The sequence below is a fragment of the Argentina anserina genome, chromosome 2, assembly GCF_933775445.1.
Source record: "Argentina anserina chromosome 2, drPotAnse1.1, whole genome shotgun sequence".
Classification (NCBI taxonomy): domain Eukaryota; kingdom Viridiplantae; phylum Streptophyta; class Magnoliopsida; order Rosales; family Rosaceae; genus Argentina; species Argentina anserina.
Genome location: NC_065873.1, coordinates 6,274,254 through 6,418,432, shown reverse-complemented (window position 1 = coordinate 6,418,432; position 144,179 = coordinate 6,274,254). Strand labels below are relative to the sequence as shown.

At 37.9% G+C, this 144,179-nt stretch overlaps 3 protein-coding genes, 1 long non-coding RNA gene and 2 pseudogenes across 7 annotated transcripts; 2 read left to right on the top strand and 4 right to left on the bottom strand.

Moving 5' to 3' along the window:
- The first annotated feature begins 34,888 nt into the window (after positions 1–34,888).
- LOC126782826 (protein RADIALIS-like 3) lies at positions 34,889–35,463 on the top strand (annotated as a pseudogene).
- A 21,253-nt stretch (positions 35,464–56,716) lies between these two features.
- LOC126782809 (uncharacterized ATP-dependent helicase C29A10.10c-like) lies at positions 56,717–129,444 on the bottom strand. Of its 2 annotated transcripts, none has more exons than XM_050508133.1 (11): positions 129,302–129,444; positions 125,355–125,921; positions 124,782–125,186; positions 123,831–124,562; positions 123,400–123,724; positions 123,023–123,287; positions 122,641–122,857; positions 122,106–122,461; positions 121,799–121,990; positions 121,506–121,576; positions 56,717–56,854 (listed from the first exon to the last, which is right to left on the bottom strand). In XM_050508133.1, the coding sequence occupies exons 1-10, from the start codon at positions 129,413–129,415 to the stop codon at positions 121,558–121,560; spliced, it is 3,192 nt and encodes a 1,063-aa protein (XP_050364090.1). In that variant the 5' UTR covers positions 129,416–129,444; the 3' UTR covers positions 56,717–56,854; positions 121,506–121,557. The 2 variants fall into 2 exon arrangements, with proteins under 2 accessions (XP_050364090.1, XP_050364091.1); XM_050508134.1 differs by lacking the exon at positions 56,717–56,854 and adding an exon at positions 121,291–121,404.
- LOC126782808 (uncharacterized) lies at positions 56,731–62,033 on the bottom strand. Of its 2 annotated transcripts, XM_050508132.1 has the most exons (12): positions 61,830–62,033; positions 60,798–61,364; positions 59,849–60,644; positions 59,289–59,809; positions 58,861–59,182; positions 58,486–58,750; positions 58,091–58,307; positions 57,561–57,916; positions 57,393–57,444; positions 57,253–57,344; positions 56,956–57,023; positions 56,731–56,854 (listed from the first exon to the last, which is right to left on the bottom strand). In XM_050508132.1, the coding sequence occupies exons 1-11, from the start codon at positions 61,941–61,943 to the stop codon at positions 57,005–57,007; spliced, it is 3,321 nt and encodes a 1,106-aa protein (XP_050364089.1). In that variant the 5' UTR covers positions 61,944–62,033; the 3' UTR covers positions 56,731–56,854; positions 56,956–57,004. The 2 variants fall into 2 exon arrangements, with proteins under 2 accessions (XP_050364089.1, XP_050364088.1); XM_050508131.1 differs by having other exon boundaries at positions 57,253–57,444.
- On the bottom strand, positions 91,323–119,036 carry LOC126783856 (uncharacterized; annotated as a pseudogene).
- LOC126782827 (uncharacterized) lies at positions 111,291–112,659 on the top strand. Of its 2 annotated transcripts, none has more exons than XR_007670813.1 (4): positions 111,291–111,697; positions 111,927–112,015; positions 112,114–112,165; positions 112,271–112,659. It is a non-coding gene; the product is annotated as an uncharacterized LOC126782827 (long non-coding RNA). The 2 variants fall into 2 exon arrangements; XR_007670812.1 differs by having other exon boundaries at positions 111,291–111,804.
- On the bottom strand, positions 115,902–117,919 carry LOC126782821 (uncharacterized). The gene is made up of 3 exons (XM_050508150.1): positions 117,498–117,919; positions 116,808–116,958; positions 115,902–116,500 (listed from the first exon to the last, which is right to left on the bottom strand). The coding sequence occupies exons 1-3, from the start codon at positions 117,738–117,740 to the stop codon at positions 116,151–116,153; spliced, it is 744 nt and encodes a 247-aa protein (XP_050364107.1). The 5' UTR covers positions 117,741–117,919; the 3' UTR covers positions 115,902–116,150.
- Positions 129,445–144,179: the final 14,735 nt, after the last annotated feature.

Sequence of the window (144,179 nt, the reverse complement as noted above, 5' to 3'; positions counted from 1 at the left end):
TCGCTTATGGTGAAAACATTTGACCGAAAAGTGTGTCAAAATTGGAACTTTACTATGAAAATTCGGAGTGAAGCTTCACTCTGGATAGAGACTGTATATATATATATATATATATATATATATATCGCCCGCGCACACACATATATATCTATATTTTTCAAGCATACTTTATATATATCGTATTTTTTAATTACATTTGAAAGCATTTTGAAAAAATAAATGATATAAAAAAAGAACTAAAATTTTTTTATAATAATTTAGAGCCGTTGTATTAACAAGGATATGATTGTATTTTAATTTAAAAGTGACATTTTGTGATTATTGTAATTGCTGATATGACAAAAAAAACGTGGCATGCCACATAAAATTGCGGCGCCGGATCTGGCATCATATTATGACGCTAAAACATTTTCCTATAATCAATTAAGATAGTAAATAGCTCTCAACAAATTAGGATTTGGCTCGTCTTCAGTTTGTTTTTCGCTAGCTCTGCTTTTCTTCTCAAGAAAAAGAAGCCGGACATAAATCTTAGTCAGTTTCTTTACCATAACTGATTGAAAAATGAGGATTTTTTTACCAAGCGCCTATTAATTAAGGGGGAGAGACGGCTTGTTGAAGAGAAAAGCAACCTCAAAATTAATTAACAGCCTATAGCTCTATATGTATCATACATCATTCAATTAATTAAAAATCAAACTTTGACTGCATGAAAATTTCTGTTTCTTTCAGACACTAAAATATTTAGCACTTTTATTGATTCTCTTTGAGCGGATCGGAGCTATATATGTTTCAAGCGAAAGGGACGCTCTGATCGTGATCGATTCCCTACAATTAGCTTAAGTATTAACTTAAGGGCTTAAGTTGATATATATATATATATATATATATATATATGTATATGATTTTTCTCGGTTAAGGATGTCCGCACCAATGGTTTTGGTGCAGATTTCCAGTTTTTCACCACTTTTCAATTGAATTTCTTCATGTACACCGTCTAGTATCTAGATAATATTGTGTAGATCATCTCTGCAAAATTTTAACCAATTTGGTAATCGTTAAGACTTTCAAAATCAAAAAACAAATGTACCGACTGAATTCTGTCAAACACAAACCGTTCGTATTTTTAACAGAAAAACGCAATTTGGAGGACCTTATCAATTATCAAATTGGCTGAAATTTTGCATAGATGATCTACACAATATTATCTAGGTACTAAATAGTGGAGATGAGAAAATGTAATCGACAAGCGGTGAACAAATGAAAATCCGCACTAAAATATTGGTGCAGACCTCTACAGCCAAGAATGGTTATATATATATATTCGGTGTCCAAGCATGTCGCAACTTAGGTTGGCATGACTTGACATCTTTCTCTACTCAAGTTTGATAGCTATAAAATTACAAGTATCCAAATGCTTAATTAAATTTTGCAAATACATTTACATTGGTGGCGACTGGCTAGTATGGATTCGTCGGATTAAAAAAAAAACATATCTAAGTCCCACCATCATGATCAATTCACGTATAAAGAATTAATTCACCAATGACCAACTCTTGGATGACATCTAAAGAGAACAAGATATTGAAACATCATAAGCTGCAGCTAAATTGGGGTCTCTATGAGAATAGGAATAAGATGGCCAAGATGGGTGTCAAAAACTCAAAATATATAACCCCTAGTATAATAGCAGATCAGATCAACTTTTTTTTTTTCAAGAATACGTTCATGACATCAACTAGCTAGTAAAAGATTCTATCTAGAGTGACATCGAAAAGATTTGTTGCTGTCTGTCAGATCTACTCGCTAGCTGAAAGAAAAGGCATTCATAGACAAACATATCCAGTTATACCTACTAGCTTAATCTCTATGCAGAACGTACCACTTATAAGAATCGAGAAATCAAGGTTCTAGACAGGTTGAATAAATGCTAGAATTCCATACCTACTTATTTGGTGCTTTGTTCTCTACAGATCAAGGGAAAATAGACCAGAAAGGAAAACCATTTGTTGGAATTAGCTAAGGTCAGGTGACATATGCATATCAATTTAGTGAAACAATGTCGAGAAGCTAGACATTACCACATGAGTGGTGTTGGGTAGGGATTGAGAAGACGGACATGAAGGCCTAAATGGCTAAATGATATAATTTCGATCGGTTGAATGCAATATTTTTCGTATTGGATATAAACCATCAATTTCAATATATAATAGGAGCAAGGAGGTTAGGTGATAGGGGAAGGGAGACTAGCTTAGTGTATGCATCAAATTTCCTATGGCTATAAAACTACTCTAACTTGTGGATTACTCTATAATTAATACATGTGTATAATTATATACATGCACATGCAAGATTATATACCTTTGCTTTTGTCTCCCCCTCGCTGCTCCTTATATGTGACGGTGTGACATATCTGTACGTACCATATATATATCTCTGCAAAATTAATTATACCAAATTAAAAATAACATCATTAACATATGTTTGTTTAACATATGTTTGTTTAACATATGTATGTTGTTACTTCTTCTAATTATTTAATGTGCATTCCTTTGGGAGGAACGTACTGTTGATGCACAGTGTTGCTATATGCAATTCAACTGTTCGATTTCCCAAAAGGATTGGGAGATCCGAATCCTTCGACCAAGATTGCCAAAGCAAGCCGAGAAAATGAAACCTTAGCAGAGTTCTCCTCTACAACGTTTTTTAGGTTTAGATCGTTGGAAACCTTTAAATTAATGTGTTCATCAAATATGAAATGGATAGGAGAGTGAAATTGGTTTGTCCCAATGGCAAACGGGTACTAGTAATCATGCATTAGAGGTTATGTGGTTATTTTCCCTAATGTCATTAGGGGTTATGTATCTCCGCGGTTAATCATATGCTTCTTCTTGGAGTCACCATGCATGTTTTGTTGTAACATATAATTGAACTAGGGCAACCATAGACGAAGTAGGTTGATCAATACACGCGGTTCAGTACGTGAATATATACTTTCAGCCAGTTTTATAGGGCACCCTACCCAACCCTACCCCATGGTACTGAGATATTGGTGGGGAGCATTGGTCCTATGAGATTATGATGGTGCCTGGTTGGGTGAATGTAAAGTCAATTTGATTTTGAGAGAACCAGCTGTACGTACTGTTCAGCCAGTTTTATAATATGATAAATTGTGGGAACAAAGTATCCTCTGAGCCGTGCAAGTCTAAATTCCACTCCATGGAAAATCTTACCACTTACCACAATCACAGTGATTCAAACGACGACAACAAAGAAAAAGGATTAAAAGGAAGCAAGTACCTAATAGGCTTAGTGTTCTAACTTTTCAGAGAGACTATTGAGAAAATTCTGATTGACGGATATGATTGAGCTTGGACTTTATTATAAAGACTCCTTGTTTTTTTAGGGTGCGGTTTCAATTTGCGAAAGAAATTCAAGGTTATCGTGCAAGAGCTTTGAGAAAGAATGGACTTGTGCTTGAATTTCTCATACTTGTGTCCCAACAATGCATAATGCGTTTCTAATCGTGCAATAATAGCACGAAAAAGGCTAGGATCTTATTTTTCACATGCATGTGTTGCGTTCGCTAACGGGCAATGCATTACCGCTAGAGGTATTGAACGGATGAGCTTGCACGCAAACTTGTTTTACTTTTTATGTCATCTAATTTTGAAGGCAGTATCTTGTTCAAATAGTAATTAGATAGTATGCCGTAGCGCTTCATATTCTATCTAATTCTTCATTCATGACAATCTCTCATGGGTATTGAACTATTGATACATTGTTTATAATAGTGTCACAAACACAATTGGGCTAGGGTGTTCTCATGGGTATTGAACTATTGATTGTTTATAATGTCACACACACAATTGGGCTAGGGTGTTGATTCCCTCAGCCCACTCATTAATTATGGAGATCTAGCTACTGGCTAAGTAGGACTGTAGAAGCTGCAGAAATTATATTTTTAATTCATTATTTACAATTTTCTCAATTGAGTTAATTTACTAAATTATTGTTTTGTGATTTCAACCCGACTTGATAAACAACTCAAACCACGAAGTCAATGACTAGCTAAGTCCATACATAGGCACTTTGTTTTCCTTTCTTTCTTGGTGCTAGAATTGAGAAAATTTTGTTATGCGCGTCACTATCACAAAAAGTAATTTAGGCGACAGTTGCGAAAAATTTTCGTCATGTAATAAAATGTAAGATGACGAAATTGGTTACGCCACCTAAGTAAAATGAATCGTCACCTTAGTGGAATTTAGACGACGAAAAGTGGTATTGTCATTAGGTGGGTGCACTAAGACGATGCAATTGGTTTTTGTCGTATAAGATGGTTACTAAGCCGACAAATTATTTTTTTGGTCATCTAAACTCTAGTACTTAGATGACAAACTTATTTCAACAAAGTTATAAATTTAGAAGGTTCACTATAATTCTGTTACATTTCATTAAGGTGTTGAAAGAAAAACACCATTAGTGTGCATTCGTTAAAGCAAATAAAGGAATAAGTTAATGACGTTTATGGTCAACGGATGTAACGGATCAATCACCATTATGTAGCCTTAATTTTCATTGTAATTACCATTTATTTCTATTATAATCTTGACCCGTATATAAAGGGGATTATCAATGAGATGAGTAGATTCATTCCATTTTCCCCACAACACGTTATCAGCACGTTTGCTTTAGATTTGAGTTTTTAGCCTAAAGAAAAAAAACACAGAAAACCCTAGTTTCTGAAATTTTCCCAATGTTATGAAAAATCCAATAGCAGAAGACAGAGGAAAAATTCTGCTGGAAAGAAAATCTCCAAGAATCGTTTTTTGTTTTCTCAGTGGACACCCATACAATCTCTTTGGACACTCCTATCTTCTTCTCTGGCAACCTTGCAGACCCATGCCGGCGGTACCACTAGAGATCAGACCGATCTGGTCTAACTCGCCGCCAAGGCCTTTGAGCCATTGACGACGCCTTCATGGACTCGACGGCGGTTGGATATGAACCTTGTCGTTGCCGACCTAGACCCGGCTGCATATCGACGATCTGACACCTCACGACAACCCTAAGGCCGCCCCAAAGTCGGGACTCCACCTTGGACGCCGTCACCTCTGCACCTCTTCCTAGCCACCGCCGACGTCGCCTCCTCCTCATCGCCGACCTTTGGCGACGCCGCCACAAGCTCTAAAGCCTTGATGACGCCTGCTCGTAGACGTACCTATCACAACTCTACCACTGCAGATTTTGACCCGGCCACCCACAAACCGGATCTCCTGGACCCGAATAACGTTTCTTACTCTGGTAACTGGTAAAGAGAGGGGCACATATGGTAATTTTGCCTCCAGGTTAAAAGTTGTTTAACCCACAGATATTTATTTCCAGTAACCTAATTTTACTTTCACTCATTTTATATTTGATTAACGTAATTAATCATACGTTTTTTCATTTTGATGACATTTAATTACACGATGAATATGATCGAATGAGGAGGGTTACTTCACGATGTTGATTCGTGGAAAGAAAAGACTTTACCTTTGGTGATTCAAATTTTACCTCTAACGGTAAAAAGTCAAAGGTAATTATTTTATTACTTTACCGATCAGTGAATCATATTTACTATTCACTGTTACCGATCTCAATTTAACAACTATTAAGTAAATGGTAAATGTGCCATCCACTTTACCTTATATATATATATATATATATATATATTAAATATTACCTTTATTGAATACGGTAAATTAAATGAGATTAAATCACATATATATGATTAAAGTGACTAATCATGTAAATATTGTTGTTTTTGCATGTGATTTATTCATAACCATGTGACGAGCAACATGGAATTATGAGAACGAGACTCATTTGATATGCAGTTTATTTGGCAAACTTACAAGTAAGATCTAAATTAGTGTTGCCACTTTTATTAAATTTCACATATATAAATGAAATTATATATGTTACGTGAGTAAAGTAGTCTGTGAATATCGTGACATGTTATATGCTATGCAGATTTAAATTTATTTTTGATTACTTAGCATGTAATTACATCGTAATGTTATGATTTACGTTTTACGCATTATATTTATACATGGTCTTTGGCACGAGTGTAAAAATTGCCTTAGCCTTGTATATTATGTAACCATGTTACATGCTATGCTTATTATTAAAATTTAATTACTTAGAATGTCATTCAATCATGATGCTATGATTTAAATTTTTAAGCATTATATATTTATACATGGTCATTGGCATGTATCATGAATACGATAATTGCCTAAGTTTTGTAAATTCCTTAACAATGTTAAATGATATGCTCTATTTGTTGCATATGCTATGTTTATATAATTTTTATAATTATGTTATTTAGCATATTATATGAGCATTGCCATGATAACGAAATTTCATGAGAATTTTATAATTCAAAAATAAAGAGAGGACAAACATATTCTTGTGATAAAGTATTTTCATGAAGTATCGAAAAATACGACCATTTCAATTCTTGGTCTTGCAATCCGATTTGTATTTCTTGGAAATTAATTATATTGTATATCTTTACTGTGATAAAACATCTTCATAAAGCTAAGTGACCATAATGTATTTTGGTATGTTTAATTTTCGTGTAAGTCTATTTAGACTTTTCGACTACGAAACTTATAAGTCTCATACTCTATTTATGTAACGACCCCAAAATTTCGAGCATAAAAACTCAAAATTCTAAAGTCGTTAAACACAAATAATCTCAAATAAATCGAAATCATTAAAGTGTAACAGCGGATCAATTCTGAGTTCTCAATACAACTCAGACAACCAATTATTACAACCCAAATGATAATCCATACACAAAATGGAAATGTATTAATCCTCACAAATCACTCACAAATCTCACAAATAAAAATACACAAATCCTCACACACGAATCCATGCTAAAATCTCACCACAAGTAGGATCCGAACGACTTCGATCCTCTGTAGTCGTCACTCAACCTCCACTAATCAGCACCTACGGAATTATCCCCTACACCATCGAATTGGTGCACCGGGATTGTAAACACAAACCCGGTAAGCTTATAGCTCGTATAAGTAAAATCAAAAATATAATTCGCATATCAAAATATACGAAAGATCACAAAACAACAAATATAAATGCCCTCATGAGTCAATGGTCAGCCCATCTGGTTGACCCAAAGAAATGTGAAACAAAACGCTCATGAGGAAATTAAGTAACCCTTCTGGTTACCCAATGCATTTATAATACGGGTAGCAAGAACGCTGGTACACATCCGTTACCCCTCTCGTAATACACCGTTGATATTGGATAGCCACCCGCTACCCAACATCCAAAATAACTGAGTACCCATGAGCAGATAACCACCCGTTACCTCACATGCAGTACTAAGGCAGACAGACTAGAGCTCTAACTGTATCGTAACTTTCGCCCGGCCAAAGGCTAGGTTCCGACTTGCCAAACACGTACAATAATCTCACATCATATTGTACCAATCACGTCCGAAGACAAATCAACATTTTAACAATCTCAATGTTAAAAATCACGTACAATAATCACACCTCATATTGTACAAAAAATCACATCACATGCTCAACATTTAATTCTCGTCATTCGAAATGACCAATTCCAATGAATTCATAACAGTATATAATATAGCAAACTATATATATATATGTACTTATTACCATTTATACGATATATACGTAATCCACTATATTGTATACGTGTCGTAATTCAATATTAAAAACTTTTGCAAAAATCATGGAATCACCGCAAGGGTAGATTCGTAAATAAGTGAGATTTTACTCACCTTAACGACTCGAGCGTAATTCCACAATTCCCGATGATAATTCCTTTCCTCGATTTAACGATCACCTTGAAAAGATAAGAAAAGAATTTAGAATCGTTTCGTAAACCTTTAAATGCCGAAAAGTAATAATCGATTACTGTTCAGCAATTTTCGGTTTTACGAAGTTACTGTTCACTATTCACGGTTACTGTACAATACTCAATTAATACGTATTTATGTACGTATAAATACTATATACGTATTTCTGTACGTATAAGTACTATATACGTATTTCTGTACGTATAAGTACTATATACGTATTTCTGTACGTATAATTATTATATATGTATTTCTGTACGTATAAATATTAAATACGTATTTATGTACGTATAAATAATAATACGTATTTCTGTACGTATAAATATTAATACGTATTTCTGTACGTATAAATATTAATACGTATTTATGTACGTATACGTACGATTTAAATGTAAATACAATCTCAGTAAATAAAATTTACTATTACCTTTTACAAATTACTTTTTACATTTACTGAAAGTAATTTATATTTACATTTACCGAAGGTAAAATTTAATTACATTTACCGTAGTAAATAAAAATTACATTTACATTTACCGTACACAGTAAATTACCAAAATACCCTTCTGTCGAAATTGCTCACACCGCCTCACACGGCGGCGCGTGTGGCACACGCGCCACCTCCGGCCGGCCGCGCGTGGGGCCCACGCGCCGAGCCCAAAACCGGCGCGTGTGATGTCACCACCACTCCAAAACCCTCCTCCTTTCTCCCCTCTTCCTCTCTCCGGTCCTAGGCCGCCTCCTACTCCTCCCACGCTCCTCCACGCGCCGCCTCTAGGCGGCGGTAACCCTCCTTCCACCTCTCCCTCCGATCTCCACCAACAACCTCCCATTTCATCAAAAAAACATCACACAACATCACAACCATGAATTAAAAGCCTCCTTACCTAGATCGGAGTCCAAAACCGTCGGGAACGCTTGAAAGGAGCTTCCTCTTCGTTGTGGCTCCTTGGCGGCAGGAGGAGGCTCGGCGTGCTCGAGGTGGTGGTAGGGGTCTCGCGATTCCCAGGGACGGTGGTGAGGTGCAGCTGCTCGGTGAGGAGAGGGAGAGGGAGAGGGAGAAAGCCGAGAGAGGGAGAGGGAGAAAGAGAGAACCGAGAGTGTGAAGAGAGAATGAGAGAAAAGAGAGAGAAAAGAGAGAAAAGAGAGAAAAGAGAGAGAAAAGAGAGAAAAGAGAGAAAAGAAAGAGAAAAGAAAGAGAAAAGAGAGAAAAGAAAGAGAAAAGAAAGAGAAAAGAAAGAGAGGGGCGGCGGAAGAGAGAGGGGAGAGAGAAGAGGGTTTCTGAAAATAGAAACCCTACTTCACAAAATGTCCTTTATACCCCCCCTTAAAATCGGAAACTATCTTCCGTCAATAATAACTTTTACACACAACGTCCGATTCGAACGCGTAACATATCCACGAACTCGTATCGACGAGCTCTACAACTTTCGTGAAGAAAGTTTTCGCAACCGAGCGACGGAATAAAAGTCGATAATTTCGTTCGGAAACGTAACGTTTTTCTTAATAAACGTTCCGAAAACGTTTCCGTTTTTTTTTTGTTTCAAAACATCGCAAACAATCACATTCGGTTTAAATCAAACTTCACGACTTAATAGAATTTTAAATTATACCAAATATTGTTTTGGAATTTAGGGTTATTACAATCTACCCCCCTTAAATGAATTTCGTCCCGAAATTCAAGCTCACTCAACAAACAATTGTGGATATCTGGTCATCATGTCTGACTCTAGCTCCCAAGATGCATCACCCTCGTCATGGTGACTCCACAATACCTTGACTAGCTCCACGTCTTTCCTCCGAAGCCTCTTTGTGGACCTATCCAAAATACGAACCGGCTCGACAACAAATGTAGCATTATCCTTCACCTCAATGGTGCTATGATCAATCACATGTGACTCGTCTGGTACATACTTCCTCAACATGGAAATGTGGAAGACGTTGTGAACCCCCGACATGCTAGTAGGCAAGGCTAGTCGATAAGCTAGTTCGCCCACCTTCTCAAATATCTCAAAAGGTCCAACGTACCTCGGAGCCAACTTTCCCTTCTTGCCAAATCTCACTACACCCCTCATAGGTGAAACTTTCAAGAACACATGATCACCGATCTCAAATTCCACATGTCTTCTCTTCAAGTCCGCATAGCTCTTCTGTCTACTCTGAGCGGTCCGGATTCTATCCCGAATGATTGAGATCTTCTCCGTGGTTTCCTGAACTACCTCTGGGCCCATCAGTGCCTCATCACCAACTTCGGCCCAACAGATCGGTGAACGACATGGTCTACCATAAAGTGCCTCATAAGGTGCCATGCTGATGCTAGAATGGTAGCTGTTGTTGTAGGCAAACTCAATCAATCTCAAATGGTCTTCCCAGCTACCCTTGAAATCCAACACACATGCTCTCAACATGTCTTCCATCACCTGATTCACCCTCTCCGTCTGTCCATCCGTCTGAGGGTGAAAAGCTGTACTCATATCCAAGGTAGTGCCCATCGCCTTCTGCAAACCACCCCAGAACTTCGAAGTGAAACGTGCATCTCTATCGGAAACAATAGAAACTGGAGCACCATGAAGTCTCACTACCTCATCCACATATAGTTTCCCAAGCACCTCCACTGAGTACTTCATCGACACTGGGAGAAAATGAGCCGACTTCGTCAACCGATCGACAATCACCCAAATGGCATCGTGACCCTTCTTCGATCTAGGCAATCCGGTCACAAAATCCATAGATATCTGCTCCCACTTCCAAAGAGGAATAGTCAGTGGTTTCAACATGCCAGCTGGTCGTTGATGTTCTGCTTTCACTTGCTGACATGTAAGGCACTTTGATACGAACTCTGCTACATCTTTCTTCATACCGTTCCACCAGAATTGTCTGCATAGGTCCTTGTACATCTTGGTGTTCCCTGGATGGACGGTATAGCGTGAACGATGTGCCGTACGAAGAACCTCCTCCCGAAGATTATCACAATCTGGGACACACAATCTTGCCCCGAACCTCAACCCTCCATCGGGTCCAACTCTCCACTCAGAGGGACACTCATCAAGCGTATCAACTACAAGATCCGCCAACTTAGCTCGTGAGTGTCTATCCTGCGCCTGACCCTGTATGATCCTCGTGATCAATGTGGGTTGCACTGTGACACTACCAAGAAAGACCCTTGGTTCTCCTCCCGATGGTACCAAATCGAACTCTGATGCAGCTTCTAGCATGAACCATTCCTGGACCATAAGTGAAGCTACCACGCCTCTCGGTTTTCTGCTCAAGGCATCAGCCACTACATTTGCCTTCCCCGGGTGGTACTCTAATGTGAAATCATAGTCCTTGAGGAGTTCCATCCATCTCCTCTGCCTCATATTCAGCTCCTTCTGTGAATACAAGTACTTCAAACTCTTATGATCTGAAAAGAGTTGAAATTTCTCACCATACAAGTAATGTCTCCAAATCTTCAGGGCAAATACAACTGCCGCAAGCTCTAGGTCGTGTGTCGGATAATTCTTCTCATGAATCTTCAACTGTCTCGAGCCATAAGCAACAACTCCTCCATGCTGCATCAACACACAATCCAAACCTTGGAGCGAAGCATCACTATAAATGACATAACCACCACCACTAGAAGGAATCGTCAACACTGGAGCTGTGGTCAGTCTAGTCTTTAATTTGCTGAATGCTTCCTCACATGCATCCGTCCACACGAACGGAGTATCCTTCTTGGTCAACTTGGTCAATGAAGATGCAATACTAGAAAACCCCTCGATAAACCTCCTGTAGTATCCTGCCAAACCGAGGAAACTACGTATCTCTGTAGGGTTCTTCGGACGACTCCAATTCTTTACTGCCTCCACCTTGGACGGGTCCACTAGCACTCCATCTTTCGAGACAACATGACCAAGGAATTTGACCTCTTCTTTCCAGAACTCACACTTCTCTAGCTTGGCATACAGTCTCGCCTCCTTCAAGGTCTGCAACACTGTCCTCAGATGCACCACATGTTCTTCTTGTGTCTTGGAGTATATCAGAATGTCATCCACAAACACCACCACAAACTCATCCAAGTACGGACTAAATACTCGGTTCATCAAACTCATGAAGACAGCTGGTGCATTCGTTAGACCAAATGGCATGACAACAAACTCATAATGTCCATACCGGGTCCTGAAGGCTGTCTTCGATATATCTTCTTCCTTCACTCTGAGTTGATGATAACCGGATCTCAAATCAATCTTAGAGAACACTGTAGCACCTTTGAGCTGATCGAACAAGTCATCAATCCTAGGTAAGGGATACCTATTCTTGATGGTCACCTTGTTCAGTTCTCTGTAGTCCACACATAACCGCAGAGAACCATCTTTCTTCTTCACGAACAAAACAGGTGCTCCCCAAGGTGAAACGCTAGGTCTAATGAACCCTTGGTCTAATAACTCATCGATCTGCACCTTCAGCTCCTTAAGTTCATTCTGCCCCATTCTATATCGCGCCTTTGACACAGGTGCTGTACCGGGTACTATATCAATGCAGAAATCTACCACTCTTCGAGGAGGTAGCCCCGGTATCTCTTGGAACACTTCACCAAACTCAGATACTACCACAATGTCTGCGATAGATACTTTCTGATCCACTGACTCCACGTGTGCCAAAACTCCTGATCTCATGGCGTTATCCGACTTGAGACAACGATAACGAAACACTGGTTCTCCAGGTCTATGAAAGGACACTACCATGTCAAAACAATCAATCACAGCATGCTGTGGTCTCAACCAATCAATTCCCAAGATCACATCATAAGTGTGGTCCGGAATCACAATCAACGAAGCAGAGAACTCTCTACTTCCAATCAAAATAGGACAAGCTTTGCAGATTGTCTCTAACTCAAGTGACACTCCAAGGGGTGAAGTGACACATAAGGCGTCCCCAAGAGGTGTAGGAATCAATCCTAGCATCTCCACCACTGAACTAGCAATGAAAGAATGCGATGCTCCCGTATCAAACAATACTCTAGCAAGGTAGTCAAACAATGATAATGTACCTTCCACTCCTGTGTCTCGCTGGCCCACTGCGAACACTCTAGCTTGGCCCGCTGGTAGCTGTCTCTGCGGCCATTCCTGCCTACCCTGAAGTGGTCGGGTACAATCTCGAGCTATGTGTCCCACTTGCCCGCACCGGTGGCAGCCTGCTCTCTTCGGTTTCGGACATGCTGAGGCGTAATGTCCCATCTCATTGCAGCTATAACACCTCACTGCTGCCAATGGTCTGACTGGTGCTGCTCTGATAGCTAGGGGTGGCGCCCTTGTCGGGGCCTGATAGTGGGGTCTTGGCCTCTTCCATGACCTATCCTTCGGCCCTGAGTGCTCGCTGCCTGTATAGACTGCCTTGCCTTTCCCCTTTGCATCTCTGTTCCCCACATCACCTGCTTGAGTCTTCTCTGCTTGCTCCAAACTCATAGCACTCTCAAATATCTGCTCCCGTGAAGTCAGGCAAAGGACTGATATCATGGTCTTGTACTCTTGTTTCAGCCCACGTAGATACTTCTGAGCTAAAGCAATCGTACCCATAGGCCTGACATACCGATACAGTTGCGAGAATCGAGCATCATACTCTCTAATGGTCATGTCTCCCTGTACCAATGCCAGAAACTCCAACTCTAAGTCCTCCTGTACTGAGGCTGGAAAATACTTCTCTCGGAATATGGTGGTGAAACCTCCCCATGTGAATGTAGACACATCCACAGTCTGTCTCATGCTCTTCCACCAATCTAGAGCATCACCCTTGAGAAAGAATGTAGCTATCTTTCTCTTCTCAATCTCTGTGCACTCTATCATCTCAAAATAAGTCTCCATACCCTCGATCCAATGGTCAGCTACCATATGATCTAGTCCCCCATGAAAGGTAGGGGCTGACAGTGCACTAATATCCTTGATCAGCTTCAACACTCGACCGTCATCTCTAACCGCAGGAGCTGGCTCATTCTGCTCCTCCTGCGGAGCAGCTTCCTCATAGAGGTTCTCCACGTTGCGGACTCGACCTGTGGCCCTACCTCGACCTCGGCCTACCTGCTCTACCTGTGGAGCAGCCTCATCATAAAGGTTCTCCACGTTGCGGACTCGGCCTGTGGTCCTACCTCGACCTCGGCCTCTCGCCCGTCCTCGGCCCTTATCAGCGTTCATCACCTTCAAACAACGAAACACTTAGTCAATAGTTGTGAAATCTCGAATTCAACTAAAACAGATTTAATAGGTATTAACATGAAATTTCAGGATAAGATGAATCATCGAAGTATCATCACAATACTTCTCGGAGGACCAAACCATTAGGTATGGCTCCTAAAACACTCTCGCGTACCCGACGACATATCTATACCGAGGAGCATGTGATGGGAGCCCGCCTGCAGTCGGATCATCGCTCCCGGATGGTATTGATAATCGCCAAATACGCACTTAGGCTCTGATACCAACTGTAACGACCCCAAAATTTCGAGCATAAAAGCTCAAAATTCTAAAGTCGTTAAACACAAATAATCTCAAATAAATCGAAATCATTAAAGTGTAACAGCGGATCAATTCTGAGTTCTCAATACAACTCAGACAACCAATTATTACAACCCAAATGATAATCCATACACAAAATGGAAATGTATTAATCCTCACAAATCACTCACAAATCTCACAAATGAAAATACACAAATCCTCACACACGAATCCATGCTAAAATCTCACCACAAGTAGGATCCGAACGACTTCGATCCTCTGTAGTCGTCACTCAACCTCCACTAATCAGCACCTACGGAATTATCCCCTACACCATCGAATTGGTGCACCGGGATTGTAAACACAAACCCGGTAAGCTTATAGCTCGTATAAGTAAAATCAAAAATATAATTCGCATATCAAAATATACGAAAGATCACAAAACAACAAATATAAATGCCCTCATGAGTCAATGGTCAGCCCATCTGGTTGACCCAAAGAAATGTGAAACAAAACGCTCATGAGGAAATTAAGTAACCCTTCTGGTTACCCAATGCATTTATAATACGGGTAGCAAGAACGCTGGTACACATCCGTTACCCCTCTCGTAATACACCGTTGATATTGGATAGCCACCCGCTACCCAACATCCAAAATAACTGAGTACCCATGAGCAGATAACCACCCGTTACCTCACATGCAGTACTAAGGCAGACAGACTAGAGCTCTAACTGTATCGTAACTTTCGCCCGGCCAAAGGCTAGGTTCCGACTTGCCAAACACGTACAATAATCTCACATCATATTGTACCAATCACGTCCGAAGACAAATCAACATTTTAACAATCTCAATGTTAAAAATCACGTACAATAATCACACCTCATATTGTACAAAAAATCACATCACATGCTCAACATTTAATTCTCGTCATTCGAAATGACCAATTCCAATGAATTCATAACAGTATATAATATAGCAAACTATATATATATATGTACTTATTACCATTTATACGATATATACGTAATCCACTATATTGTATACGTGTCGTAATTCAATATTAAAAACTCTTGCAAAAATCTTGGAATCACCGCAAGGGTAGATTCGTAAATAAGTGAGATTTTACTCACCTTAACGACTCGAGCGTAATTCCACAATTCCCGATGATAATTCCTTTCCTCGATTTAACGATCACCTTGAAAAGATAAGCAAAGAATTTAGAATCGTTTCGTAAACCTTTAAATGCCGAAAAGTAATAATCGATTACTGTTCAGCAATTTTCGGTTTTACGAAGTTACTATTCACTGTACACTATTCACGGTTACTGTACAATACTCAATTAATACGTATTTATGTACGTATAAATACTATATACGTATAAGTAATATATACGTATTTCTGTACGTATAAATAATATATACGTATTTCTGTACGTATAATTATTATATACGTATTTCTGTACGTATAAATATTAAATACGTATTTATGTACGTATAAATAATAATACGTATTTCTGTACGTATAAATATTAATACGTATTTCTGTACGTATAAATATTAATACGTATTTATGTACGTATACGTACGATTTAAATGTAAATACAATCTCAGTAAATAAAATTTACTATTACCTTTTACAAATTACTTTTTACATTTACTGAAAGTAATTTATATTTACATTTACCGAAGGTAAAATTTAATTACATTTACCGTAGTAAATAAAAATTACATTTACATTTACCGTACACAGTAAATTACCAAAATACCCTTCTGTCGAAATTGCTCACACCGCCTCACACGGCGGCGCGTGTGGCACACGCGCCACCTCCGGCCGGCCGCGCGTGGGGCCCACGCGCCGAGCCCAAAACCGGCGCGTGTGATGTCACCACCACTCCAAAACCCTCCTCCTTTCTCCCCTCTTCCTCTCTCCGGTCCTAGGCCGCCTCCTACTCCTCCCACGCTCCTCCACGCGCCGCCTCTAGGCGGCGGTAACCCTCCTTCCACCTCTCCCTCCGATCTCCACCAACAACCTCCCATTTCATCAAAAAAACATCACACAACATCACAACCATGAATTAAAAGCCTCCTTACCTAGATCGGAGTCCAAAACCGTCGGGAACGCTTGAAAGGAGCTTCCTCTTCGTTGTGGCTCCTTGGCGGCAGGAGGAGGCTCGGCGTGCTCGAGGTGGTGGTAGGGGTCTCGCGATTCCCAGGGACGGTGGTGAGGTGCAGCTGCTCGGTGAGGAGAGGGAGAGGGAGAGGGAGAAAGCCGAGAGAGGGAGAGGGAGAAAGAGAGAACCGAGAGAGTGAAGAGAGAATGAGAGAAAAGAGAGAGAAAAGAGAGAAAAGAGAGAAAAGAGAGAGAAAAGAGAGAAAAGAGAGAAAAGAAAGAGAAAAGAAAGAGAAAAGAGAGAAAAGAAAGAGAAAAGAAAGAGAAAAGAGAGAAAAGAAAGAGAAAAGAAAGAGAAAAGAGAGAAAAGAAAGAGAAAAGAAAGAGAGGGGCGGCGGAAGAGAGAGGGGAGAGAGAAGAGGGTTTCTGAAAATAGAAACCCTACTTCACAAAATGTCCTTTATACCCCCCCTTAAAATCGGAAACTATCTTCCGTCAATAATAACTTTTACACACAACGTCCGATTCGAACGCGTCACATATCCACGAACTCGTATCGACGAGCTCTACAACTTTCGTGAAGAAAGTTTTCGCAACCGAGCGACGGAATAAAAGTCGATAATTTCGTTCGGAAACGTAACGTTTTTCTTAATAAACGTTCCGAAAACGTTTCCGTTTTTTTTTTTCGTTTCAAAACATCGCAAACAATCACATTCGGTTTAAATCAAACTTCACGACTTAATAGAATTTTAAATTATACCAAATATTGTTTTGGAATTTAGGGTTATTACAATTTACAGTTGGTTAAACCAACACAATATATATTGGACTCTAAAGAATTTGAGTACCGACCTTCCCTACAAGCCAACCAAGGCTCAACCATGATAGAATTATGCAAACATGTTTCCCTGCACGTAACTTGGAAGCATATTTAAAATCTTGAATGACAAAGAAATGTCTATCACGACAACGAAATGTATTTTAGAAAGAAAAAAAAGAGAACAATTCTCAAAACGAACTATGGATAATAATGAAGAAATAACCCTAAAACAAATGACAAATATTATGAACATGTAGATTCATACAAACCGATCCATGGCAATTATAACAATGTACCGTTTGAAAAATAAATAGGGGATATGATATGAGCAATGGAATGCCCTCTTACAAAAAGAGTATAGAATAATGAGAGTACGACAATTTGAAAAAAAAAATATTCAATATCAAACTACGAGGAGAAAGCTCTTCAATTTAAGAGCGACACAAATCTATGTCAATTCAAAATGTTTCAGACTTTGATTATAGTCTGTCATTAATTTTCCAAGATATAATTGTAATTGCTATTATATATACCTAAAATTTCGGTATTGAAGTACCTTTGGATTTGACAAAACCTTGATGCAATCGTTGACATACAACCAAGGTTATGAATTTTTTTCAATGAATTGAGAATATTCGAATATTAATCGAAATATACGCAATTCGATTTTATTGTTCGATTTTTTTATATTTGACTTTGCGAAGTACCGCATAAAGTAAATCACCTTCACAAAATATTAGTATGAAATGAATAACTGAATGCAAAGAAATGCATCATGCGATCACCATAATAGTAGTACTGAAGAATAATCGTACTATATCCGTGGATATAAATAATAATATTAATAATGATCGCTAAATATATAATTATTTGGAATTCAAAATGTATATGCATTATGAGATGAATATATCGTTTTACGATTCTATCTAATTACTCTAAAGAAACTGGGTTTATATTCCATTTTCATGTCATACATATATACTTCATTGGCACTTTATGTAACAAGGGTCAACAAGAGACAATCGAACCCTCATACGTTTTAAATGTTTTTATATCAACGACTTTTTCATGTGAAATGAATAAGTGATATTATAGTTTACTTCCTTTGCACTATCTTTAATGAATGCGAATGTAACCGAGTATTAGAGAAGTTCTAAGTCCATTTATCAAATATATAGGAAATTACTTATCCAACAACGTCAAAAGAAATTGACCTTCGGGATTTTAACATATTTGGGCTTTGACACGATTTACTGGGATACCCAGGTCGTGCTATATGTGTCTGTATATGAAAGGAGTTACACCAGGACACTCATATTTTTTGGATAAAATAGAAGTAAGAACTAAGGAAACAAAGTACTATCAAAATCCTTAAATTTATTTTTATGGAGGAATTGAAGATGTAATTTCATCCCCAGATTTCGTCGTTCCCCTAAGACGGAACACTGATATTTTTGATGCATAAGTATATGCACTAACACCATATTATGCTTCTTATATCCATTGTGATTAGGTATGTAAAGCTAATCATTCAAAACTTATCAAGCTCTTAAAGAAATTTGGATTGAGATCATCTTATGCAAAGGACGTGTATTGTCACTATGTTCAAGGATTGAATCAAAAAAAAAATTATGTGGATTAATTCAACCAACTTGCGGACACTTCAAATAATTTATGGTGTTGGTTGATGTGTCGACACGCCGGTCAAGTTTCATCACACCATTCACTACTAAAACTAATGCTACTTATGCTAGTTACAAACCCACTTGGTCTCACGGAAAATGACTAAAGTACTAGTCTTGATATTGGTAAATGGTTATACGCACCAATCTTTCCGTTTAGGGTAATGTAATTTTTTCATAAACAAACTTACTACTCACTAGTTTTTGGCTATCACCTTAATCATTGTAAAAGGAATTACAATCGATAACATCGAAGGATCGAAATACTTGAGCTCGCTAGGATTGACACGGATCTAGAATCCTTGAGCTCAACTAGATTAACCTACGTGCCAAATTGCGACGCCACATCGCATAATGGTGAAACCAACTAATGTGAATAAATATTCTCACTGGAGACGAGCATCCAAATAGTCCGCTATATTACAACTTTGACAAGCGATCTCTTTTTCCGCTAGATATGTGGAATATCACTTTGATGAGACAGTCTTCCCGTCGTTAGGGGGAGATAAGAACAAAGAATGTTCAAGAGAAACGTCATGAATTATCGTGGTTTGTCCCCACTGTGTCTTATCTTGATCCCCACTATTGCACAAAGTGATGAGATCATAGATATTAGCTGCAATTAGGTTTCAAGGTTCAATGTCCTAAGAAGAGGACATGTCGCCACCCAAAAGGAATTGGGCATTGCGTTGCCACCATAGATGGTGGCATGCTGACACCATGAAGTGGCATAAATGGTGTCATAGGCCGTGGCTCTCCAAGGAAGAGGGGGAGACCACCTAAAGTTCACTAATAAAGGGATATGTATTTGGGTAGGTGAAGCCGATACCGCAAGTGTAAACCCTATCATATATCTTTGTTAGGATGCGTATGAGAATTAAGAGTATAGACTCACCTTATGGCGCAAGGTCTCTCACAAACGCACTGGAATCGACTACGAGGAAATATTCTTTTGTAATGGACCATAAAGAGATATTCTCGTAATGGAAGTCATTGCACTCCACTACCTTATCAGTTTGGTAGTTTCTGAAAAACTGACAAATGCAGCTTATGAATGGTGAAATAAGGTATCTCTATGGGGATCAAAATTAATAGATATACATGAAAGTCATAGAACAGACTTTATCCACCTAAGAAATGGTTCTAGATCACGTAGCGTTACAAAAGGAATTGAAACGTTCACGAAGTAAAATACTTGATTATGAATAGGGATAAGATGTGTTATGTCATTGCGTATTCAATATGAATTTGCAGAGTCTTTTGATGAACTAAAAAGATGTCGCCATTACAAATCCTAAGTCGAGAATGAAAAAGATCATTGGGAAGACACAGTCTTAAAATGGATCTTGAGGACTGTAATATTGATGATTAACCATCAATCGGCTTTTAAGCACTCTAAAGGTTAAAAGTGAGGCTTCCATAGCTCCCATGATCAGTCGAAGTCTTGAAAGATATATCCGTTTTCGTCTAATTGAAAGATGACGAAAAAGTGTTGGGAAATGAGATTCCCTATACAAGTGCAAAGACACATTATTGCACTTCACACAATATACTTGACTCGACCTCTCATTCGTTGTATAGATTAGCGCTCACGCAACAACAATACCTAAAGGTTTAGGTTTATAGTCTCTATAAAGAAAAGAGAAAACGACATGATAAGAATGAATACTATTCACGTCGTTGCATTTTTGGCGTAAAGAAATACGTACCAAATAAAACACATAATTAAATATGCAAAAGTTATCAAAACTCTCATGATTAATGTAAAGATCAGGGGGAGGTGCAGACATCAAGGGGAGTCTAGCACATATATGTTAATCTTAAAAAGTAATAGGTGCGTTGTGCTCTTTTCTCCTTCGACCAAGGTTTTATTTTCTCCCATTGGGTTTTGTTACTTGGCAAGGTTTTTAATGAGGCAACATCTCATGCACCATTATATCTTTAAACTCGGCACATGGGGGAGTGTTGAAGGAAAAACACTATTAGTGTGCCTTCGTTAAAGCAAATAAAGGAATAAGTTAATGACGTTTATGGTCAACGAATGTAACGGATCAATCACCATTATGTAGCCTTAATTGTCATTGTAATTACCATTTATTTCTATTGTAATCTTGACTCCTATATAAAGGGGATTATCAATGAGATGAGTAGATTCATTCCATGTTCAATATTGTAGCATATTAACAAATAATCTTAAACATGCACATAGTGACCGACATTGATCAATATGCACGGTAAGGAACTATGACAAAATAATAATAATAATAAATACTATTTTTAACTTTGAAGGCTATGAGTTATTATGATTGATACTGGTGAATTTTAATTCATTTCTTCATTTGAATGTTTATGAAAAATTATAATTTTCAGATCCTTGCCAATTAATAGTATGTATGAGAATTATTTCATTTATCAAGAAGATGCCCTATAGTAATTAATATAAATTAAGAAGTTTAATTTTATTTCAATCCAGTAAGAAGGTTCATAGATTAATAGATTAATAAAGACTTGTTTAGAAACAAATTAGATGTTACTTTGATTTAGCATGTGTTAACAAAAAAATTTAAATACGTATGGATCAAATATATAAGGAAAATCTGATTACAATGTTGCCATGTCAATTACCCATCAATTAATACTCTTAGCATATGATAGACCTAGTACTCCTTGCCATATTAGTGATCCGCATGGCCCCTATTAAATGTATTTCCATCATTGATTACACAACCAACTACCATTCATGTCCATCCGATTCTCCAAAGCGGTACCTCTTCCTTTTCTTTCACCAAGATCGTCTAGAAAACCCACCTCTTAATTCTTTCCATTCTCACTTCTTTCTTTCCATCAGATCTGTTCTTTCCTTCACATCTGTCTCCAGATCTACTCCCATGTTTTCATATATATTTTTAAAACCAAGCCAAATCCTTCTTCTTCGATGGATTGGCTTTCAAAGACAGCTTGGTGGAGAAGACGCTCATCAATGTGGATATGATTCTTGTCGGGGCTGTTGAGATCTCCTGGAAATCAAGACCAGCAACTGTAGTGTCATCTTCTCTGGGTTATGGACGGACATGTTGAGATTGAGGTCTTGACGGGGGTAGTAGAGGTGGCATGGTTGGAGGAGTGGGATCGGTGAGGAAAGGGCCGGCGGAGACTTCGAGGACGACGGTGGTGAAGGACCGGAAGGGAGGAGACTCGGGAAAGGTGGAGGCGAGGGTGTAATGGTGGTTTCAGCGTCATCGACTTTAACGTGGTATGCTGCAACATCGTAGGTGGTTGTGGTTGTATTTGAATTTCGAAGAAAAGAGACGATGACATGGTGGTGGTGATTTCAACAGTGTTGAAGCGTGCGTATGTGGTGGTGGTGATTCCTTAGACTAATAAACTTAATTGATGTACTAAAAAATCTAATTACCCATCATATTAAAATTTAATAAATATTAATACAAAATAAAATCTTTCCTTAATAAATTTTAGAAAAATATATAATTAGCTGATAAAAAGTTATATATTAATGAGGTTTGTGACGAATATAATTCCTCGTTTAAGTATTTACATTTGTCACTTTATTTAGGGAGCTTCTATTCATACCTCCTAAAATAGCACTTGGACCTCCATTTTTTTTAGATAGTTTTGACTTAGTCAATACATATGAAATTAGCAAAAAAACATATAATAATAAAAATACAAGAAGGGAAATAATTCATTACTTGACTATTATAAAATATAAATGTAGATAATTATCCTTTATATTTATTGCTAGACAATCCAAAATAGGATATCAAATTGCATTAAATGATTTAATTGATTACCTTTTTTTTATAAACATTATTAGTCAAAAATTTAATATAGTTGATAAATATTAAATTGAATGTGGACGATTTAATGTGAGCCAAAAAAATAAAACTCGTTCATTAGAGGTTAAAATATTTCATATACGTTGATGAACAAAACTCGTTAATTAGAGGTTAAAATATTTCATATACGTTGATGTTACTATCAATGAATTAAAAATATAGTTTACCAATTTATTATGAATTTAGAAAACGAGTGGAAGAGTGATTGAATTAATTCGAGAAAATAATTTGTGTGATTATTATGTATTTTTCGAGTTGTATATAATAAATGAATTTGAAATAGAGTAGGAAATAAATTAATAGATAGTAGTATGATTTGATATATCAAATTAGATAAGGGGCATTTTAGAAAAACTTTGGAGGTCTAAATAGTATTTTAGGTATCTATAAAAGTAAAAATGGAGGTCTACTGAGTAAGGAGGTCTAAATACCGTTTTTGGAGGTATGAATAGAAGCTCCCCTTTATTTATTAGGTGACAAGAGTCATTAGGTGATGAAACACTAAATTTTGTCGTCTACGTACTTGGGTGACAACAGTTAGTTGACGGAACGTAAATGACGAAAATTTCGTCGCCTAATGACTTTAGACGATAAAAATAGGATCTGAGGTGACGAATTGTCGTTGTCATCTAAATAATTAATTCTAGTGCGGCTGCGTGCATACAACAAATCCCTGCAAAACCTCACACACCACCCCATAGTGCATCTCATGATACGCCTCGAATCTTTTACCCTTATGATTTTACTAAGTGTCGGGACCCTAAATATTGACTTTTCGATTCGTAAGTTTTTCGGGAAAATATCTTTCACGAAAGTGGGTAGGCCTCGTAGATACGAATTTGTGGACACGCGGAACGCCAGAACAATTCTGGGGTACTTTTGGAAAATAGTATAAAATAGGGGTGAAAAATCAGAAAAAGGGAGAGAAAATTCTGAAAAATCTCGGGTATGGTATTGTTCACCCGAGAAACCCAGAACAATTCTGATAGGCCAATCTCCGCCGTCGAGCCACCGATCGGCGCGCCACCAGTCTTGTTCGCTTCGTCTCGTTGTTCTCCTTTGATCTACACCGACATTGCACCACGTCAGCCGTCACAGCAAAGGCAGCAAGTTTCAGCAGAAATTGGTGGCGTCGTACCAGCCTTTTCCGGTGACTCCACAGCACAGGGCTGCCTCCAATCGGTAATCCTCCTCCCTCTGTGAGTATTTTGATAGGTTTTGGGTTGAGTTTCGAGTGATGGCACGATTTTGACGGGTACTGTTTCGACTTAGAGTAATGTTTTCTGACCCCTTTCCAGCCGATTTGGAGTTCGCCCCCGTTATGAAAAATGTTGTTTGTCGTGTGATCTATAACTTTCATGTTGGAGTCGAGGAATTGTAGAGAGGTTGTGGAGTGGTGGCGCGTGGGGCCCACGCACAACTGTGGCGGTGTGTGCGGTGGCGCGTGCGGTGGCGCGTGCGGAGGTTTTTGGGGCATTGAGTTGCTCAATCGAATGGTATTCGTTGATATGAATCCACCGACATATTATTTGTAGAATTTGGTTTGAGTATGAGCGTGTGGGGAGTTTTCGAAGTTATAATTCACGAATTTGTGAATGTTTATGAATGTATGCATGTGGCTTTATTTTGCGGAATCGTTGATTGATAGTTATGTGTTAAGAGTGTGATTGTCTTGATTAATCATGGATTTGGTATTGTGTGTCAGATGGATGAATGTTATGACATTGGTTATGTGTGATGGTTGTGATGATGGCTTTGGGATATAAATACCGGGATGACTATGAGGTTTGTGTTATTAAGATGGGTGTTGTAGGTTTATTGTAAATGTGAGGGTTTGTGTTTTTGGCTTGTTGGAAAGTTGAACTATGAATGACTTGATCCCTGGAAAATAGTACGTAGGCAGACCAACTAAGGTTTAGGTGCATCCACAATTATTTTAGATTAGATGTTGTTTTACTTGTTATAATTGGTTTTTAACGCGTAAATATGTTAGTTTTGAGTCGGGTCGTTTCATCTCATGTGCTTCCTTTTTTTTACCTAAACTCTGTTGTATGTCATACAACTATGTACATCAAGATGAACCCCTAGAATTGCAGTATAATTATCCATGCATGTCCAACTTGCAGAATCATAGTCATGAAGCCAGGGCTAGCTAGCACATTGATTCCAAATTGCTTACTACCAAAGACATATGCACTATCTATCTACTTATCCACGTTCAAGAACAATTCTGATGGCTTTGCATAAGTTTCTTCAATTATATATAATTGAATATTGGTCATAATGGTTATACATATTCCAAACGATCGATCATAATGGGAACCTTTGAAAACATGGTAGAAACATTTTGGTAGTAAAAACTATAATCGAATATTGGTCTTTCTGAAATCCCTTCATTATCATATCCTTAATGGTTACCGGACCACTCCACTTCCATCTTTCTTTTCTAATAATTGGTCATTTGGGTCGTCGGATCGGAAGCTGACCCAAAAGTTGTAAGGCCAGTAAATGTCTATATTAGGGTTTGTGATATGTATATCTCAGACCAAAGCGTATTCGTAATGGCTATATGTATTGAATACTTTTTTTTATACATATACTGAATACTTTTATTTTAGGGTTTACGACTTGTGTCCATTTATAGAGGCACTATAATTATGCTCAATTAGTTTCCTGCAACAATGAAGAAACAAGTAAGAACTTGAATATAACGTAGTAACGTACCAATATATGATTCACTGTGCTTAATTAGGCTATCTTCCAAATTAGCGGAATGCGAAATCCATATCGATCCCCAAAATCGTACGAATCCAAATGAACATGCAACGTACATGCACATGTTGACTCGAGTAGTCATACACATACATGCTGAAGCAAACAGTTTATTCCGTAATTTTAAAACAGGGTACGGGTTCAGTTCAGGTGGCCAGCTACCGAGGTTCTTCAGTCCACCCTATGAACCTTCACCATCATGTCTAATAAAGTGGCGCACGCTCTATTACTCTATCTCTAAAGTCCAAACAATGACTGTCAAAACCCGATCAACCACTAACATCACCATGGTCTTTCTCTCTTTCCTATTGGTCCCTCTGATTCCTTTTCTTCCATGGTGACATTGCGCGAAGTTCGCCTGTCGGTTACCATCACCGTGAAATTTTAGCTATCTCGAAATCATTCAGAAGCTCTCCAGGTTCTCACAAAATCAAAGATGCACCCAGGCCGACTGAGCAGTCACCACTCATTCCCGACATCTTCCTCTTCAAAAACCAACCTTTATAAGTTTATGTTGAACATATGATAGTCTAAAAGCCGTCGGTGATTACAAATTGATGCAGGAAACACAAAATAATTTGCAGCAAAGAGAACAAGATGAAAGCCTAGTAAATTAGGATATCAATTCGGGGATTGTTCTTGAGTCTTGACAACTATTATGGTCTAATTGCCAGTAGAGTTCCAATTGAACTGAAAAGGATAGGTATGTGATAACTGAATAGTTGTGTTGTGCTACTGTGATAAGATCTGCAATCAAGAATTTGATTGATGTTACCAATAAAATGAGGTTAAGGTGGCCGAAGCTTCATTTTCAAGTCGGGTTCGATCAAATTTCAAGGTTGCAGCAGTGTCTCGTGGATATTCTGATTTAGGCTGCATGCCTTGGTTTCTGATATGGTTGTGATGAAGAGAAAATGTGAAAGATGATAGTGTGGTCGTGTGGGTGATGACTGCTGAGCCTCACCGATGGTGGCCTAAGATGATGGCAGAGGTGGTATCGGTGTTGAAATGAAGAGACCGAAGAGGAGAAGACAGATCACCTGCGAGCATAAAGGAAGAGAGAGAATGAGGTGGAAGTTGGGCTCGGTGGGTTATAACGAAAGACAATGGGCGGCCCATAGTTGCAAATGGTGGCTTTAAATTACTCTATTGATGGGTATGGTTTTGGCCGAACTGCATTACCTAATATTTAGTTCATTTCAAAAAAAAAAAAGTTGTGACATTACACACCTTAGTGGATAATTTGGTGATCAACAAGCTAGATTCGTGATATTATCAATCGAACCGTTAGATGTGATTAATATATATTTTTATGCACCTTGTAAAAATTTAGTCAAAGTTGTACCCTTTTTGACCATCCGATCTTCTAGTCAACCTAAATAAATGTGTTTATCTATTTATAAACCGCATTAATCGGGTACCTCCTAATTGGGGCTCCGGGTCCGACCACGCAAGGTAATTCTCGATAATTACGTGGTTCGGGAAATGTAAAGAAGATTCGGCATTCGCGTCCCCGGAATGAGTCCACCCATAGGGCGTATTAGTATTATATTTGGTTCTTATAATGTTTAGACCACCAAACGAGGTCTAAATTGAATAAAAAGTTTACATGATGTCTAAATATATGTACTAAACACATCCTACGGTTCAATTGATGTTCAGAAGTTGTCTCCATAGAGTTGGTTCATAATGTGACACCTTTATATATAACCTAAAATAAATGTTATAACACATTAGTGGACAATTCGGTGATCAACAAGCTAAGTTTGTGGTATTATCAATCAAACTGTTAGATGTTATTAATACATATTTTTATATATCTTGTAAAATTTTGGTCAAATTTGGACCTTTTTTGACAATCTGATCTTCTACTAAACCTAAATAAATGTGTTTATCTATTAGAAAATCGCAATGACCGGGTTCCTCCTAATTGGGGCTCTGGGGTCTGACCGCACAAGGTAATTCTCAATAATTACGTGGCTCAAGAGATGTAAAGGAGATTTGGCTTTCGCGTCCCCGAAATGGATCCACCCATAGAGCGTATTAGTGGTATACTTGGTTCTTACAATGTTTAGATGACCAAATGAGGTCCAAACTAAACAAATTTTTTACAGGTTTTCTAAATATGACATGACCCGCCCCAAAATATACTCTAATATTGAGGCAGATTGTGCGGGGACCACTGTCAATGAAGATATACCGAAAATTTCGGCATAGTCTTTCCTGAAAGTAGCCAACCCAACCTGCACAAAAGACACTCCCTATAGCGCAAATTCAACCTCAACACATGGAGCCACCATGCTCTCCAAACTTTCAATTCCACAATCAAAATTTAAAAATATAATTCAAAAAGTATGACAGAGTATGCCATGTTTGTTACCTAATCTCGTTGGACCCCGAAAGCTGGTAGCTCGTTTTATACCGCAAGCGCCCAACCCACTAAGACGACGGGGTTACAACAATCATACAACATTCTATAAACACTCAACTGTGTAAATTTACACTTATAACGACGTTCACTCGGGAAGTAAACACGAGACCATACGACACTCGGCGAGTCACTAGTCCTCTCCTTTCTAAGATCTATCGGAATTTTGCTAGTACATCCCCTCTCTTCTAGCGACTCGGTAATATCAATATCGCTTCCGGTTCATCCTCACTCTTCCGGTTCTACAGGTTCATCCCATCTCTTCCGGTTTTCCCAGTTCATCCCCTCTCTTTCGGTACCCCCGGTTCATCACCTCTCTTCCGGTTCTCCCGGTTCATCCCCTATCTTCCGGTTTCTCCGGTTCATCCCTCTCTTCCGGTACACTCGGTTCATCCCCTCTCTTCCGGTACCCCCGATTGATCATCTCTTTCCCGGTACCCTCGGTTCATGCCCTCTCTTCTGGTACCCTCGGTTCATCCTCTCTATCCGGTACTCTCGGTTCATCCCCTCTCTTTCGGTACCCTCGGTTCATCCCTTCTCTTCCGGTACTCCCGGAGTTTCACTCACGCACGTATAACGATACCGTCGTACCTTGAGTCTCACTCATAAATGCCAAAGCTAATTAATCTGACTAGTTGAGATAACCGAAACCATAACTCGAACGCATACTTAACACTCGGTGTTTATCCGCATACCTTTACCTGACAATAAATCCCACGATTCTAACACTAATTCCGATGGAAGTAATTAACGTCATACAATCATCTAACAATATGATCATATAAAAACCATACAATAACCACAATTCTTAAAGCATCAACACATCTAATAATGAGAATCTAACATAGAATATTTGTGGCTGCACCCAAACCATGTTCGGCTGCCTATGTACCCTTTATAAGGGATTAAGTCACTTGCAGTTCAACCATCCACCAAGCCAAAAACACAAACGCCTCATCACAACCAACACACATAATCAATAACATAATATTCATCCATCTAACCATGAATTTCCTATATCGAGAGGTTTATTTTGAACCTTAAAACTCGGCCGGATTCCGGCACCACGCGCCACTATTCCAGAGAGCTCCGATCGTCACCAAATTTTGTCAACACAATCTACTCGACATTTCTAACAACTTTCTAGTTCACCACAAAGTCCAAATCCAAGCCTAAACAGTCCGATTAATGAAGAACATAAAATCAGCCATATTCACAAACCCTAGAATTAGAAATTCTTGATTCGAGTACTTACACTTCGATTTGGCTCAATTCCTTTGGAGAGATTGTCGACGATGTTGAGACAAGCAAAACCCCTCAAGAAATTCAAGCAATGGCCGACGAAGGAGGGTGTTCTGACGAAAAAGAGGTTCGGCGGTGGCAGAACTTTCGGGCGGCACCGCTCCTTCACAACGCCAAGACAAGTGCTGCCTTCAACCCAGAAATGTAGGGCATTGAGTCACCTTTCTTTTGAGACCAGTGCGGTACCCTAACTTAGCCGGACGACGGCATAATTGACTGAGGAAGGCGACGGGGTCGGGGAGCTCGGGATGAACAATACCCGCCTGATTTCAAATTTTCCAACTTGTTTCTCATTTTCTTCAATAAAACCCCATATTTATACTAAATTCCAAAAATGCCCAAATGCTTTTATGATTCATAACTTTTCCATACGAACTTCGATTTAGGCGTGCCACGTATCCACAAATTCGTATCGATGATCTCTACATCTTTCGTGAACGAAGTTTTCCCGAAAATATTACGCATCAAAAAGTCAACTTTTAAAGTCGTCACACTTAGTACGACTCTCGTTTCGAGAAAAAGATAAAAATAAAATCGCGACGAAGTATAAAAGATTCGGGTCGTATCAAAATATATGTACTGAATACATCCTACGGTTTGATCAATGTTCAGAAGTTTTCTCCATATAGTCGGTTTATAATGTGACACCTTGTATATATAACGTAATATAAATGTTATGACACATTAGTGAACATTCTAGTGATTAACAACCTAAGTTCATGGTATTACCAATCCAACCATTAGATGTGATTAGTCATATTTTTCAGCTCCCTGTAAATATAGTCAAATTTGGACCATTTTTAACCATCTGATCTTCTTGTCAACCTAAATAAATGTGTTATTTATTAGAAAACCGCATTGATTGGGGGCCCTCCTAAATAGGGTTCTGGGATCCTACCGCATAAGGTATTTTTTAATAATTACGTGGTTTCAAAGATGTAAAGGAGTTTCACCATTTGCATCTCGGAGATTAGTTCACTCATAGGGCATATTAGTGGTGTTTTCGTCCACTTAGGATATGATCAACATGGAAATGAGTGTTTATCCATCACAAAATTGCATCGATCGGGCTCGCATAAATATTACTCCGAGTTCCAACCGTACAAGTTAGCACCCTTCAATTTATTTAATTCTTTAATTTTTTGTTAAGTTGTGTCATTGACATTAACTTAATATAAACCAAAGGAAAAAGTACTTCACTGAAAACATATTGCCATTAAATTTGTTATTTAAGATTATACGAACACAAAAAATATGTGTTACATTTGTCATCTGATCTATAATCATATGAGTCATATCAATCTGTTGTCTAAATTACAACTGTATAATTATCTTAATTAAGGCGAGAGCATTCCCGCTCACTAAGGCGAAAGCTTTTCTAACAAATCACGCACCGGCGATGCCTCGCCTTTGAAAACATTGGAGAATATTACCTTTTGTTTGTGATTCCCAATCTACAGCGAAATTAATGGATTTTGTTATTTGCAGATAGGATCATAGGACCCTTTGCCTCTCGCTGTTAGATCGAAGTCGTCCCTAAACTCCAATTTTGGAACCATGGCGTCAAATCGCCTGTTGGAAACAACAACAATTCCACCAAAAGCGCGTGGTGTTCACTTAGGCTTGACAACACACTCCGTTAGTCAATAAAAGAATTAACCCAATTTTGTGGCTGTTGTGCTGCCACGTTAGTGAGATTTGCTGGATGTGAATCTTCACCCAGTAAAGGGAAGAATTTTTGGGCCAGCTATGGATTATTTGGATTCTTATTCAGAAGAATAAAAAGATCCCAAAACACATGCATTTTCGAAGATTGAACTCAATTACCCAAGTACAATGATCTCCTTGGTAGGGGTGGCACTTTTGAACCGAAAAACCGAAAAACCGAAAAAACCGAAATGAAGCTGAAAAAAATGAACTGAGCACAAACCGAAATTTAGAAAACTGAACCGAACCGAATCAATTGGTTTGGTTTCCGGTTTAGGCACATAAGAAACCGAACCGAACCGAAAAACCAAACTATTCATAAAACAATGTCATTTTACGTTTATCTTACCACATATTTGATTTGATTAATGTGATTTTAGGTTTTATATCATATATAATTATATGTTTCTCTTTTGTAGTGTAATATATGTATATATAATCATCTATGTATATATATGTAGGCCCATATATGTATGTTTCAAATAAGTTTGCTAAAACAAACACACAAACACACACACACACACACACACACATATATAAGCAGATGTGTAATTACTAAATTCGTCTCAATATAATATAAGGATAAATATTTTTAAATATATATATATACATATGTGTATATATATACACATAAATATATTGATATACATAGTTATATACATATATGCGTCTATAAAATTTGAAGATGTGTAAATAAAGGATTGAAAGTGGTATGCTGCCTACAATATTAAATTTAAGCACTTATTTTTTCGGTTGTATTATAGTTATATATATTCATATTTATAATTTTTTCAAATAAGTAAAAAAAAGGAGGGAAAACCCCAAAACATTCAATATGTCAATTTTAATTGAATTCAGTTTTTTTTTTTCAGAAATAAAAAAAAACCGAAAAAACCGAACCGAATCGATTGGTTCAGTTTTCAGTTTTACATGTTTAAAAACCATGAACCGAATCGAATCGAATCAAACCAAAATTCAATTCAATTTTCGGTTCATGTCCAAAACACACTTTACAGTACTTTCCAGGTCATGTATGAACCCCATAACTCGATCATCGCCTTCTCAGACTTGTGTAGCAGTAGTACAGCCCTCCACTGACCATACACTCAAAGCTTTAATGGGTTTGATGAACTGATCGATCACGTCAATTAACTCAATTTTCTGATGATGAGCTATTCATTAAGGAATTATTGGTGTTTCCTTTTTTGTTATCCTCGATCATGCAGATCGATCATGATCCTTACTTTGTAACATAATATCACAAACACATTGGTATCAGATTGATAAGTATTAATTAATATATTTTGATAAAACTCGATATACATTTCAAGGAAAAAATTGGAATACAAATGGTGGGAAGCTATTCGATATGATGTGTATTGACAAGTTTTAGTCTGATAAATGCAGAAAGTCGAAAAATATTAAAGTACTCTCTCATCATTAGTTTCATTTTCCTTTCTTTGAATCTATTTGATTCTTCATTTGTGGTTTCCAGGGCCGGCCCTGAGATTTCCGGGGCTCCAAGCGACGAGAAAAATTGAGACCCCTTGTCAAAAAAATAATTTTGAAACAATAAATTTTTTGAAACAATAAAATATAGCAATAAAACTTTCAATAATAATAAAATACTATAACTTGCTTCGACATTCTCATTCTCATCTGTAGAAGCTTGTGCTTGTTCCTTAATTGACTGAAAAAATTACTTATAGGTCGAATAGTTCTTGCTTGAACCTTCTTTAGCGCCTCCCTCATCTGAATCTCTTTTTTTTTTTTTAGCCCCAGAAGGATACTTCCTGATTAGAGCCATATAGCACCCTGCAAAATATAACAAAATTGTTATTATAATGTAATAAAATTATAGAAAACAGATAATAATGTTCAATTTGTATCATGAGCATTAACTTGGACATACACAAACACTATAAGCGTCAATAATGCAGCTTACTGAACTACAATATTGGATCTAAAACTACCCGAAGTTATGATGTTTTCAAAGTAGAAATTGTAGGCGTCGATTGAATTATTCTATCATAGCCAACTCATGAGTGCTACAATGCTCTATTTGTTGTTACATGTACTGATCTACCTAGAAACTTCAGCTGATTCAGTACTCTTACACATAAGATAGCTAGTTGGTTAAGTATTCATAAAGTATAAATACAATCATATTCAAAAGACTCAAAACGTTCACTGCCTCCTACTTCAACTTCAGTAGCTTGTACTGTACTTTTCAACTTTTTTATCTTCAGAAATCAATTCAGTTCTAATTGATGTCTAACTCCGACTACTGTATTGTTATATATAATCAGTTCTCTAATAGTAGAACTAAAGCAATTCATATGTACCTCTGGTTTATCATGGTTAACATGTTCCAAAATAAAGAATACAACCACACACTCCACTTTAATACATCTTTGCATTTCTAATTAAAATATATTAAGACAAATATAATAGATATTTTCACACTATCAAACAATATAAGAGATCCAAAATTGTTTACCAACTTAATTAACTCATCATCTTCTATGCATTTATCAGAAAAACAGATAGGGGTACTGAAAACAATACCTAATACATTCACCACTCATCCGAAAAACTTCCAAAAACTGGTGTATCTTCAGTTGGTACTGCTTGAGGAATATAGCTGAACTAAATCCTTTTAAAAGAAATTTTTCTTGACGACGCACATATCTAAAACACATATAACAAACACACTCATTAAAATATAAGCAATATCAATTGGACATGTGATCTGAAAGAAGTAACTACCTTTACAGAGTACTCCTCTGAACAACATTGACTGCTCTTCAAATTAGCAAAGCTTAGAACTGTTACAAAATGCAATAGTTCACCCTGCAAGAAAAATAAAAAAAATAAAAACAACATTAATAAAATCAATTGATTATTATCAAATGTTCATATAATGAACTGATTTAAACAATAAACATGTATGAAAGGAGAACATAAATGCCGAAATGAAGAACAACAAAAATTTCATGGAAAACATTTCAGCAAAAATATCATAAGTTATGATTTGCATCATCCTTTCATATCCTAATCAGAATACGAAAAAAGCCAAACCCATAATCAAACAACTCAGGCTGATCAGCCGCCAAGTCATCAAGGCTAATCTCTGGGAAGCTGGAGCCTCTAACTGTGTTCACAAACTTCCTCCAGGGAGTCGGATTGATTCCAAACCACTTCTTAACCGGTGGCTCTCGATGGGCGTCAGCTTGGTTGTTGATTTGAAAGCCGAGGTCACCATTTGAAGTTGAAACGAACAAATCAAATCTAACAGATATAAAATAATCAGAGAAATGAAAAGTAAGTATGAGACGGAAGGTGAAAGCTAGGGTTTGAGTGGCCAGAGATTAGAGGAATCTAATTGGCTGAACTGCTGGAGGAATCTGTGTAGAAACATTTCTATAAAAACCGAGAACGCTAGAAGTTTCAGGATGACCATTGAGGTTTATGCAAAGGCAAATGGCAATTTGGGGCCCTTAAAATTAGGGGCCAAAAGCTGGTGCTTGAATGGTTTTAGCCCAATACCGGCCCTGGTGGTTTCTCCTACAAAAGAAGACAACGACTAGTTTGCCTCACTCCTCCTTTTCATAGATTCGCCAACTGGCTCTAGCTAGCTAGCTCACCAGGTTCTCTGTCCTCGTCCCTATTTATAGCTCATATACATCATTCCTACTCATTTCTTTCGTCACAAACAAAACACCCCTTGTACGCATACTCTCTCGTAATCTAACAACCCACTCCTTTCTCTTCTATTCGATATCTCATAGCTAGCTACTTGAAAGCTCGTCAGTGTATTAGTATTCAGAATTTGATCGATCATTTCATGGCTTCAAGTTCTATCAAAAAACATAATTCAAACAGCTGCTGGACACCAAAGCAGAACAAGTTGTTTAAGAGGGCTCTAGCTATCAACGACAAGGATACGCCGGACCGGTGGCAGAATGTGGCCAAGGCTGTTGGCGGGAATAAAACAGCGGAGGAAGTGAAGATACACTATCATTCTACTTGAGGATCTCCGGCAGATTGAGTCCGGCCAGTTTCCTATTCCTAACTACAAGTCTCTCGGAACCACCACCAAAAATGTTGATGAGGAAGAACGGTAACTTTTACGACTCTTATTATGATCGAGTCATCATTATTATTATGCATGCATGGATTTATTACGTCTTCTCTATACGATATTTAGGGAACTGATCCTAATCCTCGTACTAGCCCCTTACGTCTCCTGTATCAAAGTTGTTAATTGCTACTCTATATATGCAGCAAGGGTTTAATTTAAAACCGTCAGTTGCTATATATCGTTTTGGTGCATTGCATTTTAGTACAATTTTTCCTTAATGGCAACGAGCTTACAAGTAATTACATTGCAGGCTATTGAAGTATCTTAAGCTACAGTAGTAAACTTCAAGTCATTGCAACTTATTCTGATGGAAAATTCGGTGGATTATCACATATCGATCAGCAGAGAAAACAAGATGTGCTATATATGTGCGTCTTCCTAGCAGAAAAGAGAAGAAAACTGCTACGTTATTTTACCTATAGACTGTAATAGTTTTTTTTTTGCACGAACCACTATTTTTTTAATATTTATTTAATAAAGTACAAAGTAAAGGGGGTAAGACTAAAACTTTGCCGAGAAAACCCAAAGGAAAAAGAAAAAGAAAGTAGAATCCTATTACGAAAACCGATAATTTGGAAATCCCAAGTAATCAGCTTGTAAGAACTTAACGAGCATACTAGGGAGCTATCATACCAAGCAAAAGAGTCATTGGTGAGGCATTAATTGGCCATTCTGTCATATATGACTGCATCGAAAAGACATATGGCGGATTTTAGATAGACAGTTGTGCCAACAGACTCTTAAGTTCCACGGGGAGAGAAAGATTTGAAAGAAAAACATGCCACCACACTTACAGAGTCACTTTTCAACCATAAATAGAACTAACCTCTAGCAATAACAATTTCAATTGCCAAAATCACAGCATAAAGCTCATAATAAAAAGAAGAATTCCAACCAAGCGATTGACAAAAACCCCTTAAAAAACCACCTGAAGAATCCCGAAAAACACCCAGAGAGGCCAATAAACAGGCATCAAGAACATCTTTATTGTGACCAGGAGCAAAATGGCTAATTTGATGAATCCAAGCCAAAATTGAGCAACACAACTTAGAGAAAAAAGGGGGATGATTGTCAAACTTTAGCCTATTCCGAACCTTCCATAAAGCCATAAAGTAAACATGCCTGCTGCAAGCCACAGATTATAAAGTTGAGAGGAGAAAGGTTTTCGACAATAGCTTACCCAAAAATCTATCAAAGAGGCAGAAGTAGAAAAAGAAGTGCCAAACTGAACTGCCAGCCACCTCTAGACACGTTAAGAAAAATGGCAATGTAAAAATAAGTGCAAAGAAGTCTCAACAGAGTAATAACAAAGCTGATAGATGAACACCACTGTAGACACATGAAATTTAATGAAGTAAATCATCTTCATTTAATGATTAAATCAACCAAGAACCCGACAAAATTACACACGTGGCCTAAAAGTCAACAAAGTTAATAAAACTCGCGTCAGCACATAAACAGATGATCGTAATCGAAGCTACGTAATTGCGGCTTAAATCAGAAATTAAATGTCATTGACGATTCGAAATGGTAATCAGACATTTGATTAAATTAATAAATTTCTTAACAGTTGTAGTTAAATCAATTATTTTCTGCTTAATTTAGTAATGAAAATAACTAATTTTAAATTAATTAGAAAGTACATAATGTTTTAATTATACAATAAAAAAATTTATTATTTTAGTGTCATTAAAATATTCTACAAAATAGAAGCTTTGACACTATAAATACACCCTTTAACATGAAGAGAAGGGGACTTGAAAAGAAGAAAGAAAATTATTTAAGCAAAATCACTCTCGAGAAATCCCGAAGAATCATCAAGCTACCAAATCGCTCATTCTTCATCAAATTCAAATCCAAACTAAAGTCAACAAAGAATCATCAAGCTACCAAATCGCTCGTTCTTCATTAAGTCCAAATCTAAACTCAAATTCTCAAGATCAAGTGCATGTCACCCATCAGGCAAGTTACATACGGATATAGAATCAGAGGAGTTCACAAAGATTGTAACCCCGCGCTTGATTATCAATAAATCACATTTTATTTGTACACGTGTCTGCATTCTCAATTGTTTTCAGATTCTCGTTCAAAAAATTGGCACGCCCAGTGGGACATTTTTGGCCTCTCATCTCCTTCTCCGAAGAAATCTTCAAATTCGTTTGTGCGATGTATCTAAGAACAACCAAGCCATTCCATCGACGAAATCCAAGTCCACAACCGCAAGGTTAAGCGGAGAGGCCGAGCCGGTCAAGAAATCCAAACAAACATTCTCCAAATCAAAGAGTGAACGGATTGCCCTTGTCACCCGGAGCGTGGCTAGAGCTCAACCCACAACATTTATGGTACTTGCTAGTAAGCCTCGTCAACCAGTCATTACCTTGGAGAGCTTGGGAGAAATAGAACATGCCTCTCAAAGTGGGAAGAAGCAAGTGTCAAAAGAGAAGGACCCAAATGGGCAATCTCCTCTATCCGTTCATGGTGATGGCCCTATCTTGGAAGACGTTTTCTCTGATGACGAATTAAGCACAACATCATACCATGGAAGTCCCAAAGAAGATGGTGATAACTTGCATTCTATGGCGCATGAATCCTCTTTGACAATGCGCAGGTCTTGGTGACAGGGGCATCTAAAATCGAAGAGCAACTCTCCAATCTGTTGGAGAAGGTTGAAAACCTCACCCGAACGGTTGAAGAAAAGAACGTGCAAATCGCTGAACTTTATAGCAAGTTGGAAGATCACGATGATGAGAACTCCACCAAAAGGTCGCCTGGCAGGTGCAAAGTAAATGAAAAGAGAGAAACGTCCAAGAACGATGGCGACTCGCTTGGTTCCTTATCACTCCAGGAATTACAGGACATGACACGACCCACCCAAAATATTAACCTAATACCCAGGATAAGTCATGCGGGGACTACTGACAAAGGGGTCTATCCAGAAAAATTTCGACATAGCCTCCCTTGAAAGTAGCCAACCCAACCTGCAAGAAAACTGTACTTCTACCAATAACCAACCATGTTCAACTTCCACAACAAATAATTCAACTTAGTTATTTAACTTAAATCCAACCTCTTAAACATCAGAAAATCATCCAAATAAATTCAGAGTATCAGAGCAACTAAACGGCATAAAAGAAAATCAGATGACTTGTAGGCTAAACAGGTAACCTACAGTCTGGCATTCGGCGGAAAGGAACGCTGCCTCACGGTAGCTATAGAACGTCTCTAAGCCTGCGAACTGGGCATTTAAAATGAAGGGCCCAGGGGAAAGCATTTAAAATGTTAGAGTGAGTGGACAAAATGAAATATCAATAAATAAAGACGATATATATATATATATATATATATATATACTTCCCCATTTTTCTTTTTATAACCCGAACTCGATGCATGCACGTTATTTTAAAAGGCTTTCATAAATAAAAGTATAATTATTCTCATAAAATCGGACTAGACCCCGCTAGTTAATTATTCTCCTTGAGAATACTGCTAGAAAACCGACTAGTCCCGCTAGTCAAATAATATCAGTGAGAATTAAATCGGAAAAATGGACTAGCCCCGCTAGTCAAACAAGATCATAAATACCAAACAAATGGACTAGCCTCGCTAGTCAGAAAAACCATAAATATCAATAAAGGGATAGACTAGCCCCGCTAGTCAATAGGAAATCAGGAATGCCATACCATATGCCCCTCATGCCAGAATATATACATATGTATCAAATCTCAAATGCTCAATCTCGTCACGTCACGTTCACGGAGAGGGTATTGAGTTGTCATGTCAGTGCCGGCTAAATAACCTCGCCTCCTCGGGCGGTATCGCCTCTTAGGCGGAATAGTCAACTCGTATGCTAGCATAATCATCTCAAGGTATGGCCTCAGAAAAATAAATAAGTGCACTAGCCCCGCTAGTCACAAGATAATAAATGAGTGAAATCATCGAAAATGGACAACATTCTTATCCGTTGATCATACCTCATTTATAATCCTAAAGGAAAGGATACCGGAAAGAATGGATACGATTCCGTTGATCGTGCCCCCTTTATATAATTAAAGGAGAGGATACCAGAATAAAATAGAAAATCATTCTTATCCGTTGATCGTGCCCCCTGTAAATAATTAAAGGAGAGGATACCAGATTAAGAATAGATAGAACGAGTACGGTTCCCCACTAACAAATTCTCTTTCTCCAACTTCATTCCAACATAAAGGCATGCGACACTGTCTCCCATATAAGGCTTCATAAGGGGCCATGCCAATACTCGAATGATAACTATTGTTATAAGTAAATTCCATCAATGATAGCTTCTCATCCCAACTCCCCCTGAATTGCATTGCACAAGATCTCATCTCAACATATCTTCTAGGGTCTGAATGGTCCTTTCAGACTGTCCATGAGTTTGAGGATGAAAAGCTGTGCTGAATTTCAGTTGAGTTCCCAATGCTGTTTGTAATTCCCTCCAAAATCTGGATACAAAACGTGGGTCTCAATCAGACACAATGGATTCAGGCACACCATGGAGCCTTACAATCTCACCCACATATAACTCCGCCAATTTCTCTAAGTTGCACTTTTTATTAACTGGCAAAAAGTGTGCGGACTTAGTGAGCCTATCAACAATCACCCAAATGCCATCATTTCCACTTCGCGTATGGGGTAGTCCAAAGACAAAGTCCATGGTGATGTGATCCCACTTCCACACCGGAATTTCCAAAGGCTGCAGCAACCCTACTGGTTTCTGTGTCTCAGCCTTCACTTGTTGACAAATCAGGCACCTACTCACATAAGCTGCGATCTCTCTCTTCATATTAGGTCACCAGTAATGCTCCTTAAGGGTTCGGTACATCTTCGTATTTCCTGGATGCATAGCATAAGCAGAACTGTGACCTTCCTCTAAAATCTCCTGCTTAAGTCCTTCATTTCTTTTAGGTACACACAACCTATTTTGAAACATTAATGTCCCACCCTTCCCACCGAGAAATTTCCTTGCAAACCACCCAAAACTCGCTCTCTGAACCGGCAAATAGAGGGATCCTGGAGTTGTGCTTGCCGTACCTTGTCAATCAACACTGACCTTACGTGGAAATTGGCTATCAAAGCTCCTACGTCGTCGAAAGACAAATCAACACTAGTCGCCCGTAACTCAAAGAGAAGAGGAACCCAAACCATCCTCAAATGTGACAAGTTAGCTGATGGCTTGCGGCTAAGAGCATCCGCCACAACATTAGCCTTCCCTGAATGGTACTCAATAGTACAATCATAATCTTTAATCAGCTCCATCCACCTCCTTTGCCTCAAATTTAATTCTTTTTGAGTGAAGACATACCGGAGACTCTTGTGATCAGTGAATATTTGACACTCTGCCCCATAAAGATAGTGTTTCCACAACTTGAGTGATAACACCACTGCAGCAAGTGCCAAATCATGAGTGGGATAATTCAATTCATGTGGTTTCAACTGTCTGGAAGCGTAAGCAATTACGTTACCATGTTGCATCAGCACACATCCCAATCCTTGTCTAGAAGCATCACTGAAGATCACATACTTGCCACTATCATCAGGTAATGCTAAGGCAGGAGCACAAGTTAAACGATTTTTCAGTTCCTGGAAACTTTGCTCACATTCGTCAGACCAAACAAACTTCACCCCTTTTAGGGTTAATTTGGTGAGAGGAGCTGCTATCTTGGAAAAATCTTGAACAAAACGCCGATAATAGCCTGCTAAACCCAAGAAACTCCGGATCTCAGTCACACTAGTAGGTCTTTCCCAATTGGAAACTGCTTCCACCTTTTGGGGGTCCACACTAATCACGCTAGCTGACACAATATGACTGAAAAACCCCACACTCTCAAGCCAAAATCACACTTACTGAATTTGGCATAGAGTTGCGCCTCCCGCAAGGTTTGAAGGACTTGCCTTAAGTGTTTGGCATGCAATTTTAAGCTCTTCGAATAGACCAAAATATCATCGATGAACACGATCACAAAACGGTCAAGATAGGACCGAAACACCCGATTCATAAGGTCCATAAAAGCAGCAGGTGCATTGGTCAAACCAAGCAGCATCACGACAAACTCATAATGTCCGTAACGGGACCGAAAAGCAGTTTTGGCTATGTCTAGATCCCTAATGCGCAACTGATGGTACCCCGACCTCAAGTCAATCTTAGAGAAAACTGTAGCTCCCCTCAACTGTTTAAACAAATCATCAATACGTGGCAAAGGATACCTATTTTTCACCGTCACCTGATTCAACTTCCGATAATCAATACATAGTCTCAAGGTGCCATCCTTCTTCTTAACAAACAACACCGGGGCACCCCATGGCGACGAACTAGGTTGGATGAATCCCTAATCTACTAATCCTGTAGTTGAGTCTTTAACTCCCTTAATTCTGCAGGAGCCATCCTGTAAGGTGCTTGGGAAATAGGAGCCGTTCCTGGAAGTAGCTCAATTGTGAAGTCTATATCTCTTACAGGAGGCAAACTAAGTAACTCATCGGGGAAAATATCAACAAATTCGTTCACTACGGGAATATCCCCTATCCCCAGGGTTTGTACCTCAGTATTCACAACATCTGCTAAAACTGCCTGACATCCCTTGTCCAATAGTTTTCTGGCAGCAACCGCCGAGATTATACAATGTGGCATAGCACTCATTTCCCCATGAAAAGAGATTTCAGACAATCTAGGGCTATTGAACACCACCAACTTACGAAAGCAATATACCACCGCTCTATGGGCTTCCAAGAAATCCATCATCAAAGATTACATCAAACTCCACAATTTCTAATGGAATAAGGTCCGCTAGTAAACACTGTTCACTTATGCACACCCCACAACCCGTAAACACCCACTGAATCTTCATCATCTCGCCAGAGTTTAAAGCCACATACCACTCACCAAGAAGTGGTGAGGACGACACATTAGCGTGGAATGCAAATCTACTAGACATAAATGAATGTGTAGCACCAGGATCAATTAAAGCAAAAGCAGGCTGACCAAAAATAAATAACGTACCAAGGATGACATCTGGTGAAGTGTGACCGTCACGCCGAGTCATAGCGTGCAGTCTAGCATGAGTCATAGAGCGCCCTCTCTGGCCCCGACCCTGCTGTACACCACCTCTGGTAGCGGAATTGGCTCGAGCACCACTGCTAGATACACCACCTGACATCTGACCAGAAGACTGTTGGGAAGGAGGTGCCATCCCTCGAGCCAATTGCGGGAAATCCCTTTTGAAATGGTCATGCTGCCCACACTGATAGCAACCTGTGGAATGAAACTGTCCTGACTGGAAGGATTGACTCCCACTATTACCAACAAAACCTCCCCTACTAGTCTGAGAGTGGCTGAAAGATCGCCTGGCTGACAGTCCACTATTCCCACCATATCCTCCCGCACTGTTCCGGAATGACTGAAAGAACGTCTACTCGATAGCCCAGTAACCAACCTCCTCTGACCTCTTCCCCGGGGACGGGCTGTGGAACCAGAACTACCACCACTCCCCGCTGAGGACCCTGAACCTGATGAGGATGTAGCCCTCTTAGAAGGACCCTGGCTAGGACCGCTGTACTCACGAGGTCTACCACCTGAAGCCAACCTAGTCTCAATATTCATAGCTGCAGTCACAGCCTGAAGAAAAGTAGGATACACATTACCGGTCATCCTATCAGCATAAACTTCCCCCAGTCCCTCAATGAACATCGCAATCTTGCTTGCCTCGTCTTGAAACAGGTGGGGAAGATGATACGCCATAGTAGTAAACCTCAGTTCAAACTCTATCACACTCTCTCTGTCACCCTTACTCAAGCTCAGAAATTCTTGTTGCAACCGATGACGATGTGCCTGGCCAAAGAACCGAGCAAAGAAATAGGTCTTAAACTGCTCCCAGGCCATTACACCATCATTCCCGTGCTCAACCCTAACACCACTCCACCAATGGTAGGCAGTACTGTCCAGAAAAGTCACTGCCATGCTCACCCTTTGGTTCTCAAGAACCCCGGCATCAACAAATGCCCTCTCCATGCAAGATATCCACTCATGAGTGTCCATAGCACCCTGAGCTCCCTGAAAGTCATAAGCTCCTGCTTCCACAACATCTTTCCTTCTAACCCCCATGCGGTGGCCAGACATCCGGTCCGAGACTCGCCTAAGAAGGCGCTCAAAAGTGCCAAGCAATCTGCCTACATTACTGCCTTCCCCCTCCTAGGGACGGTTCATAGGTCGCCTACGCGGAGGCATACTAGTACCTGTGGATCAAACAAGAGTTAGTAAATACTAAAAATGACGGATCGCCACACGGTCATCCATGTGGGTCCCTAAGTTTCACTAACAAAAGAGTAACACAACGGAAACGTAAGAAGGAACCCTAAGCTCTGATACCAACTGACACGACCCACCCCAAATATTAACCTAATACCCAGGATAAGTCGTGCGGGGACTACTGACAAAGGGGTCTATCCAGAAAAATTTCGGCATGGCCTCCCTTGAAAGTAGCCATCCCAACTTGCAAGAAAACTGTACTTCTAACAATAACCAACCATGTTCAACTTCCACAACAAATAATTCAACTTAGTTATACAACTTAAATCCAACCTCTTAGACATCAGAAAATCATCCAAATAAATTCAAAGTATCAGAGCAACTAAACGGCATAAAAGAAAATCAGATGACTTGTAGGCTAAACAGGTAACCTACAGTCTGGAAGTCGGCGGAAGGAAACGCTGCCTCACGGTAGCTATAGAACGACTGTAAGCCTGCGAACTGGGCATTTAAAACGAAGGGCCCAGGGGAAAGAATTTAAACTGTTAGAGTGAGTGGACAGAATCAACTATCAATAAATAAAGACGCTATATATATATATATATATACTTGCCCAATTTTCTTTTTATAACCCAAACTCGATGCATGCACGTTATTTTAAAAGGCTTTCATAAATAAAAGTATAATTATTCTCATAAAATCGGACTAGACCCCGCTAGTCAACTATTCTTCTTGAGAATACTGTTAGAAAACCGACTAGTTCCGCTAGTCAAATAATATCAGTGAGAATTAAATCGGAAAAATAGACTAGCCCCGCTAGTCAAACAGGATCAAAAATACCAAACAAATGGACTAGCCTCGCTAGTCAGAAAAACCATAAATATCAATAAAGGGATAGACTAGCCCCGCTAGTCGATAGGAAATCAGGAATGCCATACCATATGCTCCTTGGGCCAGAATATATACATATGTATCAAATCTCAAATGCTCAATCTCGTCACGTCACGTTCACGGAGAGGGTATTGAGTTGTCATGTCAGTGCCGGCTAAATAACCTCGCCTCCCCGGGCGGCATCGCCTCTTAGGCGGAATATTCAACTCGTATGCTAGCATAATCATCTCAAGGTATGGCCTCAGAAAAATAAATAAGTTCACTAGCCCCGCTAGTCACAAGATAATAAATGAGTGAAATCACCGAAAATGGACAACATTCTTATCCGTTGATCATACCTCCTTTATAAGCCTAAAGGAGAGGATACTGGAAAGAATGGATACGATTCCGTTGATCGTGCCCCCTTTATATAATTAAAGGAGAGGATACCGGAATAAAATAGAAAATCATTCTTATCCGTTGATCGAGCCCCATATAAATAATTAAAGGAGAGGATACCGGATTAAGAATAGATAGAACGAGTACGGTTCCCCACCGTACGTACAAATCTCAAATTATAAACAACAATTTCCGAGAATCCTGTTCCCGGATAAAAATCTACAATTTCTGATTTTATCAAATAAGGCGTTATAAATATATATAACTCATATATATTTCCAAGACAAATAAATGGAAATATCATTTCAAATAATCCAAGAAAGCAATTAAATTCATATAACGCCAAAATCTCTTAAATAAATATTCATGCATGCATTTAATTCAAAATAAAAGTCCACTCACAGTAACCGAGCTACGCCGAGGGTCGGTCTGAAGTTTCCTTAACTCGAGTCTCTCTACCTCCTATGGTGGTCAGACGTGCGAGTTCCGGCGAAAGAGAAAAAAAGGCAGCCGTATCTTCTCAGCGTCGTACCTCCCGAACGTCGGAGCTAGGGGCTGTGCTACCCACCCAGATCGATTGGCGACCCTCCAAGCTTCAAGATGAGACCCGTGCGGCGGCCTGGAGTAGTCGGACGGCGAAGAACCGTCGCTGCTACAGTGACGAGGTCGGGGGGTCGGCTCGGGGAAAAATTGCTGCACTCCCCCTTTTTTTTTCTCCTTGCAAAAATGGAAACTTATCCTACCCTATATACAAAAACTCCACCGTGAATAGTAAATTTCTAAAAGGGGCGTTTCTCCGACGAAACACTTTTATGAGGATATCCGAACTCCAAAATATTAAAATCGGATTTCGGTTCCGAACGTGTCAAAAATCAGGACGATAATACTATTTTACGAAACTAAAAGATTGCGGTCGTAACAGGACATCATCACCAACACAATTCGTGCTCAATATGGGGGTCCTTCTTGTGACTCCCTCACTTACTTCAAACCTTACACTAAGAGGATTGGCATCTTAAGGCCGGGACAGAAGGCGATCACCCAACTTGACAAGTAACGCCGGGACAGAAGGCGATCACCTTATCAAGCAGTTTGTTCGCTCGTTGAAGGAAAATGCCATTGAGTTGCAACGAGCTTGCAAGTAATTACAGTGAGAAGCAATTTACCGAAAACCTGGCCAAATTGACAATTTACGATAACCCAGCTTGCAATTAGACATAATAGGATACCTTACGCGCACATAAACACCCCATTGAGAATGAGAATAAGAAGAATCCCATGCAAATTTAAGAACAACAGCTGAATTCAGAGATGATAAATTACGGATACCAAGTCCCCCTTCTTGCTGCGATACACACACCTGAGTCCAAGGAACAGTGATGATCTTCCGGGTCTCAATGTTACCAGACCAAATAAAATTATGAGCCCTTAATGCTAATTTCTTGACAAGATATACCGGCCATTGATACACAGTAAAACTATGAAGCAACATACTTTGAAGAACTGATTGCACCAGTTGAGTCCGACCAGCCATAGAGAGAAGACGCCCTTGCCAGCCCATAAGTCTCGATTTTGCTTTATCAACAATAACTTGAAGATGACATTTCTCAGGCTTGCCACAAAAGATTGGAACTCCCAAATAAGTAAAAGGTAGCCGACCTTCACGAAAACCGAATATACGCTGAATTGACCCTTGTCGATACTGATACTTGGCCCCAAGGTAAAAAGTATTTTTCTCGGCATTTATATATTGACCAGAAGCACAACTGTAATGATCAAAGAAATTTTGTAACTGGGTAAGAGAATGTTTGTCCCCACAGCAGAAAACAACAAGATCATCAGCATATAAAACATGTGAAAAGGTGCGCAATTCCAAGGAAAAGATATTGGCTTTAATTGACCAATTTGGAGCAACAAAGATAGACCACAGCTGAGAGCTTCTTCGGCATGAAAAAATAACAATGGAGAAAGAGGGTCCCCTTGTCTCACACCACGAGAGCAAAAGAAAAAGTCTTGTGGAGAACCATTAATTAAAATTGATAACCTTGCCGATTGAGGAATAGTCATGATCCAGCTTATAAAAATATTAGAGAACCCAAACTTCTGTAGAACCTGAGTTAAAAAATCTCAATTTAGCGTGTCAAAAGCTTTGGCAATGTCAACCTTGATCCCCACATTACCACCATAGGCCTTACGATCAAGAAAAATGAAACACTCAAACACTGTACCAATGCAATTAGAAATTTTCCTACCAGGAAAAAAAGCAAATTGCTCTGGAGATATTATAAGGGTAGCAATTGGACCCAAGCATGTAGCCAAAATCTTTAGAATGATCTTAAAAATAAAGTTGGCTAAAGAAATCGGCCGAAAATGAGCAATCTGATGAGCATCTTGAACTTTTGGTATAAGAACCAAGAAATTACTATTCATGTTTGGAAGCAGCCAATTATGCTCAAAAAATTGTCGCACACAAGACACAACATCACAACCGACAACATCCGAACAAGCTTGATAAGAGGAACTTGGAAACCCATCTGGCCCTGGGGCACTAGAAGCATTCATAGCAAAGACAACATTATTGATTTCTTCGATAGTGGGAATTTTTGTAAGCCAATCATTTTCCGCATTAGAAACCAAAGAAGGAATAACAGAGCATACTTCATTTAAGTTTTGAGCTGGAGCTGAAGAAGAATAAAGATTATGATAAAACCCAACAACATGAGCAGCAATACCTGAAGGTTCCAACAAAAGTCTTTCCCCATCATGGATTGCAGACATTCGAGCACTAGCAGACCAGATCTTGGCATATGTATGAAAAAAATGAAGTACTACGATCACCATTAGTGAGCCATTTTACGCGAGCTCTATCCTTCCAAAAGCATTCATGCATCCTCACCGCATTTAAGACCTGAGTTTTTACCGCTACCTCATTTTCAAACTTCTGATCAGTCATACCATAAGTAGCGTTGTCTTGCTGATTTTTTAGTAAATCTGCACAAGGGTACATATCTATCAATAAAATTCATATTGATTCCTTATTCAATATTTTTGTATTCATTGTTTATATCTCTCAATGTTTCTCCGTTTTCTACAACACGTTATCAGCACGAAGCTCTCTAAGCTTTAAATCCCTCCCTTATTATCTTTGTTTAGACACGCCATTATTCATTTCTTCTGTGTACATATATAGTAGCAATTAATATCAACCCCCTTTGAATCTAGTCACCAATGAAGAGATAAGATTTATTTAAATTTCATTCTTGATTAGATCTTAATATTGTGCATATCCTATTACGTGAATTACGTACTGTTTGTGATAGCAACCATTTATAGCATCAATTAATTACAAACTAACTAATTTGCTATGATGAAATAATTTCATAGCTCGGAAGTCCAACAATGTTGCTATATGATACGGCTAAAATAGCCTCACAATTAACCATGTAAAAGATTGTCAAACGTAGTATAAAATAAGTAAGGATCATTCGATACCAGAGACTGATGATATTTAATTTCTCACACAAAAGAAAAAATAAACTAACTAATTAACTAAACTAACAAATAAACAAAGAAGTAGAATGGTGGAATAGATGATGTAATGAATGAAAGATGAGAAGACAGCTGATGGGGGGTTTTGGTATTACGAACAAAACAGAAGAGGAAAAGTAAAAATAATAACAAAGAAGAGATAATGTAGAGAAGATGTTCGAGACTCAATTGTCCACCACTAAATAGGTTCAAAATATGTGTATAATTCCAGGTTCCAATTATTAAGTTGAGAGTCGGTTTCAATCAAGAACAAACCGTAAACGCACTGCATAAGTTCTTATTACTTCCCACAATTACGAAAGCAAGATGACGCACCATTACTTAGCCTTTAAAATAATCAATCCAGATATAGACGTTATCCTTTCAATGAATTACCATAAGCAATAAACATACTGGAAGTTTGATCGAACAAGTACGCAAAACTAGTGTGGAATGCCTACCTAGCATACAATACTCTTTATTTGGTTTCACCTATTGTCCTTTAGGTTTTACTATTTTGAAATAAGCCTTAACTATTTAGGAGATCAGTCAACCTATTTCTAGCTCCACTCACAAGTTCATAATGTTCTATACATGCATTCATGAACATAAACAAGTAAGAGTTTTTTGTAAAACAAAACCAAATAAACATCTTTGATAACTTAATAACAATGAAACCAAAAATCAAACCATGTTTATCCCAGATTCAGGGCTTCTAATCTAGCCCCTAACTAGGGAAAATCAGCCACATATAGTTGAGATCATCACACAAATAAAATCAAGAATCACAAAGGAAGAACAACTGTGGAAGATGGAGATTGTCACGACCCCAAAATTTCGAGTATGAAACTCAAATTTCGAAGTCATGAAAAACTCTAAAACAATCTCAATAAATCGAAATCATTTTAATGTCACAGCGGATCATTACTGAGTTCAAAGTATAACTCAGTCAAAATGATTATTACAAACCAAATTTATAATTCAACATTATATCAGATGAAAATGTAAAAATCCTCTCAAATCCTCACCACAAGATAGATTAACACAACTTCAAGTTTTCAGAGTTGTCCGTCGATTTCCGCTAATCCACACCTGCGGAATTATCTCATATACCATCGAATAGGTGCACCGGGATTGTAAACACAAACCCGGTAAGCTTTGCAGCTCGTATGAGTAAAACAACAATATAACTCGCATAAAAATATTTACGAAAATCCACAAAGCATCAATCATAAATGCACTCATGAGTCATTAGACGGCCCATCTGGTTGTCTAATAATATGAAAATATATGTGCTCATGAGAAATTGGGCAACCCCTCTGTTTACCCAAATGCATTTATAATACGGGTACTCATGAGCGCTGGTACACCTCTGTTACCCCTCATGTTAGTACGCCGCCGACATTGGGCAATCACTTGCTACACAATATCCAAAATATGGGTACTCATAAGCCGATAACCCATCTTTTACCTCTCATGCAGTACACCGGCAGACAGACTAGAGCTCTAACTGTATCGTAACTTTCGCCTGGCCAAGGCTAGGTTCCGACATGCCAGCACGTCCGAAGACAGGTCCACAGACCACACAAAAACGTTTTAACATAACTCAAGTTAAAACCACGTATAAACAATCATCACATGATATTGTACAAATCAAATCGACATGCTCAAATAAATAAACATCAACGCTAAAATGAACTCATTCACAAAAGGAAATTATGACAGTATATAATATAGCAAACCATATATATGTACCTATTTTACCAATTATACACATACACAATCCACTATATCTTATACATATCATAGTTCATTCTTTTTTTTAATTAAGCGTAATCATGTATCTCCGCAAGGGTAGATACGTCACTGTGAGATTTTACTCACCTTATATTCCTTAGCGTAAATTCCACGATTCCAAACTCGAATCATTTACTTGTTGTGTCGATCACCTAGACTAGATAATAAGTGAATTTAGAATCGTTACGTAAAACCTTAAATGCCGAAACAGTAATAATATTTTACTGTTCAGTAATTTCTGTTTTTACGAAATTACTGTTCACATAGTTACTATTCACGTATTGCTGTATAAATACATATTAATTACGTATTCATATACGAGTATATACTGTTTAGGTATTTCTGTACATATACATACTATTTACGTATTCTTATACATCAAAGTACTATTCCCTCGTAAATACTGTCTCAATAAATAATATTTACCGATTTACCGTTCAGAAATTACTTTTACAATTACTATACGTTATTTACATTTATTGTACGTAAAATAAATTCACATTTACTATACGTAAATTACTTTTTACATTCACCGTACGTAAAAATAATTATTACAAAATTATTGTTTGAAATCACTGTTCATGCGCCGCCGCTGTGGGGTACACGCGGCACCTCCGGCGACCGCGCGTGGCGCTCTCGCGCTTCTCATTGTGTCAGCGCGTGGGGCCCACGTGCCACCTCTGAAACCGGCGCGTTACTCGCCACCACCACCCCAAAACTCTCTCTTTCTTCCTCCTCTACCCCTACGCGGCCCAAGGCCGCCTCCAAACCTCATGACGCTCCCACACGCGCGGCCCTAGGCGGCGGTACCTCCCTCCTCTCCTTCTCCTCCGAGCTTCCCCAAATCACACCAAAACAACCACAATAATCACTCTAAGCTAACCCTCACCTCTATTTGACCTTGGAGACGTCGGATTGTCACCGGAGAAGCTTGAGAGGCCGGCGGTGTCAAATTGAGCAGAGGCGAGGGGCGAGCGGCGAATCAAGGTCCCAATCTTGTCGTAGATGGCTCCATAGGTGAGGAGAGGTGGAGGCTAGCTTGCCTCGAGCATGGCATCGCCGGAGGCGGAGTTCGCAATGCGGCTGGAGGCTCGGTTGATCGTGCGGCTTCCCGGCGGCGAATGGGGACGTGTCGAGCTCGGGGTTGGTTACGGAGGGCCGTGCGAAGCTGCATGGACCGGCGGTGAGGGACACGGACGACCGGAGGTGGGAGATCGATGACAAGATTTTTCTGAGGGGGGAGAGAGAGAGAGAAGAGAGAGAAGAGAGAGAAGGAGAAAGAGGCGGGGTGAGGGGTTTTCGAAAATGGAAATCCTAATCCCTCAATTTTCTCTGTTATACCTTTTTCCAAATCGGAAACTAACTTTCGTCATTCATAACTTTCTCGTACGACGTCCGATTAGAACGCGTGACGCGTCCACGAACTCGTATCGACGAGCTCTACAACTTTCGTGAAGGGAGTTTTTGCAAACCAACGACGGAGTAAAAGTCGACTATCGCGTCGCAGAAACGTAACGTTTTTCTAAATAAGATTTCCGACGACGGTTCAGTTTTTGATTTGACAACGTCGCGAAGCAAAACACTGCGGTTTAATAATAGTACGATGTTTATTAATTTCTACAAAATCAAATAAATCGATCCCGAAAAATCGTGTCATTACAGAGATGTCGGTGGTGATTATGGTGAGTTCCTTGTAATTGTGTGAAGCAACTTGTGAGACCTTTGATGAGATTTTAGCACCTTGAGGAGATTGAAGGTAATTTATGGTAAATGATGAATATATTGAGTTTCCCCCGGTCTCTGCCTCCTTGTCTTAATTATATATCCTTGTATACTAATCCTTCCTCAATTATGATTCCTCACCGTGCTTTTTCTGCCATCCATTAGTAGTCCCTCTCTAGGTCTTCTTTTGATTATAATTGGTAGGAAGTAAATAGCAAATATTTCCAAAGATACCACAAGAAAATCTGCCGAAATCTTTAGTGAGACATAAGAATCCTAAGTCAAATGAGATTAACTCTTCCTCTCTTTTTTACTCCGCAGCAACAACTTACACAAGAAATTCCATGGCCTTCCCTTCAAAATTCCAATCAATTGAATAATCACAATTCATGCTTGATATCTCTACTTCGTATCAAAAGCTTCAATTGCATCACTTAAGCTCCCATTAGCATTAAGTTGCTTACGAAATGCCTTAAAACAATAAAGAAGTTAATATAACATTTTAAAGGAAATTAACAAGTATAAATGTAAAGATTTACATTATAATATCATCACATAAATGCTCATATCACTATATTAAAGTAATTTCATAGCATTGAACATAAACAAGATTGATCATTGCTATGATAAAATAATTTCATAGGCATTGAAGAGATTATACTTGCTAATTACTATGATAAAGAACTTTCATGAGCAAGAGAATGTAGTAAAAATGGTGCTATGTTAATGCAATATGGGTTGTTTGAGTACCAATCTGTTTCATGGCAATCAGATTGAAACAAAATATGCAAAACAAACTGCTCAGCTTAATCTATGCCACCATATAGATTTGTGCCATGGATGGTTGTCCATAATAAACCACTTGCAGAGGACTATGAAAATTTTATGGCCTACATTTATAAGTCATACAAAGGAAAATATATTGAAGCTTGCAGATTGATCGCTACATAACTGAATGAATTGGGCGTGAAAAACCAATTTCTTGAGTTTGCGTAGCAGAACAAGGATGAAACTCTACCTCAGAAGCCCGACATGTAAACATTTTGCCAATTATTTATAATATGATAATTGAACCTAAAGTTGATTAATATATAATTGAAAATGACTGGTAATATAATATGGTCTGACATGTCTTTTGTTGTTCAATTCTTATCTTTTGTGAAAAGAAAACTTTTATGAGCATATGATTATGAATGTGTAATTTCATGAGCATCATAATCAATTTGGTTTAGGTCTACTCTAAGTTTATTAGAAATATTATATGTCATAGAAGTCTTTAATATTGTGATACTATTATTCCTCTCTTGTTTCTTAGAATGTAAAACATGCAAAGACCTAAATATGCTAAATTGGACTTCAATTAACAACGGGTGACTAACATTGACAATCGCCTCATTGCAAGACAAGTGTCAAATTAGTTATACAAAATAAAACATATAAAATTTTGATAAAGTATGAGGTTCATCTTAAAGAAGAAGATAGATATGGCAATGAGCCAATGACGTCAATCTTAAAATTGCAAAACATCAAATTTGCTAAGATCATATAGATGTTGCAACTTTGGATTGGTGCATTTTCAAGAATGTTAAGTAAATGGCTTTTATTCCTTAGTTTACGAGTTAAAAATTATTTGGTTCGACAAAATCATGACATTATCGATGGTAATATTATTGACAAAGAGTCAAATAATTATTGTGTACACTTATATTTTAAGTACCAACAAATTTCATAAAGTGATAACAAGCATAATGTTGTATTACCTTATGACACATATGTAAATAAGTATCTATCAAGAACAACCTATTTTAAGAACTACATTGTATTCATTATGTTCTACAATGAATTCAAAAAGAATGTCATGAATTGATTGAACCAGCTTGCAGACATATATGATATGTAAATGTTCTATCACCACACCGTAATATGTGATAAATCCTTAAAGAATATGTATTTATGTTGGACATGAGTCTCAAATGATATATATAGTCTGTTGTTAGGGGGAGATAAGAACAAAGAATGTTCAACAAGAACAAGATGAAGTGTTTGATAGGAGCATTTTATGCGATGATATTATAGTGTAAATCCTTGCATTTATATTTGTTTATTTCCTTAAGAATAATATAGTAACTTAGTTGTGTTTTTATGTAATTTGTGGAGTAATTGAGAAGCAATTGAGTTTAATTGAGAAACAATCTCTCTATTTCCTAATAGATATGGATTACAAGAAGATTTAGAGAGATATTAGGAGAGGTTGCCGATGTTGAGAGAAATGAGGAAAATATAATCATAATTGGAGAAGGATTGAAGATCATTGTTAATTATGCACCGCACGTAGATGAGAGCTAGGGTATCCTCAATGATTAAGGAGCATATATATAAGGCTTGACGTCAACATAAAGGAGGTGACATAGACCGAGAGATCATATTCATTCACCATTCAAAACTCCTCAAGTTCACTTTTCATCTCCTCAAGCCACATTCACCATCAATCTCCTCAAGGACGAGTCCACATCTTCTCGAGCTCACCTCCATATTTCATCAAGGATTTTTAATAATTGGTTTTACTTTGTGTAATTTTTAGAAATATGAGTAGCTAAATCTTTTGTGTTAGGGGTTAAGTTAGAAGCCCCAGTCATGTCGAACGTTTTTGCAAGTTGGCCTAGTTACTTTTATTTATGCTAACAGTGAGATTGATTGTCTATTTATCAATTTATAGATAATTTTTGCATGCCTATTTTCTATGCAGGCTAACTTAGAATGTTTGTATGTAATCGGTGCTAGACTTAGGTTAAACAATTCACCTAATCGTTTTGTTTATTTTGTCAAACGTAGTAAAGACTAGAGTACAATAGTCAGGAATCAAATAGTTAGGGTTGCATAGTAGATAACTTCTATACTAGTTTGGACTCTATAATCATTCAAATTTCCACATGTTTTTTTAATGATATATGCATCTATCGAATAGACTTGTTTATGTGCTTTTCACTAAGAGTTTTGAGATTGCATGCTTAGAATGTTTTTTTAACGAAAAGTGTGTTTCACGACGTTAAATAACTCAAGGGAAGTAGTAAGATATTATGCAGTGCATTCACGGTTTGTTCTTGATTGGTTTCTTTATCTCAGCGTAGTAAAAGAATTAAGTTACTTGTTGTGTTCAATCATAATTGGTGGTGGACAATTGAATCCCTAACCTCATCTCCATCTGATCTTTATCAAGTCTATTTTGAATTATTTATCATTGTTCTTTTATTCTTCTCATTATAATCATAAACCCCCAATTCATTGGTCTAGTTTATTTAGTTAGTTATATTTTCTTTTTGTGTGCGAATTAAATACCCTCAGTTTCGACATCGAACGATCTTTACTTATTCTTTACTACAGTTGAGAATATTTTGTAGGGTTAATTGTAAGACTATTTTTGTGTATCAGTGTTGTTGTCTGGCCCCACTTATATGTCTCATCTTGATCCCTAAACCGCACAATATGACCGTGGAGTGCTTAGAATACTACTCAATCTTCATAATGTAAATTTCGACGTCTTATGTGTTTTCTGATATTGATAAAGTGATGAGATCACATATACATGGGTACAAGCATGTCTGCAATGATTGTAGTCTACTCAAGAGGATATGGTACCACAAAAAATGGGCATGCTACAACCAGCTCTATTGATCATCGATACTCAAATTCGTCTCATTATGATATTTATGGATTATGGTTAATTATCATTGGGGAACGCCTCACATGTTTAAATATATTCCTAACAATAAAGAGATCTCTACAAAATACATATTAAGACGTAATGATATTGAACCCCTCTAGTGTCGTCCCTTTTTATCAAAACTCCTTGTTAATGTTTTAGTGGACTTTGCTAGAGTATTTCTTAGATCCACACGAACATCGTTCCCAAACTAGTTATGTTTTTAACGAAGGGGTACATTGTGATATCTTAGAGGTGTACCAAGCATATTTCATCCTTAAATCTTTTTATCAATAACATGTTCTTTCAAGATTTTACTAAATGAAGTTCGACATGAAGAATTTTGAGGCATGTTTATTTACTAAATCTTTGCCTAAGGCTACATTTGAAAGACATGTGAAATGTATATATACTTAAGTTATAAGAGTTCCCATGATTGCAAGAATCAGGAGGAGTCATATACGTCAACCGGATTTTGGCATATACATGTCATTTTCAAATATAAAAGGTGTATTGTACTCTTTTTCTTTTTGATTGAGATTATTTTTGTCCCATAGGGTTTTCTTTTTACTCGGCAAGGTTTTTGATGAGGCAACAAGAGAAAGTTCATGTTTGGACTATATAAGGGGAAGTGTTTAAAGATAATATTATCTGATGTACTTATCCAAACATAACTCACTTAACAATTTAGAATCAGTCACCATGAGACTTGCTCTAAAGATTACGTTAGATAGAATTAGTTGTATATGACTCTATGACCACAGTAGACTTTTTTATAAAAGGGCACATATCTATCAATCAAATTCAAATTGATTCGTCATTCGTTATTCTTATATACGTTGTTTATATATCTCTATTTTCTCCATTTTCCTACATCATAATATAATCTAGACGAAGCAAAACCTGGCCTCGACAACTTCGAATTCCTTGTGGGTGGCATCTGTTGCGAATCTCAAATCTCACCTACACTGATGGTCTGGGAGGACTTTTTCGTCGAGCATCAATCCCCTCTGCCTGCTTGTTTGAGGTCATTATCTCAATGAAATTGGCCAAGTCTGGCAGCATGATACAATTTATCGACATGTACGATTCACTTTGACTATGTAAGCCTTTGTGACAAATCGGCTACGGTGTCCTTTATTTTTTTATTTTTTTTCTTTTTCCTTGAATGTCCAATCCATCGATCCATACTAAAGCAAAAAATAATGTAAGTAGTAATGTAGTATACAATTATTGTTTAAAATATTCCAACACTTAAAACCGCATGTAAATTAATCTACGTACTTCTGCATAAATAGTAGATGTATTTGCAAATACATATATAGAGATTTAGAAAACCGAAATGAGGCATAAGATGCTGCACTGCTTTTGGCTTCTTGCATCACGTCTTGTTCTGCAATTCAGATGTTAACAAATTCCAAGTGAGATACTTACACCATAATTGTTTCCCAAAAGAAACTAATGTTAGTTTGAGATCGAGATATGGGACTGTACCTCATCATATTTCATTACATTTGTTTCGATCCGGTGGCCTTCTTTGCACTCACATTGAACAACAGTAGCTAATTACAATAGAATTACAACAATCAATGAAACTAATCCAATTAGAGAAATGTGTGTGTGAGTGTGCCTAACTGCCTATCATTGCATATTCTATTGTTCACACAGAAGAACACACGGCCGAACTCAATTTAAGGATGTAGACCTAATAATGGATGGTAATCTGCGTTGTGTGTGTGCGCGTTTCAAATTTGTGCTATATATATACAATCAACATATGCCAGCACACACCTGTTATTAGTTGCATTAGAATTTACAGCAGGCTCGTCCCCCAGAGTGAGACAAGATAATGGTGTTGAAAGGAACTCCAAAGGATCAGATTCACTGCAACTGCTTGAACTTTCCAGTGGCGATGTAATACGATCAGATTCTCTGCAACTGCTTGAATATTCCAGTGGCCATGTAATTGGAACAACACTGTCCCTATAGCAATTGATAAGGAATGGATGATGCAGGTTATAAACTAGACTCATAAAACACTTGCAGTAATGTTTAAAAAAAGTAGCAGACAAGTATATGAGTTCATAATACAATCATACCCCTCAAGACTTCTTTGTTTGCAGCGATTGACCTTGTCCATTGTGTAGCATCCAAAAATGATGTTAAGACGCTTTACAAGTTCTGGTACCTTAAAATGTTGCACAATATCCCAAACTTGTATGATCTGCACTTGTTGTGAATTATCTTGCAGAATGTCCACACTCCATATCAAATTCAGGTTTAGATGAACTTCATACTTGTTTAACAGCTGACAATATGTTCCGCCATAAACTTTCGCCTCATGAGATTGGCGCCAACCATTAGAAAGCTTTTTCAGTAGAGAAGCCACTCCACGATGAATCTCAGGGTCTTTAAATTTTGCAATGGATTTTTTAAATTCATTGGCAAAGTAAACCTGTATAGGTGCAGATATATTGACTAAGGGGTAGAATAACAGCAAGGGATATACAGAAGAAAATAAATATAAGAACAAAAGGAAAAAAGCTAAGAGCATGAATTCTAAGGAATACAGGTGAAGCATAGAACAGTACTATTGTAAGGCTAGAATGAAAATTAATGATGACTGTACCTTCCATTTTGCATTTCTGAACAGCAGAGAATCAGAATTGAATAAAACTTGAACCTGGTTAAGATCCACGAGGGCAGATACCATAGCATGGGACAAGTTAGTGTCTTCATCAGCATTGTAAAAACAATTGCGATTCTTGGCATCGATAATTAGCTTCTTCCAAATAGAGTTACTGTTACACAAGGTCGGTCCATTCCCCAATATCCAAAGACAATGCCTAAACATGCAGAAACAAGTCAAAAACCACTTATACGAACAAGTACATATGTCTACAGTCTACACTATCAAACGAGTAGATCTGATTAATCTAGCTGTGTACTCCATCCATCAACAATGTAGGTTATGTATTCATGTAGCTATAATATTGCAATTGTATGTAGAGTGTAGAGTTGTACCGTGCACGTGTTAGGACAACATTAGCTCTTTGAGGATTTGACAGGAAACCAATTGATCCATTCCAATTACATCTAACAGTGGAGATGATTATCACGTCCTCTTCACCACCTTGGAATCCATCAACAGACCGCACACTTACAGAGAAGTCAGTTCCTGCTATATGATCTTTACAGTATTCTTTCACTCTCTCTTCTATTTCATAGACTTGGGCATTGTAAGGTGATATGATCCCAACACTAACCTTCTTCCTTGTTTGAGTAAATTCTTGGGTTTGAAAAGCAAAAGTAAGACAAAATTAAGTAAGGGACCTGAAATTTTGTTATCTCTATGACAATAAGCCAAAATAGAAAACAAGACATCTCAAAAAAGCTTACCTTTGTAAAGGCTAAGAACTATCTGACAGACAACAGCAACCTCAACCATATTTTTCGGACTGTGTCCACGACCAAATTCTTCTTTTCCATCTGCAATGTTGATGAAGTAGGGTCCAAAAAATTTTCCCTCAAGGAAGCATTTTTGATAGCTTCCTTTTCTTACATTTGGACCATCTAAAATCTGGTTATTGTAAAACTTCTTTTTCGGAAATTGGCTAATTGATGGATGCATCCGATACTGGACATTGAGAAGGTGCTTCTTATGTCCCAATTGGAATAGTCTTTCAAACAAACTCCTTCCGAAACCAGCACTCTCTGCAATCTAATTAACAAGCCATACACAGTCATTTGTTGTGGTATTAAAGACGAGATATAAAAGGACACTGCAAATGTTAAAATGAACATAAAAATAAGGACAGAACAGAAACCTTGCTTTTAACCATAGCAGGAAGTTGCCTCTCATCTCCTATTAGAATAGCATGTCGAAGGCCAGGTAGTTGTAAGGGGATTACCGATTCACACTCTTTAAGCTGAGCAGCTTCATCAATGACTAAAATTTCCAGTGGCTTGATTGCTTCAGCATGCAGTCTTGCCGAGGTTGATGCAGTACAAAATATTATGCAAACGTTTTCCAAACACAGCTTCCTTATTGCCTGACTATCATTAGACTTTGGAACGGAAAATGCACGAAGTGACCTCAGTATCACAACACAATCGTTTGCAACCGATTGAAACCTTTCACTAGCAATGCCAACCCCCTTAAACACTAAAGATTTAACTGTCTTGAGCAATTCAATAGCTCTAATCATGTATTTCACCACATTTAATGAAATGCAAGAAGTTGGCAAGTGAGTGTACAAGTTTACCATACACAGGGTCAGATTTTCACCAATGACGATATGATTCTGCTTCAGGAATTCCTCAAACGTCAAAACATCAATACTATCATCACTTGACGAGTTCTTACGATCACTATCTTCACCATTATTGGCACATCTTTCCGTTCCCTTTTTCAAAGGCAGTGAATACTGTTTCTTCTTCACAAACTCCTCAAACGTCAATAAACCATTGTGATAATCACTTGATGAGTTCCCACTATCACCATAGTATTTCTCCCTTCTCTCTTTTAAATACAGTGAGTATTTTATCTCCTTCACAACCTGTTCAAACGTCAATATACTATTGTTAACATGACTTGTTGAGCTCCTATCACCAGAATCATTTTCATAATGGTATTCCCTCCTAATTGATTCCAAATACAATGAGTATTGTTTGTCTGGATCCTGAAGCAAATCTATCATTGACTGTAGCCAATGTTGCCAACCAGACAATGGAGCAAAACATTTGGACAGAATATTTTCACGATGATCAAGATAAACCTCAAGAAGGTCATCATTATTATCAATCTTCAATCTCTTTCTATTCCCAAATAGAATTATATCTCCAAGTCCATACTTGTCATTCTCTGATGATTGGTTAACCAATTTCACAAGCCGTTTTGTTACTTCTACGATGGAAATGTTGGTGGGAGTGCATGTTAGTGTTTTGCACTTCAACTGAAACAATGCAAACAGTGATAGACCAACTGTCTTTGTTTTTCCAGTCCCTGGAGGACCCCATATAAGCTGGACTGCATTCTGGTGATGGCACTTACTCAAACTAATACAGTTCAAAACTGCAGCCTCTTGGGAATCATTTAGATCGGAACACATTTCAGGCCACATTGGAGAAAGCGCAGGGAAGCTGTTTTCTTTGGAACAACAAATTGTGCAAGAATTCTGACCCTGAGAAACAGAGATATCAGTGGGAGTTGTATAACTTGTATTAATCTTTCATAATCCTTAATTATTAGGCAACATACACGTGCTAATCTTAAATATGAAGTTAGGTGAGTAAGGTTCATGATGTTAAGAAAAGATAGAAGTTCAGAAGAATACATGTGATGAGTTTGGTGGTTGCACTTGCAGAACACTCCTGAGCAGATTTTTGTTTGCGCCTGATTCTAAGTTCAAACCTTTCCATACACGTACGTTTGTTGTCAAATTCATGAGGCATACAGCAAATAGTGTATCACTCTTACTCATAACCCTTTTGTTTCCTGGCATTCCTCCCTTGATGGACTTTGATGCAAGTATCAGAAGTATATCTGAACTCCCGCGTGGTGATCCAATAACATAAGCAATAAGATAGGAATTTCTGGATCTGTTCAAATCATCAATGTGTTTTGGTCTCACATCGGTGAGTGCAATGATGTCACCAGATTCTGGCTCATATGCTCCTACAGAATCTCCTCCTCCTCTCCTCTTGTATGTAATTTGGTAAAAAAGGTCTTTAGGTGGTTTGTGATCCTTGGAAGTTTCAACAGTCAGAATTTCACAGGCAGGTGACCGCGAGAGGGACATCACACTTGAGCGTAAATCTTCATGTGTTTCCTCTAGAAGTGAAGGGACAAATTCTCTAATGTAACTCATTACATTCGAAAATGTCTCAGGAATCTTAGTTACCTGTAAGTAGACCACCAAACATATAATGATACAAATATAACATCGTTTATCGTAAGCTGAATATGGATTCCCAGTACGTCACTGTCAAATCTGTAATCTATTCTGCAATCTAACATCATTTATTGTGTACTACTGCAAAATAATGGTTAGGGGGAGGAAACACTTGCGAATTTTAACATTTGAGTTGTTAATTCAAAGTTTTCAACGTAATTTGAATTCATCTGCTTCTTTACTGGATGAGAAAAACATTTAATGACAAGATACACAATAAGCGTATAAAGATTAAGAAATTTTTCGTAAATCACAACACACCAAAACTAAACATAAACCGAAAGCATGTGTTCAAAGTTTGCTATCCTACAAACGTATTCTGTAAGCAATTAAAGAACACCCATAGAAGAAAACGACACAAAATGAAAATTGACTACAATGAGGCTAGCAGTACAACAGACAGAAGAGGCAAACCTGGTTTTTATAATGATCTATATTAAGAACATCTCTTATAGACCAAGAAAAGACCTCATCAATCAATTTCCTGCCCGGCACTTCTCTCTTGACCTTACTACTCTCCCTTTCCATTATCTAAATAATTTTTTTCTTCTGGTTGCTCTCAATTTGTACTGTCTAGTTTGATCATCTCCATTAAGCTATGCGGCTCATTGCTCTTATGTTTGATTAATGTACCTGGCTTTGAAGGAGAGCATCGTTTTGTGTACAGTGAAAGGTAACAAGAAAAAGAGAGTCAAAGATGTCGACCTTCCCAGTACCCCACTAAGGTATTCCTTAGTTGAAGAGCTTATTTTCCTATTGGCAACGTACAACTACTCTTTTCCAAAGTCTATATATATATAATTACATATAGGTGGAGTATCTTCCTGGCTTTTTTTATGCCTAACAAGAAGAAATAATGGCACTTCATCTTGACTAGTCACCGCTTTGATTTCCATTCCTGTTGTAAATCGAGTGTAATGACCCGATTTTTCAGAAATAATTTATTTGAATTCTTATAAATTAATAAGTTCGTAAAATTATTAAACCGTATTTGTTTCGCTTCGCGACATTTTTAAATCGAAAACAGAACCGTTGTCGGAAATCTAAATTGGAAAAACATTACGTTTCCGTGACACGAGAATCGACTTTTACTCTGTTGCTCGTTTCCGAACACCTCTTTCACGAAAGTTGTAGAGCTCGTCGATACGAGATCGTGGACACGTTACGCGTTCTAATCGGATGTCGTACGTGAAAATTATTAACGACGAAAGATAGTTTCTGATTTGGAAAATGGTATAAAAAGGAAATTTTAGGGATTAGGGTTTCCATTTTCGGAAACCCCTCACCCGCCTCCCTCTCCCTTTCTCTCTCTTCTCTCTCCCTCTCTCCCCGTGTCATGACCCCGAAATTTCAAGCATGAAAACCCTAATTTCGAATTCATGAAAAACGCTAAAACAATCTCAATAAATCGAAATCGTTTTAATGTCACAGTGGATCATTACTGAGTTCACAACACAACTCAGACAAACCAATTATTACAAGCCAAATTAATAATTCAACATTACATCAAATGGAAATGTAATAATCCTCACAAATTCTCACATAAATCCACACAAATCCTCACCACAAGATGGAAAATGAACGACTTCGAATCTTCAGAGTTGTCCTTCGATTTCCACTAATCGACACATGCGGAATTATCCCCTACACCATCGAATAGGTGCACCGGGATTGTAAACACAAACCCGGTAAGCTTTACAGCTCGTATGAGTAAAATAACAAATACCACTCGCATATCAATATATACGAAAATCCACAAATCAAACAAATATAAATGCAATCATGTTAAATTAGACGGCCCATCTGGTTGTCTAATAATGTGAAAATATATGAACTCATGAGAATTGGGCAACCCCTCTGTTTACCCAAATGCATTTATAATACGGGTACTCATGAGCGCTGGTACACCTCTGTTACCCCTGAATCAGTACACTGCCGACATTGGACAACCATCTGTCATCTAATATCAAAAATATATATGGGTACTCATAAACTGATAACCCATATGTTACCTCATATGCAGTACCCCGGCAGACAGACTAGAGCTCTAACTGAATCGTAACTTTCGCCCGGCCAAAGGCTAGGTTCCGACATGCCAAACACGTCCGAAGACTGGTCCGAAGACATAAACACGTCTGAAGAAAAAACACATCCGGAGACAAACACGTCCGAAGACAAAACACGTCCGAAGACATAAACAGGTCCGAAGACAAAACACGTTTTAACAAAACTCAATGTTAAAACCAAGTACAATAAGCATCACGTTATATTGTACAATCAAATCAAAAAGGTCGATATATATATCTCATCATCACAATGATCTTTTTCGCAACGAAATCCTGAGAATATATAATATAGCAAACTATATATATGTACCTATTTACCATTTATACAAATATATATTCCACTATATCACATATATGTCATATTTCATTTCTTTAAAATTCTGCATAATCTTGAATCTCCGCAAGGATAGATTCGTAAATGTGAGATTTTACTCACCTTATAATCTCGTGCGTAATTCCACAATTTCCGAAAAGTAATTTCTTTCTTTGATTTATCGATTACCTTGAAAAGATAAGAAAAGAATTTAGAATCGTTACATAAACCTTTAAATGACAAAACAGTAATAATATGTTACTGTTCAGTAATTTCTGGTTTTTACGATTTTATTGTTCACGTATTTACTATTCATGTATTTATGTACAAATACACATCAATTACGTATTCCTGTATGTGTACATACTGTTTACGTATTTCTGTACGTATGAATACTATTCTAATGTAAATATTGTCTCAGTAAATAATAATTACTGAATTACCCTTCCGAATTTACTTTTTACATTTACTGAAGTAATTTACATTTACATTTACCGTACGTAAAATAAATTTATATTTATCGTACGTAAATCACTTTTTTACATTCACCGTCGTAAAAATAAATTTTTACAATTACTGTTTAAAATCACTGTTCGTAAAATAAATCATTTATCGTACACGCGCCACTCACTGTGGCAACGCGTGGGGCACACGCGCCGAGCCTAAGGCCGGCGCGTAGTACGCCACCGCCGCCGTATTTCTCCTTCTCTCCTTCTCCTCTACCTTCCCACGGCCTCACGCCGCCCCTAGCCTCCCCCACGCTACCACACGCACCGCCGCCTTCGGCGGTAACCTTCCTCCTCTAATCCTCCTCCAATCTCCACAATTTCAAACCAAATTCATCCAAAATCAACAACCAAGCATCACAACAATCTAACCAAGCTAACCTCACCTCGATCTAACCTTGGAGCTGTCGGATTTTCGCTGCAGGATCAGCGACCGAAGTCGCAAGGGCTTGGCTCGTGGTGCGAGGGTTCACGACGACGCAAGGGGGTGCGCCGACCTCGGGGTCCACTACAGAGGGTCGCGCGGTGCTTCTTGGGCCGGCGGTGTGTGACACGGGCGGTCGGTGATGGAGATCGCCAGCGAAGACAGTGAGGGAGAGAGAGAGCTCGGGGAGGAAGAGAGAGAAGAGAGAAAGGAAGGAGGGAGGCGCGGGGTGGGGGTTTCCAGAAATGGAAACCCTAGCTCCTTTAATTATCTATTTATACCCATTTCCAAAATCGGAAACTACTTCCATCGTTAATAACTTTTACGTACGACGTCCGATTTGAACGTGTGATGAGTCCACGAACTCGTATAGACGAGCTCTACGTCTTTCGTGAAGGAAGTTTTCACAAAAGATCGACGGAGTAAATGTCGATATTCACGTCGCGGAAACGTAACGTTTTCCTAAATAAACGTTCCGAGAACGTTTCTGTTCTTGTTTAGAAATGTCGCAAACAACCAAAATTTGTTTTAAATGAATTCCACAACGTAATAAAATGAAAACAACTCGATAAATAGTTTCTGAAAAATTCGGGTTATTACACCCCGACTCTCCCTTTTTCTCCAAAATCGTCGTCGACGATCTCGCCAACCGGGCGGCCATGGCCCTCACCGCCGGTCGCAAGAGCTCCGCAAGCCCGACCGCATCAAACCCCGAGCACGACGCTTCCTCCCACGCCGCCGTGAAGCCCGCGCGACGTCCCCAAGCTTCTGCATCTTCCTCCGCCGTCCTAGCTCTATCGCCGGCGAGACCAGAGCACAAAGACCGGCTCACCATCACCTATCCTCGTCGCCGAAGCCACCTGCTAGGAGATTGGAACAAAGATTGGCCCCTTATAAACTTTGGTACCTCATGTTTTACAAACTTCTCTTTGGTACTTCAAGTTTTATATTTGAGTTTGTTTATTTTGACATTTTATAGCTAAAACCTATCCTCTGCACTCGAAGGTAAACATTTTTTTTATCATTATTGCAAACTTAATAGCTTCTAGACTTGAACTTTTAGGTTTTGCAAAAATTTCTTTGAAAAAAGAACTCCAAGAAGAAAAAGGAAAATATAAACAAGTAATAAAATATAGAGATAACCTTCATAGAACAACCATAAATTACTGAGATATTTTCTATAAAGTCCAACGTAGAATCTACGAGACTAGAGAAAAATATCATAATCCTTGAAGAAGTTTTGAAAAAGATCAAAAGCCCCATAATATTTTGAGCATCGATTAGATCCCTCCTAGCTAGTACATAGCCTGCTTTACTCAAGAGCAGGTAGGCGAAAAGACTTATGCCATAAAGTTGACTTCTCTTAACTAACAAGAGAGAATCTAAACTTAAAAACTATTAGTCTTTTTGTATTACAAAAGATTCTAATAGGTGGCAAAAGTGCTTTCATTCAAGGCACATTCAAGAAGACTAATACTCGATAAAGTACACGTGTAAACTATAATATTACTTATTTTCAAGAGATAGGCATGGAACATGAAGAACAATTCAGAGAATTAAACCTTAAACTCTCACATCTACAACAAAGTGTAGTAAAACTTAAAATTGAAGTTGGTACAGAAAAAATCGATGAGGAATCATATAATCTTCTCCAAGAGAAGATAGCTTAAGTTTAGTGAACCTAAGCTTCTTACATGGAAATCCCTCAACTCCACTGAAAAAAGGAACATGGAGTTGTTAAGTAAAGTATTTAGCAAAAGGAGCACAATTCATGTACAACTCATTAATGGTCAAGAATTTGAGTATAATGAGATAGAATCAAATTATGAGAGGCATCCGTTTCTAAATTCACACTTAACGAGATCTATAAAAGATGTTCTTTCTTTTTAAGTTCTCATAGGTTCAAGATTCTTGAACTAACTGTTCTGGCAACTGGTGAACAAACAAATATCAGGCTAATAACTCATAAATAAGTAGGTGAAGCAGTTCAAAAGGGTTATTCATACATGCACATTGGAGCAATACATGTAGGAATAAAACGCCTAGCCAAAGATGGGATAGATTGTTAGGAACGGCAGAAACCTCCCTATCCAATTAGGTCGGACACTTCAATGTTTTTCCAAACTTCACCACTCACCTCAGAGATGCAACACACTGTCTCAAGTTAAGAATCAAGACAGAAGGAATTTCTATGAAAAAAGGAATGATGGAGCTTGCCATAGATTACTTAATCTATTATAAGCTCATGACCTCGAATGTAGCTCCAAATACCAAGTTCTTCAATAGTCCGGAATCACTACATCCATCCTCACCAATATGAAACCTAGCATGTCACAAAATGGAATGAAGTAACATTTCCACGGGAGTGGAATATGAAACCTCCGGTCAAGCAAGTTGAGAATACTAATGTTTCAATCTATGAAGACAAGGGAGGAAAGATAAGCCTACAATCCATAGATATTCATGTGCCAGTTATGAAGAAAGAAGCACTTCTAGAACTAAGTCGTCTACATTCCTTGAAGAATCATTTGAGGAAGAAGATACAAAGAGACCTATGAAGAACTCAATAATCTATATGCACACATAGAGACTTGTGAGTTAGAAGAAGAAATAGAAGAAATGATACAAAAAGATTTCTCAGGTTAGGATAAGAAGGAAGATTCCTTCATATCAAGAGGCCAAGCTAGAGTCTGGTGAACCCTCTGGCATGAGTACATAATATCCTCCTCAAGGAAGTATAATAGTTTAGAATATCACGAACTATCTTACTAAGATTATCAGAGAAAATAGAATGAAGCTTCCCAAAGGATTAGCTCATACAGGAAAACCTAGAGAAATGAGTTCTCAAAAGTTCATTCCTACTAAACCCAAATGGGGACAGTCAGTATCTGAAAGAGGAGTATATATAGACTTGGATCAAGTTGGAGATAAAAGAAAGGCCATAGATAATTAGGTAGCTAGCTTGGGGCTAACCCAAGCCCTGGTTTTATCAATATATGAATACCACAAAGCTCACACCTATTACGAGTCGACTTTGACCGGTACAGTCCAGAAGTGGTATCAATCCTTCAAAAGGAGTGCTCAATGGCTTGACTGGGCTTCTAAATTGGCTCAAACCAACAATCCTTTAGACTTTGCATGTCCTATATATGCACAATTTTGTGGAGATGTTACGAGACATAACGAGAAGTCAAAGGAAAGAGCCATGACAAATATTCAAAAACTCAGCATCTGTAACATGAGGTATTTTGAATATACCAATGAATTCCAAAATTACTACTACACTATTGGAGACTTAGACAACGAAGATATGGTGAGAACCTATACCAGAAAACTACCAGAACCATGGAACGATGCAATAGCTCAATCTATAGAAGAAAATCCCTTACCATTCTTTATGGTAGGAGACATTGCGAAAAGAGTCAAGGATCTCCTGAGAAGCAATGTGTAGAAAACAGAAAATCCAAAACTGCGAAGAAACAACTCAAAGGAATTGAAAATATGTGTCCCAAGATACTGGAGACTCCAACGCAATGGGGATGTCAGATAGAACGATGCAGAAAAACATTTCTCTTCAAAAAAGAAGTATAAAATTTTGGAAAAGCTTCAAGAAAAGGCCTAAAGGTGAAAAAAAATATCTATTCCCCGGAAATAATTTTTCAAGAAATAGAAACTAATTTTTCAGGTTCATCTAGAGACGTGAAAAAATGCAGATGTTGGTTGTGCAAAGTAGTATTATGCGAATGAATGTCCAAAAAGGACAAAAGATCGTCAAAAGCCCTAATTGAAGCGTATAAATAAGCAATAGAGTATGCGAACCTAAAAGGGTTTGAGGTCGCATATTCTGAAGAAGAGAATGTTTCATTTTATTCTCTTGAGTACCAATCAGAAGATGAACTAGAGAGTAGCCCTTCAAAAAGTACAGAATGAGAAAATAGTGAAGTAGGACATTGTCCTATATGTGTTACAACTTCTCAATTGGAAAAATGATAATATTGATATTATTAGTCGTTTTCGTCCCAATCCAGGAAAATTCACATATGATTTATGTAAATGTGCAGAAATGAGTTGATCCCAATGTATTGTGAAGATACAGGAGAAACTTATCATCAAGAATAATTCACAGTAAAATTAAGACGGAAGAAAGCTCAGATGGAGAAGAGGAATATATCAGAGAACATAACCTGAAGGTGTATGCTAACAGAGTTGAGTAGAAAAAGTTGCCAACCATTGGTGAAATAGAAAATTTGTTGAAACCCGTAATTAGTGAAGATCCTCAACTATACTGGGATAGAGATCTGGTATGTTGTCAGCTCAAAATGCACAATGCTAATGCCATTTGTCATGTCAAAGCCATTCCCCATTACAGAAATGAGATAGGAAAGAGATGGAAAACCAAATTCAAGAACTACTTGAGAAAAGTTTAATTAGACCTTCAATTAGTCTGCATCATGCTCCAACTTATAAATTGTAAAACATGTAAGAGGAAAAGCAGGATGGTAATTGACTACAAGGATGTCAACAAAAAAACCGTTAAAGACGATTATCAAATAACACAAGTGAGAGTCCTCATAAATCGACTTAAAGGAGCTAAGATTTTCTCCAAGTTTGACGCTAAATCAAGGTTTTGACAAGTGAAAATGCACCCAAATTCTATATCTTTAACAACTTTTGGAACACCCCAAGGACATTACGAATGACTAGTTATGACATTTGGTGTCAAGCAAGCTCTGTCTATTTCCCAAGGAAAATGTACAACATTCAAGCCTTATTCAGATATCTGCATAGTTTATATAAATGACATTTTAGTCTTTTCTAGAACTATGAATGAACATCTGAAGCATATGGAGCAAGTTTGCAAGCTCATTGTCCAAAATAGAATCATTCTGGGACAAAAAAGATACATCAGGTTAAAGGAGAAATCAAATTCTTAGGCATTCGTGTTAAAGATGCAGAGATTCGTCTCCAAGAACATATTGTCAAGAAAATTAGCTAGTTAGCAGATCAAATCCCTAATGCAAAATCCTTTCAGATGTTTATAGGAGTTGTCAACATTGCTAGGGACTGTATTCCTCAAGTAAGTGCCCTCACTGCTTTATTCTCAGCAAAAACTAGTTCTAAGAAAAAATTGTGTTTTATAGAACATGATAGTAATAATGTTAAAAATATCAAAGAGCTAACCAGAAGCCTAGCCCTTTTACAGCTACCAGAAGAATGCGACTTAATCATCTTGTAGACAAATGCAAATTATTATTACTGGGCGAGAGTAGTCCTAGCAACAACCCCTGAACAAATCAGGAAAAGATTTGTAAATTTATATCTGGAAAGTTTAATTTGGCAGAGTTAAACTACTCCACTAGGGATAAAAAGGTGCTAGCGCAGATGAAGAGCATCAAAGGAGCTGAGGCATTTCAAGGTAACAAGAACTTTTTGTCCGACGCTCTTACCAAAGAAATGGCAATATTCAAAAGAGAAGATAGAGATGAATGACGAAACCCTAGGAGTAGAGGTGGCAAACGGGGCGGCCCGGCTTATTTTAAACAGGTCAAAACCGTGTCTGTGCCGTACTCAGACTGGCCCATTTATTTATCGTGCCGGACTCGGACTAGCTCATTTGCATAAATATTAAGCCTGACCCGGCCCACGGCCCAAGCCCATGTTGGGTCGGGCCTATTAGTATTATATGACACAATTAAAATAAAAAATATTATGTACTTAGAATATTTGTTTTATATAATTATTTATAATAGTAAAATAAATGAAATATTATAATATATTTCATAATTTTATTTCTAAAACATTATGTATGTTAAAATAATGACGTTTTCTTCACTACTTTGATAATATATATTTGTGAAATATTGTAAGCTAAAAAAATAATCAAGAGATTTTACTTAAAAAATCTAATATTCAAGTCTAATAATGATATTTTTTTTAAATATTTATATAAATAACATAAAATTATGTGTTTAATGGGCCGGCCCATGAATTTATCGTGTCCAGGCTGTACCGGGCAAAAAACGGGCTCGGGGCGAGCCGGGCCCATTACAATAACGAGCTCGGGCCAGGCCGGACTGATTTTTAACCGGCCGGGCTCAGTCTTTTGGGCCCATTTGCTACCTCTACCTAAGAGCAGGAGATTTGAATCACATACTCTTTGGAACAGATACAAAAGTGTAGACCAGACTATTGGACCTTTACATGACTGACCCGGTTACCAATTCATTGTGTCATGCAGAACAACATAATCAACCCCATCTGTAGCCTATGATAAAATAAAACTAGAAGGATGGGAACAAAAGTCCGAGAGAAAAGTTGAAGATCTTGATGAAGAAGAAAAACTATGTAAAGAGTATTTGTTACATCCCAAAGATACAACCTCAACTGATCGGTGTCAGGGCAAAAGAACGGCAAGCCTATCTTCAACAACAAATAATTAAGGCATAACAAGTTCGTTGATGACTGTTGCTTTGCCAAAAAACAGAATTGCCCCTTTTAGGGGAAAAAATGACGGAAGTCACCGAAAAGAAAAATGTTCATGGCCATCCTTTAAAGATTTTAAAAAGCATGTGTTCAAAACAAAAAGGCTATTCCTTTAAGCACAAGATCATCATAGATAATGTTCTACAAGCTTTCTACGAGGAAGATGAAGAACATCTGTTAAGAAGCCTCAATGCCCTAATAGAAGAATTGTATGGAGTCCATGCAAAAAAGAAAGAAAAGGAGAAAGAAAATTCAAAAGAAGGCAGTACGATGATGAAGTTTTTAGAAAGTCCTGAAGGCGCACATGTTACTATTTCTACCCTAAAGGAATTAGTTTGGTGGGATTTTCACTACAAAATCAGACATGGTAAAATGCTTCCTTCTACATTAGCAATAGTTTCTTACCCATATTATTGGAGATATCTTATTGATGTTCAGGTAGAACATTCGCAGAAGCATAAATTATGGCTCACAGAAAATGGGTTTGTGCATAATCTTTGGACTATGGCTAATGAGGACTTGGAGGGTTTTCCAAAAATTATAATTCAAGTGGTCAAGAACAAACGTCCAGATGGATGTATCCTGAGATTAAAATTTATTTCTACTCCTCCAGAATGGGAAATGTCGAACGGATGCAAAACCTATGTCTCTCCATGTCACTATGTGAGAATCATTCAAGGTCCGATCAAGAATTCAAAAAATGTAAGGAAAAATGGTAATTCCAACAACAACATCCCGTGGATGAAAGCCATATCTATTATGTGCATTAAAAATATGGTTTGAAGAGATTATGAGTCGACTCTTTTGGCTAGTGGGAAAAAAAATCATAGTCACATGTGATAATCATCCTCCACCAGATACGTGTGATTTCTTTTCTGCTATCATGAGAAATGAAATAGATCGAACTCTAGATACCATCTCATGGCTAAAGAAAGTGGAGAAAGAGAAAGGATATAAGATCGCTTATTTTTTTTCTTATGACTCAGATCTAGATGAGGAGTAAAAAGTGGACACAGAGCAAGAAGATGGAAATATAGGCCAACACTCGTTGGCTGATTATGATTGTGCGGATGAAGAATATTATAGTATCACATACATGATATAAAAGAAGGGAATTGACGAAGCATCCAAACAAATTACTTTTCTTTTTGTTTTTATGGTGCGGTTGCCAACGCATGAAGACAACCAACTTTACTTTACAAAAAGTAAAGTTATTGTGATAAGATTCCCTATCAGCCATTTTCATAAGCGAGTTTTGATTTCTGCTTGGAGTCCGAGTGCTATATAAGGAGGAGGAACTTCTTTGGGAATGTAGAGTTAGGATAAGAGAGGAAAAAATTAAATTAAAGAACTTGAGCTTTTCAAAAAGAAGAACTAGTCTACTAATGTTCTAGTATATTGAGTGAAAAAGTGTGAATGTATAGTACAATGTGAAGTGTGAGTATTTAATATTGTGTAAAATATCATTTTGGTGTGGAGTGCTATTTACAAGTAAGTTTGTAATTTATTTCTAATCATGTGTAACTAAACAGCTAAACTGTTTACCCAAGAGTTGAGGCTCTGAGTTTTAGGTTGTAAACATGTTTACATAAATAAACTCATATTGTGAGCCCAATACACCATCTTTTAGGTTAGCAAATTTATGTTTTATGAAGGATTTAAGGTATTTTAGGTTATTTCTATAGGTTTTTCAACATATTTCCTAGATAAGATAGTAGTGATCCCGCCAAGTTTATGTAACCATAGACAGGAGGTCGTCTGATGAAATTTTTTGCCATAGTGAATGCTAGTTCTTAAATATGAATTTGTTTGTTAACATGTAGAAAAATAATTATGTTGACTTTAACGGAACCGTTAATTCATGTACCTCTCTTTAGTTCAAACTGAAACGTGATGTGCCATTTTGAAATTTTACAAAGGTGAGGTATTGATATGATTAAACTAAGAAAGGTCAGATACCATTGAAATGAAAATCCCAACAATATAATATTCAAACCATAAATTGTCAAAGGTCTGTATATACGAAAATTTCAACCACATAACCAAACATACGTTATAACTTAGAATACATAAGAATTCATGCAAAAAAATTGTAATACCACAGAAAAATAACTACGGAAAAATGGATCTATCATTGTTTCAAAATATGCATAAATTATACAAAATATGGTTCAAAAATGAAGATCCACCTATCTTTTTCTTATTCGGGCAGCTGCTCGCTCACCTATAACCAAAAGTAAGCAATTAAAAAGACAAAATCGATAATCTAATAACTTTATAAGCTTTAGGTAGCAACTATTGCAACAAAAGACATTTTATTTTCCCTAATTAGTTTCTTTGAGAAGGAATGTGCTATAACTAATCTAAATATAGATTTTCACACTATTAAATAAACAAAAACACATGCGAAAATAATAGAAACATAAGAACTTATACTCCACATATTCGTAACTGAATTTCACAGGTGTGATAAGTGATCATATAGCTTGTTTACCTTGTATGGCAGATGGGAAAATGATATACTCAAATGGTTCGAAAATAACCTTAAGTGAGTAGCAAGAGTGGAATTTGACCAAATTACACTATCTTAAAAGTGGCACAATCACCTCAAGGGCTATACAATACATCAATAGCCAGCCTAATCTAGTTTTATTTAAATAGACCATTTCATGTAATACCCGAGATTTCTAATCTTGATTACCGACACATTATGACTAATTTATCAGCATTCATATTAAATGTCGAAAACGTTGTTTAATATGTTGGTATTAAACTACACCTCACCACAAGTTTAGAAATATTGTCAGAATATTTTTCCGAACTCCATTTTGTTTTTACGAATTCTTAAATTTTGTTTTAAAAATATTTTTCTGAAAACTTATTTCCAGCTTGGGTTTTTATCTAGGCTTTTTTACAAGCCAAATCCTTTGACCCATGACCCGGGCCAAAGGACCAAGCCCACTTCGTTTTCCTTAGCTCTCTCTCTCGGTGACCCTCTCTCTCTCTTCCCAGAAAAGCTCCCACTGAACCATCACCTTCTCGGCCTTGTGCCACTGCCGTCACGGTGCTCCGGCGACATGCAACCACACCATCACACTCCCCTCTCCTTCCTCTTCATATTGATGCCCATCGATCACTTAAGCATCCACATTTTAGTTTCGAATCAAAGTAAAGCAATGAAGAATAATCGGAGAAGCTCCATGGATTCCAGCTTGGTTTTGTGCTCCGGCGAGCTTCCTTGATCAAGATTTGGTATGCCCAGTCCTCTAAGCCTCATATTTGATTCGATTCCTTCTTCAATTTCTTAAATTGAAGCTAATCCAAGCTTCTTTGTCTTCTGTCATGGCGTCACTACGTCACCATCACCGTCGCCTTTCTTCTTGGCGAAATTGAGAGCTTCTTAGACCATAATTGGTAAGTCCAATTGATCATCTTCGTCCCCAAGTGTTCTTTATCAATCAATCCTAAATCTACTTTTTCGTGGCCTCCCTTCTGACTACGTATTTGGTGAGACAAACTTGGAGACTTCAGAGCAATGTTGGGAGCTTTTGCGACACACTGAGGCTACAACAACTTCCAAGGATTAAGGCCCAGAAGTACTAGCTCCGCCATTTTTGGTTTTGGAACTCACTATGGTAGAAACACAGTCCTAGAAAACTTGTTTTGTCGATTTCAGCTTTTGGTGTTATTGTGGAGTTGTTGGAAGTTTTGCATACATTTAGAGATGATTGGAGATGGTTTTGGAGGTCAGAAGTATGAATGGAGGCATAAGGTGAAAATTCGGGTTTTTACTATTACAGTTTAACTTTTTCGCTGTTTTACTACATTGTGAATGACTAAAGTGCTCTTGGTAGAAAGTTACTGTTTGATTGTACTATTTACAGTTTTATCCTAAGTTATTCTTTTACTATTTGTTAAAAGATCTTACCAGTTTTACTTTTATCTAAGATAACTTAGTGAAAACCTAGCGTATTTTAAACGACGACGATTAATGTAACATTTATGTTACCTTTAGATGTTAAGTCTGATTCTAACCCGGCTCGAGAATCGAGAACTCACTTAACTTAGAAAAATATGTTGGTAAATATTACAGTCGTTGATACGATTTTGAGTAGTTTTAATACCTTTGAAGTATGCTTAGTATTGCTTGAATATTAAAGTTAGACTATTTTCGGGTTTTTCGAGATTTAGTCAATAATTGGACAATATGGTCAATTCATGGTCAACCCAAGAAAGACTTGGTCAACATAAAGTATACCTTTGTCTTTTCTGGTCAAAGTAGGAATACTAAATCAAGTCAATTTACGATACTCGGAAATTAGTATTAATTATTTGATAAATGGATTCAAAGTTGATGCAATAACATCGTACAAAGTTGGAGCAGCAGCAACAACGTTATTTCAGAATTGGAATAGTAGCGAGGATTCTGCACTTTAATCTAGGTAGGTTGAGCTAACACCCTTTGTGTATTCCGTGCCCATTAAATTCATTGTTGATGCCTCGGGTGATATTTAAATGTGGAATGAAATGCATTATTGATTTAGAAATGCTAAAACCTGAAGATAGACGTATAGTGAGTGAGTGAGTAGAACTGAGAGTGTATGGGGCCCGGTAATCCGGCAACCCCTCGGTGTTGATTTATTGATGGCCATCGATGCATTGTATGCATGTTTTCCCTAAAAGATAACTTATCCCTTTTGTGATAAAGAGGTTTATAGCTCGAGCTCACATCTAAATTATTGAAGTTTTCATAAAACTTAGTCTACCTTACTTTCAAACCACATAGGTGGGCTGGAACATGAAGTTTATAGCTCGAGCTCACCCCTACTATAGTTTTTCTATTCAAGTTAGGAACCAACAAAGGTTTAGGACACGTGAAGTTTAGGAGTACACATTCCACGAGTCGAGAAGTTTAAATTCATTCATTATTAATTAGCTCATTTCTGATTCTTGTATTATTTGAGTTGTAAATTCCGAGGTGTATAACTCTTGTTTGTCACCTTTTCTTCTTTTATGGGTTGCCATTTTTGTGTTCATTTTGGGCCGGTAACTATTTGATCACCTTCCGTTTTTTCAAAGATATTGTAAAGCTCACATAATTATTTCAAGAGTGTCAAGTTGTAATTTGAGTTTCTATTTTCAAGTTACATTTGTAAACTTCATTTGTTGTTTGCAATAAATTTGTACAGGTTTCCAAATTGGCGAGTGTTCAAACGGATTTTGTTCGCTTGTTAATTCAAAAGTTTTAACCCTGATACTGTTATTATCCCTTATGGGATGTGACATTTCATTACAGAAATACACAAAGGACCTTCAAGTTTGTGCCAATAAAGATGACACATAAATTTTAATCATGGCATGAGAAATTTGCAACACAAAATAGTAAAGCATGATATTCTAAACTTCTAAAATTTTAACCAAAAAAACAAAAACCTCTAAAATATAAACCTAGTTTGAATAATGATGTCCCTTTGGCAAAAATAAGCAAGGACAGAGATGATATGATGTCGAAAACAACAATCTCTATAAGGATCTATTCATGCTTTTATATTTCTTGATAAAATCAAAGACATAAGAAAAATGCAAATCCCAACATAAACATGAATATGGTGGACTGAAGTATGAAATGAAAACTGGAAACTGTGATAATTTTATAGCCAACACTCAAAACCTTCACTAAATCGTGAACTGCTAATTTTACATTTCTTTAATTTTATCCTTTACATATAAACAGAAAGATAATTATGTAAAATACAAATGTGTCGCCAATATATTTTACCAAAACTATCATTCATAAGAACCAAAATTACATAAATGAAACGACCCGACCCAGAACTAACCTATTTACGCGTTAAAATCCAAATTTATATCAAGCGAACCAATATCTAATCTAAAATAATTGTGGCTGCACCCAAATCTTGGTTGGGCTGCCTACGTACCCTTTAGAAGGGATCAAGCCATTCATAGTTCAACAGTTCACCAAGCCAAACACTCTAACGCACTAAAACCATAAAACCTACACATTTACCACAAACCTACCACATTCGCCATAACAACGTAAACCTCATAACCATTTCGATTCGTATCACAAACACAACACAACCGACACACATAGCTAATAACATAACCATCATTCATCAAGTACACAACACCATATCCATTATCAATCAATACAAATACATAGCAGCCAACCTTAGATTAACACAATGCTTACGACAATACTATTTCATTCCTACCCACGATAATCTAGATCAACAACCTCATACGATAATCAAATTCAACGATTAATATGTCAATAAGTTCGTATCGATGCATGCTATTCAATGAAGCAACTCACTACTCCAAAAACTCTCACATGCGCCGCCACAGTGGCGCGTGGGCCTCACGCGCCACGACCTGCAACTACTCCAAAACCACTCGACTCCAACATCAAAGTTGTAGATCAAGACGAGGAAAACAACTTTCATACCTGCATCAAAGCTTGGTTTGGCCGGGAAGTGGCCGGAAATCGGCAGATGTCGACGGCGTCCCAAATCATGGAACCCGATCTTGCAGCTCGATTCAAACCTCTAGGTGATTGAAATTGGACCCAGAGAGAGGAAATAGGTGGAAAGCAAGTGGCCTCGAGCTCCAGGGTGGCCGAAGACGGCGGCTCCGGCGACTGGCTCTTTCGGTCGTTACAGCTCTGTACACGGTGGTCGGCTCGGCTAGGTGCCTAATTCGAACGAAAGGCGACGTCGTTCTGGTCATTTTGATGGGTACCCCGCACCGTGGCGTCGCCGGACGGCGGAGATCGCCGGGAGAGAAGATTCGGCTGGGTTTTCGGGTGAACAGTACCCGACCCAACTCTTTTCTGATTTTCTCCCATTTTTCCATTTTCACCCCCTACTTATACTATTTTCCAAAAAAACCTAAATGCTCTTTTGATTCGTAACTTTTTCGTACGAACTCCGATTTAAGTGTGCCGCGTGTCCACGAATTTGTATCGACAAGCCCTACAATTTTCGTGAAAGAAGTTTTCTCTAAAAAACTTACGCATCGAAAAGTCAACTTTTACAGTCGTTACAAATGATGGATTTTTCAAGAATCAAGAATACACTTCAAATTAAATTCTACAAACCTGCGATCAAAATACGTGCATCGCACGAGCACGAGGGCTAGTATACTATAAAAAGGGAAAACTTATAAGAAGATAAAAAGATATGAAACTGATAATACAATTGTTTTGTGAGACATATGCAGCTATCAGATAGACACAATTGTTTCCTCTCAAGCTATAGAAACAAATGCTGCATATTTAGGTTCATAATAGAGGTTAGCCATTAACCAATAATTTTCGGCGTGTATCATTATCATTATAATTAAAATGTATACACTAACAAATATAATTCATCTTCATTAGATAAAGTTATTGAATATAACCAATTTCTCATTGTTTTGTTGCTCTATGAAGTATATGCATACGTAATTATCCACAAAGGGGCAGCCCTTGTGAAATTGCATAAATGGTTAACTTTGGTAGAAGGTTTGGCATGTATTGATTACAAAATAAACACTTCAAGAGGCTAACCTTTAGATCGTCGCATGTTCATATTGATTTTGATCAAGGTGCATAATTATATACTCCCATCAATGCTTCCTCCAGATCAATGACCTTCAGAATAAACACATTCATACCAGTTAAATTTCAACTATGTTTTCAGAGATATAAAAGTTTTGTACTCACAGAGTCATCCGTCAACAAAAACATAAGAACATGACTAATCAAGCCATCGGTTCACTATTGATACATAGGGCTTTTGAGAACTGGGCAGAGATTTCTTCCAATTCTTCAGTCCTGAAACATGTAAATTGAATCAAATCACATGGCGCATCCCCTATTTCTTGAGAAAAGCCATAACTGTAATAACCCCGAATTTTCAATTCGCATTTATTGTAATTTCTCTGAAATTATTAAATGGTGATTTGAGTAAAATCACATTCTACACTTTCAATTTAGTCGTTGTTGAAGTCGAATCAATTCCGAATAGAGGGGCTTTTTTGGAAGGAGTAAAAATAGGGGTAGAAAATATGGAACTCTAAAGCAAAAATCAGAAAATTCAAATAGAGGCCGCCTTCTTTTTTCTCTCTGTCCCCCCCCCCCACTTTCTCTCTCCATTTCACCGTTTCTACTCTGTCATAGTGCTCCACCATCCGGCCACCAATCTGGCCGCCACCAGTCTCATTGGAACCGCACGACCACCCTCTTCATGTCTGGGGTGGTGGTGCACCGCCCCTCACTGCCTAGTTGTCGTTCCAACGTTGTGAAGCTGTGTGGTGTCACCGGCATCTCTCTCTTTTTTCGGCCACCATAGGGCTCAAAATTGGTCGTGTTAGGAGCACCTCAACGTCTCCTTTGACTAAGCTATGTTCTGCGCGACTTCAACCACAGTGTAAGTGACTGTGACACCTGCAAGGCCAAGCCACCGTTGACGATGGTGCTGCGTCTGCATCCGGCGGATTTGGAGGTCAAGTCTCCTCTTTCCGGTCTATACCTCTCCTCTGGGTATCATTCAGCCATCTTAAGTCTCGATACGACCTGCAACAAGTTGTTTGAAACTCAAGACCACCGTCGGTGTCATGGTCGATTTCCAGCCACTTCCCGGCTATTTCGGGTTTAGCTCCTGGTATAAAAGTTTTCTAACTCTTCATGATATATAAGTTTCGTGTTTGGGGCATGATGTTTTGAGGAGGTTTTGGGTAGCTGCGCGTCCAGTAGTGCATGGAGTAAGGGATTACTCCATTAAGTCGTGCTTGTTGATACGAGCAAGTACATATATTATTTGCATATGTTTGAATTAATTTGATTGTGTTGGTTAATGCTGGTGTAAAAATGATTATATTGAGTTACTTATAGAGTTTTGGATTGATTTCTCAGTGTACTAGTCGAAAGAGGTTAATATGGTTCGTCGATAACCTCGGTAGGTCATGGAAAGAGTTTGCCTCTTGGCAATTTAAGGGTGGAGTGTCATAGTAAGTAGTGACAAATTGTTTTGGTTATTTATCAAGTTAAAATTGTGTTATTTAGGTGTGTGAATTGGGAGCTTTGTACTTACTTTGGTGATATTGTTGGCGTAATGGGAATTAGAGGTGAGTAAACGTCACTTGATGCAAATTTTGATATAACATAGTTTACTTATATGTGTGTATTAATGGTAATAATATATATATATATATATATATATGTGGCTATGTTATATTGTGCCTTGTTCATGTATCATTGTGGTAGAGTTGTGAGATATGTGATGCTAGTGATTTGGAAGGGTGAATAAAACCCTTTATGAAACATGTTTTCCTTGTTGCCTTAATTAATGAGGAATTATTTGAGAAAATGCATTTTGATTTTGAACTTGATTGTCAACGGTTCATAGGTAAGTAACATGAGTTTCTTTATAAAAATTACTCTTATGTTTCTCATATAAAGGAAAATTAGTGTTGGTAAGCCAAGTGGATACATATGTACTTGTTCATAAAAATTATACATGTATAATGGTGATATGACTATGGAGTTGTTATATGGACTTGTAGTACTTGCATGTTGGAGGTGACTTGTTTATAAATCGACAATTATCTTGTTAGTAGTAATCTATGAATCGTAGTGTGAAATTATTGTTGCTTGTGTTAGTTTTGTGACTAGGTGAAAACTTTGGTTTGGTAACCAACATGGTAGGTGTAAGTGAGATCTCTCCTTAGTGGCAGAATGAGATCTATGTTGTGGAATGGTTTATGGTCTCTCCTAAGTGGTGAAAGAGACTTTTGATCCCTCATATGTGGCGAAGGGGATCTTTAGGCATAAATGACTCACACCTTGGTCGGGTGAGTGGGTATGAATACAGCTTTAGTCTGATTGCCTATGTGTTATGGGTAATGATGTTGATCATTACGCCGAGTGTGTTTCGGAAGTGATACCTCCTACTTGCCTATGAGTTGTCGAGTATTTCCTGAACGCATGTCTACGTATTTTAAGAGGAGAGAGTCTCCTCCGTTATACTAGTGTGGAAGTGGTCGTAGTATATTTGGAGAAGTTGTTTTCTTAGTCATGTTTAGAAGAGAACTTATCTAGTGTTTGATGTCATTTAGTTTTCGGTTTACTCATACGAACTTTTAGAGCTTATCGGGTTTGGTGTAGTAGTTGACCTTGCAAGTGAAAGATAGTGGGGTTGAGGTACTAGCGGCATTGTGATTGCTAGAGGGTGACACCATGGCTTTAGTAGTTTCCACATAGTTCTAGCAAGTTAAAGTGAACTTTCCATTTCCTTTGGTTTCAAGTTGTAAAATTTGGCAATGTAATTTGAGTTGTATGAGTTGAACATTCGAACTCAGATCTTGAAATTTGATTATTTGTAATAACTCTTAAGTATTTCGGAATTATTGTAGAGTTTATCAGACCTTAAATTTTAAAATATTATTATTCGAAATTTGGAGTTGTGACAATGATCAAGAGGAGAGACAAAATAGGGCTCAAACCATTGACTGAATTCCCAATAACCCATAACCACCTTCTTTATTCTTGCTAATGATGACAACTCCAAATTCAGTAATACAAAGCGAAATTGAAGAAATTCTTGCAAAAAAAAACCCAGAAAATAAAGCTTACCCAAAAAGAAAAAATATATATAAAAAGGGGAAAAAATCAAAATATAGAAGGAACCAAGCGATGCAGGGGGAGAGACAGAAATTTGACCTGTAGCGGACGATTTTACCCTCGATATTGTCTTCTACAATCCTACATTTGCCCTCATTCAACAATTTCGGACAAATTTATCATTTGTAAACAATATAGCGTGAATTCCCACACTCAACAAATGTTAGATAGTAAATTGGATGCATGAGAAAAATGATAATTGCTATAGGTGTGTTGTGTGCAATATTTTGCAATCAAATTAGGTGACAATATTATATAATTAAGGGGGATCATAATGGAAATTGACAATGGTAAATTGGTAATGATCATTGCAATTGATGGAGATAGGGCTGAGCCCACTTATCTTGGGCTTTGGTTCATTACTGATGGGTTAGGCTAATTTCAATGTTGGTCGAAGTACAGTACGTATATACTATTTTGAAAAAAAAATGACGAATTTTCATATAATAGAAAATGTAAAGTACGAAACAACATAAACAAACTCTGAATCTGTAGGCGGAAGCAACGATAATTAAGAGTTTGAGGAAACCAACATCTCAATGCTGAATCTCTGCAATCGGCCTAAAGTAACTAAACATGTCACATCCCGGGACCGCTCCGCCGTAACACGATATTGTCCGCTTTGGGCATAGCCCTCACAGTTTTATTTCTGGGAGCTCACAAGCAACTTCCCACCCATCCTGGGATTGCTTTAGCCCGAGCAAGCTTAAATTCGGAGTTCCTATCTCTTCCGAAGCCATTGAGCCCCCAAAAGGTCTCGTGTTAGATGGAGGTGGGCATGTACATATAAGGCACATCACCCCTCTCTGTTGGCCGATATGGGATATTACAATCCACCCTCCTTAAGAGTTCAACGTCCTCGTCGGCACACTCGCACCATACGAGAGAGTGGCTCTGATACCAAATTGTCACATCTTGGGACCGCTCTGCCGTAACACGATATTGTCCGCTTTAGGCATAGCTCTCACGGTTTTGTTTCTGGGAGCTCACGAGCAACTTCCAAGTGGGTCACGCATCATGGATTGCTCAAGCCCGAGCAAGCTTAACTTCAGAGTTCATATCCCCTCCGAAGCTATTGAGCCCCCAAAAGGCATCATGTTAGATGGAGCTATGCATGTACATATAAGACACATCATTCCCTCTCCATTGGCCGATGTGGGATATTACAAAACCCTTACCAAAGACCATTAGCAACCACATAATCCCTCTCAACCACATCCATGAACTTCATCACATATCAATCACCTTGTGCACGCATATGGAGACGATGCTTGTATCCCCAAACGGACATCCAATCACCACTTTCGAAGTCGTCTTCTTCTTCACAACAAGCAAACATCCCATGGTGAAAGGTTGTTGTGAGATCGCAGTGTCGCCAACAGCCCCTGTAGAGGCCACCTTGCCTTTCTCCTTAATGGTGAGAGTGGCAGCAAATTGAGTGTTGAAACCCTCCGACATGGTTGACAGCAGAGATGCTAAGCAGAAGGCAGAGCTAGAGAGGAAAAACCCTAGCGGCGCCTTCGCTTCTTTTAACGTTATAATTAGATGTTTACGTATATACTACTTATCCTTCTGATAGGTCGTTAATTAAAATGTCTATAATAAACCCTGTAAAACATCATCGTTAGTATAGAATAAGTAGGGATCGTTCAGTCCGGAGAATTGAAGGGAACTCTAAATATTTAGAGTTAACAAATAATGGGGGGTTTGAGATTGATTATTAACTACTAAAATAAAACCTAAATTACTATTTACATGATCGACTTCTTTTTAACAAACTTAAACCAAATTTACCATTACACCACATAATTACAAGTTCGAACTTATCATGCATTCTAATTCGACCAATTACATATTTTTTAGACACTAATACAATTAGAGACTTAGGGGATCATCTAATCATGCAAGATTTCAATTAACATTTAGATCGACTTAGGGTCTAATCTAAATTTGCATGCAATCGAATTAAATAACACTTAGAGTAGAAATCAAACAAGATTACATTTAAGCACCAAATCTTTGTTGGAGACATGTTTCATGTATGGCGTCACCCACTATAGTTTCACATGTAAATTTCCAGAATTTTTACCACTTTTAATCAACACAAATCGAACCTACTTAGGGCATGATTCGATTTGTGTGTGGTTGATAAATCTAGCACTCAAACACAATCTTAGGGACTGCATCCAAGCACTAAATTCATATGCACATATCTGAAAATTATCTAAAAGTATGAGAAAGATGATTAGAACACAACAATAGAAATACAAACTCAATAATTATAGGAAACCATCAATTCGGCAAAAACCAAAAATCTAATAAAACAATCTGAAAATTTTGATTCTTAATACAAAACAATAATCTCACACAAACATCATACTACAATCTCCATAGACAAAGTATTATAGAAAATCAAAAACTAACAAAGCCATGGAGATGAGTTGCGAGAATCACACGTTGTAGGAACCTTGGAGGTGTGTCTTCAATGGTGATTTCGGTGGAGATGGAATTTGTATAGGGGGGAGAACGACTTGCTGTTTTTGGTGAAGAATGTTTGAGGTAGTATTTTGCTAGAGTTTTGGCTTTTGAATGCAAAGGAGAAGTAATCATATTTGAGAGGTGAAGCCATGTATATATAGAGGAAAGAAGGAGGGTTTGAACTTGCCTCTTTCTTCCTATAATAATGTCATACTTTATCTACCTAAATCATGCCATGCTTTATTCCCTAAATCATGTCATATTTTATTACCTAAATCATGTCATGTTTTATTCCTTTAATGATCATCTTCTATTTAATTGTTGCATGACTTGGCTCCATCTCTTTTCTTTAATTATCTCTTCTATTTAATTGTTGCATGACTTGTTGATGATAGGACTCCATGTGCATGACTTCTCCTTGTTTTCCTCTAGTATTATCTCTTAAATCCAATCTGAAAATAAGAAAAAAATCATAAGTAAGAGATAATTAGTTTCGAAACCTAATAAGGATTCCTAGTGCAAGAAGGACTCTCAAAATATCGCCAATGCAACCAAAACGTAGAAAGATGAAGACTCCTAATCCAACTAGGTTTCCTAATCCTACAAAGATTCATACTCAAACTAGGACTCTAGACCAATTATGCGTTTTTAACTCATGTAAACACAAAAATGCATCCAATATCGCCCAAGACTCTTACTACAACTCAGTGACTCAATAGTACAACAATAAGGGCTAAGCAAAATACAAATTAGAGAGCTTATTCCATACACGGCCTATGCATATGGGCGGGGCATCCAGACCGTGCATCTTGACATGTCAATTTTTTTTAGAAATCGGCTAACATGGGCTTTGGGTGGCGCGTGGGGGCGTGGGTGTGAAGATTTCCTTCATACCCTCCATATTAGACACCTCATCATCTTCCTCAATTCCTCGGTGCTAATTTCCTTCATATCATTCCATGATTTCCAGTTATTCCAACTCACAAAATTGGGCACCAAATCGGCGTAAACCTGCTGAAAACCATAGCTGCCGCCAGCGGCGTGCTCCATGTCGATGACGATGAAGTCATATGCAGAGCAAGGGGGTGAGGTCGAATTCGTAGAGCACCGCCTTATCCATATCAACGGCGGGTAGCGGCGGGGTGAGGATGATGGAGAGTGGCTGCGATTACGAAAAGGGACTTGAGGGATTGTAGGATGTGGGTTTTGGTGAGTGATTTGGGTGGGGATGGAGATTCAGAGGGGGAACTACTCAGAAATCGCTTTAGCCGCCTAAGAAGGAGGAGGAGATAGAGGCTATGAGCCCATGATTATGTTACCCATGGCAGGGAGATGCAAAAGTTGCAGACCTCGTTTCTAGAAAGAGGGAAGCTTAAGAAAATGAGAATATTTCTTTTATTTGGTTTGGACAAAAATGAGATAAGGTCTTGACTCGGGTCGTGGGCATGGGTTGTGGCTCGGGTATCGGATTTAGAGTTTAAATTTAGAGTATTGTTTGTGAATAGTTGCATTAATTCGTTTTAATTTTCTATTAGTGATGTTTAGTAATTTAATTTAAATTTCTGGATAAAGTTTAAAATTCGTAGGTAGAGAGTTCGCCATGTTGCACAATATGTGGTTTTTCCTATTCGTATGTAAATAAAGTTTCCCACGTGCCACAATGACGGCCACATGGCACAATATGCAGTTTGCAAATAATTCAATTATTTCTGACCATATAAAAATTATTCGTCAATAGCTTTGACGACGTCCGTAAAAATCACCAAAAATTATTTTACATCCAATAATTAGCTCAATCCATCCATTAAAAAAAAATTGTAATTTTTACCTCCGCGCCATACCAGTGCCCTTAGGTAGAAAGATATATGTGGTTGACAGGTTTGACTAGGGCTCGTCAACGGGCCGGGTCTTAGTACATTTAAATAAGTGACGTATCAGGCCGGGACGGATATTTTCACAAATATAAAGATCCAAGCCCGCCCATCTATAGCGGGCCTTGCTGGTTTTTACGGACCGAGTCTTGCGGGGTTGTATTAGAAAAAAAAACATAACACTCTTATTTAAGGGTTTAGAATAATAAAAGAATTATTAGAAAACATTCTACCAAAAGTTATAAATAAATTCTAGTTTCGAAATATTGTCAATCGACACTAGTAGATGTGATTGATATAAATATTTAGAGACCATGTAAAATTTTCGTCCGTTTTGAACATGGTTTAACCATCCGAACCTACGGTCAACAACAAAAAAGGCGTTTTGACATAATAAAACCTCAGTTACAGGGGATTTGCCAAATAGGTTTCCTCGTTGCGACCACGTAGGATCGGTGACAAAAAATAGGTGATTTCAAATATGTCAATAGCTTTCGGCATTCGCATCTTGGTAATGGGTCATCCCTTAGGGCATATTAGTGGTGTTTTTTGTTTACCAGAAATTCCGACGTTCAAACGAGATCCGAATTAGATGAAATTTTTATAAGATCACTAAATATATATACCGATCACATCGGATGGTGTCGATCGATCCCGAGAAGTTTTTTTTGTATACTCGCTTCATAATGTAATAGTTTTATTATAAACCTAATATAAATGTTATAATACATTAGTTGCACTTCGGCGATCGACAACTCCAGTTTGAAATATGGTCGATCGGCACCAGCAGATGTGATCGGTATATATATTTAGGGAACCCGTAAAAATTTCATCCATTTTGGACATGGTTTGACCGTTCGTATCTACGGTCAACAAAAAAATGTGTTTTGACATATTAAAACCCCCATTGACCAGGGTTTTGCCAAATGAGTTTCCTTGATGCGACCGCGCATGATCGGTTACAAAAATTATGTGATTTCAGATATGAAAACGGCTTTCGGTGTTCACATTTTGGTAATGGGTCATCCCTTAGGGCATATTAGTGGTGTTTTTGGTTTACTAGAAATTTCGATGGTCAAACGAGGTCCGAATTGGATGAAAATTTTATAAGATCACTAAATATATATACCGATCACATCAGATGGTGTCAATCGATCCCGTGAAGTTTCCTTCATATATTCGCTTCATAATGCGATAGTTTTATTATAAACCCAATATAAAGGTTATGATACATTAGTTGACACTTCGGCGATCGACAAATCATGTTTGATATATGGTCGATCGACACCAGCAGATGTGATCGGTATATATATTTAGGGAACCCGGAAAAATTTCATCTGTTTTGGACATGCTTTGACCGTTCGTATCTACGGTCAACAAAAAAAATACGTTTTGACATATTAAAACCCCCATTGATCGGGGTTTAGCCAAATGAGTTTCCTTGTTACGACCGCGCATGATCGATTACAAAAATTATGTGATTTTAGATATGCAAACGGCTTTCGGTGTTCACATTTTGGTAATGGGTCTTCCCTTATGGCATATTAGTGGTGTTTTTGGTTTACTAGAAATTTCGACGGTCAAACGAGTTCCGAATTGGATGAAATTTTATAAGATAACTATATATATATACCGATCACATTGGATGGTGTCGATCGATCCCGAGAAGTTTCCTTCATATAATCGCTTCATAATGCGATAGTTTTATTATAAATCCAAAAGGTTATGATACATTAGTTGACACTTTGGTGATCGACAAATCCAGTTCGAAATATGGTCGATCGACACTAGCAGATGTGATCGGTATATATATTTAGGGAACCCGTAAAATTTTCGTCTGTTTTAGACATGATTTGACCGTCTGTACCTACGGTCAACTCAAAAAGAGCTGTTTTGACATATTAAAACCCTCATTGACTTGGGCTTTGCCAAATGGGTTTCTTTAGTACAACTGCGCACGATCGGTGACAAAAATTAAGTGATTTCAAATATGCAAACGGGTTTCGGTGTTCGCATCTTGGTAATTGGTCTTCCCTTAGGGCATATTAATGGTGTTTTTGGTTTACTGGAAATTGTGACAGTCAAACGAGATCTGAATTGGATGAAATTTTTACATGGTCACTAGATATATATACCAATCACATCGGCTGGTGTCGATTAATCCCGATAAGTTTGCTTCATATAGTTGCTCATAATGCGAATAGTTTTATTCTAAACTTAATATAAAGGTTATGATGCATTAGTGGATAATTCGGCGATCGACAATTCCAGTTCGAAATATTGTCGATCGACACCAGTAGATGTTATCAATATATATATTTAGGGATCCCGTAAAAATTTCATCCATTTTGAATATGGTTTGACTATTCGTAGTTACGGTTAACAAAAAAAGAGGCATTTTGACATATTAAAACCTCATTGACCGGGGCTTCACCAAATGGGTTTACTCGGTTTGACCACGCATGATCGGTGACAAAAATAAAGTGATTTTAGATATGCAAATGGCTTCCAGTGTTCGCATCTTGGTAATGAATCCTCCCTTAGAGCATATTAGTGTTGTTTTCGGTTTACCGGAAATTTCGACCATCAGACGAGGTCCGAATTGGATGAAACTTTTACATGGTCACTAAATATATATACCGATCATATCGGCTACTGTCGATCGATCCCGAGAAGTTTCCTTCATATAGTTGTTTCATAAGTTTCCTTCATAGTTTTATTCTAAAATAATAGAACATGTATGTATAATATATTTTTATTTGCCGAGCTATTACGGGTCGAGCCTTGCGGGCTTTTGGCGGGTTGGGCCAGCTTTCACACCTCTAAATTAAGCTCGACTCTCTACACACGGAAACCGATTTTGGTAGGCTTTCTCGCGGGCCGAGCCAGGTAAAAGCCCATCGGGTTTGCGGGTCTCCGCGGGCTTTTCGGATCCACGGGCTAAATGATGAGGCCTAGGTTTGACCAGTATTGAGACGAGGGTAGACCGTGTTAGTATGTTCACAAGATATCTCGTTGGTACATTAGTAACGTCAAATTTATTATTTTTTATTTTGTACTTTTTATTCAATAATATCAAATTTTATATATGATCAAATAAAATTATTGTCTCCTTACTAATATTGTTGAACTTTTTTCAATGGGTATATGAATAATTAGACAACCTAACACCAATGTGTGAAAAAGAAAATAATTTGTCTAATCACACCGTTTGATGTCCTATGCAAGGCATAATTGGCTACAGCGTTTGATGTCTTATGCAAGGCATAAGACGTTCGTTGTATGAAATTCACATGTTCTCATCGTCATTTGACTATAAGTCAACTCTATATAACCTAAACACCCACTACAAGGATTCACGCCACAAATAAAAAAAATGTATGATAGATAGACATTATTCTAAAGTACATGGCATCATGAGTGTGTGGGAATTTTCAGAACATTTTCTGGGCACCTGAAGCATATATATATTACGAATTTTTAAAGGCTACCAAAACTGTTTAAGACCTTGAAGATTTAAACCCTCTTTATCATCCAACCTATGTAAGAGTAGCTGTTCCACCCGAAAATAAAATTCTAAATATTTTTTAATGGGTGAATAAAGAAAATTATTTTGAGAGTGTAGTAATCTTAGATGAGTTTTTTAAACATCGAAACTATTTATAAATATTTTTTTTGGGTGAGATTAATTGAAATCATTTAAAAACAATTTATGTGGGCATCATAGTGACACATGGAAACCTTTTTGTCTGCAAACAATTGTTCTAAAAATTTATCCAAAAAATTTATATTTAAATCAAATTGCTAACATCAATAAAAGAAAATTATAAAGTAGTTGGGTTAAATTTTATAAACAAAACCCTAAACTAAAGCTCAAACCCTAAAATAAAAAAAAACCCTGATGCTGAACCCGATACCCGACCCACTCCAGGCCGAACAACCTACCATCCAAAACTAAATAACCATATAATTAGAACCATCTCATCACTTTTCCCTTCCCTCATCTTCGATTCCAGAAAGAGGGACTGAGGGTCTGCATCATGGCCTCTATCTCATGTTCCTCCTCATCTACAATTCTTCTCATCTTCCTCCTTTGAATATTCCCACCCAAATCACCCATCGAAACCTACATCCTCAAGTCCCTTTTCGTAATCCCTGCCACTCTCCCTAATCCTCGCCACTCCGCCACTCGTTGCCGAGATGGAGAAAGCGGTGCTTTATGATTCGACCTCACCCTCCACTTGCTCCCTTTGACTTCGTCTCTGTCGTCCCCGTCGGCATGGAGCACGGACTTGACGTCGACAACTCTGTTCTTCAGCAATTTAGGCCGTTATGGTGCCCGATTTTGTGAAGTGGAATAACCGGAAACCATGGAAGGATATGAAGGTGATTAGCACCGACGAATTAAGGAAGATGATGGAGGTGTTTGATGTTGAGGGTATGGAGAATTTCACCCCACTCGCCACGCGCTAATTAAAGCCCACGTTAGCCGATCTCTACAAAACAATTGACGTGTCAAAATACACGGTCTAGATGCCCCGCCCATATGCACGGGCCGTGTATGGAATAAGTTTCGTACAAATTGAGGTAAAAACATGTTTAAAATGTCGCAGAAAGTGCTCCTATCACCTTCGCACTCTGTATTTGCTATTAATTATGCAAAAATGAGGAGGTACAACCCCAAATTGTTGAACACTTGAGGCTGCACAATGGTGAGCTTTGATGACTTATTCCATCTGGTTTCATGCAATACCTATTTTTCCTTCAATGAGAAAAAATAAAGTGTGTTTTCTTTTTCTTTTCCACTTTAGTAAAATTCTCCATAAATATATCATTGTATTTAATTTTTTCGTTCCATAATATGATATTACAATGAAACACAAGATTAAAACACCACCAGCCAAGTAGCTGCAAATTTTTGCAGGCCATTAGTATCCAAGACACAGTTTCAAACTAAATTAATTAAAAGAGTACATGATTAATCATAAACACAATATATATTAGCTAGCTTTACTATGTGTTTAAAATTAAACATGTATGTAGCTGCGAATTGCAAAGTCGATCTGTTTACTATCGAGCTAGCTAGTCTTGGTGCCCATCTTCTGATAACGACGCCAAAAATTTCTTCAGCAGCCTGTCATAGATGAATGGTCGCTTCATTTGAACAAGGTGACATGACTTTTTTATATGATCCACTGATGCGTTGTTGCCTAATTGCCTAACAATTATGAAAATTAAAATCATATGCGTATGGTTGAGAAAGTTATCATCTGATCGAGGAGCAACGAAACGAAAATAATAACAATGTAATGAAGCAGAACGTAACATTTTATTGATTGATAATGTGACATATATATAAGCATTACATACGGAGTATCCCGATGAATTAGAGATTCATATCTATTACATTAAAGCATAATTTACTACAATAAGGAAACCTAAATAGGCTAAGAAACACACAAATGTATAATAATAATTCTCCCGGAACACTTCCCCTTGTGTCGCATGTGTAGGTTGTATGGTGCACATATCGTTGGATTGGTAAAAACATTGTCAAGAAAATAAAAACCTCTTGTGTGAAAAATAAAAGCTTGATCAAAGGAGAAAAAGAACACAACGCACCGTCTACATTTGATAGCATCGTGTGAGGTAGACTCCCCTGAAGTCTACGAAACACTCCACCTGATTAGTGGCATAATCATGAAGTACAAAAAACTTATACAACGTTTATTGTATGCTTCTCAAAAGTAGTCTTGGGCTAATGATTAATCATTAATCTAGCCACACATCCTTAGATCATACATGCTATACTTAGCTATACTTAGATCTTAGAAAACAAGATTGCATAACAACACAAAACAAGAGTTTGCAATGAAAATCATATTCTCCAGTAGAATGACCTTAACACACTTAGACGGCCACAACTTCGTCATCATAATAGGCATCAGCGAACCGTAAAATATTCTGGAAAGTAGACACCCGTGTATTTTCAGTGACATAAAGTTCAAAACCTAATTCGACTGGAGCAGTTCACAAACCTCTGTCGAAGTTGATTGACTTACAAATTCTCGGACAGAACTGTCATACTTTGTTAAAAAGGCCATAACTCACTCAATACAACATATATAATCAAATGGTTGGTGTCTCTAGAAAGTAGACACATAGACCTTTCCATGGGTACCAATTTCACCATTTGTTATTGAGTGAGCTCTCATGTAGATCTCGTTGAACAAATTCTGATTTGTCACATTTAATGTGTATTTCACAAATGAATGGGAGAATGGACCAATAAAGGACTGATTTTGGTCCGAGACATAACTGTACGCATCCTCTACACTGCCAGTGTCGACTTCTACACCAAGGAGTACGTTGATGTTGCTAGAGATGCTGGCGGCGTTGGTGTGGATATGATTTGTGTTGGTTCACTAAGTATAGAACTAAATCCATGTTAAAGAAAAATTCATGTCCAATGACAATGCATGTCATAGTTAATCACATCATGATGAAAGCAATAGTGTCCTAATAACACTTACATATATGAATCTATAACTCATTGAAACTCGTCATCATCTTTACTTAGATAGAATAAAGAGTCCAAAATTGGCTTTCATATGAACACATATGGGTATGAGTTCTTGCAACCGATTGTACTACGTTCTCTCAAACGTCGCAATCTGACTGCATAAGCCCTCTGTGGTCTGGAGGCACTTAATCAAGCAATTAAGGTCATTCAGGCACTTTCATATCTTGGACACTACTACTGATCAAGTAGGGGAAAGCAATTATATTCATTACAAGAGAATATAACTCATCATAGTCAATACTAGGATAATGAGACAATCTTTGCGTCATAAGTCCTGCAAATATGACACGACTTCATCTTTCTCATTACACTTATGAACAATGACTAACATAACAAGTCTAGTTCAGCCTGCATTGATTCTTTCCACTTCAGTCAAGTTGCTAAACGTTGATTCTTTACAACGGAATAAGAGCATAAGTGAATACATCATCAATTGAGAGATTTCTATTCTTCTCTAACATCAATTAAAGGAGTCTGTAACGTCCCATAGAAACTAAGTTGATACACATGTTTGGAGAATATCTCTTGATGATAGGCGAAATACTTGTGCCTATGCACCTCGCTTCTTTCTGGTTATTTATTCCAGAGAATAACGGTCTCCCCTTCATCTAGGTAGGAGCCAAGACCAAAGCTATGACCCTTACTAGTTAATCTTTGTATTTTCCGCCCTTGTTTTGTGGTGTAATACCACGGGCGCTGATAGCACCACAACATACGATGGTGTCATCACCGGCTTCCTTCCCACTGTCAGGGATGGTGCCAACAGTGCAAGGACCAGGTCATATGAAATTCTCCCATATTCTGAGAGTGCCAATCTCACCGGAACATCACAACATTTATGTGGGATCTCGTCACTTTCGCAATATCGGTAAAGTTATTGAGCATTGAATCTTTGACTATCTAGAGGTCGATAATGCGTTACACTTTTGCTCACTTGGAGTAGTGCGGGATCTCAATGAGATATAGTACCACACCACGTCAAAACTTGGCATTAAAACCGAAATGGGAGTATTTTATATCTCTTCCTAACGACGAGAAGTATGTCTCATCAAAGTGACCGTTTGCGGATATCGTAGGATAGAGACAGTTGTAGATTGGAAATAGCGGACAAGTGTTGGTGATTCATAACCAACCAAAATACTTCATCGTTTCATGTAGACCCATTGAGATACTAAAATTGAGGCACATAAACAACTTAACCAAGTAGGTGTTAGTGAAAAACACGGTAGGATCGTATCCAGTAACCATCATGTACGTACTAAACAATTAGCTAGCTATGGGTTTGAAACGAATAAGTTTCGCTGCATGCAACATCATCACATATCCCTATTTAAAGACTGGTAGGTTAGTACCCATAACCAAGTTCGAGCTCTGCTGGATTGTACTGTGAATGAACATGATGAATTATATGTTCAACGACGATCCTAGTAGACATGCAAAACGAAAATCATCAAAGGTCATGGAAGTAAACTCTCCAACGGTATCCAATTGAATAGATTTGAGAGAATGGGAAGGGTGGTGAGCTCTTAGCAAATGCAGCATTCCATGTAGATAGCAAAACAACGTGTGACCAACGCGTCGATACTCTTAACTTATACCATAAAATACCGAAAAATGTCCGCATGTAGTTGGATATGGTCTACTAATATCACCTTAAATATTTTGTAAGAATGGAATATGCTCAATTGGAATTTTCACATGAGAAGATTGACAATAAGAGTCATCAATTAAGCATGTTTTAACAGGAGGCCGTGCACCGGGGGTGGGGCTGCTGCGGGGCAGGTAGTAGGGTTGCGTACAACTAATTTTTGAATTTCTGAGAGATATTCCTCTCCATTCTCAACATAAGTATTCAGATGAAAATTATTGGCATGTATGGCCTTTAAAACTTAGCAAGGCGCGAAGATATAAAACATAATCTCCGCATGAGATCAGTAAGACAACTACCTGCGTCGTAGGACAATGTGGGTGTTTATGCAATCAGCAAGATACTTGAGATTGTCACGAGACTTCACCATAATAAAATTAAGAGAGTCAACGTTAGAACAATACTAGAAAATACGCCGTAGGATATTGCAAGAACGGGGATCGAAACAAAAGAACAATCTCATCAAGTGTATCACGTGGCAATATGTCTACAATCTTCAACATAAAAGTTGGAAAAGCATGGTATTGGAGCAATTGAATACCAAACACATAGAGTGATAAAAACCATCCAATTGGTGCGGATGGTCACCAATAATAAAATTGTTTAAGCTATGAAACGACTTGGAGAAAACAGAAAGATTAACCGGAAAACGATGTCCAAATAACTCAAACCGAATGAAACATTGGTGGAAAAATGCTTCAACAAAGAATGTCTGAAATATGCCGGAAAATCAACGAGAAAACGACAATGAATTACTGGAAAACTCAATGGAAAACCGGTGGTTCTAGTGACCGGAAAATCCATCACCTGTCACGCCCCCAAATCCAAGACCAATAAAATTTCCTCAATAAAACTGACATAAATATATGTCTGAATAATAGTTTTATTAGGAAACAAAATCAAAGTTATTTTACAATACAACGGATTTAGAAAATACTGAATTTTAGCGAAGATACATGAGTTGCATTTATTGTCTTGAAATAGTAATTGAAGAAAACCATCATTTTCTTTAGTAGATTCATCCAATTCTCCAAGCATCTACTCATTACCTGGAAATAAGATTGTGTAGCATCATGAGTAACACAGACCCAGTAAGTACATTCTTATAATAATTTGGCTAATGAGAAATTCAAATATGAACAACCAAGTAAAATGTACCAAGAACCAGGTGTATTTGGTCATACGACTTCTTACTTATGCATATAGATATACATATCAACATTAATATATTTTATTAATTGTGTGAATTTTCAAGAAAACTGGTAATTAATCACAAAGTCACATGTTAGGGTTCACGCTTACCCAAAACACGAATAAGCCTCAGCATACCGAGACCAAAACCAAAGTATGTATACTCATAATCAATTCTTCTATGAGTATAATAGTGCACTATTTGTAGGGACTAGGGCTCAAGGCTAACTCACAAAGCAAAAAATAATTTTACCAGCAACTCACTTAAGCACGTGGTAGTACTAATCACCCGGCTTCACACCTCCAACTCAATAACGTCAATATAATATCACAAAGTTTAGTAATTAAGACAATATTCAAATACTAATAAAGCATATAATTTTACACCAAGATATAAATACTTATCAATAACTCAATGTATGCATGAAATAAACAAGTTAATAAACTTGAACGTAAATGTGTTATAAAGTAAATGTACTTTAAATTAAAAATAATTTGACAATATTAGTTAGTAGTCAAAGGATTAGTAGTCATATCTCCATAATAAGGAAAATCTATGTCCAAAGTAGCAATTGTCCTTCAAATAATAGTGTTAAACTTCGTCAACTTTCCGTATCGATAACTCAATCAATAAACATCAAAATTAGGTAAGTGAGGAGTGTATGTTCAAGGATTTTTCATAATAAATCCAATAGGATAAGTCATATAGTCCAGTTCAAAGTCATTGAGTTCAAAAAGTTCAAACACAGTAGCAGTGTAGAAACCGATCATCAAGTTATCACCTTAGATATCTACGTATTCTACTTGTAACAAAAATTTCATCATTTCTTCTGAAACTTTTCAGATTAAAAGTAGAGGTCTTAAAATTTAATTTGATATAAAGATTGTAGAAAATAGTTAAGAAATGAGTGAGATATGAGTTTTTAAAGTCGTGAGTACTACAAGAGATTTTCAGTGAGTTTATTAACTCTAACTTTGATTTGCCATAACTTGTCCAATTCTAAACATTTTTGAGTGATTCAAAAGCCTAAATTGAACGAAATTTAATGGTATTATTACATTGGACAAACGCAGTTGTTATAAAATACGAAAATATAACTCTTACCAAAACGTGGTCTTTTCCATTTTATTCTTAGCTATGAATTTTTATAAATCTTAAAAGATAAAAGATTATAAGGATGTAAGATGTACTTATCTTGAAGTTTCAGGGGTGAAATGAAGGTTTTGATGTTGATCCAAAGTTGGATTACTTTAGTAAAGAAGTAACTTGTTTAAGAGAGAAATAGTGAATGCTACAATTTTAGCTTGAGGAACATTGACTGGTTGAGTTTTCTATCAAATAAGGGAATTTTAGACTTGCATAATTTCTGATTTTTAAGTGTGAAGAAAGCTTGAGGCAGCTCACAAATATAAATAGGCCAAGAAGGAACACAAAAATTCAATTCTCAACTACCCTTCTTGACTTAAGAGACCAATAATTAGGGTGGTTGTTCACAAAGAAAAAAAAACAAAAAGTGTGATGGGGTAAATATGTATTGGCATAAGGATTATATATATATGTATAGATATAACAAACATAAGGTTACTACAAAGAATTAGTAAAAAGTAAAGGAATTTAGTATATTCCTTTCATAAGGTTTTCAATATATTTGCACTATCTAACACTAATATAATGGATAAAATATAATACTATTAGTATTAGTCTTCGATTACAAAGTATCGAGTACACGTAAGCAATATGAGCTATCGTACTCAAATCGTGGTCTAATACTTACAAAAAGAAATTTCTCTATCTTTGAAAATATGAACCTTTGCATCATTGGTTTCTAAAGAGACATATTAGAAAAAAAAATTGAATTAATTCTAAATTAATATAACCTTAGAGTACTAAGTAGTAAATACTAAATTTCGGGGTATTACAGTCTACCAATCTTAAAAGAAAATTTGTCCTTGAATTTTACGTTCCTTGTTCCATTTGTTCTATGAACAAATAACAAATGCTGGTGTTTCTTTCTCATTTCTGATTCTAACTCCCATGAAGCCTCATTTTCATCATGTCGATTCTATTGTATCTTCACCATTGGAATTTCCTTAGTAGAAGTTTTCTTACTTACTTGCCTAATATGCGAACAAGTACTTTGTCATATGTGACATCCTCCACGAGTTCTATGTACTATAGTCTATGATATGGGAATTGTCTGGCTTGTATTCCTGTAGCATAGATACATGGAACGGTATGCATGTTGGACAAATGTTGTGGTAGATCTAGTCGATAGGCTAAATCACCAACTCTTTCTATAATTTGGAAAGATCCAATAAACCGTGGTGACATTTGGCAATCTTTTTTTCAAAACAGACAACGCCTCGCATGGTGGAGACTTTCAACAAGACACGATCTCCGACATGAAACTCTACATTCCTCCTATGTCGATCGGCAAAGGTCTTTTGTCGACTCTGTGCAGCTTTCAAGTGCTCCTTAATTGAAGCAACGACTTCCGCATAATGCTTAAGCTTCAAAAGGCGCCATCCCTATGATTGAGTGATAACTGTTGTTGTAAGCAAAGTCGATCAATTATAGGTGATCCTCCCAGCTTCCTCCAAAATCCAAAATGCAAGACCTAAGCATATCCTAACTTCATCTCCATTGCACTTTGTAAGCTAACCCAAAATCTTGAGGTGAATCGGGCATCATGATCTAACACTATCGATACAAGAACTCCGTGCAGACGTACTATTTCTCTTAAGTATATAGGTTACTTAAGACATCGATGGAATCTGTTACCTTTATTGGTATGAAATGGGCAGATTTTGTCAGGTGATCAACAATGACCCAAATTGCATCATTGCCTCTTTGTGTCCTTGGGAATCCAGTAATGAAGTCCATCGTGATGTGTCCCACTTCCATTCTAAAATTTCGAGAAGTTGTAATAATCCTCCCTTTCGCACGTGCTCCGCCTTCACCAGTTGGCATGTAAGACACCTAGAGACATAGTTAGCAATGTCTCTCTTCATAATGTTCCACCAATAGTTTTTTCGTAGGCCTATATACATCTTTATTCCTCTTGGATTGATTGTGAATTTTGAACGATATGCTTCTTGCATTATATCCTCCTTCAATGATGCAACATTTGGCACCCAAAGCCTCCTTCTAAAACACATCTCTTCTTCCGTATGTGTGAGCCAGTCTTCGGGGTGCTTCTCTTTCATTCCCCGAACGTATTCCACGAGCCCTTCATCTTCTTGTTGTACTTGAATGATTTCGCTTATTATTGAGGGTTGCACCACTAAGTTTCCAATAAACATCTAATTCATGTTCATTGAAGGAGTAAGATTGTACTATTATAGTTCATAACATGCTTCAATCTTCTCTTATAATTCTAGTACTATTGGGGTCTCATATAACCCAAAAGCGGCCAATTTAAGAACCACATGCAGTTACATACGTTGACCATTCATGTTAGGTTTAAGGAAAATAAAGTTCTCACAAACAAGGAATACGATTAATTTTATTGAATATGCCAATCTTTAATACAATACAAACAAACTTCCAATTCTAATTGACGACTTAAGCTAAAGTCGAGTAAGAACATGGCGATGCTAACGTGATACTTGAAAAATATTAAACAGAAAGTATCAAATAGATTGACTAATAAAAAATATGTAGCAACGAAATCTTGCATAACTAATAGGGTGGAGCCTTAGCCTAAGACTCAAAATCTGCTCTCTTAATAATGGAAGAATGTTACGTTTCCATTTCAAATGTACCCTCAATAAATATATATATATATATATATATACAGTCTCTATCCAGAGTGAAGCTTCACTCTGAAATTTCAGAGTGAAGTTCCAATTTTGGCACACTTTTCGGTCTCCCTTCTCCAGCCTCCGTGGGCTTCACCGCCGGTCCCAAGACCACCGCACGGTCAATTGCTCCGACCCCTGGACAAGACGCACCCTCCATCGCCGCCGAGAAGCCACGCCGAAGATTGAAGTTTTCTGCAAACCCATCGTCGATCCAAGCTTCACCGCTGGTGAGTTTTGAGCCATAAATCCTCGATTTCGATCTCTTGGCTGGGTGTAGCACGAATTTGGAGCTCAAAGTTGGAGGTTTTAATGACGGAGGTAAGCTTGGAGCTACCGAAGCTTTCCGGTGACTTTCCGGCCATTTTTCGGCAATCTGGGTTGCAACGCAAATATGGTTGTGATCTCATCCTCATGCTCTTCAGCTTTGATGTTGGATGTGTCTTGTTTTAATGAATTTTGGGCGGAGGTGGTCGGGATGCGCGTGTCGCCATCCGTGGCGGCGCGTGGGTGGAGATGAGGGCGGTAGGGGTTACGCTTTCAGCCTAGAACTGTGTAGAAGGAGGAATTGCAGGTTTTGGGGGCTGCGTGTGAGGTCACGTGCGCTTTTTTGGGCGGCGCGTAAGCCCCACGCACCATCGGCGGCGGCGGCATGTGAACAGTAACGTACGAATAGCAATTTTCGTGAAACAGTGTTTCATGAATAGTAACATACGAATAGTAATTTGTGAATAGTACCGTACTAATAGTACTTTCATAAACAGTGATTCATGAACATAATGAGTCATTGTCGGTGAATTTTATGTATCGTTTTTCTAAGCAGTTTATCATGCTATTAGGTGACCGACAAAACGAGTGAGGAAATTACTTTCAGTGTCGTGGAAATTGCTCGCAGGAAATAAGGTGAGTAAATCTCACTATGACGAGTCTACCCTTGGCGGCGACTCATATTTATGTTTTCTTAAAAAGATTGAACTATGACATGTATAGAATATAGTGGGTTGTGTATATGTATACATTGGTAAATACGATACATATATATGGCAGTAATCGGAACCAAGCCTTGGCCGGGTGTCGGTTACGATTTAGTTAGAGTTCTAGTCTGTTTGCCGGTGTACTGCATGAGCAGTAACAAATGGGTTGTCCCCACTCATGAGTACCCATGTTTTTGTGTGATATTGGGTAACATATGGGTTGCCCAGTATCTGTCGGCGTACTGCATGAGGGGTAACATATGAGTACCTGGGTCTCATGAGTACCCGTATTTTAAATGTAATTTGGGTAAACACATGGGTTGCACAATGTCTCTTGAGTACACATATTTTCAGATATTATTTGACGACCAGAGTGGTCGTTCAGTGTCTTATGAGTACATTTATCTTTAAATGTCATCAGTATTTTCTTTTGTATGCGATGTGTGATATACTGTTGTTTTACTCATACGAGCTGCAAAGCTTACCCGGTTTATTTTTACAATCCCGGTGCACCTATTTAATGGTGTAGGGGATAGTTTTGTAGGTGTGGATTAGCAGAATTAGAGGGCTTACTCTGAAGATTGTCGAAGTTTATTTCTTCTATTTGTGGTGAGAATTAAGAGAATTTTACATTTTGATTTGTTATAATACTTGAATTGCAAACTGGTTATGTATTAATCAAGTCGACTGAGTCGTACTATGAACTCAGTTTCGATACACTGTTACTATAACATGATTTCAATGTATTTGAGATTCTTTTAGAGTTTTCATGGCTTCGATTTTGATTTTTATCATACAAAATTTCGGGACTGTGACAGTTGGTATCAGAGCGTAGATTGTGTATTTGGTGATATATCAATATCATCCAGGAGCGATGGCCCGACTGCAATGGATTCCCATCACATGCTCTTCGGTATTGATATGTCACTGGGTACACAAGAGTGTTAGGAGCCACACCTTAAGGTTTGGTCCTTTAAATAGAAGTATTGTAATAATACTTCGATGATCCATCTCCCTCTAAATATCTTGGTTAATATATGTTGGATCTATTTTATTTGGGTTCAAGATTTTACATGTATTGACTAAGTGTTTAAATGTTTCAAAATGATGAATTTAGAGAAGGGCCATGCGCCATGTAAAGGACGGGCAAGAGGCCGAGGCTAAGCGAGGGGTGGAGGCGGAGTCTGCAATGTGGAGAACCTCTATGAGGAGGTGGCACCACCGGTTGAGCAAGTTGATCAAGGACATCAGTAGCTTGTCAGCGCCATCATTTCATGGGGGTCTGGATCATCTGGTGGCGGATCATTGGATCGAGAGTATGGAAACCTACTTTAAAATGGTGATTTTATCGGAGATCGAGAAGAGGATGATAGCCACATTCTTCTTAAAGGATGATGCTATGGATTGATGGAAGAGTACAAGACGGACTGTGAATGTGTCCACTCTGAATTGGGAGGGTTTTGTGGCACTCTTTCGGGAAAAGTACTTCCCAGCTACAATACAGGAGGAACTAGAAATTGAGTTCCTTGATCTGGTGCAGGGAAATATGACCGTCACGGAGTATGAGGCCCGTTTTGCACAGTTGTATCAGTTTGTCAGGCCAATGAGTGTGACCTCCTTGGCTCAAAAATTCCTACGAGGACTTAAGCAAGAGTACAAGACCACCATATCAGCACTTTGTATGTCTACCAAGGAGCTGATGTATGAGAGTGCCCTGAATTTGGAACAGGCGAATAAGACTCGAGGAGGAGATGTGGAGGCTAGGGATACTCGAGGAAAAAGGAAGGCAATCAGTTCAGGAAATGGGTATACGGGACCGAAAAGTGGATCTTGGAAGAGGATGAGGACCTATTACCAGACTCCAGCAAAGGTGGCATCTTCGTCTGTTAGGACCGCACCTGTCAGGCAGTTAGCATCAGTAAAGTGTTTCGCTTGCGGCGAAATGGGTCACTGCACCACAACTTGTCCGAAGCCGAGGAAGGCGGGCTGTTTCAGGTGTGGGCAAGTGGGACATATGGCTAGAGACTTCACCCGACCTCAGCAGGGTAGACATGAACATTAGTATAGGCAGTTACATGCGGGCCAAGCTAGAGTGTTTGTGGCGGGTCAGCGAGATACAGGAGTGGAAGGTACCTTATCTATTTTTGACTACCTTGCTAGAGTACATTTGATACAGGAGCATCACATTCTTTTATTGCTAGTTCGGTGGTGGAGATGTTAGGTTTGATTCCTACATCTCTTGGAAGCTCTTTATGTGTCACTTCACCACTTAGAGTGTCTTTCGAGCTGGAGACAATCTGCGAGGTTTGTCCTATTGTGATTGGAGGTATGGACACTTCGAGTTTGTTTCATGACCAGGTATGGACACTTCGAGTTTGTTGTCATGCCCTTTGGTCTGACAAATGCACCTGCTGTCTTTATGAGTGTGCTGATCTCAAGGAGGAGGTCCTTTGTGCAGCACACCGATCTCGTTATACAGTGCATCTAGGGAGCACAAAGATGTATAAAGATCTTTGTAGGTAATTCTGGTGGAATGATATGAAGAAAGAAGTGGTAGAGTTCGTATCAAAGTGCCTTACTTCTCAGCAAGTGAAGGCAGAACATCAGCGACCTGCTGGAATGTTGAAGCCATTGACTATTCCTCTTTGGAAGTGGGAACAAATTTCTATGGACTTTGTGACAGGACTGCCTAGTCTAAAAAAAGTCATGATGCAATATGGGTGATTGTCGATCGATTAACGAAGTCGACACACTTTCTTCCAGTATCAATGAAATACTTTGTGGATGAGATAGTGAGACTTCATGGAGCTCCTGTTTCTATTGTTTCTGACTGAGATGCACATTTCACTTCGAAGTTCTGGGGTGGTTTACAGAAGGCTTTGGGTACTACCTTGGATATGAGTACATGATTTCATCCTCAAACTGATGGATAGGCAGAAAGGGTGAATCAGGTGATGGAAGATGGGAGGATCACTTGAGGTTAATTGAGTTTGCCTACAACAATAGTTACCATTCTAGCATCGGCATGACATCTTATGAGGCCTTTACGGTAGACCATGTAGATCACCTATCTGTTGGGCCGAAGTTCGTGATGAAGCACTAATGGGTCCAGAGGTGGTTCAGAAAACCTCGGAGAAGATCTCGATTATTCGAGATAGGATCCGAACAGCAAAGAGTAGACAGAAGAGCTATGCAGAATTAAAGAGGAGACATGTCGAGTTCGAGATTGGCGACCATGTGTTCCTAAAAGTCTCTCTTATGAAGGGCGTCGTGAGATTTGGCAAGAAGGGAAAGTTAGCTCCGAGGTGTGTTGGGCCTTTCATGATTCTTGAGAAGGTAGGAGATTTGGCCTATCGACTAGCTTTACGTACGAGCATGTCGGGTTTACAACGTCTTCCACATTTCCATGTTGAGGAAGTACAAACTAGATGAGTCACATGTGATGATCACAACTCCATTGAAGTGAGGGAGAATGCCACCTTTGTTATTGAGCCGGTTCGTATTTTGGATAGATTTACAAAGAAGCTTCGTAGGAAAGAGGTGGAGTTAGTTAAAGTGTTGTGGAGTCACCATGATGAGGGCGATGCCTCTTGGGAGCTAGAGTCGGATATGAGGACAAGATATCCGCAGTTGTTTGTTGAGTAGAGCACTTGAATTTCGGGACGAAATTCCTTTAAGGGGGGTATAATTTAATACCCCAAATTTTCAGTATTGATTCGTATAAATGCTTGTAGATTATTAAATTTAGAATTTGAATAGAAATCCCATTTTTCGTTTTTCTCATCGATGTTAGACAAAACGGAAACCATCTCGAGAGTCGACTTTTATTCAGTCGCTCGTATCTGAAAACTTTCTTCACGGAAGTTGTAGAGATCGTCGATACGAGTTCGTAGAAATGCCATGCACCTTAATCGGATGTCAAATGAGAAAATTATTATCGTCGGAAGTTGGTTTCCCAATTTTGAAATGTAGAAAAAGAAAATTTGAGGAAAACCTAATTTCCTAAAACGGAAATTTTTCCCCCGCAGCCCTCTCTCTCTCTCCCCAACCCCGACCCTCATTCACCAAATTCACCCCCGCCGATCTCCCTTCTCCGGCCTCCGTGGCCTTCACCGCCGGTCCCAATACCACCGTAGGGTCGACTGCTCCGACCCCCGGACGAGACGCACCCTCCGTCGTCGACGAGACGCCACGCCGAAGATCGAAGTTTTCTGCAAATCCATTGCCTATCCAAGCTTCACCCCCAGTGAGTTTGGAGCTATAGATCCTCGATTTCGATCTCTTGGTTGGGTGTAGCACGCATTTGGAGCTCAAAATCGGAGGTTTTAACAACAAAGGCAAGCTTGGAGCTACCGAATCTTTCCGGCGACTTTCCGGCCATTTTCTGGCGATCTGGGTTGCAACGTATGTACTGTTGTGATCTCCTGCTCACGCCCTTCATCTTTGATGTTGGATGTTGGTTATTTTGATGAATTTTTGGCGGAGGTGGTAGTGATGCGCGTGTTGCCGTCTGTGGCGCCGCGTGGGTGGAGATGAGGGCAGTAGGGGCTAGGCTTTCAACATAGAACTGTGTAGAAAGAGGAATTGCAGGTTTTGGGGGCTGCGTGTGAAGTCACGCATTTTTTAATAGTGTTTCATGAACAGTGTTTCACGAACATTTTTTCGATCTTCGTACGAATTACATAGAAATCTCTAGAGGATACGCTCAAAACCATGTGCAAATTGTAAAAGTAGCGTCCATCTCTGGCATGTATGTCATCACCAAAGTACAACGATTGATTATTTTCCTATACGAGCACGTGCAGTATAGTCGGAAACTAAACGTGAAGAAATAATTAAATAAATAGGAAAATAAAGGGGAAGAAAGCCAAAGAGTCATTGGGCTTAGAGGCCTAAGGCCCAAAGGGGTTGCTGGGTTGGGTCGGGATATTGAAACTGGGTCAAAACTGGTTTGGATCTGGGTCAAGCATTGGTTCTGCCGAATTGGGTCGACTTTGACAGCAGAAAACCGAGTCGGGATTGACAACTTGGAAAATGAGTGGTGGCTTGAGGGTATGGCGACACCGAGGACGAGCAGCACTATGGGGTCGTCGGGTCGAGCACTCCGAACACAGGTCGTCGTCGACTAGAGGAGGGCGTTTGAATATGGCTGCGTTGACAAATTTGGGTGGCATCAATATTGCAGCGTCGATGCTAGGTGTCCAGGGCCATTGATGCTAGACGGGATGGCGACGACCGGCAGAAAGAAGCTCAAAATCTACAGTTGTCGCTGACGCAGGTCGAAGAAGAAGATCGAGATCGAAGATGAGGACTCCATGGGTGCCCTTAGCATATCAATTTAGATTTTCTGGTTTCTTCTGTGCTTTCCGACGACAATTTTGTCGGCAATTCTCAACTTTGCCAGCTATACTAAAAGAGAAGGCTGCCGAACATAGGAGGTTAGGGCTAGGGTTAATTTTTCTAATGGCCTCATCACTCAGACACTTTAGAACATAGTGCATGATAACGTGATCGAGGAGGAACGAAACGAGAATAATAACAACGTAATGGAACATAACGTAATATTTTATTGATTGATAATAGGGCCTATATATATATATAGACATTACATATTGAGTATCCCGATGAATTAGGGATTCATATTTATTACATTAAAGCATAATCTACTCCAATAAGGAAACCTAAATAGGCTAAAACACACACAAATGTAGAATTATAATTCTCCCAGAACATCGTCTATAATTAATTTTCAACAACTCAAATTAAAAATTAGTTCCGAATAATCAAACCCGATGATGATATACGTATGATTGATATATATGTATTCCAAAGGAAATAATTTGATTGCTACGACAAAATTCTTTGAAATGAACCGAATAGTACGTTGTTTTACTTGTTGCGAACAAATTGAATGAGATAATATATGAAGTGGAGAAATTGAAATTTACTTGTTAAGGTCGTGGGCAGTTTCTATGTCAAAGATCTTATCATTCGCTCCCCACAAAAGATACACCCTCTGCAAGTAGAACTATATATATATATATATATATATATATATATATATATATATATATATATATATCTACAAAGTTTCATCCAATTTGATAATGGTTTGAGCTTTTAAAATTGAGATTTACACGAACGGTTCACGTTGAATAGTTTTAATTCATTCATTGATTTAATCTAATTTCAATACCTTAACGATGTCCGAATTAGATGAAATTTTATAGAGATATCTTGAATAGCATACCTAAATATTGAATCACTTATGATGAAAAAATTTGACTGAAAAATGTGCCAAAATTGGAACTTCACTCTGTAATTTCATAGTGAAGCTTTACTCTGAATAGAGACTGTATATATATATATATATATATATATATATATATATATATATATATATATATATATATATATAAACAAAGGCAGGAGGATCTTGTCGATATTCTGATGACTAATTGAGTAATTGGCACTGGGTAGGGTTTTCTTGAAATAGAAGGTCAATCGCCAGCTAGCAAACTTAACTCCCATTATGATATCATCGAAGAAATATGGACAGACTTGAACGTAGACTTGGAGGTAGCGAATTATGTAGAAGGATATACACTGAAGATCACTAGAATTTAATTATATATACTGTAGTACAAGATACTGCAGGTCAAAAATTGAAATTTTCAATAAACTGTGGTTAATATTTTGGATGAAAGATCATCAATGCATTTCATATGCTTGCATGGTGGTAGACTGGTAGTACAATCAAGGTTGAAGTTATAAATTCAAACTCTAAATTAAAACGGTAAATGATTCTAATATAAGATACGGATAACTTATTACTCATTAGCATAGAGCAAGATCAATGAAACCTGTGGAAAGTTAGGCACGGTAAAATCTTCGTCAGGGATGAACAAAGCCTCCTTTCGGTTGTCAAACATTACCTGCCACTACTCATAAATTTAATTTCACGATAAGAATCACTATCCCATTTTTACACTTAAGCAACGAACCGTGGCCAAAATCACAAATTTTGTCGCATAAGTAACGCTTAAGCGACAACTAAATAATGTCGTCACTACAATTGAAAGTTCGTCGCTTAAGGTCACTTAGGCGAGGAACAATGACATTCGTCGTCCAAATACTTTTAAGCGACGAACTTACGCCGACATGAATAAAGTTCGTCGCCTTAAACCACTCTTGGGCGACAAAATTTGTTTGCTTCCGTCGCTTTAAGTTTTTTTTCATCTACCACTTATATGCCCAATGGGTGAACCCTACTTCTGGAGTCTTTCCGGGGGGGGGGGGGAGGGGGGTAGGGTTGCCATATTCTCGACCTTGTGGTCATTTCTTTGTACCGTCTCCTATCTTTCGCTGAGAAAGATTTTCAGAAGGCGCAGTCAAAGGGTATTTGTGCGGTTAAAATCTACTTTTTTAGGTTTTTACGACGATCAGACGGCCAACGACGTTATTTCCATTCTAAATTTTAACCGTGTATCATAATATATGTATATTTGACATTCAACAGTCAATTAGTCCAAAGGACTTACTTTGCTAATTGAAAACTTAAGTAGTCTCTTATGTTGCACAACCTTTGTACTAGGTTAACAAAGAAGTTGTTATTTCTTGAAGATGCTATTTGGAGTTGACATCCGTTGGAAAAATTGACAGTTAGATGTATTATGTGCATAGAATAATGTGGATGATTAAAATACTGGAATGAGTGTCGTTTGGTTGTCTGATCGTTGAAAATAACCGAAAACACTACTTACATGCCTTATGGATGGACCCCACTTCTGGGGCTTTCCAGGGGGGTGGGGTTTCCATATTCTAGACCTCGTGGTCATTTTCTTGTATTGCCTCCTATTTGTCGCTAAGGAAGTTTTTCGGAAGGCGGCAGTGAAAGTCCACTTTTTTATGTTTTCTCGACGATCAGATGATCAAACGACATTATTTCCATCCCAAATAATAACCGTGTACCATAATATACATATATTTGACATCAACGGTCAATTAGTCCAAAAGACTTACTTTGCTAATTGAAAACTTAAGTAGCCTCTTATGTTGCATAACTTTTGTACTAGGTTAACAAGGAAGTTGTTATTTATTGAAGACACTATTTCGGGTGGACATTTGTTGGAAAAAATGACCGTTAAATGTGACATGTACATAAAATAATGAGGACGGTTAAAATTTGGGCTGGCCATCCAATCATTGAGAAAACTGAAAACATAATTAATATGCCATATGGGTATATCCCACTTCGGAGGCCTTTTAGAGTATGAGGTTGCCATATTCCCAGCCCCTAGGCCATTCCCTTCTACTGTGTTTTCCCGTCATGGGGGAAGAATTTATGAGGGCAACAGTTGTAATAACCCCATTTTCTCCCCCTCTCTCTTCACCCGCGCTTTTAGAAGCGAAAATTTCCTTCCGACCCGACCCGGATCCAGCCGACTCCGGCGGTTTCAGGCGACCGGGCCAACCCAAATAGTTTTGTCTCCTCTTTGTGCACCTCCCTGAGGTGGTGGATTGTGGAGTAGCACGCCGGTTTCCACGCATCAAAACCCGAAAGTTGACCTGTAAACCCGTCGGTGACCCGGTTGTGTTCTTCAATTTTCCGGCGAGTTCCGGCGAGTTTAGGCTTCACCACCGGTCTCAAACTTCTTGCCTCAATGTTGTCAACAACCCCTGCAAAGGTTTTGAGCTAAATCGAAGGGTAAAAACTCGATCCAAGAAATTTTAATTCTAGGGTTCTTGATTTGGGATGTTTTAGAAATTCCGAAATTGGAGGTTTTAAACTTTGATTTAGACTTTTGTTGTGAACTAGGAACTTGTTAACAATGTCATTTAAATTGTGGTGGTGAAATTTGGTGATCATTGGTGGTGGTTGGAAAATGGTGGCGGCGGCGCGTGACCAGTAACTATGAATAGTATTCATGAACAATGATGCGAACAATAGCTTTGAATAGTGTTCGTGAACAGTGTTTTGAACATTTTTCCGTAAAAAACATTGAAACCCGAACAGTGTTTTATGAACAACATTTAGCTGTAATGAAATCGTCACCTGATATTTTATGTATCGTTTTCTAAGCATTTTATCATGCTATTAGATGACCGACGAAACGAGTGAGAGAATCGCTTTCGATGTCGTGAAACTTGCACGCGGGAAATAAGGTGAGTAAACCTCACAATAATCATCATGATCGAAGTAGTATTATAATTACTGAATTTAGTTTAAATTGTCACCATAGTTGTTGCATCTCTAGTTTATAAAAATTATTTTAAAAATATGTTTTGGTTTAAATTACGTGAACTTGACCATCTACGGTTCATGGGTAAGTGAAACGCTATTTTAATAAATGATTTAAAAAAGATTTTAGTAATTATGGATTATGGTGAATGTGAGTAAATCTCACTATGACGAGTCTACCCTTGACGGTGACTCATATCTACGTTTTCTTAAAAAGATCGAACTATGACATATATATAATATAGTGGGTTGTGTATGTGTATAAATGGTAAATACGATACATATATATGAGTTGCTATATTATATATTGTTACGTTCTTATTTTCAAATGAATTATACAGTGGCAACAATATTTATTTTATTTGAGCAAGACTCGCTTGTTGTAGTATAATAACATGGATGGATTGTTATTGTACATGGTTTTAACATTGAGTTTTGTTAAAATGTTTTTTGTCTTCAGACGTGTTTTTCTGTCTCCAGACGTGTTTTATGTTTTTGGACGTGTTTTCTGTCTTCAGACCTGTCTTCGAACGTGTTGGCATATCAAAACCTAGTCTTGGCCGGGTGACAGTTACGATTCAGTTAGATCTCTAGTCTATCTGCCGGTGTACTGCATGAGGGATAACAGATGTGTTACTTGCTTATGAGTACCCATATTTTTAGATATTGGGTAACAAATGGGTTGCCCAGTGTCTGACGGGGTACTGCATGAGGGGTAACAAATGAGTACCTGAGTCTCATGAGTACCCGTATTATGAATGTAATTTGGGTAAATAGACGTGTTGCCCAATGTCTCATGAACACTTATATTTTCAGATATTATTGGACATCCAGATTGGCCGTCCTGTGACTCATGAGTGCATTTATAATTAAAAATGTTTTCAGTATTTTTCTCTTGTATTTCTATGCGTGTTATACTGTTGTTTTATTCATACGAGCTGCAAAGCTTACCGGGTTTGTGTTTACAATCCCGGTGCACATATTCGATGGTGTATGAGATAGTTCTGCAGGTGTGGATTAGCAGAATTAGAAGACTTTCTCTGAAGATTGTCGAAAATTTCTTTCTGCTGTTTGTGGTGATGATTGAGTGAATTTTACATTTCTATTAGTTGTGTATTATTCAAGTCGACTGAGTCATGTTGTGGACTCAGTTTCGATACACTATTATAATAAGATGATTTTCAATATATTTGAGATTGTTTTAGAGTTTTAATGAATTCGAATTAGAATTTTTATTATTCGAATTTCGGGGCGTGACAACAGTCAAAGGACATTTGTGTGGTCAAAGTGTTTTTTTCTATTTGTTTGATGATCGGACGGCCAAACAACGTTCTTTTCGTCCCAAATTTTAATAGTGTGCTATAATATACATACACTTGACAGTAATTGACCAAAAGGATTAAATTGTTAATTAGAAATCCATGTATCCCCTATATTAATTATTATTTTGTTGAATTATTAAATATCAGAGATTTCCTACTTATGTTATGAAATTGGTAGGTTCGTCGCCTAAGTCTAAATTTAGGACGGTCGAACATTCCACAAAAAATTGAAATTTTTTTTTATACTTAGACTTGGTCTCTCCTTTTGGAGAAAACTAAAGAAACAGAATCAGACACCATCATCTTCTCCATAGCCTTTATCCTCTAGCTCCCTGCCGCACCACCACCACCACCGTTACCATCACTTTTGCCGTCCGGCGTGAATCAGCTCGAGCCAACGACACCAACATCTTTTTCTTCTTCTATATATCCTTGCATATGGCTCGATCTATCAGATTGGAGGTGAAACAATTCAACCCGAACCGGAGGACCCTCGCATGAATCATGAGCTCCGGTCAATTTTCAAGTTCTCTCTGGGTGAGCCTTGCCTACTTTGAGTTCGTAGCTACCCTTAATGTCACAGATTTGAGATCTTACCTCACTTTCCTCTTCTCTGTGTCAACACCGCCGTACTGCGCCGTTGGCGTCTCTTTCAGACTTTTATTTCGGACCCCAATAAGCTTTGAATCCTTTATTGGTAAGCTTTTGAATCCTTTCAGAAGTTTAATTTGTAGACCGGCTTGATTTTGAGTTCATGGAGGTGGAGAGGGTGGAGGCGATGGCGGCTTAAGTGGCGGAGAAGAGGTTTGTGAGGCACTACTTGTGGATGTAGGCTGTATGATGTTTGCTGGAAATTGGGCACTTGGCTCAATTTTCGAGTTTTATTTTGGAGTTGATGTTTTATCAATAGTTTGTTTTGGGTTTAGGATGGTACAATTTTGGTGATTGATATTGGCCTATCGATAAAGCTCTTCTGGAGGTAGTGAAGCTTTGCTCTATGCTGCTGGTGAAGAAGGTGTGTCTTTTTTTTTTTTAAGTCAATGGTTAGTGTTTTGTATCAGTATTGGTTTTGACATTGTTGTCTAATTTGCTTGTTGATTTTCTGTATTGCAGCTCATTTACAGTAAAAGCGATGAAGCGGGAGTTGTTTTGTTTGGAACATAAGGTATTGTCATCATTTAACTCCTTATTTATGAGTGATATCTTGTTGCTATATTTGTTTCAATGAAAGAGGGTTTGGTGTAAGTATAATAGTTCAATTCGATCGCAGGCACATAAAATGCATTAACAACGGAAGTGGGTGGATATGATCATATAACGGTTCTACAAACAAATCAAAGTCGTCGATGAGCATCTTATGCAGGCTGTAGAGCAACTCCCACGAGGAACTCATAATGGTGATTATATCATTCTATTCTTAGGTGTTTGTTGTGGCTCTACATCTGTGCTTATCCTAGTTGAGCAAATCGACATCGCAAAAGCCGACGGACATTGCCATAAAGGAGACCCAACGGTTGGGAATATAGTTGCAGGGGATTTTTGTGTTCATTTTTGTAGCTAATTTGTCCATAGAACCTGTGTATAGTTGGTAGCTAGTGAAAGTACAATTGGAAATACTTGTATTCATCTTGGAACGTCTTGAAATGGATTGATGCACATTCTATTTATTTAATGAATTTTGTGCATTTTGTTGTGAAATGTAGATTTTAGGATGTAAATGGTAGAGAATAATTATCTATTTATTTTCCAATAAAATTCAATAAAGTGATGGAGTAAACCATAGTTCATCGCTTCAATGTATACTAAGTTGAGAAAAGGTACGTCTCCAGAAAATCTAACTGAAGAATCAATACATGAGGGATTTGTTACTTTTAGTTTTGTTAATGGTACTTACGTTTTGAAAGTTTGTCACTAAACATTGAAGAGACGAACTTGAAGTCGTCACCTCAGTTTCCCCTTAGGCGAAGAACTTTGCTCTAATGGTCGCCTAAGAGCTGTAAGAATGTGACCGAGGTGATGACACTAAAGCGACAAAATATATGGTCGCCTATGACTAAAGTGACGCCTGAAGCGACCACAAACCTCCGTCGTTCAAATGGAATTATGGTGTAGTGAATATGTAGATCGACTGCCACAGATAATTGAGAAGAAGATGTGGATAATTTGTACATACTTCTAGATAGTCTCTATATGTAGATCCAATCAGGAAGGTCAGGAAACTCGTAGGCATGCAGCTACTTCAAATATGGTTCTAACTCCTTTGACCGACTCCGGAAGCAAGTAATCCGACCACCGTGAGAACCCAATCCTCCAAAGTCCGCGTCACTAACAGACTTGTTCAAAGCCATAACGAAGCAAGTGACAACAACAGCCTCAACCAAATCGGGGTACAACTCCGCCATCTTATATCCCACCATGCCTCTGTAGCTGAGCACCTCTCTACCTCGAGCTTCTTCAAACCCTTGGCCACACACTCGGCTTGAAACTACGGTGATCGGTCGGGTTTATCAGTAATGGATTCGCCGAAGAAGATGAAACCAGGTACGTAAACGGCGTACTCTCTGGCGAGAGACAAAACTTGGAACTGCCATGTTATGAACAGTGATAGAACTAGAAATCTAAAATGGGTAGGGTTGGTTTTAACTGAATTTTTTTTAGGAAAGTTTTTTTTATAGGAAAAAAACCATTAGATGGAGAAGCCTCTAGGGCATCCCAAATTTACAATGTCAAAGAGCAAAGCTCTTGAAACTTCTCTTGGTACTTCCTCGACCCAACACACTGAGGAGGAATGTCTAAGATTCGCTATGGCATCCACAACAAAGCTCGCCTTCCTAAAAACATGATTAAAAGATATACAGGCAAAATTTCTTGCTAGAAGCTTAATATTCTGAATAAGCATCTTCAACCTCCATGGTGATTGGATTTGTTCATTAACAGAATCAATGACCAATTTAGAATCCCCCTCCACTTCAACAGAGCTGAAACCTGTTTGCACAGTAGGCTCTAAGCCATCTCTAAGAGCACGAGCCTCCGCTATAGAGACTAAAGTGTTTCCAAAGTTCATTGCGGCAGCAACAAGTGGTCTTCCTTCATCATTCCTGATGATAAAACCTCCCGCAGCCATGTTGTTTTGAACAGAGCCATCAAAATTGATTTTAACCAAATTCCTCGAAGGGGCACTCCACAATACCGTGGGTGGATGGTTTGGAGTGTTTCTGCCCCTGGGAACTTGATTTGTACTTTTGATCGCAGCCAAGACATGAGCTGCACATAAACTAACAGAGAAAGGGTTTGGGGGTGTACCCCTAAAGATAAGGTAATTCCTGGCTTTCCAAACTTGCCAGCAAACTGTAATGAACTTCTCAAAGAGTTCCTTGTCATATGGTCTATGAAGGAAAAAAATTTCCAAGGTTGGGCTCAACCCTGCTTGGTCAAAGCTACTTGTTGGAATATTAACAGCATTCCACACCTGTTTAGCAAATGTACACTCACAAAACAAATGACTAGCGGATTCATTATCTTCGTTGCAAATGGCACAAGAGTTATCATCGATCAAACCAAATCTAGATAATATGTCCCTTGTCTTAAGATGCTTATTCAGGATATTAAGCTTCCCAAATAATTTAATCTTTGGTTGAATATTGAGATTCCAAAGTTTATCCAAAAGAAGTTTATCTAGATAAGTGTCAAATTGGAGCCAAGTTGCAGATATAACTGTAAACTTACCATTAGAGGAGGGTCCCCAAATTAGTTCATCATCTTGTCCAGAAATGGATATAGGAATGCCTAATATCTTCTTAACTAGAAGAGGGTCCAGAACTTGTTCTAGCTTAGATTTATTCCAGCTACCATTTGTTATAATCAGAAACCTTATCATCAAGATTCAAGTTTGATCTCAAATTATGAGGCACAAAATTTAAGAGCGGAGTATCAAAAACCCAATTAAATTGCCAAAAATTAATTTGCTTACAGTTACCAACTAGCCATCTCATACCTTTCATGATTAAGTTTCTCGTTCCCAAGACACCATTCCATGCTACCGAATTTCTCTGCTTCCTTTTTGCCTGAAAAAATGAAGTATTATAAAGATATTTTCTTCTCATAATTTGTGACCACCAATTGTCCTTATCTAGTATAACTTTCCATGCTAGTTTAGCAAGGGCTGCGTTTTTAAAAAAAAACCAGCAGGTCTAATACCAAGCCGACCAACTGACTTTGGTTTACAAACTTGATCCCAGGCTACTAGGGCTTGCTTACAATCTGATCCCCATAGGAAATTCCTAGAGGCTTTGTCAATTTCATTTGTTACAGATTTGGGGCATTTGAAACAACTCATAACATGATTAAGCATAGAAGAAAGGTTTGCCTTAACATGAGTAAGTCTACCAGCCCTGGAAAGGGTACATTTCTTCCAACCTGCAAGCCTCTGGGAAAGTTTTAAAAGAAGTTCTTTAGCATTAATAGGATCCTTCCACAAAATAATGTTGTGGATTCTAAGATACTTACCAATTGAAACCTTGTGCTGAACACCAAGAATATTAACTACGTTATTTTTCATGGAAGCATTTACCTTTAGGGAAAAATAAAGAGATGGCTTATGGTGATTGATTTTCTGTCCAGAGGTCATAGAGAAAAGATTCAACACCTTTGCTATATTTCTCGCACTAGTGTTACTAGCTTTAGTAAAAATGAGACAATTATCAACAAACATAATGTTGGAAATCCTAAACCCCCGAGGGGATGAGAGGATGCCAACATGATTCTTAGCATTACCTGCACGTGTATTAAAATGTCTAATTAAGGGTTCCATTGCCAGGATGAAGAGATAGGGTGAAAGTGGATCACCCTGCCTAATCCCTCGACTTGGCCTAAAGTGGCCCTTAGGCATGCCCTTGACAACAATAGAAAACGGAACATAAGAGATACATTTTGATATAGTTTTAATCCAATTTTGATGAAAGCCAAACTTTTGGAGACATGATTCAATATAGTTCCAATTAATAAGGTCATAAGCTTTTTCTAAATCTAGCTTGAGGGTCATGGCCCCAATTCTAGCTTTAGACTTTTGGAAGTCATTGAAGAGTTCATGTGCAATAAGAATGTTATCTTGTATTAGGATTATTGTCAGCACGAAAACGTTTTTTAAAGTCCTAAATTATAACATCAGAAGTGGCCCAGTTACCACTTGAGTCTTGGATTTTAATAATGGCATTGAACTTCTTCCTAATGTTGGCCTGAGCTTGGAAGAACTTAGTGTTTCTGTCGCCAAGTTGAAGCCAGTTAGCCTTAGCCTTTTGTGCCCATAAGAGTTCTTCTTCCTTGTAGAGTGCAGTGATTTCATTCCTAATAAGTTGATCCTGTTGGTTGAGGTAGATAGAGTCAGGGGACGTCATTAATTGCTGTTGAATAATATTGCTTCTTCCATGAAGATCTTCAATCTTTCTTGTTAGGTTTCCAAACACATTTCTGTTCCATTTCTTAGCTTGAGCAGCAAACTGACCTGCAATAGCCGAGAAATTAAAGAGAGGGTTAGTGTCTAACTGCTGATTCCAATAGTCATTAACTATTGGCCTAAAGTCTTTATGGGATAATTTGAAGGTTTTACACCTTCTTTGTTTATTTCTCTCAAGAGAGAGATAAAAGAGAGAGATAAATTGGGCCATGATCAGAGCCAATGATAGGTAAGTTGATAAGTTGAGAATCTGGATATGTGTTAATCATATAACCATTCATGTTGACTGGCTTGTTTGTTGAAGCCAGTTAGCCTTAACCATTCCTATCTAATTTTTCAAAGATTAAAGCCTCACCTTTTTGCTTGTTTTTCCAAGTGAACGGAATACCACTAGCTCTAATAGAGAGCAGATTCTCAGAAGAAAGAAAATCACAGAAGTTTTTCATGTACTGAGTAGTGACCACCACCAAGCTTCTCATCCAGTGAGGTAATAATGTTAAAGTCACCTATAATAACCCAGGCATCATTACAACTAGGATTACAATTGCTAATTTCATTCCATAGATCAGGTTGTTTCTCCTTTTTGGGATAAGCATAAACAAAGGTTGCATAAAAGACTTATCATCACATAGATCAGTAATTAGCACATGTATAAATCTGTTATGAGGCTTAATAATACTAATACCAACTCTACTATTATTCCATAACAAGCAAAGACCACCACATTGACCAACAGCAAGGATGATACATTCACCATTGAAACCAAATTTCCTAAACTTATATAACATAGTAGCATAGGATCTAGTATCCAAAAAACACAACACATCAACACTAAAGCATGAGATATAGAAATGAGATTGTGCTACAAAACCCTCCCAAGCACTTCCTCTGCTTTTCCAGGTCATTAACTTTGTTTCTTAATTATCTTAGAAGAAGAAACATTGCCCAGCCCATCGGCAGCTTCAGATCTACTAATAGGCATATTAATTATAGCTAAAAAACAATGATTAGTATTAATAGGGATAGAGCATCCAGAAAAGCAAACCAGATTTCTACTCCCTTCTATCGCAAGGTGGCTCCTTTTCATCACTACATCGACTTGGGCAATGGCAAATCTAATCTCTCGATTGTTACAGAGAGTAATCCACCAACATACAACGGTTGAGATGGTTTCGGGGCTGGAGCATAGGGGATCAAAAGGGTAGGGGAGGGTCTGGAAAGTCCAGATTTGGGAACGAACAGGTAGATGAACCATTTGGATTGAGAGCTGGTCTTTAGGTTTAAACATTAGAATTAGTGGGAATTTAGAAAGGTTAAGAGAGAGCGGTCTTTGGGTGGTGCTCTAGCCCGGCCATGGCGGCCACATCTTACTCTCTCAGGCGGCTTGGAATCGGGATTGCAGAAACCCCAGTAAAGCTCTAGGGTCTCGAGGGAGGGCGCGTAGGGCGCGTGTCAAGTTTTTTTCATACTTAACAACGTAATTTTTTAGGAAAGTTGTAACCAAAGCAAAAGAAGGGGGAAAATAGGGGAAATAATAAGAAAATGAAAAAAAAAATAGGAGAGAGAGAGAGAGAGAGAGAGAGAGAGAGAGAATAAGATAGAAAAAAATAGAAAGAGAGGAGAAATAACAAGGAAAACATGAAGAAAATGTAGTCGAATATGGAAGGAAAGGTGAATCAAACACGAGATCACGTCCCTGTTATTGCGAAGATAAACATCGCATCTAGCCAACTGAACCAATTGGATCTAATTTTAGGACTATACACATACTAGATTAAGTAGCATTTTTTTATGGCGTTGCCCGCCATGTGGTTCTGATACTGTACACTGCAAATCCGTGAAGGAAGAAGACGGATGAATTCGATTTCTTAGAGTCGGTTTGGGTAGGAACCAAAAGTTCATTACAGTTCCTAGTTCGATCTTTAGGGTTTGGGGTCTCACCCCAACTAGCTTCATTACTTTGAGCAAAATGGGCTTGTATATTGCAAAAATGTTTGGCACATCTATTTCACTCTCTTAATTAAGTTTTTGCACCAGTGCGTACACACACATATATAACGTCTTGGCTGTGGACATTACTTTTCGATCAAATTTCTTTATCCCCACCGTCTAGTCTATAGATTATATTGTGTATATCATCTTTGTAACATTCAATGAATTTGATAATCGCTAAGGCCCTCAAAATTGCGTTTTTGTGTTATAAACATGAACGGTTTAAGTTTGACAGAATTCAGTTCGTCTATTTATTTTTCGAGTTTGAGGGTCTTAACAATTACCAAATTGACTGAAATTTTGCAGGAATAAATTACACAATATTATATAGATACTAGACGGTAAGGATGAGAAAATTTGATTGAAAAGTGGTGCAAAAATGAAAATCCGCACCAAAACCATTGGTGCGGACGTCCTTACGTGAGTAAAATCATATATATATATATATATATAACCGGTGATTACAACCATATGACCATCAAAAGCTCCAAAGAAGCCACAAAATGCACAAAATATGAGGATAGGAAGCCCCCCGTAAGTGGCAAACCTCCTAGTCACAAAACTTGGGCCACTTCAGCTTGTATACCTGCATCTTGTGACACTCATGTTGTAGAACGTTCTCTGGAGTGATGACTCTATGTGTGACAGCAGGCACCCCCAGGACACAGTTTGAGTGGAATGAGGCCAGTAAAGACCCGTGTTGTAATACCCGAGATTTTTAATCTCGATTACCGATACATTAGGACTAACTAATCGATTTTTTTTAAATGTAGAAGTACATAGTTTTATGAGTTGATATTAAACTACGCATCACCACTAGCGTGGAAGTATTCTCATAATATTTTCCCGACGCTCAATATTGTTTTTGCGAATTTCTAGAGTTCTATTTGTTTTAAATTTTTTCTTCTTCTGAAAACAGAGTTTTGAGTTTGGGTTTTATTTTGCGGGCTTTTAAGGAGCCCAACCCTTTGCTCTTCAAATCCATGACCCGGGCCCAACAACTCGAGGTGATGCAGGGAGGATGTACGGAGGGTATACAAGTGTTAAACCTTAGAAAAGATAGAGAGTTTACAAGCGATAAACTCTTAGATAGAATTCTGGAATTCACCAGAAAATTAAAGAAAACTCTCAATTTGATTGATTAATAATATGATTGATCTGTCTACACCTATTTAAGGATGTTTAAATATTGATAAAACAAACTTTAGGGCAACTAATAACGAAACCCTAAAAGCCCATGAATTGAATAAAATAAAAACAAAACCAAAAGAAACTAGGGAACATAAAAAGATATTAAATCCATATTCGGATTATCAAAACGACTTCTTTTACCTTAAATCTGAAAGGGCTCACTAAATTTAGTTTTGTAGATCTCATTGTTCCCATTTTGGAAAAGTATTATGTGTTTTAAACATATATTTTGACAAAAAATGCTGAAATTTGATTAATAATTTAAAATCTGCATTGCGCTCGAACAATCCAGCTACTAGCAACCTCAAAACACGTGAATTATTAATTTTCAGATCAATTTTCTTTACCTGACGCCGCTTCCTCAATTTTACCTTCATCTTACTATGTCGGGTCAATTCTCGTTCTCCATCATTCTCCTTCACTTGGAAAGAACTCGACCTCGAGTTCATCTTAAATGAAAAACAAGAATACATACACAAGAATCTCAACAATAAATTAAATAATTGAACCTGTGAGTTAGTGGTATGATCTTCTGCATATTTTGAAGACATAATCATGAACCAACACCAAAGATAAGCTTGTCTATTGCAACCTAAATAGATTCTTATTCTCTGAATTCCTGAGAGTGTATGGAGCACGACAGTCCCACAACCCATCCGTGTCGAAAACTGTAAATCTCCGGAGGGGCTATGCCTTATTTATTTATCTCTTACTCCCGTTTATAGTACTTTGATGTCACGGGCAAGTTTGAGACTATATGCTACCGTGCACAGTTTATTAGGGCATTAGTTAGGAAAATGGACACTTTCGCCGTCCAACCAGAGTATGAGTTGGTTGGGAGTCGGTGGTGCGAAGAACGTGATCTGAGTAAACATCTCTACTACTATCCGACCCTTGCAGCGCTCCAAAGTTTTAGCATGATTGTATCCCAAACTCGCATAATTTTAAATATGGTTTTCTCTTGATGTCCAAAACCTACTCTCAATGTTTTATAAGAATATATTTTATATCCTTATCCGGTTTTCAAATTTCATAGACGGGCTGGCCCTTACTGGGCAAGTGAGGACGATGTTCTCCCTTGCTTTGGTTCCCTTGTTGGATCACTTGGTCTTTCTGGAGTTAGGAGTCCGCTAGATGATGAAATAATTGTGTAGAAATTAAAGTATTCGATAGTACACCAAAGCTTATTCAGAGGTTCGTTAGCAATACAAGTCATAATATAATCAAAGGGTTAACCTAAAAGCATGCTCTCTCTGCTGGAACCGCTTTCTCGGCCGCCTTGGTTCAGGTATGACAACAATTACCTAGACTGAGCTACACTGATGGTCTGGGCGGACTTTTTAGTCGACCATCGATCCTCTTTGCCTGCTTGTTTTGAGGTCATTTTCTCAATGAAACTATCCAAGCCTGACAGCATGATACAAATCGATCGACATGTACGTAAAAGTGAATCGATTTGTGCCTCACAGCTACGGTTTCATTTTCTTTCTTTTTTTCTTTTGTCCTTTTTGTAACAAGGCCACATTATAGTTCATTGAATGTCCACTCCATCGATCCATATTAAAGCAATCAATAATGTACGTATTCGTTTTCAAAAAAAAAATGTGCGTAGCGATTGTTTAAAATATTCCAATACTAACACCGCAAGTAATTAATCTACTTCTGCATAAATAGTAGATGTATTTGCAAATACATATGTAGAGATTTAGAAAATCCAAAGGGGGCATAAAATGCTGCACTGCTTTTGACTTCTTGCATCACGTCTTGTTCTGCAATTCAGATGTTAACAAATTCCAAGTGAGATACTTATACCATAACTGTTTCTCAAAAGAAACTAATGTTAGTTTGAGATCGAGATATGGGACTGTACCTCATCATATTTCATTACAACATTTGTTTCGATCCGGTGGCCTTCTTTGCACTCACATTGAACAACAGTAGCTAATTACAATAGAATTACAACAATCAATTAAACTAATCCCATTAGAGAAATGTGTGTGTGAGTGCGCCTATCATTGCATATTCTATTGTTCACACAGAAGAACACACGGCCGAACTCAATTTAAGGATATAGACCTAGTAATGGATGCTAATCTGCGTTGTGTGTGGGCGCGTTTCAAATCTGTGCTATAATATATACAATCAACATATGCCAGCACACACCTGTTATAAGTTGCATTAGAATTTACAGCAGGCTCGTCCCCCAGAGTGATACAAGATAATGGTGTTGAAAGGAACTCCAAAGGATCAGATTCACTGCAACTGCTTGAACTTTCCAGTGGCGATGTAATAGGATCAGATTCTCTGCAACTGCTTGAATATTCCAGTGGCCATGTAATTGGAACAACACTGTCCCTATAGCAATGGATAAAGAATGGATGATGCAGGTTATAAACTAGACTCACAAAACACTTGCAGTAATGTTGAAGAAAGTAGCAGACAAGTATATGAGTTCATAATACAATCATACCCCTCAAGACTTATTTGTTTGCAACGATTAACCTTGTCCATTGTGTAGCATCCAAGAATGATGTTAAGACGCTTTGCAAGTTCTGGTACCTTAAAATGTTGCACAATATCCCAAACTTGTATGATCTGCACTTGTTGTGAATTATCTTGCAGAATGTCCACACTCCATATCAAATTCAGGTTTAGATGAACTTGATACTTTTCTAACAGCTGACAACAAGTCCCGCCATAGACTTTTGCCTCATGAGATTGGCGCCAACCATTAGAAAGCTTTTTCAGTAGAGAAGCCACTTCGTGACAAATCTCAGGGTCTTTAAATTGTGCAATGGAGTTTTTAAATTCATTGGCAAAGTAAACCTGTATAGGTGAAGATATATTGACTAAGGGTAGAATAACAGCAAGGAATATACAGAAGAAAATAAATATATAACAGCAAGGAAGAAATCTAATAGCATGAATTCTAAGGAATACAGGTGAAGCAGAAGTATAGAACAGTACTATTGTTAGGCTAGCTTGAAAATTAATGATGACTGTACCTTCCATTTTGCATTTCTGAACAGCAGAGAATCAGAATTGAATAAAGCTTGAACCTGGTTAAGATCCACGAGGGCAGATACCATAGCATGGGACAAGTTGGTGTCCTCCTCAGCATTGAAAAAACAATTGCGATTCTTGGCATCGATGATTAGCTTCTTCCAAATAGAGTTGCTGTTACACAAGGTCGGACCATTCCCCAATATCCAAAGACAGTGCCTAAACATGCAGAAACAAATCAAAACTAATTATACGAACAAGTACATATCTGTACAATTAATATAAACAGGTGGGTCTGATTAATCTAACTGCATGCTCGATCCATCAACAATGTAAATTATGTTGCTATAATATTGCAATTGTATGTAGAGAGTAGAGTTATACCGTGCACGTGTTAGTACAACATTAACTCTTTGAAGATTTGACAGGAAACCAATTGATCCATTCCCATTACATCTAACAGTGGAGTTGATTATCACGTCCTCTTCACCACCTTGGAATCCATCAACAGAACGCACACTTACAGAGAAGTCAGTTCTTTCTAATTGATCTGTATTGTATTTTTTCACTCTCTGTTCAATTTCATAGACTTGGCTATTGTAAGGTGATATGATCCCAATACTAATCTTCTTCTTTGTTCGAGAAAATTCTTGGGTTTGAAAAACAAAAATAAGACAAAATTAAGTAAGGGACCTGAAAAATTGTTATCTATATGTGAATAACCCTAAAAAGAAAACCAGACACATCTCAAAGAAGCTTACCTTTGTAAAGGCTAAGAACTATCTGATCGACAACAGCAACCTCAACCATATTTTTCGGCCCGTATCCACGACCAAATTCTTCTTTTCCATCTGCAATGTTAATGAAAGAGTAGGGTCCAAACAATTTTCCCTCAAGGAAGCATTTCTCATACCTTTCTTCGTTGACATTTGGACCATCTAATATCTGATTATTGTAAAACTCCCTTTTTGGAAATAAGCTAATTGATGGATGCATCCGATACTGGACATTGAGAAGGTGCTTCTCATGTCCCAATAGGACTAGTCTTTCGAACAAACTCCTTCCGAAACCAGCACTCTCTGCGATCTAATTAACAAGCCATACATACTCATTTCTCGTGATGTTAAGGACGAGATATAAAAGGACACTGCAAATGTGAAAATGAACATATAAATAAGGACAGAGCAGAAACCTTGCTTTTAACCATAGCAGAAAGTTGCCTCTCATCTCCTATTAGAATAGCATGTCGAAGGCCACCTAGTTGTAAGGGGATTGCCGATTCACACTCTTTAAGCCGAGCAGCTTCATCAATGACTAAAATTTCTAGTGGTTTGATTACTTCAGCATGCAGTCTTGCCGAGGTTGATGCAGTACAAAATATTAAGCAAACGTTTTCCAAACACAGCTTCCTTATTGCCTGACTATCATTAGAATTTGGAACGCAAAATGCACGAAGTGACCTCAGTATCACAACACAATCGTTTGCAACCGATTGAAAACTTTCACTAGCAATGCCAACCCCCTTAAACACTAAAGAATTAACTTTCTTGAGCAATTCAATAGCTCTAATCATGTATTTCACCACATTTAATGAAATGCAAGAAGTTGGCAAGTGAGTGTACAAGTTTACCATACACAGGGTCAGATTTTCACCAATGACGGTATGATTCTTCTTCAGGAATTCCTCAAACGTCAAAACATCAATACTATCAACACTTGACGAGTTCTTACGATCACTATCTTCACCATTATTGACACATCTTTCCGATCCCTTTTTCAAAGGTAGTGAATACTGTTTCTCCTTCACAAACTCCTCAAACGTCAATAAACCATTGTGATAATCACTCGTTGAGTTCCTGCTATCACCATTGTATTTCTCCCTTCTCTCTTTTAAATACAGTGAGTATTGTATCTCCTTCACAACCTGCTCAAACGTCAATATACTATTGTTAACATGACTTGTTGAGCTCCTATCACCAGAATCATTTTCATAATGGTATTCCCTCCTAATTGATTCTAAATATAATGAGTATTGTTTGTCTGGATCCTGAAGCAAATATATCATTGACTGTAGCCAATATTTCCAACCAGACAATGGAGCAAAACATTTGGACAGAATATTTTCACGATGATCAAGATATACCTCAAGAAGGTCATCATTACTATCAATCTTCAATCTCTTTCTATTCCCAAATAGAATTATATCTCCAAGTCCATACTTGTCATTCTCTGATGATTGGTTAACCAATTTCACAAGCCGTTTTGTTACTTCTACGATGGAAATGTTGGTGGGAGTGCATGTTAGTGTTTTGCACTTCAACTGAAACAATGCAAACAGTGATAAACCAACTGTCTTTGTTTTTCCAGTCCCTGGAGGACCCCATATAAGCTGGACTGAATTCTGGTGATGGCACTTACTCAAACTGATACAGTTCAAAACTGCAGCCTCTTGGGAATCATTTAGATCGGAACACATTTCAGGCCACATGGGAGAAAGCGCAAGGAAGCTGTTTTCTTTGGAACAACATATTGTGCAAGAATTCTGACCCTGAGAAACAGAGATATCAGTGGGAGTTGTATAACTTGTATTTATATTTCATAATTCCTTAATTATTAGCATTAAGAATATAAGAAACATGCATATGCTAATCTGAAATATGAAGTTACGTGAGTAAGGTTCATGATTCTTCCTAAAGATAGAAATTCAGAAGAATACATGTGATGAGTTTCGTAGTTGCACTTGCAGAACACTCCTGAGCAGATTTGTGTTTGCGCCTGGTTCTGAGTTCAAAGCTTTCCATACACGTACGTTTGTTGTCATGTTCATGAGATATACAGCGAATAGTTTATTACTCTTTCTCATAACCCTTTTGTTTCCTGGCACTCCTCCCTCGATGGACTTTGATGCAAGTATCAGAAGCATATCAGAACTCCCGGGTGGTGGTCCAATAACAAAAGCAATAAGATAGGAATTTCTGGATCTGTTCAAATCATCAATGTGTTTTGGTCTCACATCGGTGAGTGCAATGATGTCACCAGCTTCTGGCTCATATGCTCCTACAGAATCTCCTCCTTCTCTCCTCTTACATGTAATTTGGTAAAAAAGGTCTTTAGGTGGTTTATGATCCTTGGAAGTTTCAACAGTCAGAATTTCACAGGCAGGTGACTGCGAGAGGGACATCACGCTTGAGCGTAAATCTTCATGTGTTTCCTCTAGAAGTGAAGGGACAAATACTCTCATGTAACTCATTACATCCGAGAATGTCTCAGGAATCTTAGTTACCTGTAAGTAGATCACTCTTACATTATTTACTGTCAAATGCAAATAAGCAGTTTTTGTTAACACTAACTTCTTCTTTTTCCGGCTAAAGACAATATCTTGTTATAAGAAAAATGCACAAAGCAAACTGTAATAACCCGATTTTTCGGAACGATGTTTGATGTGTTTAATTTCTATAAGTTGTGAAAATCATTAAAATGACAAGTTGGATTGCTTGCAACATTACGAAAACAAGAACGGTAACGTTCTCGGAACGTTTAATTAGAAAAACGTTACGTTTCCGCAACGTATATATCGACTTTTATTCCGTCGCTCGGTTGCGAAAACTTCCTTCGCGAAAGTTGTAGGGCTCGTCGATACGAGTTTGTGGATAGGTGAGCGTTCTAATCGGACGTCGTACGTAAAAGTTATTAACGATAGAATTTGTTTCCGATTTTGGAAACTAGTATAAAAAGGAATTTTTATCAGCTAGAGTTTCCAAAATTGGAAACCCCTCATTCTCTCTCACTCTCTTCTCTCCGCCTCCCTCTCCCTCTCACCAGATCCCTTCTTCTCCCTCTCGGCTCTCACCCTGATCTCCCTCCTTCGAGGGAGGTGCTCCCTCACCGCCGGCACCAGTGACCTCGCAGGCACGACGCGACGCACCACCGAGCAAGACCCGAGCCAGCTCGCCGCCATGAAGCTCATCACGCCTCGCCAGACCACACGACTGGACTGAGCTCTACGACGAACTCCGGTGCCTCCAAGACCAAAAATATGTGAGGTTTTGACTATAAATGATGTTGTGATTGTTGTTGTGTGTATTGTGGATGTTTTGGATGATTTGTGGAGGAGAATGGAGTGAGATCGGGGGGGGGGGAAATGATGAACACCGCCGTCTTAGGCGGCGCGTGTGGGGGCGTGGGGCAGTCTAGGGGTGGTCTGAGACCGTAGGAAGGAGGAGGAGGAGGAGAGGAAGAGTTTTGGGGCGGAGGTGGTGTGATACGCTCCGGTGTCGGAGTAGGCGCGTGGGCCCCACGCGCGGCCGCCGGCGAGTGGCGCGTGAACAGTGACTCCGACACAGTAAATTGTAAAATTTTATTTTTAAGTACGTTGAATGTAAAAAGTAATTTACGTACAGTAAAAGTAAATTTTATTTAAGTATGGTAAATGTAAATTACTTTCAGTAAATGTAAAAAGTAATTTTCAAAAGGGTAAATCAGTAATTAATATTTACTGAGACTGTATTCACATGTGAATAGTATTTATACGTATAGAAATATGTAAACAGTATGTACTCGTACAAGAATACGTAATGGATGTGTATTTATACAGTAGTACATAAAATGGTAAATACGTGAATAGTACACAGTAAATAGTACTTAGTGAACAGTAAATTCGTAAAACCAAAAATTGCTGAACAATAACAGATTATTACTGTTACGGCATTTAAAGGTTTACGAAACGTTTCTAAATTCTTTTCTTATCTTTTCAAGGTGATTGATAAATCAAGGAAATGAATTATCTTCGGAAATTGTGGAATTACGCTCGAGTTGATAAGGTGAGTAAAATCTCACATATTTACGAATCTACCCTTGCGGTGATTTCAAGATTTTTGCAAGAGTTTTAAATATTGAAATACGACATGTATATGATATAGTGGAATATATATATACTTGTATAAATGGTAAATAAGTACAAATATGTATAGTTGCTATATTATATACTGTTACGAATTCATTGTGAATATGTCATTTCGATGACGAGAATTATATATTGAGCATGGGATTTAATTTGTACAATATGAGGTGTGATTATTGTACATGGTTTTAACATGGTGTTTGTTAAACGTTTTGTCTTCGGACGTGTTTAGGAAATATGACATGTATATGATATAGCGGATTATATATATATTGTATGAATGGTAAATAGGTACATATATATATAGTTTGCTATATAATATACTGTTATGATTTTATCGTGTTGATGTCATTTTGATGACGTGATTTATATATCGAGCATGTGATCTTGATTTGTACAATATGAGGTGTGATTATTGTACGTGATTTTAACATGGAGATTGTTAAAATGTTGATTTGTCTTCGGACTTGATTTTTGTACAATATGAGGTGTGATTATTGTACGTGTTTGGCAAGTCAGAACCTAGCCTTTGGCCGGACGAAAGTTACGATACAGTTAGAGCTCTAGTCTATCTACCGGAGTACTGCATGTGAGGTAACAGGTGGTTATCGGCCCATGAGTACTCATATTGTTTTGATGTTGGGTAACAGGTGGTTGCCCAATATCGGCGGTGTACTACGTGAGGGGTAACCGATGTGTACCAGCGTTCATTAGTACCCGTATTATAAATGTATTTGGGTAACCATAAGGGTTGCCCGATTTCTCATGAGCACTTTCATTTCATATATTTTTGGGACAACCAGATGGGCCATCCATTGACTCATGAGTGCATTTATATTTGTTGATTTGTGGATTAACGTATATTTTAATATGCGAGTTATATTTTCATTTTACTCATACGAGCTATAAGCTTACCGGGTTTGTATTTACAATCCCGGTGCACCAATTCGATGGTGTATGGGATAATTCCGCAGGTGTTGATTAGTGGAGATTGAGAGACGACTCCGGAGACTCGAAGTTGTTCATTATCCTGCTTGTGGTGAGGTTTCTATTGCGGATTTGTGTGTGAGACTTGTGAGGATTTATTTATGAGTTTTGGTGAGAGATTGTGAAGATTATTACATTTCCATTTTATGTAATGTTGAATTATAAATTTGGTTTGTAATAATTTGTTGTCTGAGTTGTATTGTGAACTCAGTATTGATCCGCTGTGCATTTAAAATGATTTCGATTCGTTGAGATTGTTTTGGTGTTGTACGACTTTAATATTTTGAGTTTTTATGCTCGAAATTTTAGGATCGTTACACAAACATATAATGATACAAATATAACATCATTTATGGTAAAGCTAAATAGGGATTCCCAGTACGTCACTGTCAAATCTGCAATCTATTCTGCAATCTAATATCATTATTTATTCTGTACTACAGCAAAATAATGGTTAGGGGGAGGAAACGTACACTTCAGAATTTTAACATTTGAGTTGTTAATGCAAAGTTTTCAATATACTTTGAATTCAAAGTATATTTAATGACAAGATACGCAATAAGCGTATAAAGATTAAGAAAACACTTCATAAATTACAACACACCAAAACTAAACATAAATCGAAAGCATGTGTTCAAGCAAGAAATGTATCCTACAACATCATTTAATTTGATCATTTACCAGTAATCCAATAAAGAACTCCCATAGAAGGAAACGAAACAAAATGAAAATTGACAACGATGTAGCTAGCAGTTCAACAGACAGAAGAGGCAAACCTGGTTTTTGTAATGATCTTTATTAAGAACATCTCTTATAGACCAAGAAAAGACCTCATCAATCAATCTCCTGCCCGGCACTTTTTTCCTAACCTTGCTACTCTCCCTCTCCATTATCTAAATAAATTCTTGCTTCTGCTTACTTTCAACTTGTACTGTCTATTTTGATCAGCTCCGTCTAGCAATGCAGCTCATTGTTCTTATGTTTGATTATTACTTGGCCTTGAAGGAGAGGATCGTTTTGTATACAATGAAAGGTAAGTAGAAAAAGAGAACCAAAGATGTCGACCTTCCCAGTTCCCCACTAAGGTTTTACTTGGTGAAGAGCCTATTTTCCTATTGGCAACGTACAACTACTCTTTTGCAAAGACCAACCAGCAAAAAGATCTCTCTCTCTATATATATATATATATATATACACACACACAGTGTCTTCCTGGCTTCCTTTATGCCTAGCAAGAAGAAATAATGGCACTCCATCTCGTCATAAGTACTAGTTACCGCTTTGATTTCCATTACTGTTGCAAATCGAGGTCATAGAAAGTTATTGACCCAAAGTAGCTAATCCTAGAAGATATTGAAAGACAGAGATTTAACAATATCTTTGCTGCTTATTTGGTAAGACTAATAGTCGATCACTTCATTTCCTACATAAGTTGGTTATGATCTATTTTCCAGTAGAGTACATAACATTGCATGCATGGCAAAAGTTCTAGTTGCTATAGGTGTGCAACATTTTGCAATCAAATTAGGCGACAATATTATATAAGGGGAATCATAATGGATTGATGATGGTAAAATGGTAATGACCATTGCAATTGCTGGAACCCTGAAAATAGTACTGAGCCCACTTATCCGGGTGCTTTGGTAAATTACTTGATGGGTTAGGCTAATTCCATTGTCAGTCAAAGTACAGCACGTATATGCTACTGATCCTACAGAGCATCTCCAATAGCTTTGACATTTTAGAGAAAAAGAGAAAATTTGCAGATTTTTGGCATTTTTCCACTCCAACAGTTTTTACATCTCATTCTCCAAAATAAAGAAATTGATGAAAAAGAATGGTTGATTCTCCAAATTATGAAAGTAGATTTGAATATAAAAAATAGTTAAAAATTTGTTTTAGTTGTATAATTTGATTTAGGGTCAATATTATCATTTGACTGGTATTCGATCTATTCTTAATTAACAACGTATGAGATCTTATTCAAAGAGAAACTAGACCCTCGAGAGGAGACTGAGTTGGATCTGACAAGTCTGCTCATTGTGTAAGCTGAAAGGAATCTGGTACTAGACTTATAATGATAGAAAATTGACTTCAGAATACTTAGATCTAAGAGTGACAAACTTCTTTGCTCCGCTCATGCCTCACTCGAGACTTATTGTTTGGACGTGGAAAACTTACTGTTTAGTTGGAGAAGAAGGAAACCCATAAACCCATAAACCCAATATATAGAAGTAAATTTCTAAATTTTAAGAATAGAAACAGAAATACAAACAAATAGCACAATAAATAGAGGATTTAAATATTCAACTCAAGAACCACTCCAAGAGGCTAGGCCTACCAATCGGGGATTGAGAAGTGTTAATAGATAAATAGATCGACTTAGGATCCACACTTTGGAGGCAAAGCCTCCACATGTGGACTAAGAGGTTTAAACATCAGAGATTAAATACTTACAACTCTTACGACTCTGATACCAGAAACCACAAAAGCATGTATAATAAAAATATGAACCTTTGTTGATAATTACTATACTCATCATCAAACAAAATGAACTCTCCATCCCCCTTCTGGAATTTTAAAGAGAATGGTGACGAGGACGAAATTATTAAAGAAATGACCACTTTATGTAACAAAATATTCAAATAAGACAAAGTCAACATATTGAGTTTAGGAGCCGTGGAACCAGAAACTTATATGAGTGGGATAAAAAAATTACTGTTATTTGCTTGAATTGTAAAAAAAATATATTCTGTTATCCTTAAATTATGTATGTCGATATTTGTTATCAGAATAAAGTTCTTTCAAATTAATTTCTACACGTCTCTATTTTGATCTCAAATTTTGTATAAGAGGAGATGATATCTCACCTAATGTTCATTTGTAAAGTCTCTCCATCTCACAACTGTAAATTTAAATAAAAAGAGTAAATGTATCTAATGAATAAACTATGAATCCAAAAACTAAACTAGTAAACACTAAAACAGAAGAGTCAAACCTAAAACAAATAAGAGAAGAGTATAATATTTTAGACTTTTTTCGTAATTTTTCCCTTATATTACAAAAAAAATAAGTGAGAAAATTGGAATGTTGGACTCGTCAATTGAGTTTGACTTTTGGATAGTGATGTAAAAAAAATATGAGTGGGGGCCTATGTAGCACGGACACGTTGTCTGGGCTCCGTATCATGTGTCCGACACGTACATGTCCGGACACGCGAATTGGGATTGGACATGGCTCAGACACGATTGAATACGTTAGGGACACGCCTATGTCCACATTGGATACGCAAATAAGGACAAGCGGGGTGTTTTTTTCCTTAAACTTTCTGAAGACCTAACTCCGCTCCAGTTGACCACTTCGACCACTTCAATCCCCATACGCAGCCAACTCCAACCCCGACTGAATCCCACTCCAACCACTTCGCTCCCATAACTATTGTTGCCGACCTCCTTCTCCTGTCGCCACCACCGCTAGGAAGTAAGTCCGAGCCTCTCTCTCTATCTCCCTCTCCCTCTCTCTCTATATCTCTCTCTCTCCCTCTCCCTCTCCCTCTCCCTCTCCCTCTCTCTCTCTCTCTCTCTCTCTCTCTCTCTCTCTCCCTCTCCCTCTCCCTCTCCCTCTCCTTTTTCTTCTTCTTTGTCTTTTGTTATGGAAGTAAGAACTTAAATATTTTTTTGATTTGTGATGAATTGAGTTATGGGTTATGGTTGAATTGAATGGAGTTATGGAGTTATGGAGTTTGGATAGGGGAACTTTGTTTGTTCTTCTGCAAATCTCCTTCAATTTTCGTTTTTAGTCCTTACCTCTGCTTGATTCATAATTTGATTAGTTTCAGTGGAGGTGATTTAAGATGCATAGTTTGATTCATAGCTTGATTCATAGCTTGATTGGTTAATATCGTCTGATTCATAGCTTGATTGGTTAATATCGTCTGATTCATAGCTTGATTGGTTAATATCTTCTTATTCATAGCTTTATTCATAGTTTGATTACCTCGTAATATCTTCTGATCAGTGAATATAAAATGAGAACAATGTATGCAACATTGACAGAATACAATTGACAATAAGATATAGTGGCCGACAACACTTTCACTACCCAAATTCAAAATTATCTGCGCAGTATGATCCTCAGTATGGTAAAGATGTCTGACTAGAAAATTTAGAAACGAAAATTCTTTTGTAGTTGTTATGCAGTGTTGGTCTTCAATTCTTCATTCACCTTTTGTAATACAGAAACTTGTATTACAAGTTTTTGCTTAATAGAAACACAATGGTTCTGTTAGAATTATAATGTTAGAAACACAACAGTTCTATTAGAATTTTTATGTTAGAAACACAATGGTTGTTTACTTGTCGCTGAACTGGCTGAGCTTAACATATAAACAGAACTTGACATATAAACTGTTGAGTTTGATTTTATTTCTTTTCAGGAGGTATGAGTACATGAGGATCAACTCCTATTAGTTCTAGTGCTGGATCTGTTAATGCTAGAGATGGAGGTGTAAAGATTGTCAAATTTGTTGGACTCGTATTTGTATTTGACATCTGAGATGATCTTATTCTAATTTAAGAAACTATGCTAGTTGCTACCCTTTTTTTTCTTAATTAGATATATATATATAAAATAATATTTAATTAACGTGTCCAAAACATGTCAGTGTCCAATAAAAATTTCATTTAACGTGTCCGCGTATCCAATCGTGTCGATTATGGACACTTGTGTCTGTATCCGTACTACATAGGTGGGGGCAGTAGCCCCGCTTCACCCGGTTTTTTAGAAGGGGAGAGCTAAAGAACAACGGCTCTTTGAATGATCACAACGTTCAAGATAAACAATAGACAGACATGAAACAAGTCACTACAATGTGAAGTTGACAGTATAGAAAGTTTCGACTTGGAATCTATGAAATACTAGAAGCACAAGTTTCATCGGAATAAAGGCATCTCACAACAACCGGATTCTGGAACAAACAAAATTCTTGAAAGGCAAAGTTTGGCCACAAGATGGGACTAGAGCCAAAACAACAACTCAAGTCACTAAACTGAAAACTTTTGACACAAGCTCGATGTCACTTATTCCTTACTTCGCTTTGTAGAGGAAACTTGCAGGTCACTTTCCTTCACATAAATGGAACACACGTAACTTACAGTCGAAGTCACTTATTCATTACTTCGCTTTGTAGAGGAAACTTGCGTGTCACTTTCCTTCACATAAATGGAACACATGTAACTTAAAGGTCCCGTGAACGTATCTTACGAAAAAGCGATGTACTTAGAGAACCTCCGATCTCTCGACTAGTTAGGAGGAAACATTCCTTAAATGAACCCTCGAGTTACTCAAATGTCACGTAGCTCGCAACTGTCCAAGCACTTACCATGAAACTAGGAGGTCGATCTAACCCTCATAAATTTCTACATATACTTGCCTCACAACCGGCTCCTCCCAGGTAAGTAGTGCTCACAACATTCTAGCAATATGAATGAATGTTGAGGATTAACATAATCATTGTTGCCGAGAACATCGCACGACTAAATCAAACCCAAGGACAATCCAGGGAATCCCCAAGGATAAGAATCTTGACAATGAAGAATGACTCGATCTCTGATTAAGAAAATAAGGAATCAAGAATGGGACCATGCAACGACAATGCATTGCATGCAAATAAGTAGGAAAGTATGACTCGAAGAAACAAGTGGGTAGTACAAAAGGTACCAAGAACGATGCTCTGATACTAAGTAAATACTGTCACACCCCGGGACCTTTTTTGGACCGGAATGCAATATAATTCGCCGTAATTCCAAATTAATAAGCAACTGGCACGTTGAACCCGACATGTCGACTATTTATCAACTCAAAACTACAAAGTTATGAATAAAATATAAACAAACTGACAATAAGAAATGAGGAGTAAATGAAATATAAATGGAAATAAATACAAATGTGGAAGGTAGGAATATAGACTCAAACATCAAACAAAAGAATGTGTCAAAGTCTCAATGGGCCAACTTAGTCTGACAAGGAAGTAAATCACACGGTTGGAAGATGAGAATCACTAGAGTACGGCAAATGCGTCTATTGAATCCAACTCGGAGATCGGAAAGTTGATACACTGTGAAGTAAGATCCTCAGGAATAGGAATGATATCAAGCTACTAGCCTCCAGACTAATGCCACTATCTCCTGTAAAACAAGGGGTAAGCACTCGTCCTCACTAACTCGTTTTGGGGCTGGAACCCTACCGAGGTAGATTTGAAAACAACCGAGAATAAGAGAATGGGTTAATGCTCATATATATGAAAATATATAAATAAGCGCTCGAGTAGAATGCGAGAAAAATGGAGTAAAATGGGTTAATGCTCATATATATTTAAGTTTGGTCTTAAATAGGCAGAAAGATATCCGCGTATGAAAAAGGACTAACACCACAGTCAGAGAATATAATAAAGAAAACCAGAGGCATATCAACATCCTTAGTGATGGCGGCCTCGGCTCACCTTCGGGTGAACCAAATGTCAAGTACTACCTAATCATGAGTCACGGTACCGGAAAGCAGGACAACGGTACCACTCATGATTAAATATAGTCAGTGCTAGATATTAGGACAATGAAATCACCGATATTACAGTATGATGTTGGTGTAACGACCCCAAAATTTCAAGCTTAAAAACTCAAAATTTTAAAGTCGTTAAACACAACATAATCTCAATGAAATCGAAATCATTTAAAATGTCACAGCGGATCAATTCTGAGTTCTCAATACAACTCAGTCAAACCAATTATTACAAACCAAATTTATAATCCATACATAAAATGGAAATGTAATAATCCTCACAATCATTCACAAATCTCACAAATAAAACCACACCAATTCTTACACACAAATCCATGCTAAAAACCTCACCACAAGTAGGATTCGAACGACTTCGAGCCTCCGGAGTTGTCACTCAATCTCCACTAATCAACACCTGCGGAATTATCCCCAACACCAATCGAATTGGTGCACCGGGATTGTAAACACAAACCCGGTAAGCTTATAGCTCGTATGAGTAAAATGAAAATATAATTCGCATATCAATATATACGAAAAATCACAAATCAACAAATATAAATGCCCTCATGAGACAATGGACGGCCCATCTGGTTGTCCCAAAGAAATATGAAATGAAACGCTCATGAGATATTAAGTAACCTTTCTGGTTACCCAAATGCATTTATAATACGGGTACCAAGAACGCTGGTACACATATGTTACCCCTCTCGTAATACACCGCCGATATTGGATAGCCACCCGCTACCCAACATCCAAACAATCTGAGTACCCATGAGCAGATAACCACCCGTTACCTCACATGCAGTACTAAGGCAGACAGACTAGAGCTCTAACTGTATCGTAACTTTAGAGCTAGGTTCCGACTTGCCAAACACGTACAATAATCTCACATCATATTGTACCAAATCACGTCCGAAGATAAATCAACATTTTAACAATCTCAATGTTAAAATCACGTACAATAATCTCACATCATATTGTACAAATCAAAATCACATGCTCGATATATCTTGTCGTCAAAATGACATCATCACAATAAAATCATAACAGTATATTATATAGCAAACTATATATATGTGTATTTATTTACCATTTATACGATATATATATATAATCCATTATATCTTATACATGTCATAATTTATAAACACGTCCGAAGACAAAACGTTAAACAATCTTCATATTAAACTCACATGCTTGTCATCGAATTAACCTAATCCAGGTGAATTCATAACAGTATATAATATAGCCAATTATATATATATGTACTTATTACCATTTATACAATATATATATAATCTATTATATTGTATACATGTCATATTTCAATATTAAAAACTATTGCAAATATCTTAGAATCACCGCAAGGGTAGATTCGTAAATATGTGAGATTTTACTCACCTTATCGAGTCGAGCGTAATCCCACAATTTCCGAAGATAATTCTTTTCCTCGCTTTATAGATCACCTTGAAAAGATAAGAAAAGAATTTAGAAACGTTTCATAAACCTTTAAATGCCGAAACAGTAATAATCGGTTACTGTTCAGCAATTTTCGGTTCACGAATCTACTGTTCACAGTCACTATTCACGGTTACTATTCACTGTCACTATTCACAGTACTATTCACATATTAATGTACAAATACATAACCAATACGTATCGTTGTACGAGTACATACTGTTTACGTATTTCTGTACGTATAATTACTATTCAGAAATACATTCTGTCTCAGTAACTATTAATTACTGATTTACCCTTCTGAATTTACTTTTTACATTTACTGAACGTAATTTATATTTACAATTACCGTACGTAAATAAAATTTACATTTACCGTACGTAAATAAAATTTATATTTACCATACGTAAATAAAATTTACATTTACCGTACGTAAATAAAATTTACTTTTACATTTACCGTACGTAAAAATAAATTACAAAATTACCCTTCTCGGAATCACTGTTCTCGGAATCTCCATATTAAACCCTAAACCCTAAACCGTCACCAATCAAAGCGCGTATGACGCCACCACGCCCCAAAACTCTCCCTCATCTCCTCCTCCTCCTTCCTACGGTCGCAGACCACCTCCTACTCCTCCCACGCTCCCCCACGCGGCGCCTAAGGCGGCGGCATCTCCCCCAAATCCATTCTCATCTGATCCCTCCAAATTGAAACCAAACCACCACAAATCAACAACAAGGCATCACAATAACCTAATTAAGCTAACCCTCACCTTAATCACGCTTTTGAATCGTCGGATCGTCACCGGTGAGCTCGAGAAGTCGTCGGTGGAATCGCAGGATCTTGGCGTCGTTGGTGGAGCTCCGGCGCTACGTGGTTGGGCGTGTTGACCTCGGGGTCGACTAAGGAGGGCCGCGCGGTGCTCCAGGGACCGGCGGTGAGGAAAACGGCGGCTCGGAGGTGGAGCTCGTGGTGCGAAGCAGAGGGAGGCTCAGGGAGAGAGGAGGAGGTCTCGGTGGCGAGCTAGCACGTCGCAAGCTCGGGGGTTGGAGAGGAATATCACGCGATCCTTCTGGGCATAGCGGTGCAGGCCACGGAGGGCTGGAGGGCAAGATCGCCGACGAGGTAGTTCGGAGGGAGAGAGAGCTCGAAAGAGGAGAGAGAGCTCGAGGGAGGCGCGGGGGTGAGGGAGAGAGAATAGGGTTTCTGAAAATGGAAACCCTATTCTGATTAATTTCCTTTTATACCCCTTTCCAAATCGGAAACTAACTTCTTTCGTTAATAACTTCCACGTCCGACGTCCGATTCGAACGCGTCACATACTCACGAACTCGTATCGATGAGCTCTACAACTTTCGTGAAGAAAGTTGTCACAACTGAGCGACGGAATAAAAGTCGATATATACGTTGCGGTAACGTTACGTTTTTCAAATTAAACGTTCCGAGAACGTTTCCGTTTCCGTTTTGTAACATCGCAAACAATCAGATTCGATTTAATTGAATTTCACAACTTTATAGAATTCAAATCAATCAAATATCGTTTTGAAAATTAGGGTTATTACAGTTGGACATTAGGACAACGAAATCACCAATACTAAATAAGATACAGTGTTGGATCAGGATAACAAAATCACCATTAATAATATACAGTCAGTGCCGGATATCAAAACAACGAAATCACTGATAACAAGGCATGATGGTGGATATTAGGATAACGAAATCACCATAGATAAAGTATAGTCGGTGCCGGACATCAGGACAACGAAATCACCATTATATTATATGGTTAAATATTGCATATAGATAAATATAGTATCTAAACTCTAGTGACAGGTGTCATAGTTCACCTGCTCGGGTGAACCGGAGTACTAACTACTATTAATTATGAGTTACGATACCGGAAACCAAGACAACGTGTACCAATCATAAATAAATATCCAGTTAATAACTATATTATCTAGTCTCGAGTTGGGGGCTGGAGTGGGTTCATCATTTATAAAGTATTTGGATAAATTTATTATCTAACTCGAGTGAAATGCTCGAGATGTTGACTAAAGGAATGCACAAATAATATGTATGATGACAATAAACTAAATAAATAAAATAAAACTGAGCACTACACAATTAAAAAGGCACTAATACGGAAAGGTAATGGCTCACCTTAGCGGGCGGCTCACCCCTTACCTGATGTGTCGAAGCCGTAGTCCACGTACTCTAAGTCTCGATTCTCGTGCTCTGACTAGTGAATTAATCCTCAACAAATCAAAACATTGAAGTGTCGAGCTACACTTCTTCAATCCTCTGATCTCAGCCTCTATAGTGTATTTCAGTCCTTCTGAAGCTCCCTGCTGCCTCCATGAAGCTCCATGACTCCTCCCTAGCTTTCCACAATGTCTGGGTCCATGAGAATTGAAAGGGTTTCCAAAGACGTAAACTCTACAGTGGAGCTCGGCAGAGGAAAGAAGGAGATTAGGGCTTAGGTTTGACAAATAGAAAGAGAGAGGAGTTTAAGAATGAAATGGAAACTTGGAGATTACCAAAATATACATGAAGGGCTCGTCAGAAGCTTAAGAATCTCATCAGGAGGCTCGGTGCCATCAGCTTGCTCCTATTTCAATTCAGTGGAGAACATGCTTGAATCTCAAATGCAATTAAGGGGTTATGTGGAGGGGTCAAAGCCCGGCCCTATGGGCTGGATAGAGGCATAGGTCGTAAAGCCCAGGCCCGGCCCGCAGCCCGGGCCATTGAAGCCCGACATAAGGCCGCCAGGCCCGGCCTTTAAAAGCCCGGTCAAAGTCAAATCCAATGAATAAAGTTAATTACCATTAGTTAGGAGCCTTCTTTTATCCAGTGAATAAAGAAAGCATACTTACCGTTAGGACTTAGGAGCCTTCTTATATACAATGGGTTTAGAAAAATTGACGTTGGGAGTTTTTTTAAATAAATAGCCAAGGCTTAGAGAACTCAGATCTCATATCTACGAGACTACGACTCCACATCTCCACCACACAGCTCCCCTTAGCCAACCGATCCCAAATTCTATCCCCTAAATCAAACTCTCTCGACTTGCCTTTCACTCGGGAAGAAGTGGAAAGCCAACCCTGATTAATCTTAGTTATTAGTGGGGGCGATTCTGAGGCATCTGTAGACTCAAGAACTCACACCAAAGGCGACCGTGTCGAATGGAATTGGAACTTCCGAGCATATGAATCGGTTCTTCAATCCATTTCTCTCTCATGCGATGATCAATCTTTGCCTATGATATTTGATGATGGGTGAGTTTTTGAATGTTGAAACCCTTAATTTACGGTCATACATATATGTTTGTCTTTTGATGATGGGTGAGTTTCTGATCCGGTACTGGTGCAGATTCAAGAGAATTTCAGTTGAGATAAGCAGTGTGTTGGATATTACTTGTGCTTGCTTAGTAATTGATATATATATATATATATAAATTTTCTCTCATGTTCTGCTCATGAATTCGCATTTGGAATTTGGCTATTGATTATATGAAATTGCAGGGCACTCTATCTCTTCCTATTTGATAATTTAGATTATTGTTTTGTATTGTAGAAGTTGGAAGAAGAACAATGGTCACGATGAATTGTGGAGCGGTTGGTTAGCTGTTAGCACCATATTCTTCTATGGGTCATGGCGATAATATATAAGTACTCTGAACTTTAAACTCTTTAATTTTTGTTGTATTTGTTGATTGTTAATTTTCTTAGTTTCATTTAGTATTTGGTTTCAAACGTTAAATGACTTCAGCTAGTGAGGAAACTGAGGAAGTACCCTTGGTTCCCCCATCTACTAGCCGACTAAAGAGTGATGTTTGGGAAAATTTTTGAGAAGAAAGAAGTAGTGTGTAGTGGGCAGACATTACTGAAATCAAAATGCGGTGTTTGTGGTGAATTGTTTGCTCGTGGTCCTTTTAGTGGGACGAGTCATTTGAAACGACACATTACACAGCATGCCACTGCAGTCAGTCAAAATGAGGATATTAGAAACCAATATCAAATGGGTATAAATGCTGCTGGAAATTGTCAAGGTTTAAGTATGATCCTAAGGTTGCAAGAAAAGAAAATGTAGATTTTATCATTAGAGCTGAATTGCCTTTTACTTTTGTTGAAAAGCATGATTTTGTAGGCATGATTAAAAGATCATTTGCTCCTCAGTTTATTGGATTTTCTGCATCTACATGTAAAAGGGAAGTGATGAAACTCTTTAGTAATGGAAAAGATGAATTGCTTAAGTTTTTTCAATCATTTGAAGGAAAAAATGTTTCACTTCCGATGTTTGGTCATCACGACAAAAAATGGGGTATATGTCACTCACAGCGCATTTCATAGACAAGAACTGGTCATTAAATAAAAGAATTCTTTCTTTTAAAATGATTGAGTATCCACATTCGGGAGAAACACTTGCACAACATATTTATGAAGAACTAATTACTTGGCATATTCATCAAAAGGTTTTTTCCATATCATTAGACAATGCTTTAAATAATGATGCACTTGTAGGCTTTCTTCCCGATTATCTTACGCTTGCATCAGTGCCTAGGCAATTGTTTCATGTACGATATTGTGCTCATATTTTAAATTTGATTGTGCAAGATGGATTAACTATTTTATCTCCATCAATTGAGAAAATAACCACTATTGTACGTAGTATGAACTCTTCTAATAAGAGACATGAAATCTGGGTACAAGCTTGTGCTGATTTAGGTGAAAGGAAAAAAAATATTTACAATGATGTTCCTCAAAGGTGGAATTCCACACATAATCTTTTGGTAGTGGCTCTGCAATACAAAAGACCTTTGCATAGATATGTGCAGAAAATAAATGAATCTTGTTCCTGTAATTTAGCACTTCCAACTGAACAAGATTGGTTGGCTACTGAACTTATATGCAGTTTTCTTGTAATTTTTAACTCTTCTACAAGAATTTGTTGTGGTGTTTATTCACCGACATCTAATAGAGTTATTAATTATTTAGTTGACATTTACCAAACGTTTGCTGCATATTCTGACCTCTCTGTTTTTAAAGATGCTTTACAAGCAATGAGAACAAAATTTGATAAGTAATGGTATGAGTTTCCAATGATCTTTTTTCTTGCTACTATCATGGATCCTAGGTTCAAGTTATTAGCCATTGAAGAGTGGCTGAAGTGTTATGGTCTTAGGCAATCAGAAGTTGATGATAAGATGACATCCATTAGAACCTGTTTGCAATAATGTTATGATTTCTATAAGAGGAATGCAGTTTCTAGTGTTGCTTCTAGTTTACCTACTGATGGAGTACTCAACATTCCTTTGGGGAACACATCTGCATCTATAACTATTCTTAGGGTTCAAAATTATTCCATGCAAAGATTGAAACGAGCTAGGGTAGAATCTAGTTCTTCCATTAACTCTTCTGACTTGAAAATTTATCTTGATTTAGCAACAATAGAGGTGGATGATGACAATCAATTCAGCGTTTTGGGATGGTGGAAGGCAAATCACACCTTATACCATGTGCTTTCACTCATGACTCGTGATTTTTTACTTAGTGTACCAGCATCCACAGTTGCCTTGGAGGCTGCTTTTAGTGCTAATGGCCGGGTTGTTTCAGAGAAAAGAGCTTCTTTAAGTCCAAACACCATAGAAGCTTTGGTTTGTTTGAATGATTGGAGCTTGGCACATAAACGAAAGCAAGAAGCAGAACAAGAGGAGGCATACGCTGAAGAGCTTATGAGTATGAGGGCTGAAAGACCTGATTGGATGGTTGATAGTGAGGATGATGTTGGAGAGGCTAGTGAAGATGATGATGAAAATGAAGTTGGAACTGCCATTCCATTGGATTAAAAACAAGATTACAAGGCTAATCTGGTTACTTTTGAGTCTCTAGGCTGCTACTTTTTTTTGTGTTTAGAGACCACTTCCTAGTAGAGTAAGGTTGCTTGCCTTTTTTGTGTTTAAAAAAACAGATATAAATAAAGTAAGGATGCTGGCCTTTTTTGTGCTTAAGAGACCAGATATAAGTAAAGTAAGGCTGCTAGCCTATTTTGTTAATGTGCAATTTTATTAACTAATTATTGGTTTACTGCTTTACTTTGAACTCATATTTGCAGAAGGGAGGATGATGTTGTTGGAGTTTGATAATAATTTTGTAGATGGTACACATATTTGAACTCAGACTTCAAGAAGAGGATGGTCAACAGAGGAAGACATGCTTTTATGTGAGGTAATTGATACAAAGTGTTTCTAGAACTTGCTCTAGTAGATATGAGTCATACGACTACTAGATTGTTGGGAATTTGGGTTCATAGTAAGACCAAGAAGGACAGATCTTTTGTTTGCATAGTATGTCCACCTAAAGTTCAATTGTTCAACAATAAAATCGACCACAGTTTATTGAAATTTATCTCATTTGGTATTGGATTGTTTCCAAATGTTGGCTTTTCACATATAGCGACACAAAGTCCAGGACTCCAGGAGGAGGATCAGTTGGTATTCTTCATAGCATGGAGGGAATTGTAATATGTATATAAATTTCCATGTAGACTATTTGATTTTATCAAGGTTCTAAAAAACGCTAGGCATTAATCGGGCGGACAGCTAAAAACCAACACCTAGAGAATTAATCTGGGATTAATCGGGGATTAATCGGATTTGTATTTTTGTATATATTTTAAATTTTTAATAAAAAATAATTATATAAATACAATTAAAATAAGAATATAATGCATGAAATTAATGTAAAAAAATATATAATGTCTAGAATACTGAAAATACATATGTTCTTAATCCTTAGAAATGTTCAACAATATTGATCTAATGATCTTAGCCTCTTAGGAAAAAAAAAAGAAATACAATTCAACAACAATGAACTTAGGAAAATCAATAATAAGAAACACAATTCACCAACTCTTTGGAAAATAAGAAAAACAATTCAAACAACGAGAATGCATTTTTGCAAATATAATCCCTCGGAGCTCATCAAATTCTTCTTCTCCATATCATTCAAGTACTTCTTTTGTATCCGAATCAAACTCAAAATTCAAAACTAAAAAAATATATATAAAAAGCCTAGCCGCCCAAGATCCGCCCAGCCGCCTAGGCGGGAAAAAATCGGCCCAGGATCTGCCCAGCAGCCGTCCAGCCGCCTAGGCAGGCAAAAATCAGCCAGCTGCTTAACACCGCCGTTTAGCCCAAAATCGTGGCAGCCAGGGGTCTCCGGGCGCCTAGGCGGCGATTTTTAGAACATTGGATTTTATTCACATGCTTAATATTTGTAAATTAAAGTTTTTTTGGGTGTACAAACTCAAGTAAAAAATATCATTAGGCTTTGTCATAACAAGCCCGGCCCGGCCCGATAAAGTAGTGGGCTACCCGGCCAGGCCCGGTAGAGTCCTTTTAGGCCCAGCCCGTGGGCTTACCCGAGGCCTTTGATTTTTAGAGATATCCAGCCCGGCCCGGGCCTGAAAATATAAAAAAAAAAATTAAAAACCCGGCCCGGCCCATTGTCGACCCTTAGTGTTGACTTTGGCCTGACTGTTTTGGAGAGCGACGCAACCGGCTCGAAGTTAGAAAGCTTGGCCTTAGACACTATGTTTAAGGAGGCCAAAAGATGGAGAGAAGATTTTTGAACTAAAATA

Bases quoted from the DNA above. Each gene is read 5' to 3' on its own strand.
- LOC126782821 (XM_050508150.1), bottom strand. From the start codon at position 117,740: ATGTTTAAACCTAAAGACCAGCTCTCAATCCAAATGGTTCATCTACCT. The intron at 116,959-117,497 runs GTTTGCTTTTCT...GGGTTATTATAG, and splicing joins TAGAAGGGAGTAGAAATCTG to GTGACTTTAACATTATTACC. The intron at 116,501-116,807 runs GTGAGGCTTTAA...CGGCTATTGCAG, and splicing joins TTGGAAAAACAAGCAAAAAG to GTCAGTTTGCTGCTCAAGCT.
- LOC126782809 (XM_050508133.1), bottom strand. From the start codon at position 129,415: ATGGAGAGGGAGAGTAGCAAGGTTAGGAAAAAAGTGCCGGGCAGGAGA. The intron at 125,922-129,301 runs GTTTGCCTCTTC...ATCTACTTACAG, and splicing joins AAGATCATTACAAAAACCAG to GTAACTAAGATTCCTGAGAC. The intron at 121,991-122,105 runs GTATGATTGTAT...CCATTGCTATAG, and splicing joins AAACAAATAAGTCTTGAGGG to GGACAGTGTTGTTCCAATTA.
- LOC126782808 (XM_050508131.1), bottom strand. From the start codon at position 61,943: ATGGAAAGGGAGAGTAGTAAGGTCAAGAGAGAAGTGCCGGGCAGGAAA. The intron at 60,645-60,797 runs GTATTCTTCTGA...TCTGTTTCTCAG, and splicing joins AACCACCAAACTCATCACAT to GGTCAGAATTCTTGCACAAT. The intron at 59,183-59,288 runs GTTTCTGTTCTG...CTTGTTAATTAG, and splicing joins CTGCTATGGTTAAAAGCAAG to ATTGCAGAGAGTGCTGGTTT.